The sequence below is a fragment of the Thunnus thynnus genome, chromosome 9, assembly GCF_963924715.1.
Source record: "Thunnus thynnus chromosome 9, fThuThy2.1, whole genome shotgun sequence".
Classification (NCBI taxonomy): Eukaryota; Metazoa; Chordata; class Actinopteri; order Scombriformes; family Scombridae; genus Thunnus; species Thunnus thynnus.
This window is the reverse complement of record NC_089525.1, coordinates 18,335,280-18,447,976: the sequence shown is the minus strand read 5'-3', so window position 1 is coordinate 18,447,976 and position 112,697 is coordinate 18,335,280. Positions and strand designations below refer to the sequence as shown.

Sequence of the window (112,697 nt, the reverse complement as noted above, 5' to 3'; positions counted from 1 at the left end):
AGAAGGTACAGTACAATAACCGCTGCTGTTATGCAGTGTTTATGCGGATTTGATCCAAAAATACAGACTTGAAAGGCATAAAACAAAGCCAGAGAACAGACAACAGACAATGTTTAATTGCTTATCAAAGTTATTTCATATTTTAAAACTGAGAGAGAGCTAATCAGTTCCCTCGGGGAAAGTGTCCTTGGTGATTTGAGAGAATGGTGCACACTCAAGTAGAGCGTTCTCGTACTGTATAGAGAGTGCATAAATGTCAGCTTTCTATTAATAGATAAATATAAACCTGCTAAATGCCTCGTTCTTAGTTAAAAAAAAAAGGGATCTTAGGTAGATCATAGTTATATCTCTTTGAGCTAGATAAATTATGACTTGATTTTTCATGTTATGCATAATTAGTTAATGAAATGTTTTCAAATGAGCCATAAATAAATAAAAAAAAGTCCAACAAAGCCACAGCATTAATGAGTCTTAACATTTGCGCATGAAGATAGAGTAGGCGATAAATGGGTTTTTCTTCTGCTTCAGAGTGCAAAGTCAAGGATGAGAACGGAGGGATGGGTGGAAAAGGATAAAGATTTAGTGCAAGCAGAAGTTGCCGGTATAATAGAAAATGTCTTTGGTTTGTCTCTGGACCATTTCATTGTTGCTCCTCTGTTCCCACAGAAATGTGCAGTTGTTACAGGTCTCAGCATGCGCTTGTGATTTTGGTCAGCTCACATTAAGTGCATTCCAGTTGATTTTATCATCTATAAAGTGACATTTAAAGGTTGTCCCATGGCTGTATTACAGTATGTCACTGAGGGAAGTTTTTTTGCTGACATATTGATTCATGATTTATGAGGACACAGTATTCAGTTTCATCTAACAGCCCAGGAAGCCAGTCATATATAGTAAGTTTGATTACATATAATGCAATAATATGTCCGCAAATGGAGCAACATATACAGACCCACACATGCTAGCATACACAGACACACACAGCAATTCATTGTGCTGCGGTGGTGAGGCTACCCATATGGTCTTCATTAATTGTAATTTTTCTTCCTTTTTTTCCAATGTCTTTCTGTCAAATGCGGCATTCACAGTATGGCTATAGGGTTCTTCAGTAAAGCTTTTTACTGTATGTGCATCAGTTTCCTGTCATTCCAAACCATTAGATGCACTGCAATTATTGATCACACATGCTTATAATCTCTTAAGAATAAAATGCTGTAAGATTAATCAAAATGTGCATGAAAAGTTTATCATACTAGTCAGAGCCCACATGGATGGACATGACTTTCCACAACCTTGAGGATGCAATCAGTGCAATCAGTACCTCACCCCTGTTATCATTTCTTCCCTTCTGATAAGTGTAACATAAAACTAGAACACATTTGTTATTCACGTGGATAACATTGCAAAGAAGCTATCAAGACTTTTTTTTCCCTCACATAACATTGATTTTACAAGTCACTCACGTTCTCCACTGAGATCACAGTCATCGGCTGCAGACAGTATAGAATGACAATTCAAGATTAAAGCTTGTTTGAACTAAATGACTGCTGCTGTTGCTGTCTCAGCTAACTTTTTAAAAAAGCAATGTGCTTCGAGTAATCTGAGGACAACTGTGGGTATTTTATGACAATTCTCTAAACTATGAAATCAGTGATTGAAAGCCTGTATGGATTTGTTTCCCTGTCATTATAAGTTGCAAATTTGACTATGGTAATTCTGGTCATTCATTCCTTCATACAATTCAAAGTAATGGTGATTTCAGATGCATAAAGGTGCCTAAGACATGGAACTTGTATTTTGTGATTGTACTTCCACAAAAAAGAACATGCCTCTCCTTTGGATGTTCAAATGTAATTATAAATGTGTTAAATGTAAGTTGTTTATTACTAAGTGTCTGTCTATGTGGAGGTATAGGTCAATTAGCCAAGCAGCAAGCGTGTTCCGGGTATGATGTGAAGTTGTCCTGAAGCAAAACTGACTGTCTAAGCAGGGGCTATTTATGCATGTGCTGTGCAGTGGTGCAGGAAACAAGAAGATGCTGTCTTTCTGTTGCACTCCACTCAAGGCAACACTCCACACAATTGCTGCCAAATCTCTGCCAAACTGAATAATTCAATCATCCCCCATAGCTGCGGTGGTCTAGCTACCTTTGTGTGTGCAACAATCAAATCAGTGTGGAAGCCCGCCGAGTGGTTCTTTCTGAGACACTGAGTAGCTCTACAGCCCGGAGATTGTTTTCATTGAAAACAATTCTGTTGATTAAATGAGGTGTGACTGTGGAGCGGGGATCTGAGGAACATCGATTGCTTGCAATTGTTTGTTCCTTGTTAAAAGTGTGATCTAAAACAGTACTTGCTGATAGTGTGCAAGGAGCATATGGTTTGCTAGTGTGCCTGCAAGACAGTTAGTGTGTCTCTATCTTGCCTAAAATTTCCCAGGTAGAGAAATTCACCATGATAACTCATGTACTGTAGGATTTATAATGCCTTCATGATTAGCAATCACATAGAATGTTGCATGATGTATTTGCTGGTGCTTGGGCATGGCTTTGTCAGTGCTTGATTATTTTGTTGAATTTCAGTTGTTACAGTGGGGATAAGTGAGCTTTACAAGCATTCTTTTGGAGACCCCCTAATTCCCATTTCTATCACCCCACCCCTTTTTGAAGTAATCTCATGGTTTCAACCTTAGTTTTGCCCATGTAGATTTAACACTAATCCCCCCTGAACACAAAGACAAATACAGTAAAGAGAGGGCGGAATTTAATTTACCAAGGTTTTTTGTGTGTGAATGCTTCTTTTTTTAACTTATTTTAGCTACCAGGTTACTGATGGTGCATCTGCATTCTGTGGACAGTTAAGCTACAGCCCTACAGAGGTTGTTTGCATTGAAATTCGTCCCTCATTTTACCCTCTTTGAAGCATACAGTGGAAAACCTGTCCAGCAATCTATCATGCTGCTGGAGCTAATACATGCAGTTTTCAAACCCAGCCACGTCCCACTGTGGGTCATTGTTCAACACTATGTGATGCTGTCAATGCTGAGTAAAGCAGAGGCGCTTTTCTGAGGTGTAACCGAGCTGTATGACTAAATGAGTTCAGTTTCCAACAGTCAAAAATGAATGCATTTGACCACTGGAGTGCTATGTTAGATGTATTATGTGTCAACATGTTAACCTAATACCTACATTGCAAAAAACAACATTGTTTGGAGTGATGTTTTAGTGCATGAGAATTAACAGTGTTAAGGACATTGTCATGACAGGATGCAGTCTTTGCATGTTTGCAGGCTGAAGGTTGCCAGACTGAAAGGCAACAACTTAAGACATTGTCCAAGGAGGGCCATGTCTGTGTCCTCCTTAATCCTGGTAATCCTCGTACAGAATTCTTGATTTGCTTTTGTAAAAGAGATTGGGAGATGATAAGATGCTCGTCTTCCTCCTTAGAATAGCTGATAATCTGGTTTGAACAGAGGACTCAGGGGGTATTTAGCCTGCCTTAACATTTGCCCAAGCAGATGGAGCTGACGGGGGAAGGCGCAACCTTAGCCTGCAACCCCCTCCCTCTCTGCATGGTCCACTTTGGAAAAAAAAAAAAAAAAAGAACAGTGGGATGATAATCAATGTTGTTTATTTTGCTGCTTGACTCTTTAAGTACTTTCAGCCAGATTATAGGCTTTTGCAGGGGATAATCGGGAGACCGCAGACAATTGCCTTTTTCCATCCTGACAGTATCCCCCCACGAATGCGTAAAGAAGGCGATTTAAAGTAGATGCCGACTCTTAATTCCTGATTAGTCCCATTGCAAACCCTGTTAAAATTAACTGGACACTGCACTAATCGCTGCATTTCAAACACCCCCTGTTCTGGCGCAGTGGACATACCATATCCAGCAGTGAGAACACATCCCATGAGTGATATCTCTATAAATACTTGCATTTAAAGCCGCCTGTTCCTCAATGTGATGACACACACACTATGAACCCGGAAATTTACTCCAGGGTAATTGTAACACTTGTAACACACACTGAACAGTGAACAAGCTGACCTCTTCTGACTAGAGACAGAGGCAATTCCCTCCTCTTCTGTGCTTTAAAGTAAAGAAAGAAAAAAAAAGAAGAATTAATCTTATTTTAGTTGCACATGGCGTCAGCCGTATTGGAAAACACAATAGATGTCAAGACAGTCTCATCTGCTATGCATATCATACTGCAAGATGCAGTATCATGTTTTTTTCGTAACTGTGGCAATGCAATACCTCTAAGCATGACTGCATATAAGCCATTAAGTCGTTTATATTGGTTTCCTAAGCCCGCCTCTCTAACCTTATGCCTCTGGCAATCTTCTCAGCTTGGACTGGACACCTGCAACAAAAGCATTTGTCTAATGAGATCAGCCCATTGACTAATTAGAGCTTCACATGGCATAAGTGGGATGACTGTGGAAAGGTTTTCACATACTGAAGGACTGTTTAACCAAAGCATTTGATGCTTTTCCTTCTTTCTTTGTCTGCGCAGTTGTGTTCTATAACAGGATATTGCACATAGCTGTCAGGCTCAATCTGGGACAGAAACACAAAAGACAAGCAGAGACCCCAAATGCATCCCGCTCAGACATGTACACAGTACAAAGTTAATCCACACATACACAATAACATGCTTATTTTCTTTGTGTGTTCTCACTTCATCCAGTGTCAAGCAAAAATGTTCAAAGTGACTGCATGGAAAAAAAACAAGCATTTGAGGGAAATGGGAAAATCTGAATACATTCAAAGCAGTTTGTATGAAACCCATGAACATTATACATTATAATTGCAACTATATCCAGAGCTTGATATCTGTGTGTCATACTTGCTATGATTAATTCAGTAATTACATGTTTTTCTTTTCATCAGCCTGTGCTATTTAAGTGTCTTCATAACAGAAATGTACTGCATGCCATGTGCTTAAAATGTGTGCAGAAATTGGTTGCATATCAGCAAGGAGGTATGCATGGAGCCATTAGCAGAGAATAATAGATGGTGAACCACAAAAAGCTAATGCCAGTCAGTGGTAAGACACATTGTAGTGTTCATTCTAATGGCTTGGATCTTTACCCGTACCTATGTTAGGACACTGTGGGCTCTTTGAGTCAAAACCATGGCTTTAACTGACATTAACTTGCATAGCAAACACAAGCAAACGTCTCTAAGCCTTTAACAAGGTTTTGACGTAATCGCTTTTCTTCATCAGAAGCAGCTCTGCTTTCTTTAATACCTTTATCTGAATAAGATGTTGCTTTTACTATACAGTTGGTAGCAATGTAAAATATAGCTCTACTGTATCTGGGATCATATTCCACAATAAAGTGGAAGGATAGCTAGAGCTTGAAACATGAAAGGATAATAGAATAAGGGATATTTTGCAGAGTCTTCTTAAATAATGCGTGTGATATTCACTGATGGTAATAAAGAATTTATGTGCATGCAGTCTTCAAAAGGAGCAGCAACTCATTCCCAAGATCAGTCGGACAGATTATTACATGTCATTTTGACAGTTTTTGTTGCAGAGGTCTGTGTTGCTTGACTGGTCAGATAGTCGTTATGAAGTGATATGGCTTCACGTCATGCTGGGCCGTGAATTTTGAGGGAAATTGGTGCTTTTCACACATTCCTTGAGATGCCCCCTTTTTAAAACCCCTTTGCAGTTATGACTCGGTTATAATATTAACTTTTTTTTTTAAAAATGAAATGACTTCATTTACATTTTACAGTGAGACAAGAATCCAACTGTTTTCACTGCTTTTTGGTTTAATATCTTCCTTTCCACTAAATACTGTGTTATTTGTAGCCAGTGCAATGTGATCGAGATAGTTGGATCTGGACATCTCAGTCCCATCTGCCTGTAATCACTGTGTTTTCTTCTTTGTTTTACCTCAATCTGTTTATAAAAACCCATGCCTACAAACTATACTCTGGTATTTCCAGACAATTTATCCATTTTTTTTGTCTGCCTCCATTTTGCAGTGATTGGGGTTACATTCTCTTTTTTCAGCAAAAGAGAAAGAGCCACACATCCAGAAGAATTGCACATGTATTACAGACAGATTCACTACATATATTACCTATGCTCCACACATATAGATAGGTGCTGCTTGTGATGGAGCACACATGTGTTCAAGCCCAGAGGTAATGGGCAGCACTTCAGTGAATTGTGCCGACCTTATTGTATTGTGTGGATGATTGTGTTGTGCTCCCTCAGATAATGACTGCGCCCTACTTTGACTTTGAGGCAGTGACCTGAAATAAGGCACACAAGTGAAATCCGAGCCTGGATGAACCTGGAAGTGATTAAGGTCACCGAGACACACCACATTTGTTTGACCCCCCCTGGTGACTCACATCGACCAATGTCTGCAAATCCTTTGAGAGTCTTTTGTGGGACTCCTCCTCAATGCAAACATTGGCCATTGATAACATCTTTTGAAAGAGTGTCAGGATGATTAAATACACCTATGAGAACAGGCCTTGATTTTTTAGTACCTTATTGTCCTGGGAGGTGGAAGAAAACATGTTGTCCCCTCTTTACATGACATAAGGTCTTCAGATCACTGATTGTAACCAATCAAAGTTCAACTTCACAAATAGCCAAGTGTATTTCTTCCTACACATCATCTCATGACTGCAACCAGTTCTTGCTGATTTGTGCCAGAAAACTAATATTTTTATGCCTCAGTTGGCATCAATTGTTTTAGACTAGACAACAGTATGATATACAGTGAAATCGATGCACAGCACAGCATGCTGCTACTCATATGTCCAATATTGCTATGCACTCGCTATGGGTGCTGACTGCACAAAGGGAGAGTCACTGAGGTCACAAATAGTGCAATGGCAAGTATCAATGGAAGTGCACCGTAATGCAGCGCAATGTCAGTGAGTCAATGCAATAAGATGAATTAAGAATTATGCATAGTGTCTTAGGACGCAAATACACCCAAGTGCTTAAGTATGCATCACATATGGGGGACATAAAGCAAGTGAATGAAGCTGTGAGTGCATCAGAAGAGATGCAATATTGAATCCTGGATTTGTCTCAAATTAAACTCCATTCTGCGCCTTGATGCATTATTTAACATGGTGACTGAAAAGGCTGAGTTCCCTAGTCCAGGTCTCATTGACATGATGCATGCATGCTTTAATGCTTTAGGGGAAACATGGATAACATGAGATCATGTCTGCCTCTTGAGGGTGGGATGCATTGAGTGGATCTCTGGCTTGTTTTTGTGTCTTGCTATTCTGCTAGGGATGAGTACACAGCTCCCTGCCACAGCCATGACGCTCAGATAAAAATTACTCTTCCTCTGGTGTGCATGTAAATCAGAGTGGGGGGATATAATGAAATAATGAAGTGTGCCTCTTGCTTTTCCTAAGAGAGACCATTGGGACCCACTATTTTTAGACACAACAAAGCTATTGCCAGGGGTGTCCAGTCTCTCTGGTTAAGTTATGGAGTTTTATCCACTTGTCAATGTACAACCACTTGTCTCAGGGCTTAGACACACGCTGGCAAGAGATGGAAGCCACGTGTCTCCCTCCAGACAATGTCAATTAAGCCTCTGTGGAATTCAGTAGATGGATGTGTCCGTCATTTTTTCCACCCTTATACATGATGGACATCCTCAATGAGAATAAGAATGTCGATTTAGAGTTATGTACAGTTTCAATGCATGTTGGCCACATGCATCGAAACCCTGTAAGATGACCCTTCCTGCCAGTAGGAAATGCTTTGTCACTCAGACAAATGTGGCAGATGAATACTCAGCATGGTCCTGGGGTATTTGTCATCTGGTGTTCTCTTTCTAATGGGTTTACTGCTGATGATCCAGGTCAGAGAAGGACAAAGTGCTCCACAACAGAAAGTTAAGAGCAAATTCCTAGAAGGGATCACAAGGCAGACCCTAACCCTTCGACCCTCTAGGTTCCAGAGTCTAAATGTTAATCTTATTTTCACTACCTTTAACCTGAACTCCTACCAAATCCTATCCCCTTTGTTCGTGAATTTCTTTTTAAATCTGGTCAAGGTTTCTGCTGTCCCTACCATAGGACATGCCATGCTATCCCTACTTTTATCACTGAAGACTGTTCAACCCATCAATTTATTCGGCTGGAGATGTATTCCCATAATTTAATGTAACACCATTATCTCCTATATTCTCCATACAACATTTGACCTTGAAAATATGGATTTGCAGATGCAGGGAGACTGGATCTTTGCAAAGTCAGATATTTTCTGGCATCCTTGGCAAGGAGGAGGGGGCAGTAATGCTGCCATGTTTGCCTTTTGGAGATAACACCTCAGAGGTCATTTGAATGACTTGGTGTAATGTGGGTCATGTGGTCGTATATCCTCAAACTCACTGAGCAACCAACTTCCTGGCATGTGAAATATTTCCTCTCTAGCAGGTATTTATTATATGACTGTGGCTAGTTGCTTATGTATGGATGATCACTCTGTAGACTATTTCCAGAGTGCAGGGCCACACATATGGGACTGGGTGATAACACAAGAGCCTACCTGTACACATCAGGTTGGTTTAGTATGGAAGTTAGAGCAGTGTCTTTTATCTCTCTGTAAGACTTCTCACAAAACAAGACTTCACGTTACAGAAATGGAAACCCATACATGTATCCTTAACATTCAGGATTAGAGTGCCTCCAAAACTAACCGTCCTTGACTACTTTAAAAGGAAAACATGAAAGGCAATGCATGTCAAGACACACATTCTCCAGCAAAGTGAAAATTTCTGCCTCTTATCTGTTTGATTTTGCACTTAGGGATTTTTTCCTCATCTTTTCTCTTCAAACATCAAGTGCCAAAGTCATTTATATGTGCTAGGGGCATGCAGAGTTAAAACACAGACATAGAGTACAACTTACTGCTGTCTAGAGGCGGTCCATGAGGAAAATAAGGAAGTTGTAAGGCATTGGTGAAATAAGGCAACAGAGGATGAGTAAAATGAAAGGAAAGAGAAAAGGAGGGGAGGAGGAGGAGGAGAAGGAGGAGGAGGAGAATGAAGAAAATGAGGACAGTAGGGGGTGAGACCAGTGAAACACAGAAAGGGTAATTCAATTTGACTAAAACTCTCTGTCACTTCATACAACTGGGGGATTGGCCTAACCACCAAAATGAATTAAAATTCATGAACTATTGAAGAGTGAGCTGCCAGTAGAAAGTGGAGAGCATGATACTGTTTTATAACAGGATTTTTTTTCTAATTACAAATAAATGAAGTTATTAGTTTACCTTAAATTAAAAGCAGACAGGTTCCCACAGAGATATCTGATCCCATGTGTAACTCATTTAAGACTGATTTGGGCCCCTATTAAGCTGGCAGGCAAACTGAAATTAGGGTAGCAGGGCGTCTCAACTACATAGTATTGTCTAACTCCTGCTGGCTCAGTGCCCTTTCTTTAGCTTGGAAACACAGCTGATGTTTCTGTACTTGAAAACCATATCCACAAGGTACCATTAGGTAATAAAAAAAAGAGCCAAACTTCTGGCATGCTAAAATTTCCGCTCTCCAATTTGTAATCTTATACAGATTTATGAATGTCTTCACAGTGGAATCTGGCACGGGAATAACAAACACAGCCTATTGTTCGTAATGCTTCCCAAACCAGCAGAATCAAAAGAAAATCCAGTGTTTGACTTTCATCCATCCACAATATAAATAACTAATTTATCAATTGTGCTTAAAGAGGCATACAATGGGCAGAACAGAGAACATTGTGTTGCCGGGATAATCCCTTAGAAGATTTATCCTGATGTCGCCTTGAGGGGAATAGTGGGAGCAAGAAGCAGATCTCATTCCCTCCCTCTCTGTCTCTCTATCTCTCTTTCTCTGGATACATAGTCACTATCACCGCTCCTGATCAGCCCTGTTTAGTTATATATTGCATTGTGTTCTTTGATATTCCAGTTAATCCGTCAAGTGAAGAGATTTAGCCCAAGATTACAATGATTCAATGAACTTTTGATGATACACTACTCACGTCTGTAGCCCTGAGGCATTTCTTGATGCACTTTATGAGCATTTGTATGTATGTGTGTGTTTGTGTGTTTTAAGTAAGGTGGCTGTCTTCATCTCTCGTGTGGGCGACTTTGACGGTTACAAGATAGCGAGAGCATTGCCATCGATGGTCTGACAGCCCCACAGCTTCCCTCAAGCTACTCAGGAGCTACTGTAGGCGGTTCGCATTCTAAACATGAATGACAAAGCATGGACATAGAGCTTGATTTTCCTTAATGTTGCTTGAAGTATAAAAAAAAACAAACAAAAAAACAAAACAAAACAAAAGCATATGAAGAAAAAAAAATGTTCCAAGACACCTGATTCCCCATTTAGGCAGTATAGAGCCCTAATTTTGGATTCAGACCTGAGCCAAATAGTGACCACCAAGTCATGAGCGGGTTAATTTTCTGCGGTCTGGGTAGTGAAACTGGTGACCTGATCTATAGACAGAATTCCAAGAAACTGACTACAGAAGTATAATTGCACCTTAGGCTGCCCAAACCTGTCTCACATATTTACTATTCACATTTTAACCCAAGGTGAGGTGCGTTGCCAGGCAACAAAGCAAACAAGCCGGCATAGATTTAGATAACATCTGTTTTCAGTTCATGAATTCTATCAGTGGGAGCATTCTGTATGTGCAATTACTTGAACCAATCACATGCAAAAGCTTTTTCAATCTGGCTCCTTGAGTGCTGTCACTAGTTATTACAGTGCGTGCTATTTAGCAAAAGTGCATTTGCAGTTTGAAGAGCATCCCAAGATATTAGTGGCATCTAATTGCATTACCTGGAGGAGACTGATGGCGCCAGTTAAAACGGCTGGCCCCAGTTCAGGCTGTGTTGAAGGCAAGTGCTTCTTTACAGGTTATACGTCATGTTTCTGACTGGAATCTTTTGATGACTAAGTGATTTTCTGACAGCTTTAAGCCTCCACTCGCCTCACCAAATACCCCTACTCCCTAAGCAATCGTCCATCTTACCATTAATCCACTTTCACCCATGTGAAACTAAAACAATGACAGAATGATAATGGCAGCTAATGCGGCCAAATTCTGATTGCACAAGTCAGATTCATTCTCATTAACTTGTTCTGAATTGATTCATGCATTCATGCTTGTTTACCTAGCAATAGTGTAAAATGTCCCAGCAGTGCAATCCATATTCAAACAGGCCAGCTGCTAGGCTTGCTGCAGCACTTGTCCATTTAAGCAGTGAAAAAGCCAGATTTCATTTTTAGTCTTCGTTTAGTCATTGTTTGATTGCCTCTAAATAACCACTGATCAAAACCTTACATATCTTCAACAATCCATTACACTGCCAACATTTTCTGCATAAAAGACAGAAATCTCCACATCGCATGTCTTTGCCAAAGTGACAAAAAAACCCACTTTAAAATGTACAGTTTCCATAGAAATAAAAAACTCATCTCATAGGTGGCTCAACATCATTTTCCAAAAGCCACAGGCAAATCTTGATGACTGAGAAGACAATAAGGTGAAAACTGCCAAGTGACCCTTATAGGAGATGTCTCTAGCACCTTCTGTCTTCCACTTCTAGATTTAGTAGGGACTGGAGGGGCTTTTACCTCACAGTCCTCACATAGTCCAGTGGGACTCTCATCTTGGGAATTGCATGCCAGTTTTATTGAGCAGGGAGTGGCAGTGGAGAGAGACAAGGGCCCTCAGAGACGCCTGGATGTTTTCCATATTAAACTGCAGAGACAGAGAGGCTTAAGATCTCACCGCTGAAATGACTTTCATTTTCAATATCAAAATACCAGTTAAAGTAGCATAATTATGGAAACTGTGACATGTCTATGTCTGTTGTTGGTCTGAGATTTTATCCCACTTTTGCAATCACACTCCCATTTCACTTTTACCCACCTACACATTCCTCTCTTCCTCCTCCACCCTCCCTCTTTCCCCCTGCCCCCTCCCTTGCACCAGTACCCTTCTTTACTAATTCCCCAACCTCTAACTCCTCCTTTTTTCTGCCTCACTTCCTACAGAGAGTAAAATGTCTATGGGCATTTATAGTCACATTAATATGAGCAAAGAATGTGGGGTAATAAATTGCTTTCTTTCTCCCAATGAGCCATAAGAAGTGGTGATAAAAACAACTTTTCTGTTGTTGTGCGCTTTTGCCTTGTGAAGTGAAAAAAAAAGCTGTGTTTGAAGTTCAGATTAGTCTTCGGGGAGTCCCACCTATTGGGACTGTTAACCTTTAGCCATTCAGCTATAAAGCAAGTGAGTTCCATTAAAATACATAATGCATGAAGTGCCGAGATTGCATGCCATTGATCAGCACTTGAATAAATTGAGTTGAAATCCTATTAACATAACCAGCTACACATAAAGTGAGATGAATAAAGTGCAGTATGACACCTGCAAAAATTAGCCACCATCAGCCACGGTTTTGTGATGGTTGAAGTGGTCAGGCTAACTGAAGGCAATTTAGAAATAAACAGTAATGAACTATAATTCGAGCTATTTATGTAGTGAGTTGCTGCCTGCTTACTCTTGTGTTGTCTTCTTACTGGTATTTTACTAGCAGCTGTATTTTACCATTGCAGTGTATTTGTATATCAATTTGTAACACCCTCCAGCCCTTTGTGATCCTTGGCCTCAGACAGATTCTGTCGTGACCATTTCTTCGATTTAATACCGAAGATAACATTTTTACAATGTCAGTCAAAATGTGTCCCAGCAGCAAAAGTTCATTTCTTTTTTCACCTCTTACTCTGTGTCTAGCTACAGTTGACTTTCTTAACTTTTTTGGTTGTATTTTATTGAATAGCTGTTGTTCATCCTTTTTGGCTCGTGATGAAAAGTAGCCATGAGAGACAGATATATGTTTAGTACTGTGCAATGTGGCCTCCAAAGCAACATCTTGAGTCATGGCGCCTGTCTGCTCCAGGGTGGGCATGCGTGTGTCTGTGGTTGCTGAGATGACCCTCCCTCCCCCAACAACCACACGCCACTCTTCAGCATAAAGCATATGCATGTCCTCCCTTTTAAAGCAATTAAGGGCTAACTTGTCATTTTGACAGGTAGCCTCCATCTCTCTAAATGCATGCATGCCACAGCAATAAGTCTGTGTAGGACTAACATGCTATACCATTTAAAAAAAAAAAAAGTTTTTCTGTCTTTAACTCCCCCTCCTTCTTGTATCAGGAATAATTAGGGCAATTAATTCAGGTGGATACCCAGTACAACATATGTGTTTTAGATTAGATGCAGAGGAGGCCCTGTCACCCGACCCAGTGCAGACTGGGAGATGACCCAAATTAAAGCATGTTTCCTCCCCGCCCATAGCCCCCCCTTCCTCCTCCTCCTCAGATCCCCTCTACCACCTCCCCCAAACTCGCATCCCCAACCCCCTTCCGATGCCGTGCCAGCCTCCCCACAACAATGCCAGAGAATGTCTGCCAATGGTAGCAGCTTCTTAATGAAATAGTAATTGTGACTGTGACTTGCATGCATCAGTTGCTTTCCTGTCCTGTTCTGTTTCATTGCACAACACAGAGAGGAGTCTACCGAGTTCCAGCTCTGTAATTTCATTAATGCTCAGTGTCGCACCTTTGCGTATAGTTTGTTTTCATTACAGCTTTACATTAGCTGTGATTGCTTTACCAAGTCTTATTGTTCGAGGTCTTAATATCTTAAGACGTGTTGTGTAAAGTATACCACATTACCTGTAGAATCATATTTGCTAGAGTTACACCCAATGAGTGAAATACATGAGGTACATTGAATATTCCCTAAAGAAGATGTGTAACGAGATTTTTGTGTGGCGGCAGTAACAGCTGTTCAGAGAGACACCAGAGCATGGAATATTTAAGATCAATATATCATTTATTTCAGTGGGAGTCTATAATGGGCCTGCAATCGTACACTCCATTACTGGACACAAGGGCCTAGACTGCTGACCAATCCTATCTAATGAAAACAAATGTACTGGCAGCCTGAAGAAAAGAAATACACTACACCACAGTTCACATTCCAGTGTCATTTGGTATGAGGACTGTGGCCCCAGTCTATGCAGAACGGCAGGCTTAACAACTCAAGTGTGTCCTTATGTGTGGGCAGGGAGAGGGAAAACCAAAAGTGTCCTAGAAGCAGACTTCTGCTGAAAGTCAAAAACCAGACTGCAGTCATTTCACAGACATGTACCTGCACTACAGCATGGATTTATTACAATTAATTGCAAGGACAAGCAAATATGGTCAATGCAATTAGAATCAATCTATCTATCTATCTATCTATCTATCTATCTATCTATCTATCTATCTAAACTGCAGATTTCTTATTTTGTTACAGCATCAAAATTATGGATATCATGTTGCGATGTGTCTTTTATAGCTCTCCCATCAGAGTACAAAGGAGATCAGGACTATTATTTCCAAAGTGCTCATGCTGATCTAACATCAGTTTTAGCTTTAGATCACCCTGGAAATGCAAGAAAAGCAAGGACATATTTAGTGATCCCGGATCAGCACACCTCCTCTGAGAGGTGTTTGATGAGCACAGCTCCAGATTAGATTAGAGGTCTTGCACTGATGAATGTAATCCATCATCTTGTAAGCAGAGGAAATTTATGACAATTTAGTTTCAGTAACACTGTCATAAGCCCTTAGCTTTTAGTTTTCAGAATTGCATATCTACAAAAAGTACAAATGTAGGCTCGTGGGGCAGCATGTTTCATAAAACTTGAGGGATTTTGATATGTGACCATGACAGAGATTGAAAATACATTGTCTTTCTACGTTGAAAGCGCCTTTTTTCTATTTCCTGCTTTTTGTTTCTTTGTTTCACCTTTTGCCTCTCCACTGCAGGCAAAACAAAATGTGTGGCGCTTCCATTTCATCAACTAAACTCAGAGATAAAACACGTATAAAACTGGATATTTTGTGAATGTTTCACCACTTTATTCCGGTTTGTGAGAAGACAACTTCTTTGAACTTGATTTTTCCCCCCATGGTGCAGCTACTGTGTAGCCCATGAAGTAAGTCTTCTCACTGGGCACCGAGGGAATGAGCTGATCAGCTTCTCAACACAAATCTTTTGTTTTTGTTGTTCATGTCATATTTCTGTCAGGTGTGGCAGCTCATCAAGCTGAAATAATGAGGCCATGTTTCATGATTAGTGGCAAAACTCTTTATACATTTATGCGATGATAAACTGTTTGTTTTGTCAAATGGTTGGTTCTTGTGATTATTTCACCAAAGTTCCTATTATCATTTCTTTGTATTGTTGACATTTAGAATGCACACAGTATTCAACGGCATTTTTCACCACAAAACTGTAATTTTCCAAAATTGCATCTTTTCAGGCTAAAGGGGGCTCAAAATGGTGAATTAGAAATAATTAAAACAAAATCTCTAAAAACGTCTATGTACTGTACAGTTTGAAACCATAAATTCAACAAACCAGTTTATAAGTGGGCGTATTAATTTAATTGAGGCAGAATCTGGTGTGTGACATGATAGAGGGATGTGGGTGGGGAGGTTTAGCTGCTTATGAGTTTAAACGTTTATGCTTTTTGGTTTTATAATTCCTAATACCCATTAAGTAACATGAAATAATGTAATTTGACAACAATTTAAGTATTCCAATAACATGTCTTACTCTCCCCCCATAGTGTGATTATGGTGTACATATTATATGTACAATATGTCATTACACCGTGCCATGAAGCATAATCATGCTTCATATTAAGCAGTTTAGCATTAGCACAGCACTGATGAATGTTGGTTAGTGTAGTCTCAAAAATATCACAAACAGTGTAATAGGAAAAATTCAAGCCACATATCCACTGAAGCGCTTCAAAATAAAAAATAAAGTGCAGGTTTTGGATGAACTCTTTGTATGCTGCCTGCACAGACAACAGCTTGACAGTTGGTTTCAAAGAATGCCTCAGCACCTGAAGGGAGGTGTGCAAGGAAGGAGAGAATCGCAAAAGTGTTTCAGTCATGCACATCACATTGTACTTGTTTTTATTAATCCCTACTGTACATCTCTGCGGCACTTAAAACAGACTTTAGCTAGCACCTTCTAACTCACATCAAAGTCAGCACTTGTTTGTTGTGTCGTCTTTAGAAATAGACATTTGCCCAAACAACTGACAGTAACATTTCTTATTATGCAAATAGGCTGGTAAGAGTTGCATTGTTCTCAGTGTAGTAGTAGTGCTGATTTCACATCAGGTTACAGGTGGAGAAAAAGTGATGTAGCAGGTGAATGAATTATCAATTCCAAAATTTAAACTCCAGTTTCCAGTTCTTGCTGGCCTAAAAACTGAAATGATGTAACTGAAAGTAGTTGTGTCAGTTTTAACTGCTGAGACACTCCAATGCCTCTGATTTAAAACAGCTAAACTGTGATTGCACCTGAATGATACTGAACCAGGCCATTCTAATCCATTCATATTTGTTTAGATACACTATTGTTTTGGGTACTATCTGTAAAATTTACCTTTTTTTTTTTACAAGACACTGCAGAGGTGTAATTTAACTATATGTGTCACCTCTTATTTCAATACTAGTTGATTTGATTCATATCCCCTCAGTTTGGTGCACATGTCACATTAAAACTTAATTAACTCTCCATCCGCCATTATGAGGAGTGTGATGTGAGCCGAATGACGATAACGCACAGTAGGGAGAGCTTTGCAAAGCACGGTGAGCTAAAATCACACTAATTTAAATAATTGACATTATACATGCTGTGTTGAATAAATAATTAAATAAATAAATAACACCTCCGGATCATAGCTTGGGTTTCTCATTAGAAGGCAAGCTGTGCAACTCCGTGCTCAGGAATGAAAGTCAAGTGAAGCAATTGCAATAATTACAGCAGCAAGAAAGAGTGTGCGTGCATGTTGAGGAGGGTGGGGGCTTAACGGAAGGCAATGAGGAGGGAGGCGCTGACTGTCTACAGGTGCCTCTGATTAAGGGTAATCTGGGCAGCCCTCCCCTTTCTTATCTCTGCAACGAGCCCTGCTGCTTCTGGGTGCCTCGAGCTCCGTGGCTGCCTGGCGTAATGAGCTCCACAGCCACACAGTGGATGCCCCGCAGGACAATCCCTACAGAGCCATAATGAGCACTCCAGTGTACCAATTCGTGCTCCCCACCAAGGGGCCCCCCAAGCCTGCCTCCCCTCAGACATAGGTGGGCACGGCTTGTTCACAAAACCTTCCATAGCCACCCTCCACTTCAACTCCCTTTCTGAGGTAAAGGTATCCCCTCTGGGTTCAGCATCATGTCCCTGTGTGTGTGGTGGGAGGGATGGCCCAGAGCCCAAGCTTGGCATCAATCACTTAGCATCAAGAGTGAGGTGAAAAGGCAGAGGCGGCGTTAGGGATTGAGTCGCAGCAAAGATAGAGGGGAGGCACGGGACACCGGGATAGAGTGGCGGGTGAAGAGCGAGGACAGCTGAAGTAGCTGGGGATGGAAAAAGCTAAATGATGGTAGAAGGATGGAGAGGGTGAGATAACTGACAGATGGAGTGAGTGCGAGAGAAGGAACGAAAGATAAATTGTACAATGAGGGAGTTGCACAGTTAGATGGGAGAGAGAGATGGGTGGAGAAAGAGAGAGAGGGGGGAGGATCGGGGTCTAATGAGGTCTATGGAGAAGGGTGGGTAATGAGAGGGGTGAGAGTCCAAGGTGAAGAAAGATAGTGAAAGAGAGTGTGTGAGAGACAGAGAGAGAGATAGAGAGAGAGAGCGAGAACGGCTCTTTTGCCAAACAGCCGTCTCTCTGTTGGTGCTGGGGTGGATCTGTGTGTTTAAGAAACTGCACTGCTGTGCTTTTGCTCTCTTAAACAACCAGGAGGTGGGTGAGAGGATCGACGGGCCTGACCACAGAGCAGGGCTTTGAAGCTGCCTCACGCTGAGAGAAACTGTATTGGATTTAGAGAGACTGCCTTTCAAAAAGAAAAAAAAAAAGATAGAATGAAAGACAAAAAGAAAACAGAAAAAAGGGAAAAATCAAAAAGAAAGACAAAATGCAATACATGATGCTTTTCTCCATCAATATTTTGTTGCAGTTTGAAAGATTAGCATAACAATGAACATTTTTCAAAAGCCTGTATGTAGATAGCAAGATGGCAATCATGAACATGGTGTAGCATTCATTAGGATTATTCACCATCATTAATTGTAGTCATGAACAATTTTCAAGGTTAGGAGTGATTCCATCTGTTTCTCGACTTGGTGACTGTCTTTAGCATTAGAAAGGAAAAACATTAAGCAGCATGTCTTCAGTCATATGTTTGCTCGCGTTTTGCATTTGTGGATGTCTTTCTCTGTGTGAACGCCTGCGCATGTGTGTGTTCTCAGACTCTTGTGAAGTCCAAGAGTAAAAAGGCACTCATCATCTTTCATGTGTGCTGCATTTATTCTACAGTAGCAGTGCAGCAGCTGTTGCAGCCATATATATATATATATATATTTTTTTTTTTTTTTTTTTTTTTTTTTTTGCTTTTTTCTCCCCCAAAGTGTTGTAAACTTGATATTTTGAATCTAAAATATTGTGCTTCTTCACTGGCAGGTAGTCAGATCACTAGTTACACCTACTGGCATCTGAAAATAATACATTTTTTTTATTTTCTAAAGAAATACTTTTGGGGAGGTAGTACAAGTGTGACCTTATTGTGCTGATACACAATAGACAGTAAAATGAGAAACTTTTTTGCGCTACAACAGCTACATCTGTATCAGAGAGGATTAACATGGTGGGAAGGATTGGGCAGTGTGTCTTATTTTAATTGCCGTGTATTTTAAATAACTTCCCATTGCTCTTCTTCTTGAATAGAACCTCTGCGGGGCCAAAAACGGTCTTTTTAGAAAATGGTTCCATCTGGGAATAAGGATTACATTATTATTGTTATTATTATCTAGTGAGGGATTAAGGATTTGTCTCAACCAGTGAGTGTTGCCCTGCGAAAAGTAAATCACGACACAGTGCCACCGAGTCTATTGTTCAGATCCTGAAAATATACAAAAAACAGACATTAAATCCTGAAAAGGAGAGTTTTACATCCTCTGAACAAGGGCAATGGGCTGTTTTAATGACAGCATGTCATAGAGTTGAGATTTGAAAAACCGGGTGTCAGAATGATATTTGGCAGCAGAGTTCAGCTACATTTTCCTGAAGAAGATGCAATTGAAATTGTAAAGCTGCAGTTGGGCTTCATTTTTATACACTTGAACCTTTCTTGTACAATGTGTGTCACATACACATGTATTCATCTGTCAGGGGTAACAGATGATGACAAATTAATACATTTAGGAAGTTTGAAACTGGTTACCAAAAAGCTTTCTGGCATTTAGTTTCCTCTTTCATCATTTTTTATTGCATCAGTAACTGGTATCCCATTGATAGATGTGATAAAGGGCACATAATACCAAGCACTGCCCCTGTCTGTTGAAGAAAAGAAAGAGGACTGATGTATAAATATTAACACACTGTAGATTAAGGATGAAGAACAATAATCAGTTTCTGAAGACTTTATACACCTATGATTCTAGTAAAACATACACAAAATTGGTATCATTTCCTGTTTTCAGATGTGTCACTTGGCTTCAATGCAACATAAACAGAGAGGACACCATAACAAAGCACTGCCCACAGCCACAATTGACCTTTGGGGTTCTGATCCCTTAATGTGTTTCTCTGTGTTGGTGCTGATAAAGCCTTCCTTCGCCTCTGTCCAAATCTATAAAGCTTTTTCCAAAGATGCTGGTAATACGGAGTGAGAGACACAAATATCTTCCCTATTCCATGGTCATAACCTCTGCCTCTGCCATCAATAGCTCTAATAGGTGTTTAGAGGGCCTTGTATGTGCGTCCGTTTGATAGCCTGCTGATGGTTTGGCATGTCATTCAGAGAAAACGGTTTATGTTGAAGGGACGGGGCAGAAGCCAGACCACAATTTTAGTGAGGTCTGCTGAGTAGATCGGGGCTTAGGGTACTCCCACAGAACAAGAACATCTATTCAAAACCAATCTCTTTTAAATTTGCAACAGCATAGATTTGCATAATGTATGTATGTCCACCTGAAACAGGAAAAAAAATAGATTTGTAATTCCATCTGTGGTCATAACAACCCAGTCATTATGTTAGAGGCACATGTGGGGATTGACAGGACAGCTTGAAGAGCTACTGGGTACAGATTGATCCTTGTTCAACACAAGTTATTGATCATGTCTTTAAGACAGTATTTCATTCTAAATGACTGCAGCAATCGCTTTTTTACAAGCCTAAAGCCATTTCTACATTTTGAGTTTGCCTAATAGTGTTATACAAATACATGTTAGTAAAGATGTAAAGATGCTAATGTAAATAAAATAAAATAAAAATAAATTAAAATCACTTAGCTTTATTGAATCTTTTATTGAATTTTTTTTTATTTAACATACTGGATACTCTCTTAGATAAAAAAAAAACAAACATTTTTTTACAATTAGAGAATTTGTGACTTTGGCGCCCCCTTGGTTTTATCAAAAAAGACATTGTGACAGAAAGCTGCAGCAATGCCTGTTATTGAAAAGCTGACAGGTTTAAATAGAATTATTGGCAAGTGTGCCACTGTTGCCTATTTGGTGGCATGTTTGGTGATGTTTTGGGTTTCTTTTTTTTGTTTTTGTTTTTTTTTTCTTCTATTTTGACACTGATGAGTTTTACAAACTCAAATAACAAACATGATGTAAACATATAGAGTAAGTATTCAGCTGAAAAATTTTGAAATCACCAAATGAATGAATCCACTGGTTAATACTCTGGTAAAATACAAAAGACCAACAGGCTAACATTACTTGTAATTTTTATTGTTGATATTTATTTTTCTAAAATTAGTTTTAGTTTTACTTAAATATGACAATAATTTAAAAGATGTTCAATTAGTAAATGAAACTACATTGTCTTATTACCACTGCTGGTCTTGGGGTTTATATTGCTAATCTTTTTTTTTTTCTCTCAGTATAAAAGCTATAGCTAAGTGGAACACTCTGAAGGCAATATATACAGTGTATAAAAATACAAATGGCAATAACCTTCAGCAACTCATGATCATGGCAAATGTGGTCTTTGAAGAACAGCAAGATATGAGTATAACCCAGATAATATGTCTTCAGCACAGCTTAATTGCATTCTTTTACTCAGGACGAGCACTGGGATTTATAATATTAGTTACTTCCTGTCTTACCCCCTGCGTTTTGCATTGGGCTTCAGCAGCCTACTGCTGCTTGGCCAGAAAAATTCTCCACTGAGGTTTAACGCAACCAATGAGATTATTTCTGCTTGCATAGCAGCTCTGTCCCTGAAAAATGTTTGTATAGCTAAACCCCCAATCTGCCTACATGTCCTGGTTCATGTGTGGCCATAACTCCCCAGACTGGGGGTTTGGTCGAGGCCTCTCTGCCTGCTAGTGGTGTGGAACACATGCCTGGCACAACCAGTACCATGGGGGGAATGGCACACAGCTGGTTTGATTGGGCTCTGGCCTTAATCGCCCATGTCTCTGCCATCAGAGCTCAAGGAGCAGTCACACACATGTTAGCTGTGCTCATACAAGGGAAACTGATTGGAGCCTTCCAGTTTCATTCCCAATCAAACACTGAATCACGCTCAGACAGATAAAAGGCTGGTGTTGCTTTGTGAGATGGGTATCAATGTCAAATGAGAAAGCTAGGGATAGGCATTCTACGAGCTACTTCAAGTCTGAATTCTCAGACAAATGAAGGAGTCTATTTTCAGCAAGCTGATTGTTGGGTGCAGAATGGTGGTTGACAGTCTATGTTCTAAAGATAAATACATGTGCTCCTGTGAAAATGCATTAGCCATGCACAGTTTAATCCTAAACACGGTTGCAAAAGGCTGCGACATAAAAAACATTGGGGTCTGAAAGGTCGATTTGGAGCGCCTCTGCTGAGAGGAGAGTAGACTGCTCATCATAACGCAGGAGCTTCTATGTAATTTGGCAAACAGAAGATGATTAGCATACATTTGTCAATTTTATTTCTGAATACTGTTATGCTCTTTTGTTTCTCAAATGTACTGTTTTGTATCACCTAAATCAAAGCCACTGAGATATTTATTATTTCTGACCTCAAAGGCAGTAAAATGAAAAGGATTTGCTAATGCATAGCACATGCACAATGTAATTTGACTTGAAAAGATGGTATTTATTTTCATTTAGCAAAATAAAGTTTTGCCTGACCGTGAGAAGTAGTCAATAACAATGTGCAGCTAATGTAATTTTGAATATACTTAATGCTCTGCTCACCCAACTAGAGAGAGAACTGCAGTAGTAAATTGGTTGACTGTTGCTGATAAGCTTAACAGCAAAGCAGCATCCAAGAATTTGAATGAGGGCATTAATGGTTGTTTAAAACAGGAATAATGAAGTGACGACGACACTGTTGTTTTGCCTCTTGCTCTTAAGAGGAACGTCTGCCAATGGAGGAAAATTGTGACTAGACTGACTTCTAAAGGACATCAGCAGAGAAATAGTAGGTCATCAGAACTTTGTGAATACAAACCCAAAAAAAAGAAAAGAAAAAAAATCATAATTTCCGGATAATTGTGTCTTTATATAAAAAACGGCTTCACACACTTTCATGCATGCACACACATATTAGACCCAAACCCTCGCATATGAATGCAAACACACAGACAGACCTCTCTTAATCTTTCCGACACACACACGTGCATGCTCATGACACATGAGCACAAAATAAACAAAACAAACACAAATGCAGTGCACAAACACAAAGCAAATGTCCTCTCAAAGTAGATGAGCTCCATTCTGTGTCGAATTGAAAGCATCTGCAAAGCCAGTTCCTCTCGGCCGTGGAGGCGTGCATCAGCCGGCAGAAGCGCCTGCTTGGTGTCCCAGGGTGGCTCGCGTAACACTTGGCCTGCTCCCTAGCCACTGCCTGGATCAGAGAGGCCCACTGCTATCATCCAGGCGCTGGCAGCAGTGAGGCTAGGCTTAGAATGACAAATTGGTTAGAGGGAGTGAGTGACGAGAGCAGGCCAAGAAATATACTTTGAAGAGAGAAATGCATTCTGAGTTGTGACAAGCATGCCACATTATATGGTCAAGTGTACAAGTCTGACTCCCGCCATGCGGATTGATCCAGATCCCAAAGACACTTAAATGAGGCAAGGCTCTCTCATCAAGACAATGCCAAAGTATTTATCTTAGAAAGTCACCCAAAATATTACTGGATTAGAGAGCTTTTCCGCACACAGTCTCTCGTCTCGTGGCCTCAATTTGTATCAAACTGCCTCCCCTCTTCAAACTGTCTCAGTGACAATAATTCCGTAATGTTTGCCTATTAGCTTGTGTTAAACACTGAAAGCGTAGTGATATTCGCAAATTTCTAAAAAAAACAAACTATTTATGTCCAACCTAATCCAAGGAGACCTCTGTCCTTATAAATCAGGAAATTTGCATCTCATATTTAAGACAATTACAAGAATAATCAGCAGAGCAATGTTTTTTATTATATCACGTTAATATGATTCTCAATGATGAATTATTGATTCAAAATATAATACTTAATTCACTATTTCAACAAACCAATAATTTCCATTCCCCATCCCTCCCTCCACACACCATCTGTGATTATAGCCTGCAAATAATATCTAAAATAAAATCTGTTTACAATTTCAAATGAAACATACACGGGAATAGATAGTATGTCTAATTAATGTTGTCCTTTTTGTTTGGTATTGAGATGGAGGTTGAAGAAGAGTGCATACAGGGTGTAGACATGTGGCTTTTGCCAGAGGTCAAACATGAAAAATAAATCAAGTCACACCCTTTCTCACCTGAAGGCCATACACTCTAGCTGGAAGCATCTGGTCGAAACAGAAAAGCTTGAAACTAAAAAAAACACTGTGGGTATCCAAAGTTAAATCTTTGTTGAGCCACTAAATATGCCATGCATGTATTATTATACACAACAGCTCTATTGCTCAATTTGAAACAGCATCAACCTTGTGTCTGTTTTCTTTATTTATCAGGTTTCTGAAAACAAAATCTCCTAATGCAAAGGCATAGCAGTTGTATAGACAGTAAAAACAATATTAAGCTTCCTCGACATATTTTAGATTATCGTAAAACCCACATGTAGGAAATTCCGTTCATGTTAATCCACAGCAATATTGCACTTGTCAAAACAATCCGTGGTAGCAGAGACTGTTGAGATTTACAGTGAAAGGAAAAAAGGAAACGCTAAATCTCCTCCGAATGAAGTCTAGTGATCTTACGGCTAGTGTTGGAGATGCATTAGATTCCAGTCTACCTGAGGAGAATAAAATGTTTTAATTTACTGGACATTTTGCATTAAATATATTCAAACATAAAACGATGAATATGAACACATCCAAAATGGACTCCACTGTTTAAATTTGATTTGGTTGTGTAACAACAATCCAATCCAACAATTATACTAAATATTTTAGCATGTTTCAGTCATGCCCATTTGGAAGACAGACTGATTCACTAGTATGTGGTCCTGCTGTATTAAATACAAGTTTGTTCTGAACACAGCAGCTTTGTAGGTTGTAATTACATTGTTTTTCTGCAGGCTTGTTGGCACCTTGGTCAAAGGCAAGCTCCTGTGTGCCTCTAGGACTCCCTCTCATGTAAATTAGGCCCTCTTCCCTTGCCAAAGCAATCATGACATTGCACTGGTGCAATGCTAGGTCTGCAAATAAGCCATGTCAGAAGCACACACACAAGACACCGGATGTTCCCCTCTTGAATTCCCTCTCTCAGCAAACTGCAGAGCCGTACCAGTTGGCATCACTAGAATTTGGTTTGAAGTTGTAGAGTATTTTACTTTTGTTGTCAAATTGCTTTGCAAATGAGGCCCACCCTGGCACAATTTCAAAGAGCTTGTGCTATATGTGCAGCTTCCTTCAGGCACTAGTTTCTCAACCTTCATCATTCTGTATGCATATGCACAGTGCTGCACTAAGCTCACATGGAAGACTAGATAAACATGCCAAGCTGGGAGGAAGATGGAAGGCAGCATGCTTACGTCTTGTCAGCCTGTCTGTATGCTGTTTCTGTGTTCTTCAGCTTGACTGACATGGTCTATCTAATAACATGGCAGGTAGACAGTATGAAAGCCTTGTAGGTTTTTACCCATTAAAATGATATTCAATCATTTTGTGATGGGCTTTTTTTTTTGCCCTGAAACCACGCCTCATAATGATTCAGGTTCGAGTGCCATTCACATTGAAATGTTATGTTGCTTGAAGCCACATCAAAATAATTGTTTTGATATGTCCCGTTTTTGTCTTGGCAATGACATTTATAGGGGGTGATCGTACAATGAGGATAAAGAACAGTTTTTGAGGTATGTTGACTAAATTTGAGCCATGGATCCCCTGGCTCACAATTATAGGGTTTTAGTCTGGGCATCATGGAAAAGGCATTGCTTTGCGATACAAGTGTTGCACATATTGCGTGTCCCTTTGATTGCATGTCCAAGTCAGAAGCTAAATAATAATAATGCAGGGATTGAAACACTGCAAAATAGCCCAAGGCTCAGAAATTGCTAATGAACAGCAGCAGGGTGCAGTTGGGGTGTAGTGGGGGGTTGAGGCATCTGCAAACTTACTTCCTCTTTCAAAGGCAAATAATCCATAGTAGCTTTCTGTGGCTCAGAACGTTGTACCTTACAGTCAAAACAGTGTCATTGCCTGAAAGGGGGAGGGGGGTTGGGGGATCAGGTGTATGTGTATTTCAGCATGCACTGAGGAAAACTCACATGCACTTGTTTGTGTGGATTACCTCTGATGAGCAGTGTGAGCATGATCTCCTTCATTGCTATATTACAAATATATGTGTTTTACACTCTCTTTTTTCACTGCCTGTCAAGAGCTCTTCTCACACTGCAGAGAACCATCAGGCAATGGGAAATCCATGGAGAGGAATAGAGACAGAAGGCAAGAAAAAGAGAATATATTTGGTGCTATGTGCTGCAGATCAAAAACATGGTAGTCACATGATCAAAGGCATTTGATAATCCTTGAACTACATTGCTCCTTTAATCCTAGTGAGAGAACTATATTTTATTGGGGGATGAGAGGAGGGGGGGACAATGCTGGAGTGGCAAACAGAGCTGGAGAAACAGTAACTAGCTGCTGGAAATGCAGTTTACTAAATGTAACTAAATGTTCACTTTTGAGGGAGCCTGGGAAGACGACAGTATAAAGCCTCCTTGTGTGTGGAGAATGGAGGCTGAGCTGATGGGGCTAGAAGCACAAATGTGCCACAAGTCCCTGTCCACTCAGCACTGAATAGTGTTCTTGTTTTTTTCATGGGGGTTGTTGGGGAGGTTTGCTTGTTGAATGTGACCAGACTACTATAAACTGTACTACATCTGGCACATAGAAACAGGGTGATGCACAGGGTTAAGTGTAATATTTCTTTCAAGCAAGATGGCTTGAGTTTCATTTAAATGGCCACCTAAATGTGTATTTTACAATACATGGACAATTTGTAGGTTATAATGTTGTAGAAAGAGTTACAATGAAAGAAAACAAACCTAAGGCACAGCAGAAATGATCGATGCTAAATCAGCATGTCTCCAAGAAATCGGACAAAAAAACATCATGTTTCAGTTATCTTACTGTTTCCTCAGAAAATAATTTTTGGTATATATCATTCCATTCTGCTCCCTGGGCCTAATCAAATTACAATAACCTGCCCGAGCACTCTGAAAAGACAAAAACATCAATATGTGGTGTAATCCAAGGCCCTCTGTTGCAAGTCTTGTCAATAGTGTTTCCCTATCAGATTCAAAATGTCCCAGAGCAAAGGTGAGTTGAAAAATGACAGTTGTTATTTTGCTTCCACGTTTTTCTATTTATAATTTCTCACCTGAATACATGATCATGCTGTAAAAACATAGAGTATGAGTCACAAAGCTGCATGGTTTCTGCACTGATGAAAAATTAGTGATTAATAATTGCCTTTTACATGTGTAAGTTACACTCTAGCAGTGTGACAAAGGAGCACAGCGTCAATGAGAGGTGATGTTTTGTTCTGCTCAAAGAATAAAATGTGATTGTAATGGGGAAAAAATAGAGAAAAAAATCTAACAAACAAACAGTGATTATAGCCTGAGGAGAGCTTGCTGTGTGCGTGCTCGTGTGTTTATGAGTGGGTGTGTCCAAGAAAGGGAAAGGGATTTAGATTATCTATGGTTGGTATCAAGCTTGAACAGGCCCCTATATTTATAAGAACTAAAGTAGTAGTAATCCAAGGAGAGTTTTTAGGAACACACTTGCATTTGTAAATATTACCTCTTCCACATTGTTTGTGCTTTCAAATGAAAAATGGTTGTTGAAGATGGAATACACACTTTTATTGTTTACTTGCAATCTTAAACTGATTTTAAATCAATCTAAAACATCACATTTTTCTGCTTGGTAAATTTTAGCATATTTGTCACTGATTTTGCACACTGATTACACAGAAGATTGTGACCTTTTGCTTTTGCTTTTTTTTCTAGCAGCAGCTCAAACTGTTTTAGAGTGACAGTTGACAGTGACAAACTTAACTTTAGTTTGCACTGAAAATGTCTGGTGTTATAATACAGCTCTCCCTTTTCGGGATTGAGTATTACTGTGAGTGATACTGTCAATGGTGGCACAGGGTGGAATCATCTGCAAATTGTAGTGGCCGTGTTTCATGCTATGGTTATTTGGATTATCCTCAGTTTTTCATTCCCTCCACTTTCATTAGTAATATACCATATATAAGGTCCAATCTGGAGGCATTGCTTGGAATCAGCATGTAGTTTACCCCACTGGAAATCATGCCATCTACATGCATGCATAAAGCACAGACCGAAGTAAATTCAATTTCTTGGTCCTATCCCCAAAGAAAATAACTCATGTTTATTTGTCACATCAATTAAGATATCATGGTTATATAGCTGACTCAATCTGTAGGGAAAATTTTGTCTACTAATTCCATCGTCCCAGCAAGGCCCATTTATTCATTTATATTTCATGAACTTGGTGTTTATGCTGCAGTGAAAGCCTGGCTGTTTTTTTTTTTTCCTCTCTCTCTCTCAGTTGGCTTGGCCAGTGAGGTGTTCTCCTTCTACGTTGCAATAAAATATAGATGTTAAGAGTCTGGAGAGTTGAGTGTCTCATCTGTCCTGGTGATACCATAAGGCAGCCATTAATAGTGTCAGGGAGCATCAGACATACCACAGGCACATAATTGGATATGAGGACATAACTGAAAGCACCTGCTTGGAAATCAACAGGGCCTTCCCAGGAGGCAGCCCCTTGGTAGATTCCAAAAGAAGTTTGCAGAGCCAATCCACTTCCCTGCTGGGTTTGCCTCACCCATTGCTCTTTTCATTTCTCACTGAGGTCAGCTCAAGATGGCTTCTTGTTTTCTTTTTTCATGATGGCATTGTGAGTATGCAAATACTTTGGATCTTTGCATAATCACAAGCAGCGGGACCATCTGTTGTTGGCTTGTTGACTTACCTTGCGTCTGCTTTTAATGGTGTTTTCTTGTATCTGAGTGATGTATTGGTGTATTAACAATGTGATAATCATTTAACCTCAAAAAATGCATCCAGGCGTGTATGCAAAAGTCTGAACATATGTTCAGTGAAATCTTCTGACAAAGAAGGATTTATAATCTTTGTGGAGGGATAGAAATAAAGAAAAACTGGAAAACAACACAAAATACATCACCATTCCCACTCTCATGACGTTATGATAAGATGATATTGTCAAGATAAAGATTTAAAATATGACTGTCAACAAAAGCTGGGGTCTTGGATTAGTGGGCGGGAAAGACTTGCTTGTTGATTGAGAGTCGCTTAACCCCACTAAAATATATTGCAAAAATGCTAATGGCAAGGACCAGGAAATAAGCTGCAACTTCTGTCACTGAAGATTTGCTGGGAAATGCCCTCCACAGAAAACATGTCCCTGATAATGTGTTTTTCTTGTAGAACCTGAGCCAGACACCGGAGAAGTCTTTTAACTCACCACCCCCCATTTGTCCTCATAAGGTAAGATCCAACTTGCTTTCAGGCAAGGGACAAACAACATTTTGTTCAATAATTGCAGATATCATGAAAGCATTTAATATTCTCATTAGTTGTTGTTTGTGCATCTGTTTCCATCTCAGATTTGTAAATTAGCTCTATAAGATGTCAAGACCCTACTTAGCTTTTCACATATAAAATTGTTTCATTCAGCATATGCTTTTTTTTGCTGAAACCTGAAAATTAATTGGTTTATCAGTGATTCTAAAAAAAGAAATCAAGTCAAAAACAACAGTTTCTTGAAAGCATCTCTTTTCTGTCCCTGTTATTTTCATTTGTATGCATTCTAGCGTGATTCATACATTCACTTGACATGTGGCGAGAAGGGCAGATTTATTCAATGCTAATTAGTCCTGTGCATGCACAGTCAAAGTCATCACTTCACTCTGATGGTTTCAAGTCATCTCAACACTCTGAAGTAACTTTCCCCTTCAACTCCTGCTCCTGGTGCATGCCTCTTGCAAATGTGATAATGTGCTATGTAGTGAAATTCACACAGTTTCAGTTCACTTAGCACCAAACGTGTCAAAATTGCCTGTGTCCTTTTCTGGATGAAGGGCCGGTTGGTGAAGAGTGGCTTATTGCAAAAGTGGACCTTGGTAAAAGGAGCTCAATGGAGGGAAGCTGTCTGACAGCCTGTCATCAACTGTTCAAAGCCTAACACCGCTCTACATCGCTAATGCACAGCTAGCTGTCTAAAATAACTTTGGCAGAATTGAAAGCTGCAGACGGTGGTAGGATTGTAAATAATAATAAAATACGATACCACTCTCCTCATCTCTGTCATAGGGAAATTATGGGAAAGGCAATCAACAAAATGACACTGCATGTCCTCCACATAGATATCTTTAGGTTGTGCTTGATGAGAAATTACAGCCTAACATAGCCCGGTGTAGCTGCTGAAGTTTTCAAACATGAACACATCTCTTTCTCAAGAGCGCTACAGAGGATGTATGTCTCTTGTTATTTATGGGCTCCACATTTACGTTTCATTCTCTTTTTCTTTGGCTTGCTCTCTTTCCATTTTTACACAGCTGATCAGGGCTGATGTAATGGGGGAACACCGTGGGTTTGTGGATGGTGTTATTCACGTTTTAGCTGTTAGCAGCGGAACATAATCTCCCTCTAGTCAGCTCACATTAGTCTCCATGATCCGCACCAACCCAATATGTGCAGTGAATGCAATGGGCCAGCTGGGGTAATTTAGTATGTCAGTCAGCTCAGGAGGCTGGTAAAATGAGTAAATGGCTGGATATGATTTATATGAAAAGAATATTCTGATTATAATGGCTCTCAGAATAGAATATCCTCTGTCTTTTTACACTTCTCTTCATCTGCATTGTGTGCATCCCCCTAGATAGATAGTGAAATGAACAGAGGGCTTTTAAACTGACTGCTCTGTGATTATATTAAGAGTGTGAGAGTGAGAGAGCGAGGAAAAACAGGGGAGGGAGGAGATCGGGTGCCCAAGCACTAAGTATATATAATTGCTTCTTGACACATTGGCCAAATTCTGCAGTGCCAGGATCTGAGCGAAGATGATTAACGGCTGTCCGAGTGGGTGGGCACTGCAGGTCGTTCAGGGCCTTTGGTTTCCATAGCGATCCTAGTCTAAAGGCCATATATTGCATACTGAAAATCCCGGAGGCCCGCACATTGTTAAACTACAATTATAACTCACATGGAGAGCATTGTCTGTCCACTGCAAACTCTCTTATTCTTCCACAAAGCGGCTTGCTGCTCTTGCCTTTTTTTTCTCTCTTTCCTTTATTTTCTCCTCTATTTTTCTTAAATGGTCTCCTGTAGCTGGCGAAAAGATAAAGAGCGAAAATCTTGCATTCTGTGAATAATTGATGAGTGGGCTCACCTCAGAGCATCATTACAGTACAGCAGTCAGGGTAAGAGGTGAGGGCAAGATCATATTTCTGACACGAGGCTTCAGGCGGTAGAAAATTGTGTCAGTTTTTCACAAGGTTCCCTTCTGAAAGTACAGCTTGAATAACTGTTTCTCATTATGGCAAAACAGGACCGGTATGAAATGTGAACAGGGATGTGAGCTACATATACCATATAAACTGTAGAGACACATTTGTAGCACGTGGTAAACAGAAACTTCTGCCATATCACTAATAAGCATGTGTTTTTTTTTTAATTCAACAAAATGTTATTTATAGTAAATGGTTGGTTTTGATTTTTTTGCCATGGTGTGCATTTGGCCAATAAAATTGTATTTGTGTCTGTACTGTGTGTAAGAATGTGTATGCATGCATGCATAAGTGCATGTATGTGTCTCTGTGAACAGTGCAATCTAGTTAGGTGACAGATGGAGAGGGCAAGGGATGGGGGTGGGGATCAAGCACCTCTGACAATATGAGGCCTGCACTGCACCCTGTTCCTGCCAGCTTTTAAATTGCTAAGGTAAACTAAAGCCATACAACATCAGGACATCATTTCACAGTTTTATTTTTACACTCAAAATGAGAACTTCTACTGTGAAATGTCAAATAACAATGTAAAAAATTGAGTTATGAACATGGTAGACAGGCACCCCGCTTCTTGAAGCACACTTTATCCCGTGAAGTTCGACTAGTATGCAAATGGAAACACACTGATTGCCACAGATAAAATGCTCAAAAGATCCTGTGTGCAACAGCATTTTTTAAGCCAAGGAAAGGCCACTGAATAAGCACATCCTAATGATGATTCATTCTGTATAATAAAAGAAAATCCCTCTGGCATCCAAACAAGAGGCTAGTCATGCAGCAATTGAGCTTATTTAAAGGCATCAAGAAGACTATGGGTGGTTAGTGAGGCATCTTCCTGAACATGTACGTCCAGATGCACAAATACATTCACGTACTCAGCCCCTTTCACATGCACTCACGCACACACACAATTTATTTGAGGTAAATGTGATCTCAGAAGACAAGCAGCAACAACCCACGGATCCATGAGGGTGCCTGGGGTTGCATTGGTGGCCGTCGTCAAACAAATAATGCTTTGTGACTGAAAAAAAGACAATCCAAAAGGTCATTTGTGACCTCTGGGACCAGTACTGTGCAGCATCTGTCACTAGCAAGCACCACATGTCTGTGTCAAATGGCAAAAGGTATGCAGTGCAGCCAGTCTGCTGTGTAAAGGCAGTAGGCCTATATATACGTAGCATCACTGTTACAGTTGCATTAACAGGGCTCTGTAGTCTCCTGGCTTATCTGCATAAACATCCAACATGCCATACTGTACACATGACTGGTTGGATAACTTGAAGGGCTTTAAATACATTCACTTTTTTAATGCATCATGTGGACTGCTGTTTAATATGAATTAATTCACATTTATAGAGATTATTTGACAGAGAAATATTCCATATTTGATACAGTAACATTAAATAGTATGTTTTAACTGCTTCAGGGGGACTTCATATTTACCTCTTATATAAAGACAGGTGACAGATTAGAAGCTTAGAGGCATATCATTCATTCATGCCAACGTCCACTCTCACGCAGTGCTCTGCCTATAATGGTTTATGAGGTTGAGGTACTGTAATCCTCAGGGGAATCACTAACAATGACTAGCCTCCATGTTTGATGTTATCTCCCTTGACACACGATTTCCACAACAAGGTTTCATGGCATCAAAAATTCAGGGAAAATTGATGAAGACATATTTAATCCATGCTTCCCTCTCAGCCAACTTGCCATGCTCATATATCTGAATCAGACCACACCTCCATGTGGAACAAATCAATAATATTCCATTTCTAACCAAATTCCTCTTTTTGAATGGTGAAATCCAATCTTCACAGACACACTAACAAATTGGATATCCTGTCAGTTGCATTAGAAAAAGAAACAGAAACACAACATGGTTGGTTCTGTAAAAAATACACCTCGCATATTGTGTGTAGAAATTGCATATCTCACAAAATTTCATTCTGAACTCTCTCAAAGTGCAAATGAGGCAGAGTTCAGTAGTGTATTTCCCAGATCTCCTGCACTGTACTCTCTCTCTCTCTCTCTCTCTCTTTCTCCTACTTGTCCTTTCCTCTCACTTGCCACAGCATATCTCCCCCCTACATCCAGCTAAACCAATCAGGGATTTGAGGGCCTCACTTCCAATCAATTACCACCCAAATCAGTGCAGAGGCCTTTGATATAGAATCATTTGTCAAATCAGTGCAGATGGCTGGGGGCAGGTACCCCTGTGCCATAGGCCATATCCACGTGGAAATCTCTGCTCAGGGTGGGCTCTACTGATGCTCCCCAACCTATTAATGGGAAGTCATTGTGTGCTCCAGGACTGCAGTCCAGGTGCCTGATCCCCGAGATTGCTAATATATAAGCATCTTAGCCTGACCAGTGGATAATACCGAGTCCAAGAGTCTACCATAACGATTTGGACTATTTTTAAAGCAGTCAAAATGTGACTTTCACAGATTCTACTTGAGGTGTTCATATAAATTGCACAAAGGCTGCAGGAGGTGTACCCAGGGTGCATTTTTGAAATGCAGCATTATCACATTTGACTTGCTGCAACAAAATATACCTTTGTACATGAGTCAATCCACTGAAGCGGAGGACCCAGTAATAACCAACAGAAAACAGCAGATATTTGTCATGTGAGTGCACAAGGTGTTCACATCGCATCACCATCACCATGTTTTCTCTTGTCAACAATGAGCATAAAGCATCCTGATAAAATTACACCGCAGGACTCAAGACATACAGTGTTTGATAAGATGAGACTACAGTGAAATGAAAGAATAACAGAATGATATAAATTACTCTTTTCAAATGATAACTTAGGAAATGTGACTTGCATAGATCTGAATAAACAGTCATTCATTAAAATAAAATCACCATATCAAGCAAGGGGAGATATTAAATCAAAATTACAGTGTGAATGATGATAGCAGAGTGACAGATGTAACATAAATGAAGAGAATGTAAATGATAATGGCAACTTGCACCAAAGAAGAAAGATTCAAAACAATTAAAAAGAATCCACCAAAAAAAAAAATTCTCTCCCTGAACAACCACAGTTTTAGGCCATATGTGTCTGTATTGAGAAGATATTTCTATATTTAAGTTAAGCTTTTACCCTAAGGTTTTAACATAAATATTCCAAACAATTAATTCTAAGTAACAATGAATAAATAATTATGATTGAAAAAAAAAGTATGTGTTGCTTGCACTGAAGTAGCAAATCTATGTAACTTTTAAATGTACAAAAAGGAAATTCTTTCTTATAAAAAAAAAACAAAAAACTTTCTATGCATATAAAAAAAATTACCAAACCCAATCATACTTTTGTTTTGGCTGCTAAATCCTACTTTTTTTAAAGCGGTCAGGTAACATGAAGGAATGCAACCATAACAAACATGTTGGGGGAAATTTAACAGCCACTACCAACCAGAGCGTTGAGCATTACAAGCAAGAAGGAAAGAGTAAGATTAGCCGGAGGGTAGCAGGCCAAAAAAGAAAGTGACAAACAGCAGTGACAGACAAGAATAACCCGTCATGGTCCAACAATAATAAAATGGAAAGAAATGAATCGACAGAAGACTCTGGGATGTTGTCTGCTTTACTCCACCGGTAACGTAACTTTCAACATTGGCTTCTGCTCTGCATCAGTTACTATGTTGAAGTGGCATTTTTGTGTTGAGATTAGCTTCATTTTTGTATTGTCACTGTTTGTTGCTGCGATTCAATATCCTAACGTTAAGAGGGTGACTGCTATAAAGTATGGTAACAGTAGAGTTAGTGTCACTATGCCCACGCTAAAAAGAACTAAACTATCTCTCATAGCTGGATTTATTTTTATCACAAATACCACTAATAGTTTCTTTTTTCATTGCCAGATGCTTCCTAACTGTTTTCATTTATATATCAGCCTCTCTGCTATGTTAAGCAGATGCATATTAAAATCCATCAGACTGTATTTTCGGCAATGTGTGAAAATGATGTGGATTGCAGCATTAGTGGGACATATTACAGTGTCGAGGCTTACCTGGCATTAGTCACTCAGTCAGTGTAGTGTTCACTATTAGCAACTAACGCTACATAACACACAACTGCTGTGGGTTCAGATGTTGATAGCATGTTGATGACATCTTATGTGGCCTTCTTGTCTTGACGAAATTAAACTTTCTAAACTATGGTAATTTTTTAACAATGATTTGATGTGTTAGTAAATTGTGATTTGCATAGTACATACTGAACATAATTTGGGAAATTATAGCTGCAAGCAGCAATGATCAGGGTCCAAGCAGATTGTGAAAATCACAAAATTTGACATTTCTAGAGCAGAAGACCAGATGCAGATGATTTGAGAGATTAAAATGATGAAAGAATTTTGACTCTAGGCCAAGCTGTTTTTGAGATAATTTGTGAAAGCATAAATTTGATTATTACAGCTTCACCTTTAGGTCAATGAGTGTCATTATATGTGCCTGAGTAGTGGGTAGAATTTGCAACCCATCTGCCAATTTTTATTCTTTCTAGGTCTTACAGTTTATGCTGCACTAACACTTTTAGCAGAGAAAAATAATAATACAAGACATTTTCATCAATAAAGACTTGAAAACATACCACATGCATGAATTGCTACATTGTTGGCAAGTAGAACTTGCTCATCTGGGGATTCAAACCCTGTACCTTTGTATCATAGTCAGCAGTTTAACCCTTGGATTATCACCTCTGCTGGTGAACATGCTGTCTTTTGTTTTCATGACCTCAAAATTGAATACAAAAGAAATCTATTCACCAAAATTACAGATTTACAGATAAATAGCTGAAAGACTAATCACATGATTGTCATCAACAAAGAAATGTTTTCTGATATTCTCATGAAGTTTCATTTGTGCCAGGCTGGATTCGAACCCATAGCGTAACCCCAGATTCACAGAGTATAGGCGTAATGTAGCCGTCACGATTTCAGTGTGTTTTCAGTTCATGACATTAATTGTAACATTTTGGTCACCTAAAAAGTTTTGTTCAGTTATTTTTTTTGTACTTAATGACCCTCTAAGGAGTTGAAGTTCAGTTTTTCTGGTAAGTACATTTTGTTTTATATGTTTCAAGCCTGTTTTTTGCTAGTGAAAATTAGCATTACCATTATCACAGTTAAAGTGCCAACCAAGCTAGCAGCTAGTGTTAGGGTCTCAAAAAGTTCTCAAAAATAGGTTTTTGAGAAAATCGAGAAAAAGTTGCAAAATTTGATATGTTTTGAGCAGAAGACCATTGGAGCAAAGATGCAGATGAATTGAGAGATTAAACTGATGAAAGAGTTTTGACTCTAAGTCAAATCATTTTCGAAATAATGACAAATTGTTACAGTTCCACCTTGAGGTCAGTGAGTGTCATTTTATGTGCCTGAGTAGTGGGTGGAATTTGCGACCCACCTGCCAATTTTGGTGACTTTTGGTCTTACAGTTTTTGCTGCATGAAGAAGAAGAGGAAGAAGAAGAAGAAGAATTAAAGCTGCAAGCAGCGATGATCAGGCCCTTGCATCTTCGTGCATGTCAGGGCGCACCACAGTTGAAGTGCTGTTATTGCAGAGCAACACGATGCAGCGATACATTCAAGGCAGACATATACATTTTCTCGAATACTGGACATTGTATGTAGGAGATAACTATCACTTCCGGTGTCCACTATGTGGTGCTAGAAAACACACACTAAATGTACATTATGTTGCTGCATATCAAATGTAGACCACACACTTTAGCTTTCATATAAATTGAAAGAACTTTGTAACATAAGGCAGGCTTCCTGTTGCTGCTAGACTGTGCTACACAAGAGGGTCATTAACGCAGCAGTACATTAAGTCAAGGTCGCCTGACATGTATATGCATTGTTATGGATATCGAATGTTGCATGAATGAGTTAAACATCACTTCCTGTGTCCACTATGTGGTGCTAGAGAGCACCAACTGATTATACATCATGTTGCTGTATATCATGTATATCATGTCAACTTCCTGTGTCATAGCAAAACATGCAAATTGACCAGCATGCCATGTCAAGGGCTTTCCACAAAAACTCAAGATTTTGATAACTTTTGATCGCAAAGATCTTTAAATGACACTGATCAAATTTGAAGTCACTCTGATTAATTATCTCAGAGGAGTTTGTTGAAGTACAATACCTGAGCAAAAATTGCGAAGTAAATTCAAAATGGCTGACTTCCTGTTGGTCATAAGGTATGGCTCCAAAAGGATCTTTTTAAAAGTGTGGACATGATACATGTGCCTCATGTGGAGTGTAGGGTGGTGTATCGAGCCAGTGGGTTGAGCCCAATGAATGAAGGCCCTCCCGCAACATAGCATCTGACCCAGCTCCGCTGAGCCTGACTGGCTAGTAGAAAGCTGATCAGTGGGTAAACTTGCCCATTACTGAAGAACAAGGAATAAAAAAAAAATAGTTGTACTGTAACAGAAAGTTTTTAAAATCTTAGATTAGTGAGACCAAAACATGTGGCTGGTAATAGCTGGATGATAGTGGCATTTTAATTATTTGGTGCATGAATTTGGGAATATTTCGAGAATAGCAAGCTGTTTAATTTAGACCCAAATGACTTCTAATTAAATAAGTGATTTTGAGATTGAGGATACGTGTGCCAAGACTAAAGAAGGTTGGGAGACTTGATTATTATTCCACAGACTCAAACCTAGCAATGGGCTGAAGCTGTCAGTTTCTACCATTTGTGCATACTGGTCAGCTAATATATCTAAGCATACAGGTTTATACATTTCAAAACAGAATGACCTTAAGCATGTATTTTCTAAATTTTTTTATAGTGAGATGTATTTTCCTCCAAATTAATAAAGAACTATAGCTAGAAGTGGGTGGGATTATATCAGTACACAAGGATTACAGATGTTTTCTTTTGTTTCTTTGTTTGTTTTTTGTGCACCCACTCCCCCCCCCCCACCCCTTTTTTTTTGGTGAATGTCAAGCATTTCTAATACTTGGACAGGCATGAAATTCCCCTGGCAGAAACATAAACAATGCAACTGCCTTCTGTTTCACTGACATTGATTTTGCTGGCCAGGTTGTTGCCATATAATTGTTTGCCATCAGAAAAAAAAAACAAAAAAAAACTGTAGTTAGATTTCATGTTTAATGATTTAAATAAAGCCTTTGAGGCTTCATTAGTTTGCACAGTGGTGCAGCCCAAACTAGATTACCTAAGAAATAGATCTCAAAAGTTTGAGCAAACAGGAGTTGTGTCCTCAGGTGATCTGGCCTGTCAAATGCAGAATAAAATAATAAATTACTAAAAACATAAATAAATATATAAATAAAAACCATCAAAATCTAAAACCTCTAATTTATAGATTTATAGATGAAACATTAATCATAAAACACTCAAGATTCATGGTTATGGTCTAAGTTATGAAAGAGCTTCTTTTAATGATTTTATTCATGAGCAAAGTATTATTCAATGCCTTCATGTTTCAGTGATGTATCCTGGCCTCTTATTTTTCCTCCCTACCATTATAAATCAGTGCAGTGCTGTGGGATGACATGGATGCCAGCCCTCAGTTCTTTGTGCAAGAATAAGACAAGTTCTCTGTAGTGTTTGATACACATTCTTTTAGAATTTGTCTTCAGATCAACACAGCACAGCTGTCTCTCTAGCAGACAGAACAAAGATCACCCAAATTAGAAATGAAAAATAAATCTTGTAAAAACTGTTAAGTACCACAAGCATACTAACTCAAATGACCTCAGTGGCCAGTTGCTATCCAAAAACACATTCTGCCCAAAGCTGTAGTATTTTAACAGCAATCAACATGCTCATCAGCAAGCTGCATTGGCAGACACAATAGGTGTGTCATCTGTTCTCCAATTTCACAATTTATAGTTATCATACAAGCAACACTTTCCCTGTACATGCGAATCTAGCAGCATTTCACGTTAATATGTCAAGTATTTTCCTGGATGTCATCACTTCTTTGTTATGAACGGATGATGTTATTTAAATTTTAAACATAGTTCATACATATGAATTAAGACAACTGCAAACATGTCTTGTCAAGAATCGCCCGCTATACTATGAGAGGTGTCTCAATGTGCCTCATTATTTTTCCTCCTGCTAGTTTGCTTTATTGAGTATACTGTAGTTTGTGCATAATTGCCAAAAGACTATTAGACAAAAGTGAGTGTCATCTTCCAATTTTGCGCCAGTGTTTGTATTGCATGACACAGATTTCATGATTCTGAAATGCCTTGTAATAATTCAGACAGAAAGGAAATATAAAAAAAAACAAATGGAATAATAAGAGGAAATTGCAGTTTGGAAATGATTACAAGCGTGTAAGCTCGCAAGGCAAGAACATGCTGCATTGCTCAGGATATTTTTCTCACCCTCTGCCTTTGCGTATTTCACACTGGTGTAGTCTTTGGAGATGTAAGTCATACTGAGAGAATTTGACTCCGCATGCTAAAAAGGCATAAATATGGGAGGTAAAAAAAAACATAACCAGCAGATGACCTTATTACGCTCAGTGTGTACCATGCAGTAGCAATATTGCCTTTACTTTTCACTATTACCACCCGCCATTACTGTGAGTGGGAGGAATATCAATTTGACAAAGAGGGCCTCTGACTAAATGTTAAGGAGCCCCCCTGTCATGTGAGACACATCCCCACTGTTCTGAGTGGGCAGATATGGCTGTGTTTTACTACTTATGGATATTCAATGGAAGAGCACAGAGCGGGTCTTCCTGTAATAAGGCATTTACCAATGCAGAGTAGCACTGTGCACTGTGAGAACATATGTTAATGCACTTGGCTGTGGCCAGAGAAACAGCAAGAGGTTTGGAAAAAAAAGCACATGGGACTGGCCTCCTGGAGCACACATTTGCCTTCTACAAAGATATTAATATGACTACTGCTCAGTAGTGGAAGAGGAGGAAAAATTACCCTGGCAGTGAGAAGAAGTTTGTTTTGGTGATGGTGATGGACCCCAAAAGGGTGAGGCAGTCTGGGGAAGAGAGACAGCTCTGTGCTCAGTGGCTTTTGAATTACATCAATCGCACACTTTTAACTGACTGCTCTGCCAGAAAAACTGACATCAACATATTTAAGCAAAGATATGCATGGAGCAAATGGGGATATGAATGCAAGCCTTGTCTCTGTGCTTTATCAATGTTTTATCAAGGCTGTGCCACTGCCTTTGCAAGAAGGATTGTCTCTTTCTTCTCAAGAGTTGACAGTTACTTGGTAACAAGTTGTAAGTTGAAGAAAATATTTAATAAAATGTATTCCGTACATAGAAGTTACCATTAGTGAACATTGTAGGAAAAATGGCCTGACCCAGTATTTAATTTCACTGGCTTGTTGTGTATGTTTAGAAATCCTTAAAGGATAAGGTTGGCAATTATCTGTATTTTTCTTCTTGTCAATACATCTCAAGGGCAGAACCAAACCAACAATGAACTCATCCTACTTACAAGTTTTGTGTGATTATCCAAAGCCTGTTATATCTTATTCCTCTGTGCCGCAGACCTCTGTTGTTGACCGAAACTATTAAAAACACGTCAATGAGTCATACTGTTGCACTGGGTGACACGTTCCTTTGTCTACAGAAGTCGAGTGGTTACCGTAGCTTGTTTAGAAATGGCTCCAAAGAGTGTGCGGAAACACAATTCCATTTACAGGGCTTCACTAGCTTGTTGTGCTACATATCACAACTTCTTGACTTTATACCAGTGGCGGCTGGTGACTCAAAAAATTGGGGAGGACAGCAGGAAAACCAACATGGAATCTTACAACAAACCGCATCGAACTGTATCATTGTCCCACCTGATGAAATTGAAGGGGTGGGGGGCAATTTTATACGCCAATAAAACAATTTGCTTTCAAAAACAAAACCCCTGAGTGGTGAGAAGGCTGCTTCTTTAAATACATTTAGCATATACATATTGTTTCTAAACAAAGAAGTGCTTGTTTTAGCCATGGAGTGGTTCTGAATGTGTCATTTTACCAACAAAGTGAAAACAAATCTATAGTATTGTTCTATTGTGACAACAGATTTATGTTCTCATCAAAAACAGACAACATATCACATGATTTACATGTGTTTCCTATGTATTTTCTTAGTATACAGACATATATAAAGTACCACAAAGCTTATAATCTGATACAGGTACAGATCAGGGCTGAATACTAGAAAGACTGAACACTAAAAACATTCATAGATCTGAAAGTGTAGGTTCACAAAAAGTATTAATGCATGTATCAAATACGTACATACTTACACACTCTTATCTATGTGCACGACATACAAAATATAGTTTACAAAGATGACATGTTAACACTTGTTATTCTAGTTACTTGAAGCTTATTACTCAACATACAACTCAGCTTAAACACCAACTGAATAAATTGTCACAAGCAAGCAGCCAGACCTCCTGCACACTCATTCACTAATCACACAACATCAACAGGTGACTCAACAACCACTCAATTACTTCACTGTAACTTCAACAAGCAAACTACCTACAACACATTATATGATCTCTGCTGCATTCTTGTTAAGGAGATAAATACACAAAACAGCCACAGAGACATTTAACCATCAGAGAAGAAATTAGTGACCAAAGAGCTGTGTCTGACTCAAGTTATCTGACGTCTTCTTTTTTCTATCAGAAAGACGATTAGATGAAGTATTCATGTCATAACATCCATTTGTAGCTGTTTGTTAGTTAACAGAACTTTGTGGCTGCTGGTTAACCAGTGTGATATCATTAGCAACAATGACAAACAAGCTAACTCTCCTGGTTGTTTCTCCGGTTGCTTCTCTCTCCAGCCTCCCAGGCGGGGCTGCACTGCACAGTCCAGATCCATTCTCCTGTTAGCTTAACAACAGTCCTTAACAGTCCTTCCATGGATGTATAAAGAGTCCGTCAGGCTGCCACAACAAGCCAACTGTTGCGTTGGCTAACGCAAGGAGCTATCTACTACTCGTTATCTACTGCTGCTACTCTTCCTTACAGTGGAGAGAATTGAAGATGAAATCTGAAAACTGTCATCGGACCAACGCAATGTCAATATTGCATTCTGGTTGTTGATTGGTTAAGGAGGACGTCCTCCCTTGGAGCGTCATTTTACGTGTCTTGGCCAATCATAGATTAGCATGAAAAAAAATGAAGTACATTAAATTGATGTAAGAGATCCCGCCCTGCAGAGGACAGCAGCCTCCTCTGCTCCCCACCACCACTTCACACAGACTGCTCTTTCTCCTCCTGCCCTGCAAGTGTCGCTGTTGAAGCATTTTAACTAGAATTTCAATAATGGATTTTTTCCAAAGAACAGAGAAAAAATATTTCATAAACAATACTGAGATTTGGTAATGGTTTATTTCAACCAAATATTCTTTTTTTATATTTTGATCTCCCTCTTGCCTCTCAAAAAAATATGGACCAGCCTCCACTGCTTTATACTAAATTTCTCAGAGAACTTCAGTACAAAGGCCAGACATATACGCACATCAGATGATTACTGATAACAACTTTGTTTGGTGTGAACATTAACATATGCATTGCGAAACTGTGCCCCCACAAAAAGCATTGAATGCATGACACCCCTGGTTGCTAGTGTATATAGAGAGTTTATGTAGACAAGGATTTGCTGTAACCAAAGATGGTAAGTAATCATCTTGCATGGCTTTCACATTCATATGGATTACCTTAGAAAATATTCATGAAATTGGCATTGGTCTCACCGGAGATGGTGGAAGAAGTAGTGTGTCTTCCTGAATATTGAGTATGTTGACTGTTAATATTTTATCAGTGGTAGCAGTGGTCAAAGTAGGTCTTGTGTTCAGGGTACATCTAATGTTGTTGTAATTAAGCAGCAACCTGTGTTATTTTCTTCCTGTGAGTGCTGTCTCCCTCCTTATGTCTATTGGCCAGTTTTACTATCTGTTCTTTTACTTTTATTGCCAATTCATTGGGAGGAGTAAACACATGACCTTGCCTGGGTCTCATTGCTTTTATGACCTGCACCATTCCTATTTGCTTTGTCCATCGTAGAGAGCTAATGAAATAAAAAAATAAAGATACTGCATAAGAAATACCTAATTACCAATATTAAAACCCTACTGACAACTGCACACTTTTTTACTTTACAGGATCATTCGATGCTTACAAATTTACTTATGAGGTGTGAGAAATACAAAGAGGAATGTATTGCTGATGCTAATATTGCGACAGTTTTAATCAGTCTAATCTATTGTACTCTCAGTTATATTTAACCTGTAAGCTGTTTTGGTGACCCCTATTATGATTGCAGAGTATAGAATAACATAGTAAAGGGTCTAAAATGATTTATTTATCTAACTGAACATTTAAAAGAGGAGTTGTTTTGTTCTGCAGATAAAGTGACATTCTCAGAAGTTAGGGTTGTGATCCACTCTATACGTTTTTTGATTGACAGTAGTTGTACACACATTCCTTACACACAAAAATACAAAGTTATCTCTAATGAATTTGATCTCTAAAGATAAAAATTTCTCTCTGTCTAGTGATCAGATTATATATAACTGCAACAGAATCCAATACTGTCTTTCTGAAGTGACATCCGTCAACACTTCAGCAGAGAAAAGGCTATTATTCTTAGAGACATTAATAAAGTATTATCACTTCATGTTCTGGGGTTTCATTGAAATTTATAACAAGGCCACGGCCGTTTGGATTGTTAATATTTCACAAGCTTCTTTGTGAAATCCTTATGCTTGTGGCGATATGTGAAGAATGGCAGCAAGTCCATTTTCAAACCCAGATGAAATTAGCTAAATGACATTACCGACCATTTGGCTATCAATTGTGTGTTTAAATTTGAGTCAAAAGCAAATCCCAGTTTTCAAGAGATCATTTCCATAAATGTTCTGAAAATCATTAATCAGTATCATCATTGTACTTCATGTTTGTCCGTGAATGACGATGATTCTGACTCTTTGCTTCAAACACAAGCTTGTGATACAGTATGTCATTGCACATCGCAATCTATGGACAATGCCTCTGCCAGTCTCAATGAAGAAAACTGTCAGACATTTCAAGAGGGAGGGAGGTAGATCAAACGGATGAACAATTCACATTACAAGGAAATCTTGATAAACTGAAGTTTTGACACATCAAGGGGCCTTCCCATTCTCTTCTCCACCATGTTTCCTATTTGACAGTACACTTAGTGGCCACTTTATTACACGCACCTCCCCATTAATGCAGCTCACTCCCCCAGACAGTGAGTCAAGAACATTGTGAGTCACCATGTAGGCAGACAAGACATGGGTTGAGAGGTTCACTTATTGTCCAACTAAACCTGTAGACTTCAAGCATGTGTCATCACAACATATCCTCATAATTAAACAACTGCATAGGTTGATTGAACCAGCACTCCAGAATGACCCATAGTAGTATAAAATGCCACTTTCCAAAACCATTATAAATGATTAAAAAATAATGACATTTTATGGCGTGACAACGCTGTGGTTTAGGTTTAGGCACAAAAACCATTTGGTTAGGGTTAGGGTGAAAGCTTGTGATTAGGGTTAAAATTATCACTTGAAATGTAGTTAGTACTTCTTTAAAGTCATGTTACCATTGTTGTCATGGCAACAGTAAACAAAACTAACATTGTCACGGTTTTTACAAAAAAATTTCCCAACTTGCAGTTGGAAATGGGAAGCAACGGTCTAACAGCGGTCTAACAGTGGTCTCCTGCAGCTAAACCCACTTTTTGCTATCTAACTAACTATGTAGCTATCCACCCAGCACGTCTCTTCCTAATAAGGAAGTCATCTTATATTGACGTCATCTGAACTGCGTCACTTCCCCAGGTCTTAATTACTATGGCCGCTAGATGGTATCTGTCACTCAAACATAACTATAGGTTGTTTTTACCGGCCTGAATTTTAGACCTATACTATCGTTTTTCTTGTGAGGACAGGCTGGTCACCAACATCCATAGTATGTTTAATTTCATTCCAGTCAAATGCTACACCATTTTTTTTTACTGATTCTGATGCAAGAAGCACTAATCAGTGACAGCAGCTGCTGTAGTGTTGGATTGGTGTGAAAATCCGTCTAGACCAAAAAAAAAAAAAAAAAACTTTGAAATGGACAAGACTGTATAAACTTCATTAGGCACATGAATATTAAAACTAAATAACTGAAGTGGAAAAAATGTTCCTCGTCTAAGAAATCCCAATTTCTGTTGCAACACGCAGATGATAAAAATTTGATTTGAACTGCATGAATCCATGGATCCATTCTGCCTGGTATCAACATCATAGAGTGTATTGATGTTAATGGGGTAATGTGGTGGGGAATGTTTTGTTGGCATAATTAGGCCACAGCATACCTAATAGGTTTCTCAAGTGTTTCTCAACCATAATGGTAGGAGTGACGATCAATACATAGTGTAATAAAAAAAGATTCTCTGTTCTGCCACTGGTGGTCAATCTTGTGGGAAAAGGTTGTAGGAAGAGTTAAGGTACTTGTCAACAAGGAAGTAACATATAGTTGTAACTGACGTTGTAGTTGTCAAGAGGACATGGCAAGTACTGTGTGTTGTTCTTCCGTCCTTTTGGTTACTTTGCTAGCAGCAACATCTAACTGGTGGCTATAGTCTTCATTTCTGGACCACCTAGCAAAGCACTGTATGCAGCACAATATAGAATAGCAAAGTGAATATGAGGAGTTGTTTTTGGTATCTTTTCACTTGATTTCTCTGTCCACCAATGAATAAACAGAAAATTAGTTTTTTATCATATTTATAACAGACTGACTTGCTAAGGTCTGGATATTGTTATGCCTCAATTATATTGTTATTGCATCGTTCATTGTGACAGCTACAGCCAAAGCAATCACCAAACAAGAGAAAGTCAAGGTACAGTTACATGGTACATGCCTTTGTGTCGTGACAATAGGCATCAGCACTGGAAAATAAGACAGCGGCATATTCTCTCACACTCATCCACCAAAGCCAATAACCACTGTCAATGTTCTGTTTTACACAGAAAACTGTAGGCATGACCATTGACACGTGTTGTATGACCCATGTTATCCACACCAAAAACGGGGCTTGAAATGTCACGGATAACAGGAACAAGCTGACTATAGTTTAAGTGTTTCTGTATGGTGTGATGCCAGAATCTGACAAATATGGCTGCTAGCAATAGCTACATCGCAGAGCTAATTGTTTTTTGTTTCGGCTAACCTTAGTGGCACAAAAAAAGCAGTTTAGTTGTTGTGTATTGTAACAGCACAATATTGCTGCAAATTTGTAAGACAAACACAAAGCAAAAAGTAAGAGGCAATCATATTAAAACATTAGCCAAGGTGACCATAACTGGGGTGAGTGTGTTGATAGTGATGAGGGGCAAAGTGTGCATCTTTGCAATGCAATGAATATTAGATATTGTAGGAAACAAATAGGAGCTTGACTGAAATCAGGAAAAAAAAGCCTTTTGTCTGCCAGTATGTGCTGTATTTAAAATACTTTTGCTGTATAAATACAGCAAACATTGTTGCTGACCAGATGCAACCCTTCATATTGTTCTGTCAGTTGGATTTTTTAAGTAATATAATCTGTCATTGTCTCAAGAAGGTTCCAGGAAATGACTTTACTTCATCCAATGGTCTGCACAGTCCCCAGATCACAGCCTAATAAAACACTTTTGGGATGAGGTGAAATGGGATGTTCACAGCATTTGTGCCACTGAAAAACTGCAAAAACTCTCCTGTCAAATCAAAGTCCCTATGGAACATTGCCACCGCCTTGTTGAATCAATGCCTCAAAAAATTCCAGGCAGTTCTGAGGGTCGAAGTGGGCCCTACACAGTATTACTAAGGTGTACCTAATAAAATTGTCAATGAGTGTATTTACAATACTGGTAAAGGACTACACTTGAGTCAGAGACCTCCGGCTGAAATATTCCTTCCCTTCCTTGGCTTCTTAGCATAGACACCATGACATCCTGAATTTGCATAGTAGTAAAGATCAATGTAGCTCTTGGAGGCTGGTGTGACACTTATTCAAAACAGCTCCCCTTTTTTCCCTAGTGTAGTCTGGAGCAAAAGGGGGTGAGCAGGCAGTGAGTGATGTGGGTAAAGAAAGCCAGACACTTCCTCAGCCGTAGTCAACCTCAAAGAGCATTTTGTCATGTATCTTCACTTGGTAAAGTACCTGCAACCCTCTTCACATCAGTACTGAATCAAGGTCTGTTTCACACTATTTGATGCTGTTTGATGTCAGTTGAGATGTGAAACAAGAGATGGAAGGGTAAAAAAAAAGCACATCTTCTCTTAAAGTGAAATAGCAATTTTTTGTTGTTTTTTTCTATCTTCGTCTCGTAACACATGAATGATTTTTGGTAAGTGATAATTATTAAGTTAGATGTCACCGCATTATGAAGGATGTCCTTCAAGCCGCATCTGATTTCAAGGGACAGCTTGACAAAACTCACTTTGAATTTGGTTGAAAGCATGTCTAATTGAATTTTGATACGTAATTAAATCAAGCAATAAATCAGCCCAGATCCCACTGCAACCGACAATTCAACACTCCTGAGCACCACGAGCTAATTATGATGAAGTTATTATCTCAGCCAAAGGGAGTACTCTGAATGGCTCCTTCTGAATCATGTACAGTAGAATCTTTTCAACTAGAATGTACTCAACCTTGAGGAAAGGGCATCTCTCCTATTAAGGATCTAGAAGATCCTATAAATGTCTCTTGCTCAGATGGTAATGTATCCATGTTGAAACATTGTCCCACTTTAAAGCAGGTGATTACTTAAAGCAGTCATAGCAGTGACAATGTTTCTGACTCACTTATACGCATAAACACGATGCACCAAGCCAGAAATTATCTGATGATTGTAAGTCAGCAATTACAGCTGGTAGTAATTTCTGTCAATAATCCCTCAATGTGTAGGAAGTGGCTGTATTGATTTAACATGGATTTAGAGCATCATCCTCATCATCTCGTTCCCAGTCTCATATGGTTAATCAATTACATCCCCTGTGATTAAAGTATGCTTTAGATGCCATGCACTGCACATGTAATCTCATGACATAAGGTATTAAATTAAGTCTAATTATAACTTTGCAGCTATGTGTCATATCATACTCTTTTAATACCTTCACTAAGAAGACAAATTGGTGTGTCAGTAAAAAGGGATGCTGCATTTTGAATCGGTGTAAAACAAAATTTAGAAGTCAGTAATGTCTGTCACATGATCCTTGTAAATAAACATGCATAAATGAATAAAATGTGTTTTAATGATAAGCCTGCTTGAAGTTGAGAACCTTTTACAGATACATAAAGTGAAAAAGGCATCATTCTCCAATTCCCCAGACAACTATACTAGATCTAGCCGGTATGGTTTTCATAAATGAATCCTCTGCAACAATTACTGGAGTAGCCTCCTTCTGCATAATTTGATGAGCAAAGAGAACATTGATGAACTTTTTTAATTATTACGCCACTTGGGATTCTGACACAAGCGCCACAGAGAGGGAGGGGGTCCAACACCACAGCTGCTAGGGAGCTTTTTCCCCTTTCTTTCTTTTCTTCTTTCTACCTCCCCCTTTTTTAATTCACCCAATTTGTCGGTCCAAATGAAACAGCAAAAGGTTAGAGTGTGGAGTAATTAACAGCAGCTAGCCTAATGAAATCAGGAGGGGCCGGTACACTGGGAGGATCAATACCTCACTAAGAGTGAAGCAAGAGGGAGGATTGTCCAGGGAAACACATATATACAGACCACTTAATAATAATAAGCTGATGAAAAGGCAACATGTTGTCCACTTGTAAATCAAAATTGGTTCGAACACACTGTGACATTATTGCTGTCCAGTAATTGTGTTAAAAGAAAGTTGCTCCTTGTGCACACTCAAGAAGTGTACAGGATTTATACTACTCTGTGGTTTGCTGAGAGGGTTTCCCTTTATTGAATGTCAATAAGTACATCAATACACTTTGGACAACTGAACACCAATGCACAGGGAAATGGGGATTCTATTTATCTAAGGCTACACTTAAGTATATTGAAGACTTTATTAGCCCCTTTTGATGAGGAGGTGTTTTGTTTGCAACAGTTTTATCACACTGTCTAAGACATGCTGCGTCTGCCAAAAATATAAAGGATGTAAACTTGAACTCTGTTCACTGTTTCTTGGCTGAGACATTTGCGTCTCTTGTGCCTGCACATATGAGCAGATGGCATGCACGTCCAAGTTTTCCTCTGTGAATATTTGTATTATGTGTGCATATGTCTGCATGTGTGTGGTTGTGACACAGCCACCTGACAAAGCTGTCATTTTCTTCCTATTGATAAATTCAGCCACATCCATCTCATCCGTGGGGGATAAGCACTTGATAGCAGGCCACATGCCTTTCTCTCACCCTCTCCAAACAGTGTAAGTCGTAGACTGTGGCACTGCCCTGACATTTCTGGAATACTGAGCAGTCCTGACAAGTCCTGCTTGACCATTATTTTCACAGACTTCATGCAGGGAGACTAGTTGAATTGAACAGCAGTGCACTATAGTGAGCCTCACCAATGAACTCTGAGTCAAAGTCACAGCAAATGTGAAATACGCAAGGGCAAGCTTTGGCAGCTGGAGACTGTGGCTATAGCGTACTTTCTGTCTTTTTGCCTCGCTCTGTGCTTCTCCCCACCTTCAAAGGTATTTACACTATGAAATAAACTGTTATGTGGGAGGCTGTAGAGACGGGAGCACCAGATCTCATTAGTGTTAAACTATTAGGAGCATGAGAACCCCAGGGAGGAGGGGTTTTAAGGCTTTCAGTGTGGCTTGAAGTTATCACATCATACACATTTTAAATTATTTTCACAAACTGCAGCGAGGCTGATTGATGCACCATTTTGTTTTGCTTTGAACTTATTGCTATATGGAATTGAGCAAAGCTTTGTATTGAGGTATGTCCTTTTGCTGAATGTTTGCAGAGGTCGGCCAATTCCGCTTGAACATATAAAAAGAAAAAATAGTTAAATGCGAGGTTTAATTTTCTGTATCAGATTATTCGGTCCTTGTGAAGCCAATAGATCATTTTGACACCAACTGTAGTAATTGTTGAAAATGAGCACAAGGAATATGAGGTTGATTGTTATTCCTTAGTAATCTCATGTAGACAAACTTCTGTGGCATCAAGCCTGTAGAAATCAGGAGAAAATCTCATCAAAGAAATTGGAATAACAAGACGTTAAAAGTCTAGAGGTTGGATTGGCTATGTGTTTGAAATATCTGCCTCCGGAAACAGCACCTCTGGTTGTTTTCCATTCAGAGCTTGAAGAAATAAGTGCCTGATGTCATAGTTATGTGAGATTAGTCTAACATTTGACAGCATTGCTCAAAATAAATAGGTTTGCCATGTCCGCTGTTGTCGCCTCATCATCTTTGACAAATACTTGTCCATGTCTAAGGAAACGTTACTTGTCGACCTTTGCTGTTTGTTCTGCCTTTTACTTCACCTACAGTTGATATCATAAATTTTGCTGCCATATATTGGTTCGACTGTAATGAAATGACCAGATGACACAAATAAATAATAAAATGACCAAACACCCACTGTGCTTATGTTGGCAACCCTTGCAATGTGATGCTTACTATGGTTTTTATGCTGTGAGATATATACAGTAATAAACAAAGGACTCTGTCCTGGTGTTCTAAATTGAAATGGGATCTTGTTTAATTTAGATTGATCTTTATACTCTAAATGTATATGTGCTGAGGGAGATTGTACATCAATCTCCTATGTACAAAAGGTGATGGAAATTTTTCTTTTTAATATCCCTGACATGCATACAGTAGGCACATTGTTCTTCTCTTGTACACTCCAGGCTTTGGTTTTCACTGCATTATCTACCCTCCAGCCCCCTATACGCACAGCTGGAATTCACTCTCACCTGCCTTCTGTCTGTGCCTTTTGATTATTACCCAGTCCCTCTACCTCTGTGCCAACTTGCCATCCCATAGCTCAAACCCTCACAGGGGAAGTTGGATCTGTTGCAGCACTTCAGCCTGTCTCCAGCTCATACTGGAAGTCAGTGCTGGGGAATTCACAGACTGTACTGTAATCAGTATATTTTCGGCTTACACATTACAAAAATATTAAATACAAATTTTTTAATCGATTGTTTCAAAGCATCCCATACAATGCTACATGAACTATACAGTATATGCCTTTCTTTCCTACCTACTGTACATTTGCTATTTATTCATTGTACAGCCACTGTGTCTCAAAATTGGGATTCATTTGGATATAGAAACAGAGCACAATAAGGTCTGGTGTTTTTAATCAATTATTTATCCAATATTTTAATGATCAGAGTGCCTGGGGTGATCAAAGGCTTGGTTCGAGCTCCACTGCCTTTGCTCGCTAAGACATCCCTCTGTACTTTGATGTGGTTCACCAACAAATGCACTTATCTTAAGCATAACTCTCTCCCAGGCTTGCATGTGGGTGCTTTGAAACCACTAGTTGGAGAGGCGTACATTCAGAGAGAAGGTCACTGACCAATCCATACTGAAGAAAAAAAAAATGACTACACACACATATGGTCTCCAGCAATCAGATGTTCAACTACTATTTTGAATGTCATCTAAATATGAGACAACCATAGGTCACCTTCTCAGCTCCCTCATGTACATTATCATATATTTAATTGGTTGGTAAGGTCTCTAACTTGAAGTATGTGTCATGAAATGTTGAATAAAACATTACTTGGAGAAGAAACAACTGTCTGAAGGCAGCCTCAAGTAAAATCCAGCTTTTAAATGACCAGTCAGTTAATGCAAATGAGTAGCTCCTCAAACAGACCTGACAAATGTTTGTGTGCTCAGATATGCATTAAATATTGTCGTCATCAATTAATTTAAATGGGTTGGTGCAGTTCGAGCCATGATGTCTGTCTGGTGTAGTGATAGGTACAGTATTACCAGTTTATGATTATAAGATCAATTTAGACATAACCTGTATATGTCTTCAATATGCAAATCAGTTAGGTGGTAGATTGTGTCTATATGCAGTGTTTATACAGCTTACTTGTGCATCTATGTTAAATGGAAATCATCTAGACAACATCCATATACATAAATCAATTGATCTATTTTGTTTCTTTTATTTTATAAGAATTGCTTTTAATTTCAATGATGAAGGGCTTTTGAGAATATAATTATTTGCAACTGCATTAGTATTTGTTTTATGGTTAGACTAACAAATGTGCAGGAGCCTTTTAGCAGTAGAGTTCAGATAGCAACAAAAAGCCTGTCACAAAACATTTCTGAGCTGACCTACCTCACTCTTTATTGCTTTACCATCTAAACTTCATTATCTTCATATTTCTAAGTCCAGTCTTCACTCTCCTTTCAGCTGTGATTTCGATGCCACCAACACCTGAGTGAAATATCTGGTTCTTTAGGTTCTAGAATGCGCCACTATTTTCAACAGCTCTAGCTGCTAACCTTGTCTGTCTGCCATTTGGTGCAGGTTAGGTAACAGTGGGTTTATCAAAGCTTTTTTGGTGAAAACAACAATCTGCTGCTGCTGGAATGAACATGATGAGATTGAACCAAAACAGCAGGCCATAAAACAAAAACAATGAGCTGAAAGATGCTAAAAGGCCCAGTAGATCTGAGGGGAACTGTAGAGTCAGATGATAATTATTTGTATGTCTGTTACTGCAAGTGAATCTGGCATACAGCAGAGCAGTCGCATAATGTCCGATGGACTGAAGACTATTAAAACTGTTAAATGAGAGACAAACTGTTGATATTATGGGCAGAATCCTTACCAGTGTAGTATATAACAGTGTACTGTATACAGTATGCATGAGTTTAGTTTGGGCACCTAAATACTTAATAGCAATGAGCTTAGCTAATAGTTACCTGCATAACTGTCTAAAACATGCTCATCTTCAAAGAAATTGACAAATACTATACTCTTTACTGTTCCAGGCAGTCACTTGTCAGAAGTTTGGAAACTGTACTTTTTAAATTTAGTTTAGTTGTCCACCATGATGCTCCATTTTGTTTTCGATGAATAGCTTAGGATGTACTGCTCTATCGCTCAGTCACTAACAGAATCCCTTGGTGAACAATTATGGTGGGATAATCTGTTGACATGAACTTGTTTCCTGTTCACTGTTTTACCGTTCCACCTCAGCAGTCCTCTCTGATTCTCCCCTGTCTAAGTGGCTCCTCACTGCCAGATTTCTTCTATTTTCTTTGTAAATCAAGTCATGTACTCAGATTATTATACACAGTACAAAGAAAACAAAATTGGTGATTAAAAATTAAATACTCTTATCTCTCTGTGAGTTATCTCAGTCCCCAGAGAGAGGATGCTAGTATTTTGCAGGCTTGCGGGTGTCTTTTGTTCCCAATTTAGAAGCTTGTCGCTGTGTATTGTTAATTTTTGATGCTTCATTTGATATTCTGTTCACTTTCCTCCCTGACATGAAGAGAAAACATCTTTATCAAAGTGTCAGTTGTATAGCTTGTGTTGTCAGGATGTCAGGTTTGCCCTACTCTTTACATTTCTGGGGAGAGGGTGTGTACTCTGCAGACCGGTTTGTTGGTGTGCCAACTGAGCACAGAAATGTGCTGTACAAATTCTGAGTCTGAGTAAGAAATCAATATGTATCCTAAATCTCAATTCCAACTTAAAAAAGCCTTTAAAGCCCCAAATCTATGAGGTTGTCAATTGTGAACTCTGGCTGACTTCAAGAAGACTGGAAAGTTCCCAGTGCAGTTTCTTTTGTTGGATCTAAATATTCATTTCCATAGTAAATCTTCTGTAGAATTACATTCAGACAGTGATGGAATTACTGTTCTTCTGTCCTTGCAGGAGGCCTGTCAACTTGGCAAGATAACCTCTGTGAATGTAAGTCATACATACTCTGTTCTTCACTCTTTCTTGCATGTGCTCGTCTATAAGCATCAATAGAGCATGATATTGTGCTGGGTTGTTGGTTTATTACATTATTTCACACACGTTTCACCAGATATAAATTTGCATGTCATCCCATAGTGTGTGTTGCTAGACATAATAAATATTGTTGTCACATAAAATCTAAAAAATACAGTTTGATTTTGATGTTTTAACTTTCTTTGAAAAGTTATGTGGTTTGATTATGTTGTGGCATCTGACCATTATTTCTTTAGCTTAAAGGGACAGTTCACAAAGGGACAGTTTTCAAAATTACATATTTTTCGGGAAGATATCTCTACGGCAAATATCTCCAAAACTTGGCAACTCACATTAAAATGATCTAGATGAATAAATAGCACAACAGGTAAGAGGAAAAATATGTATTTTTGATTTTGGGGTGAATTCTCCCTTTAAGGTCAGTGAGTCTTAGCTTTGGAAGCGTATTCTAATATTTTTAATATTATTTGATGTGGATTTACAATAAAACTAGTAGATATATGATGTTTGTTTATATCTAAGTTATTATATTGGTAACATCTGATGACATAATAATACAGTTTTTTTGTGCTCAAAAATATTTGATAGTTAAGTGTGAAACGCTTCTCTACAAGGACTGGAAGATGTTACTGATGCTGATGATGAAGTTTATGTTCCACAGAGAAAATCACCATAGTAGAGGACTCAGATAAAATTGATAAAAATTCATTTGATTTGTCAAAAAACACCCAGTAATCTCTCAACCCACTTGCTAGAATCACCTCCTTCTTGTATGTTCCCGCTAACTTACCATTTTCACACACAGTGGCAAATCACCTCACACATAATAGGCTGCGCTGGAACAGAATGTGCAAAAAAGAAAGGAAACACCCAGAAAGTAAAACCACCAACAGTTTGTTGTGGATGTTGCACAATCTTGACATCAAGCAGAAGTGGGACATGTGAGACAGCATTTTCACATAAATACCTTGCCATTGCTGCTGTTGTTTTTGTTTTGTTTTTTTCCCTCCACATAAGACATGTGCAACATGACAAATCACCATCTTCTCTGACCGGATTTATGCAGGTCTAGGTGTGCCCGCGAGCTGATCCTTATCTAAAATGGCAGAGCCAGTCTCCCCTGATTCACTCCTAAGTGGTCCCTGTTTATCACTCAAAGTGAGGTGGTTGTCAGCCAAGTCCTTCTCAGTGCAGCACTGACTTCTTTGCTATTTCTATAGAGTTGTAGTAGGAAAAAAGGGGCTATAATAATAAAACTCAAAGAGCTGTGGCCTACCGAAGGACAAGGTGGCAGCCACTTGGCCTCCCATCCTCTATATCTAAATATAACGGACTTCTAATCCTGTAACCCGTGAATCCAGCCCCATCTGCCTATTGTCTGGGTGGTTACCAGAGGGAGGGTTTTGGATTGGCTGGCTTGTTATATGGTAGAACTTGGCATGCATCTCTCTTGTTCATTTTATCTCTGTGTACATACTTCTCAAGGCAGTGTTTTATCTGGCTGAACAGGCTTTGTTTGGTCTTGATATCTCTTACCGCAGCTTGTCTTTGCTTTATGGATTTCTGGCAGCTTCTTTAAATAAGTGATAATGCTTAGCAAAACACTCACCTTGACTCCTCGGTTCAGTGTTTGTTTTTGTTTGTAATGTTTGTCTTTTAGCATTAATGTTTTATTCACGTGAGTCATTATCACTGAGAGTAAAACTTTTATTTATTTAAGACCAATTAATGGCATTTAATTGTAATTAATATTGTGGATCCAAACGACTTAGCACTGAGTGCAATGTGAAATTAAATTAGGCTTTTTTTTTAAACATCTGGCACCAACTTGAATGGGCTTGAAGAAACAGCGGTCTAAAAATGAAGACACTCCCTTATGCAAAATGATTATGTCCTAATTGTCATGGACAGCTGTTTGTTCTAATAGATTCTGGATGCCATTGTTGGAGCAAGTTTCCAATAATTAGAATCATGTGGAGAGGAAAGTGTGCTTTTTGTAGAGCTGCCAACCTTTCGTAAGTGGGCTCTTTCTTTTGCTGGAACCTGGACTTTGCTGTTGTGTGCATCCTCCAGTAATTTGAGAAACAGCTGCCAAAGCTGTTTGAGAACAAGTAGATATTTAGACTACTTGAAAGCGTGGGCAAACATGGCAAACAGAACTATACGATTTTGCCAACAAGGTATTCGTCTTCTTTCTGTCTTAGAAAATGAATAAATCCATGAGTGGAGTGAGAAAAAACATCTCTACAGAACTTTGGAAATATACCTCATCATTTGGCAGAAGAACATGTCACACGCCACATCCAGCAAAAACAAGATTAATTTCAAGGAGTCCTGCATCATTTATTTTCATGTGGTTCAGAAATCAGTGCAGTGTGTGTGCACAGATAACTCTTTTCTGTCTTATTTTTCCAATAAAAAAAAACAGCAATGAAAAGCTTTTGTTTTTGAATTCATATCTCACACAAGAGTTGAAGGTTGTGTGTTCTTTTCTGTTTGTTTCTTTGACTGCTATGCCCTTTTTTCTCTCTATCGCGCCTTATTTCTCATCTGTCTTTTCCTTACTAGCAAACACATACACACACACGCACTCAATGATTTGTGGCCTCAGGATCTAGATGAATCAAGTAAATAGAATATTTAGCTAGCTGTTTCAACATCACAGCATTGAAAACCACTCAGTTGTGCTTTCAGGGTGCTAATTGTGTGGATTTAGGTTAGTCAACCCTCTCTGATAGTTTTTAAATGAAGCTTTTTATGCACTTCGTTTTTGGCAGTTTGTCCTTCATTAGTGCCAGACTTTATTTCGCTCTCCCTCTCTCTACTCTATTTTCCTAGCCTTATTCAGTTTTATCAAAGAACAATAAGTGCTTTATCTATGCACCATAGTGTCTAAGGAAAAATATGTTTGCACAGAGACATCACCTCCCCCTGAGCTTAAAGGAGCATGTGTTAATGATGTTTTTAATTCAGGACTTGCATATTGCTTTTGTTGCTATAGCGATGAAGAAAATCAAGATAGTCATTTGCTCTCCAGTTGTATTTGCTCATGAAAAAAAAAAAAATCTCTTATCAGTTTGAATAATGGGATGAATAAAATTCACCGCAATAACCGAAGCTGAGGGCGTAATTATATTTTATGTGTTTTATGCCCCTATACAGTGTGATGCAGTATGATGTTAATCAGGGAATCACGTGAAGACATGAAGAATTCAAGCTGCAGTATACTGTATATCACCATGACAGTGCTCGCTTTTACCAGTATTACCTCAAAGCCATGCAGGTCTGATCTCCTCACTCCTCCTTTTTTTATCTTTGTTAAACTCCAAGGAAAAGATATAAAACACAGAAAGTAAAAATGAACTCAGTGGTGTCTACAGATTACCCAGCGTGTCTCACAATATGAACGAGTGTTACTATGGTTTGTTTTCTTGGAGGAACAGCTAACATGTTTGCAGACACCGTTACATACAGTGTGTTTTCTTTTTTAGCTCCAAAGAAAGGTCGCAACATGAACTCCTGTAAACCTCCAGAGAAATCAAAGCGGCCTGCACCTCTCAGAAGAAAATGCCCACACTCCTGTGATCCCCAAGACTTTACAAATCAAAGTCTCAGCCTCCACACACATTTCCACTTCTTTTGTGTCTAAATTGGGTGAAAGGGAAAACTAGGACATAGTTCAACCTGCTAATACACATCCCATCTATTATCAGGACGGGAAGTCTCAATTATAAATCTTACAGTCAGTTTATTATCCGAAAAAGTAATTCACTAGACTCAACAGACCAGAAATTATTTTTGGGTTATGAGGTCACTGTTTCAATTAGTCCCCCTGGTGACAGGGTGCAATTTTGTTATATTTTCCTACTAAAAGCAGGTAAAGATGATGGATGCAGTTCTGGGCATGTAACAACAAGACTTAAGACAATTAGGCAAGGATTTTCCTTGTAAATGCTGTCTCACAGTACTCATTCACCCATAAAATTGTTGTTAACACTCATGACAGCATTAATAATCTGTGTTTGTCCGTAGTGGACTGCCAAGACTCTTTCAAGAAGCAGACAGAAGTTCTATAAAGGATATGTCATTTAATAAAAAAGTGCATGCATCCCTGCAAATGACAGACTTTTTAGGAGCATTATGTAAAATGTTTGTTTTTTTCGGTTGCTTTGATAAAGATAACTCAAAAATGACAATGTAGCAGTATCTGAGGTCAAGGGTCAGACTTTGAACTAATGATTACATGAATCTGATGACTCACTAAGGCTGTTCAAGGTTGGCTCACCCAAATAAGATGTCAAAACAACAAAAAACATTTTCTCACTTACCTGTAGTGATGTAGCTACAAAGACAGTTTCAGTTTTGTGTCCCCAGGTTTTGAGACATCCAGATTTCTGTCTTCACCTCAATACAATGAAGGTGAAAGGAATTTCGATTGTGTTGCTCAAAGCTTTGAAAAATTACATTTTAAAAAATTCAACAAGCAGCAGTGTCCCAGCAGAAGGAATGTCCTTGTTACTCACGACAGACCTCACTGTCTTTGCTCACTTTTCATACTTTCTTCCTCTGAAAAATATATGCCTATAAATCTGTGATGTGGATCATAGTGATAGAGACACAATTGAATTTTCGAATGTAATTTCACCACAGATTTCTGAATTTGGGCCTTTTTAAGCCCCTGGTCCAGTACATTCATCATTACTTAATTGTCATTTGATCCTTTTTCATGAATTTTTTTTTTACACATTTTTTTACATGTTTGTTGATGTGTTCCAGACCCAGCGCCGTGTGACGTTCCACCTTCCAGACGGTTCCCAGGAGAGCTGCAGTGACAGCGGGCTGGGAGATCCGGAGCCTAGCAGCACGGCCAGCACCACCCAGCCTCTTCCCCTCAGCTTCCCCCAGGAGGAGTTCTATGAGCAAACGTCACCTAACAGCCGCACCGAGGGAGATGGAAACTCAGACCCTGAATCCAGTGAGTACTGAATTTTACCTTTTTTGTGATCTTTGAAGCTGACTCGCCATAATGTAATTTGTAACAAGCTAGTTACACATACATTTTTTACACATACTATTTTAGTGAGGTGAATCTTTACCCAAGTAGCCATGAAAGAGGGTTGAGTTGCTGACAGTTAAATTAAGTCAATTCCGTGTGCTGTATTGTTGGATTTTCTGTAAAACCTTTAAAAAAATGTTTCAGTTGTATTGGATATGCAGATAAATTGGGTTTGAACTGAATTTTGATCAAAACAAGCAGTGAATTTGTTTTCACAGGAGTGCAGAATAAGATTAAGGGTATAACTTTCAAAATGGTGCATTTATTATTGACAATTAATTCATAAGTCTGAATTTTTTAAATGTTACCCACTGCTAAGCTGTACAATGTAAGGGGAATTATACCTCTGAAGTTGGAACTCTGTTGCTGAATTTAATCAGATGATTCAGAAGACAGCTGTCACTGCATGGCTTACTGCCCACTGATGTTCTCCATAAAAAGGTCCATTGAACACAGGGATGCGCAATTCCTTGCTCATACATCTACAACAGAATTTTTTAAAAAACATTGCTCAAATAACTGGCTGAAGGGAAAAAGAAGAGTGCCCAAGACACACCACAGAGAACCCTGAGTTTTTCCACCAGTGGCAGTGTATATCCAAAGCCTATGCACCAGCAGCATGCCAAAGATACTGCTGAAATGATTTTGCTCCATCATGAACAAGGCTATTCTGAGTCCCTTATCAATGTGTCCTTGTTATATACCAACACACACACACACACACACACACACACACACATACACACACACACACACGCACACGCACACACACACACACACACACACACACACACACACACGCACACAAACACTTCAAGCTGGATATTCTAGTCCTGGTGAATCTGATTTTATTTTCTGGAGGTAACCCTGCATCATATAATACACACTGGATCGAGTCTCAGATCGGTGAAGACCTTCACTCCTCTTATGGCCCGAGTGAATTATTGCAAGGCATGCTGTAGCTATTGCCTAGAGTTACCTGTCAAAATACAATTTTTTTTTTGTGTTTTTTTTTTTTTTTTATTTGGCAGAGAAAATCTACAGGACAGGTATAAATAGATTGCTTTGCATACACCTACATGCAGTATAGCCATTGTATCATAGCTGTAAGTGAGACAACAGTCCTTGGCACATCTGCCTCCCCAGCAGCTCCGCTGACAGGTCCAGGGCTGGGGTGTCAGTGTGAGTGTGATTGTGAATACATTTGTTAGACATTAGACAAGATGGGTGACATCTTGCCAATGGCTTCCTGTTCATTTACATGCGAAGGTCCGTCCCATTTGTGATTTTTCTATTTTTGATAAGAGAATGTTGCAAGTTATGGCAAGAAATCTTTCTCACATGATGGGTCTTTTTTTTCAGGACCAGCTGACCTCCATATTCCCTCACACACGTACATCTATAAACCCAGCATGTGCATAAATGCGCACACAAACGTGTACATCTAATGATCAAACCTCTCCTTCCCAGCTGTTCTCTTTAATATATTCACCATGGTGACAGCAGGGATTCATATATGTGATTTATTCATATACAGAGGCAATTACTCATCATCTCATTAATATTCAGTGACATAAACATCTCATACTTCATAAACTTACTCAAATACTGCACTTATTACCCACTGTGAGGTAATATTTGCTGAAGTGCATTAGTTTTAGATAGAAGGCTAATGCTGTAAATGCATGTGTACTTTTATAAATTGCTGCATTAAAAACCACAGCAGAGGGTAAGTGTTAACAGAATAACTGGAAGTGTAATAGCAGAGTCTAATATTAGTAGGTGCATATTAGAAAAGTAATTTTAGTTATTTGACCACAAAGCCCCCTTTAATGCTACTGTAACCTTATCACACCAAATGTTATTAAAGTCAGTCTAATTCTAACCGATTTTACTATTTAAAAAAGGGTTAAAGCAGACAGAACAGTATGAGAGTATGAGACATGATTTGATTAATTGTATGTACATATATATAATTCATTATGAAATATATGTAGAACTTGCAGCTTTTAGATATTTATACCCTCTAGGCTTCAGGAAAATACAGGAACCCAATATGTTATATTTGTATAATTTTGATTAATACATCTTTAAAAGACCATATTTTCTCACCTAAATTCAAGGAAGTTCTTTCATTTGCTTTCAGATATTGTTGATTTAACACACTCTCGCGCACACACACTCGCAGCTCATTTGAAGGCAGAGTGAAAGTCGCCTGACTCCTCCGGCTCCATTTTCTCCTTCTAGAAGTTTAAAGATAAACTCTGACTCTGTACTACTCAGTTCAAAAAGAGAGATGGATCCTCTGCATGTTGACCGTCTCAGAGATGAGTGCGGTGGTGACAGAGGGGGGCCTAAGATGGATTAGATATGGTTTTATCAATGAGCACCAGGCTGGCATGGCGGTGGCAATCTCTTATCATGTCGTCTCAATTTGTAAAGCAGAAAGAACAAGGAAAAGTGGAAAGAGGGGAAAGGAGATGGAATGACTCCAAGTGAAGAGGGAGAAATAGAGCTGAGAGATTGAAAGACTCAAGCGAGGGTAGAGCCAGAGAATTTCAGGAGTCAAAAGCGGTATTGTTTCGTAAAAAGGTGCTTCAGCTCGGACCTGAATGTCAACTTGCACTGAGTAATTGTCTGTGCCAAAGGCAAGCCATGTGGCCTTCTTATGACAATGAATTTCTCAACTCTTTAAACCTGCATCTTTATTAGACCACCCACTCTTGAAATAAAGTTCATATGACATTTTATGTTTTTTATTATTTATGAGTTAGGCGGCTGTTCATTTTATGGGCTCTTGCTTCCCCCTCCAGGCTTACTTCACCACCCGCCATCATTCTTGTGCTGTCGCCTCTTTTGTCACACATTGTTCCAAAGGTTTTGATATTTCCGCTCCTGTCTCGACAAATAGATAAAAGCTGAAAATTAACATCATTAGCATGTGTGGTTTTAGGTCCAACCCCCATACATCTGACAGCTGGCTTTTACAGAACTACACATCCAGAACAATTAGGAGTGATGAATCGTACCTGTCCCTTTTGGCCAAATTGCAACACTTCATCAAAACATCAAAAACAGGAATGCATAATGATATTAGATGCATCTCAAGTAAGAAGGATGCGCACTGATGTTTCAGTTGACATTCTCTCATACAGTGACTCAGCGCATTGGCATCCTCTGTTTTTAGCACATCATTTGAAAGAGGTTCAAGTTCTAGACATCAAAAGTGACTGACTTTTCCTGGAATCACTAAGAGCACCGTTGTTTTCACTGGAATACTAAAAGCATTTAGTTGATGAAAATGTCATTCTTGACTAGAAAATATCAGTCTTGACTTTCAGAAGTGGAGTGTTTTTTTTCTGTACCTTGTGAGGCAGCTGCGAGAATCTGTGTAACAACAAACAAACAAAAGGTTACGTTTCCTGCCTGACGTTGACTTGCTGTTGATTAAGTAATTTTTCTTGATTTTTATGCTTCTACCATGAGTAAGTAGTTAAATGATTTCTTTATTTGTGTGTTTTAATTGTGTTTATTGTTGATATATGATCAGGAGTCTGCACAGGGTGTTTTATTTTGAAAGTTGACCAGATGCTCTATGCTGTTCCTGTGCCTTGACTTCTTGCCCTGCTTGATCTGCTATGTGTAGCTCGACGCGGCTTCCGTCAAAAATAGACTAGGTGCATATTTTTAGCGGAGCGGAGCGGAAAGCCGCTTCTGGAATGCTTCTGAGCTTCTGAAACATGCTGCGGCACATCTGGTGGAATCACAAGCACTGACTAGAGTGGCTGCGATCAGCTACGGTGGCCGTGTCACAGTCGTAACATGATGCAGGTGCGCCCGGTGGAATCAAATCGTAAGCCCTGAGACAAAGTGCAGCAACGTGGGAGCAAATCCCTGAGAATCCTTCACATTTTTCAAATAATACACAATTTTGTTCTCTGTACAATTTGTAATATACTTATGTCTTTCTCCTGTTGTTGAAGTTGAGGGATTTAAGGGCTTGTGCTTTTGCCTTCTTACAAGCAGCTCACTAAAGGCAGTTTTGAAGTAGCGCATTAGTCAGTAGAAGAAACATAAAAAAGCTGTACAGTATAGTGCCGTATCTTAATCTGTGGCATATGGCTTTCAAATGACCAGCTTACACCTTGTCTGTCTAAGATCTAAATCTGCTATTAAAATAAGCCAATCCTTTTTAAACACTGCAACTATAATAAGATTATAGTTTTAAACATGCCGCACAGTGTATTATAAAACGACAGACTTTTCAGAAAAGGGATTTACTTCATCAAATAACTGATTTCAATCAATGTTTTTTGTTAAATATTTAAATTATTTTTCACTTTGTGCAATTTTGTGTCTAAGGTTTCTTTAGCACATTATAAAATTCCTGATGCCAGTAGACAAATAATCTGATTAAAGGCTTGCTGAGCTCATACTTTGTCGGGGCAAAATTCTAAACTCTTTGATTTCTGTAGGTCTGAAATTTTCATAATAGCTCTCAGACTGACTTTCCGGTTGACTGATTTACATTTACCCTTTTTCTTGTCTGTGGAAAAGGCCACTTGACTTGATCTAGTGTGCCAAATACATTGGTACCACTTGCTTTTGTAATACTTCTCAAACCTCCAACTCCACCCAGTAAGTAAGTCTAGCCACTGATGCCAAGCTTGCCCTAAGATTGGAATTCAACTGTCTAGACACAATCTGCCCATGAATAAAGGGATTTCATGAAGAAGCATGAAAAAAAAAAGTTGAAACTCTACGACGGCACCAGCCTCAGTACAGAACCGTAGCACCACATTTTGTCATTCATACCAATACTTTAGTAAATCATTATGTGACGGAAACAACGCCATAGTGTTCAGTACAGTTAGCTGCATTAATTATTCATATGAGTCCAATCTCAGTTTCACTTTGAGGGTTCTCATATGCAATTAGAAGTAATGAATGTGGTTCTTAATTACATTCATTTGTGCAAATTTCCGTTCCCCATTGAATTTTTCTGTGGAAACATTGTGACACTGACCAATGGCATATCATTTGCAATGTGACTAAATCCATTCAGCATAGAACAATTAGCTGTAATTAGTGTTACAATGTCATCAGCGACCAGGGGGAAAGACTAAGCTGACATGCAAGGGAGAAGAGGACCCTTGTTCAGAGAGTTAAAAGTCCAACAATGTAGCAAGATCCAGATAATTGGCTGACCACAGGTTAGAAAGATGATGAACTGCTGTAAGACTGTTGGGCTTGATTTTTTTCATTTTCAATTTTTTTTTTTAACTTTTACTCGTGTAAAGTTGGCTGATCAGGCATTCTCTTTGATAGCAGTGCCCTTCTCCACGTTTACACACTTAAGAGCTGCCAGTGCAACCTTTTACTTCTGCTAACGCATCTCGTCATCTACTCCTGACAAATGAGCAGCTTCGCTGAAGTAATTAAAAATGAAGTCCCCTGCTTAAGGGTATATTGCTGGTGTGGTTGTTGAAAGATGGGAGGAAGCATTTCTCATTCATTTCACATCATGACCTCACATATTGTCATGTTATCAGAGATATTCTGGCTGCGGTGTGTATATTTAATTCATGCTGCACATTAAATGGTAATGTAGCATATTTCTTTTCTTGCAGTTATCCCACAATCTACAAGATAACGTCTTCAAACTACTTTCTTTTTCACATCATTTGCACCAGTTTGCTTCCCGCTGTATATTCTCCCTCATATAAATAAATAAAAGCCTTTGTGCCTTCTGGCTCCCAGAACTTTTTACAGCTGCCCCAGTGGGCCTGCAACAGAGCTAAATGAAGCAACAGTGAGTATTAACCTACATAGATTGGACCATTCCTTTTAAGATGATTTTAGATTTTTTTTTCCCTCTCTCCTTTTTTTGACCGCCGGGGGTCTAGAGCTGAGTCAGAAGGAGATTTAGATGGACTCATCTGTATCCTTCTCAACCGATTGGGATTTGGTGGAAGTGCTCAGTTCTCAGAGGTGAGGTGGAGGGGAACCCTTGTTTTATCTGGTTCAAATGCCACACCAGTTGTCTCGGAGAGAGAGACAAGCTATTGATTCGGAGGAGTCAACTCAGCTCGCAGAAATCTCTCTCCACCCTCCTTCAAACGACTGAAAAGTGTCATGTTAGAAACTTCCTTTTCTAGAGTATTAGGCTCCTTCTTTGTTGTCTTGCCAAAGTCTTCTCTGAAGTTGAGACGGGAGATTTCTGGTGCAATCATCCAGATCTCAACAGGACAAGGTGGAAAAAATATTTAAAGATTTTTGAAATATCAGTGTGTTGCATTAACAGTTTTCATACCATTAGAAGGGCTTCATAGTGCAAATACCGGCAAGCTGAACACACTATCACGGTGCTGAAAGCTAACCTACAAACTAATTGAAACAGACAAGCAGTGTTTAGAATGCAAAGATAAAATCAACTGCTGCTTAAGTCGCCAGCACACTAAGAGTGGCAAATTTTATTCTCAACTGTTCTATGTAGTTAAATAACTTTTCAAATGAGATTTTTTTTTTTATCGTTAATGAACCCTTTAATACTTTTACTTCAACAGTTCTTTATTCTCTAGTGTGCCCCAGTAAGATGCGAATACTCAGAGAGTTCAGGCAGATTTTTTCAGAGAAAAACAAGAAAGTTGGCTGGATACATCATGTTTGACTGTCCAAAAGTTGCTACTTCAAATTCACTCAGCAGCACTGTGACTTGAGTGGGCTTTTCAAAGACCTGCACAATTAAAATACTCATTCCAAAGTTGTTAACATGTTCAGTAAGTCTTGTGCCTGGTTTGGGAAGGGATCAATAGCTGCCAAGTTTGATCATGTCTCTGGACAATGTATTCTGAACTCTGCAGGGATAGAGAGAGACTTCAAACAAGGATAGAGGCTCAAAGGCCCCAGCCAGCAATTCACTTTGTTCCATTTCACTGACTCTGTGATTCCTAAACTGGAATATGGCTCAGACTGCATATTAAAGCTGTGAAATGTTAGGTTGGCGAGAGGTGAACATTTTTGGTCCTTGATCCCATCTAGCTGATATGATCTCAGTAACACCAAACATAAATCATTAAAAACAACAACACACCTGAAACTGGGCAAGCGTTTTTTTGGATGCGAATGGTGTCTTTGGCGTGTGGTGCAAAAGGCAAGGTAGCAAATTTTTTTTTTTAATCCTCATTTAATTTGATCCAGTTGAAATCATGCCGCTAGTAAACACTTCCTTACATCTCTACGTGGGAGCTCCTCAAATGATAACTTGCTTGAATTTTTAAACTTTTAAGAAATCTCACCACAGATCTGGACACCGCAAACCTCCCAATGTTTCTCAAGAATCACGCTGTCTTTCCAGTGTGGTGAGCTGAGGTTATACCTGCCTGAAAGAGCACTCCTTCAGAAGCAGAAGGAAAACACGGGAAGCTATAAAATATACATGTGTTCATGTTTTATGCAAGGCCATTTGTTATAGATAGGTTTTTACAAAAATCCCACTCCTTTTCATTTTCAGTTTGAGAGCTTTTGTTGGCATTAACATTTTTTCTTGCAATTTAGCGACTCCTGCCCCTCCCACACAACATGTATTCTAACACACATACAGTACACCCACTGTATAGACGATATACATGAAATCATGTCATTATCGATATGCCCTATTTCATTTTCCGTGTCTTAGAAACAGTAAATTGAGATCTTTGAAATGAGAGCTTTCAAGCAGGCAGAAGTGGTAACCATCTGCACATATGAAAATGTATGAATACAAAATGTCTTCATTGGAGATTTTATGTTTGCCTATAAATTCTGTCGCAAGGTCAGAGGTCAGCTTGCTTCATATTTCAATAAAGCCATTATGCTCTGACTTGTACGTGTTGTATTTCAGTGTAACCAATGGTATGGTTTATTGTTAACAACTGCATTAGTGAGGCTGAGACAGGGTTAGAGGAAGTGCATCTCTCTCTCTCTCTCTCATTGTCTCTCCTTCTCTCTTTCTCCCCCTTCTTCTCCCCTTTAAGATACAGCACCATAGACAGATTAAAATGCATGGTCTCATCCCTTTCTCATTTTTCACATGTGGTCGGTCTCAAGGATAAGGATGGCCTCTACTCAGAAGGACTTATTGACCAAAATAACTGTGCATCAATATGTCTCCTGAAGGCTGAGCAGACCACGGCATCACAGGGGCTGTATTTTCGCCAAGTCTCTCAGCCTTTAATGTTATTGACCTGGATTGTCCTGATATGCAGCAGAACACCATGGCATACCAGATTCATACAGAGAAGCCTTCTTAAAGCTTCGTTGTCCTAAAAGAACCACGTTTATTGATGTATCAGGGCAAAATGAATGTAACACGTACGCTGACAGACGAGAAAGAAGTACAAAAACAAGAGGAATATGCTTTGAGAATGGCATGCTGTGACCAATGTAAAATTATATTGCCGCTTTTTTCCGTCTTATTTTTCAATAAGAAATCACAATGAGATAAACCGCAGTTTTGATGAGATTCAATAGCTGCAGTATTGCTGCAATGACATCAGTGATATGATGACAGACGGCTACAACTATGATGCCATCTGTCTGTATTTCACGTATTAACATATTTCATCTAAAATGTGTCATTCACAAGGAATGCAATATTTTACTGTGAAATCATTAATTTCACAAGCACGGGCATAAAATTGCAATAAATCTCATGCATAACAGTTCACACACACACGGACACGCACACACTCTGATGAAGTTACTAGCAGTTAATTCAATTGGTTGGAATATAATAAAGCATGCAGGTTACAGTATGTTTTTAATCTGCATCCTGAGTTACCGCTGTGATTTAATCCAGGTGTGGAATGCACATGCATGAACGGGATTACTCCTCACTGTACTGTATGGGACCTTATCCCCAACCGATCAATGTATGCACTGACTGGCTGATAAATTGGTATTCGCGCACAAATGGATCACTTCAGAAACCACTCACGGGCTGGTAACGCTGACAAATGGAGCGAGAGTGTGGCAAGGAACGGAAGGAGCTGAATGAGCGCAGGAAGAAAGGGAGAAGGAGGAGATGGGATATGCTGAGGGAGTAGATTTTGAGGTAGGCCCTGCAGGACATGTTTGACCTAACAGAAAATGACAGGGGGCTTTTGAGGGGCTTGACACTGAACATGTAAACCTGGTTGTTGTGTATCCTCCTCAGCAAGCAAGCTGAGGCATTCATCACATTCACCATGGTCAAGTTCGCGAGGTACTTCTGCCCGGGCTCTTTGTGAGGCATCTGTGGGGACCTCAAGGCAATGTAGCACTCGTGAGGTCAGTCAGCTGTCTGCCATTCCATGCATACAGAAGCAGAACTGGTGCTCAAGGCTTGCCAGAAGCTCTGGCGAGCAGGCAGACAGACTGTATCCCTTTGTCCCCATTTCCCCCAGACACCTGCTTGATTGCATTGATTGTCCTGATTCCATTCAGCCAGGGGTCCCACTGGATTTCAAGCATCAAATATCTGTCATACAGAGGCCCCCTAGTACCGACTAATACGCCCCACTCATAAGAGATAAATCATCACAGAACTGATTGTGAATATGCAACATGAATTGAAAATACAAAAGAAAATGACATATTTTTTATTTTTGTTTGAGGGGAAATTATTTTTTCATAACGTAACAGTGTGGTGTTACGTTACAAAAAACAAAAATAAACTTATATTTGATTATATCTTTTATCATTGAGACACTTAAAATATCTACTCAAACTCCACTCAAAGAGTCTAAAATATGTTTTTTTTATAGCGTTTTTTTTTTGTAACAGTTGTGGATGACGTCTTCACAGACATCTGGATTCTTTGGATGTGTCCCTTGGTGTTCATTTTAGATGGAGTGGCAAGAGAGAGAAAGAAGAATAAAGAGTGAAAAAAAAGACAGTGTTAGACAGAGTGAGTTCACAGTGTTAGCAGAAAATAGACTGGAACGTCTCCTGAAGCCAGTTACAGGCAGGAGAGGTCTTTGTTATGATAAAATCAGGGACCTCTGTGAGCATGCCCTTGATTCTGCAGTTGGCTTAACTCGGCAGGTCACCAAAGGGAGGCAGATGTTGTCTCGAGGCATGTCCCACTGCCTCTGCAAGGGCTCCGGCTGGTGTCGCAGAGCTTACAGGTGCAGAGGGGATGGTGGATGAGGGGGGGGGATTGGAGGTGCACTAAGCCGCCGCTCAGCCGCCACAGGCCAACACTGGGGATGCTGGATGCTGGAATGAGCAGATATGCTCATTTTGATCCACTGAGGTATAATAATTGATGATCAGCCCTGCTGTCACATCTGCGAGTCACTGGTCCATGACATAATACACCCTTAATGCAACACATGGTAGTGTGGACAGAGGTGCCATGGGGTCTCATGCTGGCTTTTATTTCATGTGGTATAAAGGATGATTGAGGAAATGCCGGTCTATACACACTGTAGAAAACCTTCTCTCGCACCATAAGTTCTTATACTTGTTGAATGTATGGCTGAAATCCTCCCTTAGATCACAAAAAGCTCTCTTTCATTTTTTCTTGTTTCCTTGAGGCTTTGTTACACCTTTCTTTGTTACTATGCCTGTCTAAACATACATTTTAGAAGCAGAGCAATATACGTTGCTTGCTGATGGAAAGTAGAGATAAAGATCAAAAACAAGGGCAGTTGCTAAAAATGCCAGAAAATGTCAATTTGGAAGTATTTTAGTTTTAAAATAAAAGAAAATGCGGTTCAGTGTAGACAGTAATTTGTAGATCAGAAGTAAGAGATGCACATGTGTACAGTGTTTGTGTTCTGTAAATAGAGACACTAATTGCCTCTTAATTGTTCATTTTAATGAATCTATAGAGATAAAGGAAAAGAGGTTGAAAGAAATCAACAACACAGTACTTTAACCTTAAAACCTGACATACTTTTCTCCTCTGTTCTGTATATTTGCTCTAGTTCTATAAAAAAATAAAAAATTTGGTTACTTGATTAATTAGCATTATTCTCACAGATGCACAGTGCATGCAGAAACTTCTCACACTGTACACACATACAGATACACCTTGATCTGCATCTAGCTGAACAAACCTCCCACGTTGTACAACTACAGTTAAGAACAGAAGTCTCAAGCAGAAAACACTACCATTGACAACCTAAGGGTCTTTGAAAGCCTCTTCTTGCTGATCCTTTTTCAGTGTGATTCTCCTGCCGCAAAAGATCAAACTTAAACGCAGCAGCCCAACATTTCAAATCTCAAAAAGTCTCCCAGTGTTTCTCAATAACCAGGTCTTGCACAGTGTCACTGCTTCTTTTCAGAAGTAATGTGAAGCAGTAAAAAAAAGTTAAGGTTTCAGAATAAATTCTGACAGGATCAATAGGCTGCCATTATCCTGGCCACACTGAACAACATTTAAACCACTGAGCGGCTTTGTCTGTTCAAAAAAGGAGCTCTGTTCCATGTTTGTTGTCATTGTTGGTCGTCAGTGATCCGATCAAATTTTAATCACACTATTCAGCCTCATTGATTTCAGTTTACCACAGATTGTGTTGAATGAAATATTGTTTTTTCTCCATCAGTGGCAATTACCCAACAATGAGAGCTTGATATCACAGTGTATTAGGAGGCACAGTGTTTATGAAATACAGGGTTTGGGCTACTTGTCTGCAGCTGACAGGATTTGAATATAACATGCACAAATGCATACTGTACATATTCGCATGTGCAGGAGAGACATGCCTGCATGTTTGTAAAGCAAAATCTCATTTAGTTTAATATACTTATAATGTACGCACATCCACTCCTCACTCTGCAGACAAATGCAGACATCAAAAAAATCACACGCATCATAAACAAGGAATGGATGTTTTTCTTATGTTATATCGTTTTATTGATTGCACACAGCTGAAGACTGTTACTTTTATTGTGCTGCCTCTACATGGTTCATGACAAAAGAAGCCATACATGACAGACTAGAGTCTTTCTATCCTGCAGTTTTCTGGGCGGTCCTTTATGTTGAATAATATGTTTTCCCTTCAAGGTTGAGAAGGTAAAGAAGTTCTAGCCTCTCGTTATTCTAAAGATTTGTGCTTCTTTGAAACGACTTGGAAATGTGTTTTATATCTTAGACCTGTAATATTATCTTCTACAGAGGTCTACAGTGTGCTGTTTATCGTCACATAACATCTCACATGTAGGACCTTATGTTTTTTTCTTCTTTTATCATTTCCAGCTAGCATTGCAGTTACCATTTGTGTACTGTAAATGATTAATATAATTTTTTTCAAAAAGAAAAATGTGCATACTTTCACCGAACCTCGGCAAAATCCATCTGTCTTACCTTTGGAGCATCTGCCATCGCTTACAGGGCCGTCCACCTCACGAGTCACAGGGACATAGGGACATCTGTCCCAACAGATAGAAAATCGGGATTGGGCCATCCATTCTGTTAACGCTCCACTGAACTCTATGTTATGTTCACCATAATTTGCTTTTGGTTGCTGCAGCATCCCGGAATATTGCTGTGCAGCAGCTCAGACAAAGTCGGCTGGTTGTAATGTGTCCCTTTTCGGCCATTCTGCAAGCAGATAATTTGATAAACCCCCAGACGTAATGGCTATGCTGCATCCTGATAAATGTGGGTAATATAACAGGGGACAGAGGATTTCCCTAACAATTTCTGAAGAGAAGTTTGGCTATTAGGATGATTTGATATTTTCCTGAGAGAGTACATCTGAAGGGAATGTATTTTGCTGGCATTCAGTGTAACACTGTATGCCTTTTTTAGTTACAGGAATTGATGGATATACTGTCTGATTTGTTTCCAAGCTTGTTTGTGAATGTGAATGTAGACGTTGCATTTGGATTTGTTCAGGCAATATTTCCTTTCAAATAGTTCCTGCAGTGTCAGATACAAAACCCAAATTCCCCAGGGAAAAACATAAAGTCGGGTTTCAAATATAAAGCATTACACTATTTCCTGTTTTTCTGTTATGATGCCATATGCTCTCTCACTTCACAAGTATGAGCACTCTCCACTGCACACATATTATTCATAATACCCTCTTATATATTCTTGAAAACAGAAATCAGAATAAAGTTAGTGAAACTGACCATGCAGTGATGCAAAAGCTCACTCAGGCATTCCTCCTTCTCTCATCTTGCTTTTTCTCAATCTTCTGAGGGTAAACGCGTCAGCTATTCCTCATATGGTAAAATATGCAATCTGTGCCTGCCAGTCTATGAGTGAGTTTTGGGTTAATCCTCATGAATACGTGACTTTGTCTGCATGAATGAATAAAAACCTGCTCACTGGGTAATTGAGGTGCCGTGCCACTAACAAACGAGGACACAATTTGTAAATGGGATTTTTTTTTTTCTCCCTGATCCAGACCCACAGCGATATATATCATATTAAAGCGCTTACTGAAATCATATTGATATACTATATAAAGAAGATATGACATTGAAATGCAGGATCCTCCCCCAGGGACTATGGAAAAGTTCTATTATGTTTCTCTTGTTTTATCATTTACTTCAATTTTGTAGAAGCTGAAGTGTGAAAATGCCACACAGTGCTGTGTGATGCCTACATTTTCTGCCTGGTGGCAGCAAGTTATTTAAGTCTGCTGAATGGTTGGCAGTAACTGAAGCACTCAGGAGTATCACATAAACTTAGTTCACATATATTTAAATTATAATAAATATTTTATGTATGATATATATTTAATGTAAAATTTATATAGCAAGTCAGAAAAATTGATTGTCTTTTAGAAAACAGATATCTAGAAACTGTGCAGAGTGCAGTGGAGTCGGAGAAAGGGAAAGAGAAGAGACAGAGAGATAGCAGACAGAGACAGAGTGGAGGTCACCCATGACTCCCTCATGGCTGGTTGCTGTTCAGAAAGTGTTCCATTTTGTATTTAAAGTGGTGCCAATTATGGTCAATTTTGTGTTGTGTGCGTAAGGGATTCCATATGTTGATTCCCTTTAAAGAGAAAAAAAGCTGTCTGTCTAAAGGAGGTCTTGTGACAGAGCACTTTGCTATTTCCCACAGCAGCGCCTCAGGTAATTGAGCCAAAAGCCCAAAAAGGTTTCACCATGTCACTTAGACTCTTAGCAGCCAGGTTATGTAAACATACATAGATGACTTTAGTGTTGGAAAATTTAAAACAATTTCACAGAACTTCACAGTAATATGGAGAATAAAGGGCAATGAGATATATGCAGGATAGAAATGACAGTTTGTAAAGAATCTCTGAAACCTGTATAATTTGTTCATTAATAGTTCATTAATTCATAGATTTAATTTTTTAAAACACGTATAACAACGTCATCTGTATATATCTGGAGGCTTGATGTGATTCAGAGATATTTTTATTTAAGAAAAACTGACATTCCTGCTGTGCTCTCAAGAACAGATGTTCGTTTGCTATTGTTACATATGGCACAATTTCATCCTTATATATATATATACAGCATGTACATGATGTAAGAGTAAGGTTAGTCCAGAAAGGGGACAGCAGTATTATTGTTCCAGTCTCAGGCTTAACTTCAAAACCATCATCAGGAGCAGTTTGGTGTCAGGAAACAAGAGTTAATAAGTACCAGGTGTGCCATCAGAATGCCACAATTAAGCTGATGATGCCAAAGGCCTACACAGTTCTCTCCTTGCATCACCACTAAAAAGAGAGAAAATTTAAATTTTGAGAGTTAAAAGAAGATATTTACATATTCAACAGTGTCAAAAGTCCAACAAACTGCCTCCAGCAGTATACTCATGAAGCAGCTAGCAGAAGTCTGGAGTGAGAATAATATTTGGCCTAAATCACTTGCCTGATCAGTTGCTCAAGACTAAGAAATCAGAATTCTTGTCATTTTCCTCCTACTTTACCAGGGGACTAATCAGTGGCAATAGAAATTAAATTACTTGAGTGAGAGGACCAACTAATATATTACTATATCCTTTTCAGTGTCCAGTTGTTTTGTGGTATATTTTGAGATCCTCAGTTCTATTCGTTTCACGTAGATAAGTGGTTTTATTTTCTGAATTGGCTTTATTTTTACTGGGTTGTGAAATTGATGATGGAAATTCTTGTCATTATAATAACTTATAATTCTGCAAGTAACTATTCTTTCCTGGTTGACTGTTAGCCATGACTAAAGTACAATTAACATATTTGCAAATTCATCAGATTTTAACCAATAACGAAACAATAAACTCTTAAAAATAGGAATAATGTTTCATCAGAATGTAAAATTTACCATGAATGGAGGTCAGACTAAAAAACTGAAAATATATTGGTTTTTGTGGGTGTTTTTGTTGGCTATTAATACTTTAATCACTCTGGCAGTTGCTGTGAAGGCCAGCTTGCATTTGCATGATACCTATTTCACAAGATCTGATGACAAACAATGTCTTGGGAATGATAATCAAACTCAGATAGGTCACCTCCAGCTTTTAGCTCATCATTTACCACCACAGTACACTTCTCTGGTGTTCGATATTCCACCAAAGCAAGCCTTGAGAAGTGCATTGATTTCAGTGGGGTCCTCTTCGCCAGTCCTGCCCCTCACGCCTAGTGCTTGACCCACTTATTTTCTCATCTTTCCCTGTTTTCTCATGAGAGTTATGCTTGCACGCTACTTTCCCCATTACAGTATGAGTGGATGCTGGCCAAGTATGATTGCATTGCATAGTCTGTCTCTCTCTCTCTCTCTGTCTCTCTCTCTCTCTCTCTCTCTCTCTCTCTCTCTCCCTCTCTCTCTCTCTCTCTCTCTCTCTCTCTCTATGACTCACACAAACACATACACACACACTCTGTCTACCTGAATGAGTTAGGTGATACCAGCTCAGTTAGCCAACAAATAAATCCCCAGACAAATTGACATATATGCCACAGGAGAGGCCGTCTTTAAAGGAGTCATTGAACACTGCATGTACTATAAGGATTTCAGCAATGGTGGATATGTACAAAGCACTGAACTTAAACTAAACCAATAGTCCATACTGATCCAGTAATTTCACAAAATATCACTGACCATATGGAGCTCTGTTTGCAGGGGACTCGTTGTTGATGCCCATGAAGTGTAATTTTAGATAAATCAAAATATATATCAATTTTAATAAATTTAATCCATGTTTTAGAATCTACATAATGAGCCCTCAGTTTGCAGAGAAGCATGTATATCTGAGGGTTGAGCCCTTGCTGACAGCCTTCACCCTTTCAGAGAGATGCATGCTGGGTAAACAAGGTCCCCTGATGGGCAATGATATTATATTGTAACACCCATTCACACTTGATTGAATGTCTACATCATTTCTCATTCATATCACTGACAGCTATTATGAGATACTGTAGCTAAAGAGAAAAAGTTGTGAACAGCAGCAGTAGAGACAGCTTTTAACTAGAGTTAAGTGTTGATACATCAGCTGTAATTTTCAAGTATAATAAGCAAAACAGCAGACTCCTTAATGTATAACCAAACAAAGGAAAGCTAACTTAGCCAATGTCATTTCACCCCTCATGTTAAGAACACCTTAGAGGAAGGTTAACATCTGAATTGAGCTTATTGATACAATTAGGGAAAACATGCATAGCTTTGCTTTTTAAACAAAAAACACCAAACAGTAAAGCACACATCTGCGATGCATTCTGACCCTGTGTGAAGTATTTGCTACATGTAATGAATCCAAGTCCCACAGTTTGCCTGAGGCAGCCTCACGTATATAGCCGGAAGCCAGGCAGAGCACTCTTGCAGCACTGTTTTGGGATTTGGTTTTGTAATGTGAGAAACCTAAGATCTGTATTTTTCACCTTGTTGGAGGTGTAACCAGGAACAGTACAACTTTTAGGCATTTTGCTGATCTTGTATCTCTGTAACATTGTAAAAACTCACTAAAAGAAGCTAATGTTACCTGGTGGACTCTGGGTTAAATGAGGTGTTTAGGTACCTGACTGTTGCGTTGCTGTGCAATCTGTGTTTAATTTGCTTGGATTGTTGGGGAAATAATATCCGTTACAACAAATTTGATATAGAAAAACCATGGGAAACCATAACATTTGGTAATGTACTTTATATTCTATGAAAAACCGTTAAAGACCAATCTTTCATTATCAATTGGTCATTTGAGACATGCCCAGGGATTTTTTTTTTTTTTGATAGTTCCTCAGACAGAGACAATAAGGCCAGGGGAAGGCATGCAGGAAACAGAGTTTAAGGCTGGAGTTTAGGTTTCTTTGGAAGGCTGCATAATATTTCTTAATAGGGTTGAAAGCAAGCTTGAGGCAGGTCTGTGGAGATTCTCCCTTCCTCTCCCGGATTATCATTTTTAAGCAGCTTCCTTGGGAGCATCCAGAATGAGCATTATAAAAGCTGCTGTTGAAAAAAAAATCGACCTTACCAATATAGTTATTTCACCAATTTACTTTCTTTCTTATGATTTGCAAAATTTACTGCTCATCCTCATTCAAGCAAGTTCTGGCTCATTTGACCCAAAAAACAAAACACATTGTGAGCTTCACTGTGTTGTGCCAACTAACTCAGACATATTCTTTTTTCCCCCATCTGACACATTCTGCTTTGGCACATATTTGTTGTATCTATGTATTTCATAAGGATCGAGCAAGAGCTGCTATCAGAATAATACATAGAGCATCCTTTGTTCTTGATTTATTTTTATTAATGATGAGGGAATAGCATTGCAATATCACACACATTGTTGATGCAAAGAAGTACGTTTTCATTTTCTTAAAGAATTCATATAAACCCAGATCCAGAACTAAACTCATGAGGAGTACAGGGAAGACTTTTTTGGGGGGAAAAGAGTGCCAATGATCTCTCCATAGACTTCATAGCAAATATTAGAGAGGCACTCCACTTTATTGTTTTATGGAGCTGACATCCATTGACTGATACATGTATGCAGCATGGTGAATCCTTGAGAGCAAATTCCAATTTTATATTGAAACTGATGGTGAAATTACAATGCAGTATTACTATTGATCCTCAGTGGAAGCTAAACTACAAAGGATCCATCATGTGGAGCGGTTGCATTTTCATCCTGCTGTGGTCCAGGTCATACATGTAAGACAAAGCCTGTTCTTATTAACTGGGAAATCTGAACTTTACTTCAGGTACCACTTTCTGATTTTCTTTTCACAGCCATAGCATTTGCATTTTTCAACAGAGGCAGGATTTGAGTAAAGAGTGTGACTGCTCTCTTTGCTAGTTAAATGTTTAAAGAAGACATGCAATTTGAATTGCTGCAGAGCTCATCAATATGAAATTGGACTAGTGGAGAGAAACAAAATGTAAGGAGGCATCTTAGCACTCAGTAAACCTAAATCTAACACTCCATTTTCCACTGCAATGACGCATGCATCGATTTTCAGAAAGAAAAAAAAAAAGAGAAAAAAAACCTTAGGCTACTCTACCTTCTGAGGGTTTTCCTTGATATCAACAGCATAAATACGTGCAATACACATCAGAGCATTAGCAGGGTGGATCTGGGATGAAAACACAATGGCTTTTAAGAGATAGAATGAATGATTCATATTTAATTCATATTCAAAAACGTATGCAAAGCTCAGTTATTGATTAACCAAAACCAATGAATAAAGTGTTTGGAAAATCTATTGATAATTAATCTCACTGTCAATCAATCATATTTCCACATTTACAATGAGGAGATAATGTTTTAATGACAAGAATTATCAGGCCTGCTAAAATAAAGCATTCTATGTCCATCTGGGGAAACTTCATTGGGCCTCTGAGCTTTTTATCTGTCACTCAAAAAATGATCCAATAGCATTCATAATGCTGCTAAAGCCCACCCGTTGTTTTCTGCCCCCAAATCCTGCTGTGCTTGAAGATGTGTCGGCAGCAGCAAATTATTAGATTGTATTTTTCATTCTCAATAGTTGTCAGCAGCGTTGCAACAAATAGAATTTCCCAATATAATTATGATTACTAGAGGGAAGGTGAAAAAGCAGAGCTGATATGAGGTAAACAGGGATGCTACCAGCAAACAAGGGGGCTGAGCCCTACTGACATGTATCACCGCCTTAGTTCTTACTCCTAATGTCAAGCCAGCCAGACCCAAATCTGACTGATAATCAAGTTTTGCTCTAACACAAACGTTGCTCAACAGAAAGAAATAATTTGTATGGAGAGGCAGTCAGAGTTCAATAGACTTTCTGTCATCGACTCCTTCAGCTGATAAAACGCACAAGGCAGCAGGGCGAAAGGGAGCCATTTGCGGAGTTGACAGATTCCATCATGGATGACTTTAGCATACCTGAGCACTGCTCTTTCCCTGCCTTCTGCGTGCCCTCTGCAAGCGAGTGGGGTGATGAATCAGGCTTTATGGGCCTTCAGAATGCCGGAGAGGCCAATCTGCGCGAATGGCCGTTAAAATCCGACATAACTTGACCAGGCCCTTTTAACAAGTTTGAAGCCATACTACACCCACAGCCCAGGCTTCACATTTGTATCTTTCTCTAATACACTTTGCCCTGATAAGCCGCTCGCTGAGTTCTTGAGTAACAAACTTGGCTGCTACTATAAGTTATAGTGGAAAACAAACATTTTTCCCTGCAATTGGGTTCATGATCTGCCTTAACTTACTCCCTGACTTCTCATTGCTAGATAGGAGAACAATAGCCTCTGAACCTAGGTTCACTTATGATGGGTTTTCCTAAAACCAATGTTTAGTTCATTGGCTTTTGGCTATTATATTGTCCTTATCCCAAATTCTTCTTTCTAATAAAAGGCAACCGAACAAATAAATAAATAAAGAGAGGGAAGCAGACATAGGGAGAAAATACAATCAAATTACACAACATATTCTTTCCTGATTTCTAATACAGTGGCTGGAACAGGAGGAGAAAAATGATGTGCTATCTCACTGTTTCATTATTATCCGAAGCTGATGAGTTAATCTCTTTGAAGTTGTTTCCCTTTCATTACTAAAGCCCCCAAAGCACTGCAGGCAAGCAAAATATATACACACACAAATCACAAAGTTAGGAAAATTAAAAATCAAAAAAATGCTAACTTAATAAAAGGAATTAATCTGACAACCACAACTGAGCAATATGCATGTAGTGAGTTCATAAGATAAAACAAATGAAAATGGACTGTCATGTTTTCCAGCAGAAATTGTGAATTATTATTATTGAAATTTAATGCAGTGTCTTTTAGTATTAACAAAGGTAGCTACCTTATGTTCTGCACTTATATATTAAGACAAAATGTTACCATATACAGTACACTAAATAATGAATTATATTATATATGCAAATTACAGTGGTCGATATGACGTCTATGTTTCTTACAATACAGACCATGTTCACTTTGTAAGCAATAGCAAAACTCTGAATAGGCACCAAAAACTTTGTGCAGATGATTCAATTTGCTTAATCTGACCAGTTTCACAGTATACAATTTATCACCCCTTAATCAACATTTTGTTTGTTTATGTTTGTTCATTTATGGCTAGGGTCATCATCATTCTTCCAAATTATTATTATAAGCATGAACAGCTGCAGTCAATCTAATTCATTTTGAAAATGCACACTGCAGCCTGATTTTGTCTCCTCTTCCCAGTTGCTCTTTGTTTGCTTTTACAGTGACCTGTTTGAGATTTTGAGATCATCTTATAACTGTAAAAGCCTCATAATTTTTATTTTTATACATCCCATCATGTTGCCTTGACAACAGATTTGGCTAATCCATAGTACAAGGGGCACAACTGCTGGGCCATAGAAAAAGGGCAGATTGATGCACAAAAATTGTAATATCACCTGGACTGGGGTGTCTGATGTCTCTTCACTCTGATCTTCACTCTGAATATTTTGTTGATGTTGTGAAGTCACATTTTCACACAGCCGCGCCATGTGTGCATGTGATGTTTGTGTGCGTGTGTGTGTATTTTGCCAGTGATCTGGCAATCATAGGGAATAACACAGCTCCATGATTGCACACTGCCCTTGAAAAAAAAAATGTATTCCCAGTTGAACTCAAAACAGCCCGAAGCCTTTCTCACCAAACTTGATATTTTCTCCTGTATACATTCTCCTATAGGTGGACAAAAACATAAACGAAAAGAAACAGTAGTATTTGTGACACTGAATTACAGTTGGACGCCTACAGTATAATGTACTCAATCCACCTACACACAAAGAAAATGGTATTGTTCATAAAAGGAATTGGTTATAATGCGATGAAGTGATTTGCTTCTCAAATGAGTAATTATAAGATTACAGTACTGCATGAAACAAGTATATTGTATACAATTAAGCACTGGGAGTTGTGAACAAATGTGATTTAGTTCATCCCAGGTTAAGTGCTATTTTCATCCACATGTCAGCTGGTTGGGACTTTTTTTCTGGAAGCATTTTAGATCTGACATGTTTTTTCTTCTTGTTAAATGCCACTGACAGGTTTTGACATGAAAACTTAAGTTAGCAGTATCCAACCTGTCATGCTGTATTTGTAAACAGCTTACGTTTCCTTCTGAGTTTAAGGGAAAGGAGGTGAAGCCTGACAGCAGACAAGGGTTTTTAACAAACATCCCCACATGCATACATAATGCCCCATTTCAAAAAAGAGAAAGTTTGCCGCTCCATTTAATACGTAGCGTTTCTCTGAGCGCCCAGAGGATACCTTCTGTCCACAGCCTCTATCAGCTGCATGCACTATACTTAGCAACCCTGAATCTTACTGTATGGCAACACAGTTCAACACACTCCCTATCTATGCATCAAGGGAATGAGTGATTTAGTATAATGAGAATATGCCTCCTGAGGAATCCATGTGCACATGCAGAGTGAAGTTTCGTGGAATAATCCATCTCATGATGAATTACCTCTAGTTTTTCCAAGATGAACTTTGGTTCGCTGGACAAACTTTGGGCGTAATGCATTGGCTACATCAGCTGCTACATGCTGTGTCCATGTTGCGTGGATATTGATTGATGTAGCTGAGTGCTACGATTACTGTCCTACACAGCAGCAGACACGGCCGATAGAAATCCTGTGGATTCTATGGCTCAAGCAGGTTTAACTCATCAGCAGAATAGGAATCTCTTAGGTCCTCAGGGAGTTGGTGGGGGATACATCAAGGGCAGGTGCGAAGAGACAGGTGACCCATGACCTTTGCCTCCCACTATCTGACCTTGGAACGAGATTTCTGTCTCCAGGCTCAGGCTTAAATCTTCCTCACTAGATCAATTTGATGATGTATAGAGGGTTCGGCAGGAAGCTTGGGATAAGAGCTCAATATCTACTGTAAGTATAAAGAGTCACATGGGACCTGGTGTATCTGTTAAGTCACCTCTCTGTTTTCTACACATTTCAGATGTGCCAAATCAGCAAAAAGGTTGACATGGCAGTGTTGTGTGTAGTACACTGTGTAGTACATGGCTTTCTGATTAGTCCCTACCCTTTGCATTGACATATATTTGCTTAATGAGCTGTATTCAGTATTAGTAAATTTAATCATTTGCTGAGGTTCAAAAGTTAACTAAGAAGATATGAAGGGACTTTTGCTGCACAGGTGCTTATTGCTTAACTTAATACTCTAGCCAGTAAATTCAGAATTATCTCTAGGATACGTCTCTTAGATTGCAGAGATACCTTTGTTGCATTCCAGTCATGTCCATATTGTATTCACATATTCCTAATGTGTTTTTAACATTGTTCTCGCATAATGGTGTCACTGGTGACTATGTCTTCATCAATAAATGGACTGCAAGTTTAAAAAAAAGAAATATAAAAAAATCCAGCATCTTAGATCAGATTATTATATATTGTCAAAACCCTACCAGCGTGTGCACACTCACACGTGGGGGTGGGAAACACAACAAAAAGGAATTTGGCAACATCGACTTGGCAACTCAATGTGACCAAGGATTAAGGATGGCTTGCTTGTCAAAATGCAATCTCTGAATGCAGTGATGATCCACAAGCAACAAGACATCCATTCAAAAGCCTGAAAATTCTTTCCCTTCTGCGAGCAAGTACGCGACCACAGAGGAAGAGTGGAGCATGAATGACTGGACACATTATGAATGAGCAATCGGAACTTGCTTACTGGCTGTGTGCTTGCAAATATATGGATAGTCACTTTGCTCTGTACCATCAAAAGTTATTAATCAGATCTTAAAACTGGTAAACACATTTATGAAAACATATGAGAGACACTCTGGGGGAAGAAAAATCAGAGCTACTTAAAATAATCGTTGTCACTTTAAACTTTGTTGTACTATAAAGATATAGTGTGAAGCTCCAGGCAGGAGTTGATATCACACAACCACTTAAGTTTCAAATCTGATTGTGGAATAAAGTAACCTGTCTATTTTGGGCAAAATTTCACTTTCTGATCAGTGCCAAAATCCATAAGTGAGTTTGAGGTTTCAGTAGTAATATGGATGGTGTATTAACTTCTAGCGAGTGTCCTTAAACAATGTTATTTCACAGTTGAGTCACTGTGTGAAATTATTGATTTTATTTTTCTTTTTAAATTTAGAATTTTCACAAGAACTAAAAAGCAAAAAAATCTTAATTATTTGTTATAAACCTAAATGCCCGATTATCCAAGATTACCCTATAACCACTTAGAATATCCTATACTTGTACAGTATACAGTGTGAATATGGCTATTTACACTGTTTATGTATCAGTGTAATTTCACTGCATGTAAACATTCTATTTTTATACAATATGTACCAGACCACTAGTGACTAGGTGGTACACGTGGCTAAAACATCAACCAGGTGGTGGTTTGAAATTTCTCACCTTTGGAAGGAGCGAAAGTAAGCAGATGGCAGGCCTTTAGGGTCCATAGCACATTGTCGACAACGAATTACAGTCCAGAGGGGAATGGGATGGCTGATAACCTCCATCCCATGGTTCCATCTGCTGAATCCTAAGCAAGGACAGTGCATGCAGACATGCAAACACAGTCACTGACATTCTCGCAAGCCTGATGTAGAATTGTACAAAAGGCGAATAGGGGGGAATTAATTGTTTTCAGAATGTGTTGAGTAGCTTTCCTGGAAAATATGTAGTTTGTTTTGGTGGTGCAGTACAGCATACTGCACCAAGAGAATATTTAGAATTGAGCAGAAATTAATTTATTGTCATTTTGTTGTGGCATTGTGACAAAGTGTAACTGTTAAGTACTAAATTACATATTTATTCACTGAAAATTTTGAATAGTGGTATTTTTTCTGAATCACAATAATTGTAAAAAAAAATTCATAATACATGAGTGATGATGTAACAAACTAAATTAGACGGTCAAAAGGATTCAAACTGGCATTTGTCCCATCAACACAAAGCAATCTCTTGACTATTTTCATCTATTCAAAGCCCTCCTGTATGGCTCCTGGGGTGATCCAGAAAGAAAAGACTTAGAAATAGCAAGCAAAGGTATTGTCAGAAAACACATGCCAAGTCAATCTTTTGTCCTGTTGAAACAAAGTGGTTTGTCATGTTCTGTACATTCACCAGGTTTCAAAATAGGCTTTCATCACAATAGGACTATCTGAATCCTATTGTGGCAGAACAAGGCAATGTTCTCAGAATCAAACAGAAAAGGAATAATGTTGTATCTAATTGCAGTTCCCTCACTATATTCTCCAACTGTGTTTAATCTAGCTCCATTCATGCCCATGCTAATCACAACATAGTCTGTGCTGGAGAATTACCGCCAAACATAATTTAGGCTGTTATAATTACACAACAGGCATTGGCAGAAGCCTCTAAAGCCATCAATATAAACTACAGAGATACAGTTTGTTGTTTTCATTGATATCTCAATATTTGAGAGCTACAAGAAAGAATGGACAATCAGAAGTTACTTTATCCAGCTTTATTGAAATTGCAACGCTGCTGCAGCCACCCGCTCACACTCTACAAAACCTGCTGCCTCCACAATATTGCTTAGCCTATTTGTAAGTGACGGGAGGTCCCCTCTCCTGCTACGCTGCTATAAGGAGCGGGTACAGTAAGAAATCAAAGCCTCTGCCGAAACAACGGCTGTTTCTACTCATGTAATGGCTGCAGGACGACTGTTCATATCCTGGCTCGTTGAAGCTGTCACAAATCATTAATCTTGGTCCAGTCTATGGGGCCATGCTGTCGAGTTGTTTTTGGACATCTGTGGCAAGACAGAAGCAGGACACATCATTTAAGGGGGCTCTTCACACCTTCAAAATCATACAAGATAGTTTAAAATAATCTGTCCTCACCTGCAGCTCTTATTATGTCACCTCTAAGTGTGTTAATTAAATGTCATTGAACTGCTTTGTCAGTGTGAAGTTGATAAATGTAGCACATGTATTGTAAGAAAGAAGAAAAACAACTAATTCACACAATATATAGCCTGATTTTGTTCCCCCCCTTTTGTGAGCACTTGACTATTCAAGAAGGACTAAGAGAAAAAAAATCCACATTTTGTCAAGTGAGCACTAAGAAAGCCATTGCACATTTCTTTATAGTGGGTTTATGTATGTCTGTTGCTCCCCCTTGTGCATTGCTACATACAGTATGCTGTAGGGTGGATGCATTGCTGGTAACACGATGCAGCAGGGAGCCTTATAGAGGTACCTCAGACATCAAGCGGCTTAGCTGTAGCATTAGTGAGGTCTTAGTAACTTTTCAATACAGCAAGACATTGAAAGGAGACACTGAGGGAGACTACATGCCCTCTGCTGGTAGATAAAAGCAAAGAATTCAGGAGAGTTTGGATGAGACATCTCTAAGTATTCACTTGATAAAATGTGCTTAATACTAATCATTTACTATTTCTTATATGACACTTATGTAGCAGATCAAGTAAATAAAGGCAGAGAAGTTATGTACTTTTTGTGTGCAATACTTTTTGCTTCATTTTACGACATGTTTTTATTTAGAGGGGTGATTACAGGAGTAAATGTGTTCAACGTTAAGTGCATTTCTATATTCAGATTAATTATGCTGGTAAGAGGATTATAATAGGCATTTGGTTTTGAATGAAATGTGGTGATGGAGGCTCATTGTACAGGATATGGAGAAAGTGAGAATTTTTTATTTAAATCTATTTTTTATCTATTTGTTGTTGATATTTTGCAAATTAGAACAAATGAATAATAAAGGTACTGAACCGTTAAAGTGAGATGTACAGTTTGGCCCAGCTCATAATTGCTTTTTCAAAGACTAGCCATGGAAGTAATTAGAGGTCGGCGTAAAAAACACTAACCATTCAGATAATCAGCCTGCCATTAACACCTTAGGGGCTGTATTCTGTTATCAGCTTGACTCTACTTGGAAAACACACTCTCCACACCTGATTTGCAGACTTTACTCTTCAGACACAAAGTGTCAGTGGATTGATTAGTGCAAAGGTCATCATGTAATACTCCCACCACATTTGTGGCCCTGGAAGTTATTGACAAAACAAAATGGATGGATGGCATCACACTTTTCAGCAAGTGTGTTGTTTAGCAGCAGCCCCATGTTGAGCAGAATAAACTAATTAGGCAGTCTCTTTTTTTCCTCAAACAAAATCTCCTTTTATTGCCTGACCTTTCATGGTGGCCATTGACAAACTTGTGATTGAGTGTGAATTTCATTATGGAGAGAAACTCATCTTTATTGATCAAATTAAGAGGCAGGTTTCAGGAGGGGAGAAAGGCTGAAAGGTGTATTCTAGAGAACATAATCACAATCATCGGGCTCCAAACCACCGTGTCAAGTCAGCGACCTCTCATTTTTTCATATTTCACTCTGAATTAGCTTCACTGCAGAGGCTTGACTTCCATGCAGTACATTTTAATGTTGAATTGAGAGAGAATGGAAACTAAAATGGTCTCAGGAAAAATATGGATTACATTCAAAATATACAAAGTCTATCAAAATGTCTCCTCTCTTATTGATAATGTCTTCCATAGATTTCAAATAATGAGGTTATGAGGAAAGACAATATTTAATTTTATCAGACACACCTACAATTGTTGCCTGACCATATGGTCCATGTTCATTTGGCAACAGGTATAAAGTGCAAATAACTGTGAATAATATATGCCTCCTTTCACATGCCAATGCCTTGACAGTTTTAAAGAAAAACAATGCTTGCTTTCAGTAGGAAGTCATGCAGTTTTATTTATGGTTAATTTAATTTATTTACAGTATTTCAGCTTCAATAATTGATGCACCATCCATGGATCATTCTTTTCACAAGGAGGGAAGACAGCATCCTATTTAATTTTGTTATTTTCCCATTAAAACCTTAGAAAACATCAAAGGCAGAATGATTTAATTAACAATGTGGAGAGTCTGTGTACAGCCGTCTTCATTTTGCAAATTACTCTTTGCTGAGAATAAGAGACTTATCAGGTCCATACAGACATCGCTGCACACCTCAAAAGAAGTTGTGTTGACACAAGGAAGGGGGAAAATACATGTCTCCCCCAGACAGAATTATTCACTTCACAGGTATTTTCAGTTTACAGTTTCCAGGTTGGAAAATTAATACCCTTTCTTCCTCTGCCAGTAGAGTTTACAATTCTTTGTTATGCGCTCTGTGAAGTGCGGATTGAACAAGAAATAGACGGAGAGTTAAGTGTTGTATATGGAATATCATTGTGATTTGTTCCTTATAGCGTTTCAATTCTTGATAATTGTTTTTGACTGTGTCTCCAGGAAGATGTCTCTTAATGATTTTTCCCCTCTTGCCACTTGGGTTTGGGAGCTTTCAGTATGTTTATCACAATTTGTGGCCAAGATGTGCAATATAGCCCTGAGAAGTGCTCTCAACATGTTTAATAATGACAATGAATAATATTTCAGATAAAAATGGAAAGGAATACCAGCTGGGGCATGTTAACCACTTTAAATGGTAATTGTCCCACCTTGCTCTTTAAAGACCTATATGAATCAAAGAGCAATTGAAATGAAAAGGATAGGAGCCAGAAACATCCCTCGCAGTCTCTATGCACTGAACACATTGTTGAAATCGTTTTAGCGCCACAGTTTGTTTTAACATCTCTCGTACAACACTGTAGTGCATAGTGTTGTTTTTTTCAAGATCTCAATGTTGTCTTAAGGTGAGGTATGATGTCTGATTATATTTCCATAATGAATTATGAATGGAAATGACTGGGGTCACATGCTGGCAAATTAGTAAATTAGTTTATTCTACTTGTCAAAGAGATGGATGGTTAACACCCAGCCTTCTTTAAAGGCATACTATGGAGGATTTGTCGGTAGCTGTTTGTAAACATAACATTCAAAGTTGGCCCCTCCTCCCCAGCTCAACGACACCAGAGTGAGAAAAAGCAAAAGAGACAGATAGAGAGAGAGAGAGAGAGAGAGAGAGAGAGAGAGAGAGAGAGAAAGAGAGAGAGAGCATTCGAGGTCGAGCGAGCTAGAGAGTGAATTAGGAGAGAGAGCAGTGGTAGTGAGAACAAAGAAGTGAATTAGAGAAGTAAAATGTTATTTTCTGATTGTTTCATGGCAGTTACATTCTAAAGCACAAACAAACATGCCCACACCTCTCCACCACCTGCAGCAAGGTGCCGTATTATTGGATTTGGTGTGAATGCAAACTGTGGCCTCTCCGCTCTGCGTGTGTGTAACTCAGTCCCTCCCTCGGTCAAACAGACACAGAGTCCCGACCTCACACCCTGCACGCTGTTATTGGCTGGGGGCTACACACCCACTGCCCCAAGGCTCACACCCAGAAATGTCCCGAACACAGCAAAATAATAAGTAAGAAAATAAAGGCAGAGGGCAGGATTTCTGCTGAAAAATACCACCATACACTTCTAGTGGGTCATAAGTGATGACTGAGAGGGATTATTTTTGTATGAGTCTATACATTGGTTTTAAGGAAAAATCCTGCATAGTATACCTGCATGTCTGACTTCAATATGTTGACTCCCTGAGAGCCACTGTAAATAATAGTGGATGTGTGAGTGAAGAGTGGAGGAGGGATAATGAAGAAATGCTACAGTTCCGGCTGTAGGAAACCATTACCGGATGATGTTCAACATAAGTTCTGTTTCTTAAGACTGTATCCCCCCCTATAGCTTTCTATTTCCTTTTCCTTGTTGTATGGGCAGTCTGCAGAGGAAGTTGCCAGATCCAACAAATGCTTTAATAAAGCAGAGTGCTAAAAATTGTCTTCACAAGATGAAAAATAAATCTAGAAAAATAAACAGACAAACAGCAAGCAAGAAGAAACTGTAAAGAAAGAGAATAACAAAAGAAAGAGCTAGACAGTGAATATTGGCAAAGACAGAACGAGGGAGAGAAGATAATTTTATGTTTTTCTAGGGGTGACACTTCTAGCCAATTCAATATCATACCTATGTTTTGTTGCAGTGTTCTTCCTCCTGCTTGACATTTCTGGGTTACAAAGTGCCTATTACAGCTCACCATTGCCATGTTTCACATAAATTCACATTAAGATATTTTCCACAGGAATGATATTTTCTCTTCTGAAGTGTGATCTTGTGCTATTATTCTGATCGTGAGCAAACCACCGCAGGTGAAGGAAAAGGAAGAGCAAGGCAGAATGTTGTGGTGATAGAAATGTCACATTTGATAGAATCACTTTAATTGCGTGCGTGCAGTAAGTTGTTCATCAATGCCTGTACATTGTGTTGGCTAATGCCATGCTTTGAATGACATTCTAATTCACATTTCATGGGACAATGAAGAGAAAGCATCTGGTGCTTTATCATTTATTTTAATCATTATTTTAATTATAGCTTCAATCAATCATGGACAACCTTTAGTAACATTCGATCAGCAACCAGTTTCTCACCAAGAGAAACAATAAAGCCTTCAAAACATGGTGACAGAGGATTTGAAACTAGTTTGGAACAATATTAATCAAAACAACACTTCTGCTACTACAACTGCTACTATTACTATACTACCACTACTACTACTACCATAATAATAATAACAATTAATAACAATATAACAAAATAATAATAAAAGTAATTTTTACATACAGAGCTAGCTTGTTTATTTCTTCTTGATTTAATCTGCTGATTTTTATCTTGCATCCTGACTGTTTATTGCAGATGATAGGTATTGCTGAGGGGGTTGGTGGGGGGGCATGTGGGGGAGTGGGGGTTTGGTTTGGTGAATGTCATCAATCAGCATTAACTATCAGCTCTGAGCTATTGACTGATGATTCACCACGGCAGAATCTCCTCTGACTCTAAAATGAAAGGCAGCAGCGGCAGCAGCGGCGGCAACGTGAGGCAGAGACACTCAGTTGATTGGCACCTCATTGAGTCTGGCAGGGGAGCCTTTGATTGCACTAGCTGTCAATATCACGTAATTGTTTTTCTTACATACATGGTGCCCTCTGTCTTTTTTTTGCAGCAGGGTCTAATATTACATTTGCCTGAATGGCATAGTGCAGCTACTTTGTGGAAGTTTTTTTTTTTTTCTTTTCTCTTTGTTTTAGGTACACAAACAGAGTGTTTGGTGCACCTACAGCAACCATATTGACATTAATGTGATTACCCACTCTACTTATTTAATTGAGTGATATTTTATGGCTACATTTACCTCCTCTTGTTAATGCTGTGAACAAACATATTGTGTTTATAAGCTTACATCACCCAATATGTCATCATCAGTGCATTAAGATTCATAACCCATACTAGACAGCTAGATTAGCTGCATAAGGCTGTAAATCTGTCCTTCACAGCAACCCTAGGGTGCATCAGAGTAGCCAGTTATGCCTTGAAGCTTTAATTGGGACCCTTTCAATTATCACATTAAGTGTGTTACTGGAATACATATACTGAGCACACTTCTGTCTTGACGAGGGTGAACTCAGCGTGGATTCACTGAAGTTGGGCTCAAATTGAGTTTAAATTTTTTCTTAAATGGCACCCATAACTGCCAGAGGACCTGTTCGGGGCTGACAGAGCAACCCCAAGGTCAATGCAGAAGACAGGATTTAATTGAAATTGAAACTGTCTACCTGATAGTTTGAAATAATTAGCTATATCAGAGTGAAGAGAGGAAGAGTTAGAATGAAGGAAAATAAAAAGGACATCAGCCAGAGATAAAAGTGGCAGACTGGTGGCAAGTCATCAGTTCGAGTGAATTGAATGTCACTATGATTGACTGGACTTGACTCTGCATGTCACACATGAAACTCGAACGAGTAATGCAAACAAGACATATAACAATAAAACTTTGCCCAAAGTTTACAGGGCTGACAGGTAGTTTTTACTCTCTTAGACAAGGTAAATGTATTGTTGGAAACGATTGGCTTTGATCCAGGGTCTCATGCTAAATAAGACACTCAATAGGCCACTAAATGTTCATGGAAACCAAGCCTCTTGTCTCTGGCAAATACACTATTATAGATGCATAGCTCCCAAAATCATCTACCCTGTTCTCTTAGCTTTCTCCTCCCACCCGTAAAACAAACTCTGCCACCCTCAGCCCTGAAAGACTTCAGAAGTCACTTCTGCTGGGCGCAACATTTCCGCACCAGTTAATAAAGGGGAAATGAATTGTATCAGTGTTGCTGTCTTTGCTCATAGTGAATAGGAAATTATCATAGAGATGGGTATTGGTGCCTTCACACACTGAATTACATAGAGAGAAAGCCTGTTTGTCTCTCTGTCACACATTCACTCACACACATGCACACAGGCGCGCACGTGAGCACACAGAAATAAAGCTGCTTGAAATAAACTGCAGGATAAAATTGGCTATAGTGATGTCATCGTAGCAGTGGTGGTGGCGGCGATCAGCCAGGAAGCTCTGGCAATTTTCTCCCACAATTTCACAAACACCCGGACATGTTAGTGACATTCAAGGCTACTTTTTTTTTTTTTTTTTCTTGCAAACTTCCTGTCTCTCTAGGCCATGCCCAGAATCTGCTCAGACATGTCAACATTAGAGTCTATACTAGATGCCAGACAGAAGAAATGTGACATACCCTTTGTGGGTGTTTGTTGTGTTGGAGGAGGACGAAACAGCTGACATAAAGAGGATGGCACCCCGGGACAAACACTATATACAAGTGTCCCCAGGGCCTGACAGGCCACAAAATCAAAGATGTGGGGTGTTAATATCTGATAGTTAGCGCTCTAGGCTAAACAGCATACAAGACATCGAGGTCAATGGGTTGCTGGCAGTCTCTGGAGCAAAGTAGTTGTACGGCTATTTTCACTGACTGTCTCTCTCTCTGTGGACTGTTGTAGCCACTGGAGCATTCTCTTCATCATCACAGGCAGAACACAATCAGCGAACCTACTTTCTGCTTTTGCCCTTTTATTTTATTATATCTTTTTTTCTTTTTCTTTTTTTTTCTATTGAGACACCTCTGTTTAGAAGCTGAAAGAGGAGCTGCTGCCAAAGAACTGAAAGCAGTGCAGAAGACTGAAACGGGTTTTAAAGTCCAAATGGTTCGATGGCAATATTCAATATATTTAGTTCAAATCTAAAACAAAGACAAATATATAATTTACAAGACTGAAATGAATTATTTTTAGGAACTAAGTATGGCCAATTTTTTATTATAATCAGCAATTTGATATCAAATATGAATGAAATTTCTCAGTATGTCAGCAGAATCAAACTGAATATGAACTAAATCTTAATTACATTCAGTTATAATTGCATTTATGCTCATATTGTGATGATTTAAATATGCTTCAGTTATAATATTGAATTAGATCACCATGCATTCGAGTTATGTGCTACACTTAATCTGTGTCAATAGCACTGTCTGATACTGGTAATACCAGCTGTAACATAAATTAATTGTGTTTGTGTAAGGGTAACTGTTTTTATGATTAGACAGCCTCATGGTTATTTGGTTTGAGAGTGAAACTGTAATGAATGGTTTGGTGCTGATACAATAGCAGCAAAATTAGGATTTTGTTTTCCTGGAGTACGTAGAAGTCGCTACAGCAACAGTTATTTTAAGGATCAAAGTTTCATGTATCAAATATGTTTATTAATTCCAGAGGATGTTTTTTTTTCTCCACAGATTTTGAAATATGTTCCAATTTTTACTTCATTATTTATGAGCTAAACTATATTCCATTTTCTGCTTGTGATCTCCTAGCTGCCATTTTACACACACTCTCTCCCTCTGTGTGTCTGTCTATATCTGTCGCTCGCTCTGTTGTGACTGTTAGTTGACAATACCTGCACTCAGTACATCCCAAATAATGTGCGTGGTGACAGAAACATTAACACAAGCCACTGAGTACCTCTGTGATTTTAGTGAGAGCATATCTGTCAGCCAGGGCCTAGAGGAGTAAAAGCATATATCTGAACTTTCAGTGGCTGGTGTTTGGGTGGAGGATTGTGACAGTCAACATCAAAACAGTAAAAGTAAAGCTGTGATTTATTGAATGCGCCGCTTGTGTCTGCTTTCATGTTTGCTAGTGATACATTATATGACTTTTCTTCTGCTTTCAAGAACATGGCGATGCGGATGAATTAAACATGTTAAGCAGGAACAGGTCTTTCTCTGAAAGCCTTACCCTTTTTATGATAACCCCTTTTTAGACATTCAGTGGACTTATCACAGTGTATAAATAGGACAGAATTCATTATTCAGGGGAGGTTTCAGTGAAAAATTAATAGTTGTCCCCGGAGGAGGGTCTGTGGCGCTTCGGAAAAGGAAAACCTTTAAAGTGTACATGCACAGGGGGATCTTGGTAGAGTCTGCCCCTCATATTAAAACCTTTAACATGCTACACTACACACTGATATTGCAAATATACGTTTTCTCAGCACTAATGCGTGAGACTAATACCATCTTCAGTCGGTATTCATGTCTAAGCTGTCCTGTATTTTGAAGATGGAGAAAGAAAAAGCAAAGAGAGAAGGAAGATATGGCATGAATGTCTGGTCCTGACACTGACACCTCATATAGATTACACATTTTCTGGATTGCCTGGTGTAGGACAAAACATTAGGACTTCAGCTGTTGACATTTGAAGAGAGACTTCTTTTTTGTGACTACATTGAATGATTTCACTCAGGAATACCTCTGTACAACACGTACATAAACACACACCCATGAAAAACATGGCGAAAAACTCCTACTCTCAGCTCTGTCATATAAGAGATTACAATTTTCACCATGCCCAGATCACTCATGCACTGAATCCATGCTGCCGCTGGTGCTGAGTGGTTTTCAGCCTGCCAGTTATCTGTTGAAAGATGGGCTTCATGATGCCTTTGTATCCCCCTCCTATCTGCCTGGCCATGGAGGCAATAACAGTAATGTATGGCTAAGGGAAAACAGAGCTAATCATCAATGACTGCAAGATATATAGCATATGCAGTGGCACCTTGTTTATTACCCTCTTCTCCTCCTGCTGAATCCATCGGCTATACAGACAGGCAGCCAGATCTGAGAGCTTCTTCAATGTTAATTTGATTCATTCTTGTTTTCCATAATAATTGGGGGCAATGGGTCAATGTGATGAATTTGCTTGTTACATGACACAGGATGTAGCGCAGCGTTGGCTGCTGTATAGTCTCTCTCGTCTCTCCACCATCATGTGACTTCATTTTTATTAGCTATTTTCCAGTTGTTATGCTGGCTCCTAATGCAACAGGTTTAATTCTTTGAGGACCTGCTTACACTTCGAATCAACTTCTAATTTGATTTTAAAAGGAAAGCTAAGAGTGCAATAAGTGACATTTACATTTTTAGATAAAAGTCATTTCCTAAAAAAAAACCCTGATTGTTTAGATAGTATTCTTGCGGGAACAATCCAATCTTCTTGCAAATATCAGACAGCTTTGTCAGGTCCCACTTAATCAGCCCATTTTCCTTCCTTTTTTAAATCCATCTAAAATATTTTCTCTTCCTTTCCATACCACACTCTTTATTTTCATTTCCCAGACCGCACATTATCTACACAATATGGAAATTTTTTAGACATTCATCCATGTGCAATGAATTTTAAGGTGGATTCACCTTTTTAATCTTATAAATATGCATTTATGTATTGCTTCCTTGTCAGTGACAGCACACCTACAGTATATCTACAGTACTGTCCAGCGCCTGCACAAGTACAGATTCGCAAAGAACGAGAAATGAATGATTGTCCTTGTATGAGATTTTAAACTCTGAAAGTGTCAGTTTATGTGTGTACGGGTTTTGTGTGTGCCCTTGTGCATCTACATGAGCATGTCTGTGTTTCTACCCCCCATAGAAACTCTGTGACTCCTCCTCTGTGTGTCATTGTAGTGATGAGCGCTGATTGCAGATTGTTATGGTGTTTGCACCTCTCATCTATCTGGCCCATGCTGGGTATTTGGCCAGGCCTGATTGTGTTGATGGTGACACCGGCTTCTTGTTGGCGGGTGGCGAGGCCCAATAGTAGTCCAGACATAATGAAGGAGATGTAATCAACCAATGTCACACACAAAATGTCAAGTGTCAAGAAGAAAGCTGTTTCTGTGTTCTACCTTCCTAACTGTGTGCTCTTTGTTGATGGAAATCACAAAATTGTGGTTGTTGATGTGGGCTTTGCTTTTTTGTAAACATTCTTGAGGCAATATGAGTTTTTTTTTCCTCTCTCCCTTGGACAACAAGTGTGACTTCAAGATAAAGGAATTTACATGAAATTTAGTCTGTACATTGTGTTGGTCTTGTATATGCTCAGTGGAGAAATGGGTGCTTCAACCTACAACATACTTTTAATCAATGGCAACAAAAAGAAAGAAGCAAATGCTTGGCACTGGGTTGTTCAAGGGATCCTTTCTCTCTTTGTGCACTTTGTCCTTTCCCTGTGCTTTGTTATTTGTTTTGGTGTTCTAATCTCAGCCAAGTCAATAATATTCTTTGTTGTCTGAAATTGTGTGTCGGGAACAAAAAGACCTCCTCCTTTTGTTGAAAGTACCTGTCTGTGACTTTTCACTCTCTCTCAGACTCCCAGATAAAGTAATCATTAGATGTTGTTTTCTGCCTGCAATTACTTTCAGTTACAATGGGTCAAACACTAGGAAAGCAAAAAGGGTCGAGAGAAGACAAGGCTAGATGGATTACAGGTGAGGAACTGTATAGGTCCCACAAGTGCTGATAAATACGTATGTGGCTCAGAGACTCACCGTTGTCAGCGGCGTCTCAGTAAATGCATCAAAAGTAATTAGTCTAGAATACAACCTCACTCCCCTCTTATCTGCGTCACATTGTCTTTTTTACTAAAGGCCATTCATTACATCTGGCACTATTTGTTTTAAAAAGTGAAAAAGAGAAGCAATGGCTTTGCCGTTTCTTAAATCTCACTTTGTATCGCTGCGACACAGGATTGTTCTGAAATGTATGTTTTCAGTGGGGAAATCCACTGTGCCATTATCATAGGTAACTCATTACTATTCACTGGTATGCAGCTTTTAAGTCAAATGATCGTCAGTGATGATGGCCTGTAGATGAAGCCTGTATGGGGATATTTATATTGTTTCATTTCACATTCTATAATAAAATGGTGTTCATAAAATTCTTCAGGAGGTCTTGACAAACTGTCAGCCCCAGTGTGGCTTCTTATAGATCTTAATACATGTCAGCCTCCTACATGGCACTGCTGACCTCTGTGGCATAGTTGATCCTTGCTTTCCGAAGAGCACGCCGAGTTTTTTATTGCAACAATGGAATATTTACTTCCTCCTCCTCGCCCTTGTCAGCAGTGACAATGACAGCTCTTATTGCCTTCGCCAGGGATTATACTGTAACTCCTCCTGATAAAAGTAAAGAAAACCAAATAGCATTTGAGTCTGACGTGCAGAGAAAAGTTAATTTTCAGACTCATTGCCATAGAGACAGGCTTATTCTAGGGAAGTCACAGACCTTGTCGCCAAGCCAACATATTCTTATTTCATTGTTTAAGTACTGTATATGCAGGACTTATATTAGTATGGTATAGTTTCCATTCCTTCAAAACACAGCCTCTCATGAGATTTGCAATATCTTGAATAGAACGTGAATTCATATATGAATACACTTCATCAAAATTATGAATCAGTCACAAGTGTGCATCATAAATATGGGCCATGAGAAAACAGGGAGGACGATGAAATGCATAAAGCATGTAAGTGGGCTGTCTCGTATTTGTAATTCTGTGAAAGTGAGACATTAGTCTCTCCTTCAAATGATGATTGCCAGATCTGTGATGAAAGTAATGGTATCTTCTCTTTTCAGTGCAACACCAAGGGGTTTTAATAGCGCTATTATTATTAATGACCATCCATTTGCTTATCCAGATTGTACGTTTGGAGTGGGTATAAGGACGAGCACAGTGATAAAGTCTTGGCAATTACAAACCCAATTATTTCTACTGAGATTCTATTTGTTGAAAGAATCTTCCATATTCTTCTGTTTCTGTCTTTTGGTCCCCCTCCAGACACGGAGACATTTGCTTGTGCACCCTCTGTGTCTCTTTTTTTCTCTCACTCTCACTCTCAGTCTCATCTCATCCCCTATCACACGAGAACACATAATATGATAATGATAATATTTGGCACTCGCTGTAGTACTTGTGGTACTCTAGGATGCTTCTATAACTCTTGATAAAAGGCGAAGTCTCCATTTTTAACATCTCATGCAGCTAAATATAAGCCTCTTTTGCATTTTTATTTTATCATTTTAGCACGATTAAACATGATGATCTCAAACTAACTGACACTGAGAGGGGCAATGCTGATAAAGACTCGGGTTGTGAAAGGTAAATTTTCTTGGCATAGTTACCTTCTGGAATATGTATGAACTTTTGAACTTTTGTGAATGTTGTGTGACTAGAAAGAAATTAAATTCATTGAGCTTTGAAGGCTTTGCAGTGAAGAAAACAGAGAATGTTGCATAGTGACAGTCCATGTATCAAAACCTTTAAAAGTCAAAAAAAAAGGTCACAATGTAAAAGAAAATTTCTGGATTGAAAAGATTTTAGTATGGGGACCATGCTGTAATCATGGGCTTGACCTAGACTGTTTTGAATTCTAATACAGCATACATGTGACAAATACAGTAAACAAATATAATTCAAATATGGCCATAACCATGCATTCTTACATTGAGTCAGTCTACTGGAAGTGATACAGCTTTCATTTGACAATACATGGGTTTGACGTGTATATGTTTCAAGCTAAAACAATGAAAATATTGCATCAGTTACCACTGTAGGATGAGTCAGGGGCCTAGTCCACCTTCCTGATGGCTGTTTGAGGAATTTAATGTCCTAGATGCATGCAATTATCCTTTTAATTAGCAATAATGAGTTTGTGCATGCTGAAATAATGAGTTGAATCGTGATATGTGTGCAGGCCTTAATGTGAAGCTCATCAAGATGTAACTAGCTCTGTCAGTAAATATCATCAACTGTCATGTTAAATATCTCATACTATTGTACTGAAAAGCCCTGATCAGGCGGCTAATATGCGCCCTAGCTGTGTGTTTGTTTCTGCCTGTCAGATCTTTTATTTGCATTAGTGAATTTCACAGCCATCAGAGAAAAAAAATCAAGTCTGATCGAATGCATAACAGTACAATAGTGTAGTATAATAAAAAGGCAAAATATAATACTGAAACACACAACTGTCAACGTTCCAGATGTCTCGTTGGTAAGATGGCACTTAAACAACCTCATGGGAATGAGCCATGCACTGTTTTCAAATCATTACAAAATTACCTTGGTGCTGAAATATAACTAATTAGAAAGGTTTTTATTCAATTTTTAGTGGGTTCAAGTGCATGGTGCTACACTAGACTGCACAAGATTGAAAGATGTTTATACTTTATTTATTATATTGTTAGTTGTTGATGTCTTTTTTCCCTTCTACATACTGGCAACAGTACAAATTACAGCCCTAAAATGTTAAAAAGTCTGAAAAATGTAATATAAGCCTCCAAAAGTTTTGTAGGGCTATTGGACTTGATTGCATTGGATTGCAAATTATTGCAGGCATTGAAGTTATCACGTCCAACCCTCGTATATTTCTAACATGGGCATAGATTTGGGTATGATGTCCCTACCAATATCAAGCTGTTGCAGGATTTTCCCTACTGATATTTTTACTGATCTCATGTAATGTTATTGGTAAGATCTCTGCGGAGTTGCCAGGTTTGTGTGTTTTCTGCAAAAAAAGTGCACTATTATGATAAAGAGTGAAATAATATGGGGAATACTCGACCTGATGATCTGGCAACCCTCACCAAGCTATATGCATTGTTGACTAGCAACAACCCAGCAGCAGCAGCAGTAGTGGAGTCGGTGAGGTGGAGAATTTGAAGCAATTAATATTTGTTGTTTAAACGTTCCAAATGAGTTCACTAGACAAAACTAAGATCATTTACTATCACATTTAATTTCAGGCATAAGGCATTGTTAGCTAATTTGTGATTGTTACTCAGACATGCTGACACATAACACGTGAGCTGCAGCAGCTGAGCTCTGATGTCATAATGAAAGATCTAGCCATAAGTTCAGGGGCTGAATGAAAAATAAAACAAATAGAAGATTTTGAGATTATTTAAAGATAGGTTTGAGCATCACTGTGGTTCTGTCATGAAACTCTTGAGTTGTGGCGCCCAAATCTACAAACTGAAAGAAGAACAGAATCTCAGGTGAGGTATTAAAACCTTACAGCAACTAATTACACAGCAGCGTGTTCCCTACAGGTTTCTACACATTTATTTTATTGTTACATTCATTGTGACGGTTTGTGATAATTTATTTTTAAACATATATATTTGGTCTCCAAATTACAGTTAAGGAGTCTTTCAATAAGATAAAATGTAAAAATCAGAGAAAAAATCATGATACAAGTCCAGTTTCAAGCAAGTCAGCAAATGCATATTCAGTAAAGTAGAGTTTTGCAGAGTCAGGCTCTTTATGTGTGTGTGTGTGTGTGCGTGCATGTGCATATGAAAGAGGAAAGAGTGATAAAGAGCAAGTACACATACACAATTATTTTGTCCAACAAAAAATGTCCTAACCAAAGTTAAAACCAAACCTACGCCCTTGATTTCTAAATCAAAAGATTACAAGTACTTACACTTACTTATACATTACATTATGCCTTGTGTCCAGTCGAACTGTCCACTGTCATTTCTCTGCTATTTTCATTCAGTACAGAAAATATTTTTGGGAATCATGTGCACGCCATGGAGTATTCTCATACCTGGCTTTTACACGTGTCCAGTGTTTATACAAGCTATTAAGTTTGGACACACGAATGGAAGGTCAGCTGAAGGTGGATGCAGTGGTTTTCGATCTGCGGCTAGCCAAAGGATGTGTTGATGTTGCAGAACAAGATTGCTGTAGGCTACCACTGGTATTGACCTTGTGTATGACCATAAGATCAACTAGATTCCTAGTACTGTGGCACCGTGGGGTGCCCAGAAATACACAAGATCATGGATAATAGATTACGTTATGACAGAGCAGTCAAATTAGCCCACAGGCTGCTTTGAATGAGAACGTGAATTGAATACCACTTAATTTCTGAAGTCAACCAACAGTTATCTCAGGTGATTACAGGTGAGCTTGTATTAGATGTTCAGTTGACTCCACAGAGTAACTAAACAGGTATCACAGTTCTGTTTCAACCATATCACCACTGCTCGGTGAAGATGAATCATCTCAAATGAGAACAGTAGGTCTGATCTCAGTCATGCTGTCTATTACACCCCATTGTTTGCCATTATCCCCACTTGTCTGCCATTCAAATTTCCTTGAAAGGAACGTAGAAAAGAATGTTCACAGCATCAGGGGATTCATGGCGTCAGTGATGTGTGATTCCTCCCGAAAGCTCCGCGGGGTACAGTTGTTTCCCCTGAATACAAAAGACAGCGGCATCACAAGCAGGCTGCGGCATACCTCTAGCTGACGAAAGCAGCCAGAGCTGTCAGCAACATCACTCACGCCGTGCTCCCACCCTCCCAAATCCGCCACCGCCTATCCAAACTATCCCTCTGGAATAGAAAATAGCACAGGCCTATATCTTTTGGAGAAGCTGGAAATATTGCTTGGAAATATTGATGAAATATTGCATACAAAATTCTGAAGCACTGCAGGCTGTTGACACAGCTGCTGTGAGTTCAAGCAGTGTGTCACAAAGCCACAAAAATACCTTCCATTTGTAAAGTATGCTACATTAAAGACAGCTTCACCTTTTGGCTGTACTGATCAGCTAAAATTGAGGATAGGGGAAGTAATCTGACAAAACACACTTTCAAATGTGTGTGTTGTGTTAGGACCTAGGAACATTTATTTGTGTGTCTGGGTGTATGCTTGTGGAATAAGAAGTACGTTTGTGCTAATAGCATTACCTCATCAAAAAAGGCAGTACCCTGAAAAGGCATCACCAAAAAAACACTTGGAGAGAGATTGAGTCAGGGCACGGCCGAGACTTGGCTCGCCCCTATTGTGCTAGCTCAGAGAATGAGAAAGCAGCATCCATTTTTGCCTTAATGAAGTTAGTGACCCTCTGAAAGGTGACACATTTACCGCCCAAGGGATTTATACACTCCTGCTCCAAGGCTCCAGTTCAGTATGGAGAGGACAGATTTGACTCCATGTGGGCACTCCAAATATATCCTCACAATTTATACCAGGCGATTCATTTTCAGACACTGCTCTCATAATTAAAGTTGAGGCTGTGCTATTCAATCTACGGTAGCACAGAAATACAAAAAAGTGAGGGCACTGGGCCGTTATGCAACAATCTAGATAGTTTTATGGAATAGGACTGGTATCACTAGGATAGAGTAATCAGAATATTAATTTTCAGTCTGTATAATGCCGTATTTCAGTATAAAACTATAAACAAATTGGCAAGAAGATTTGCCAGTGTCTGTGGAATTGAATTGCACAGAGCATGCGTGCATGTGTGAACAACTTGTGTGCATAAAGGAAATAGTCATCCCAGTGTACTTCGGTCTAAGGCCGTTTAATTATTGATAGCATTCTTACTTATGCAAATATACTAAATAATTTCTACATGACAGCTTGAAGCTGAAGCCTAGAGGAGCGATGTGATGTTTGAATGAGGACCCCTCTTTCCTTTGCATGTCCTAGGAAACATAACACTGCAGGCTCCTGGTTGCCTTGGTGCATACTGTTTTACATTCTAATTATCTGGCTTGACAGGCTTTATTGCTGAGGCTCAATGTTGAGGCCTCAATCCAGACTCATTCTACATGTGATGTCAGTGCAAGGATAATGAGATAAGATAGTATGAGTGCTTTCCCAGTCGCATCCTTATTCAGTTTCTAGTTTTTTCTTACCTTCCATGCATGCAGTCTGAATATTGTCACAATTAAGCACGTGTATTTATGGTACCTGAAAGTGCTAAAGATGCTCACAGTGCTTACTGTTTTTTTTTTTTGTTTGTTTTTTTTTTCTTATTTGACCAGATTTTTTTTGGATTCTTAAAGATCAAAGGTGTGCCACATTGACAGTGATTAAAATAAACAATGCTTTGTTAAGATGTTCATTAAATATTTAATACAGTTAAGCCAATCCAAGACACAAACAGCAAGACATTTTTTTCTAACTCTAATTAAGCTACAGGGAATTCATTGCATATTGTAGGTAAACAGACAGAGTCATGGGAATATCAATGGAAATTAAATGCTCTGCTGGTGTTTTTCTCATTACAAGATAAAATGAAACATTTATCACTGACTTTCATTTTGCTAAAAGGCTGACATTTTGTGGGTCAACCGCTGATAAGATGACAACTTTCTTCTATTTACATTATGATTCATGAGTTCACTCGTTGACCTGACCTATGTTGTTTTCTTCTTTCCTCTTTCTCTGCTTTTTTACAGCTATCGAGGTGAACCTGCAGAAAGCCTTGGCTGAGGCCTCTGAGACCTGTACCCAGGAGTGTCTGATACTGGGCCACTCTGACAGCTGCTGGATGCCCCCAGCCCTGGCCCAGTTCCAGGGTCCTGGCAGCAACAGCCCCATCTCCACCCCTACCACCACTGCCATCTCCGGTACGCTCCCCTCCTTTGGCTTCCAGCAGAGCTGTGCCCGTGGAGCCAAAGCTAACATGGGCTGCATGGGGGTCATGGATGGTCGCCATACCCTGGGCAGGTCTGTGCCTAAAAGAGATGAACTGGACAAAGGGATCAACCGGCCGCAGTTCTACAACACCCTGGACAGACACTGCAGTAGTAAGAAGGAGGACCCCGTCAAGGTCATCCCCCTGGCAAGCTTCTCCTCTCCTGGGCAGCAGACGACCACTGGCGGGGGCAGCAGCTCCTTCTTACATGAGCACCAGTTGTAAAAGACAGATCTTCATTGGCCTGACATACATTTAACCCCATCCACAGATGGCTTTTTGTCAGTGACTTAATGATCAGTATGTATGCGTACGTGTGGAGTTATGCATCATTTGAATAACTTTGGCCAGCTCCAGCTCAATTTTACTAATGAAGACATCTGAGAATGGATTTGATCATGATGATGCTTTTCAGACAAAATCATATGGGATCAGGCTGACCGCTTAAGCATTTGAAAGGAACAACATAGCTGACCCATGTATAATAAATAAAAGGTAGTTCTATACCAAAGTAGTTCCATCAGAGGAAAAAAAAAAATCGAAATGCTTTTGCTTTCAGTTCGGTGATGTTTGCTTAGTGATAAGAAAGGGCAATGTACGCTTTAAGCTCCTTGGGCCCAGCTTACTGTGGAACTGTGTCCTAAAAGACCATTTCCTCACGCAGAAACAAATGCAAATACAGTACTTTGTGTTGAGTGAGCTAAATTGGGCTAAATGTTAATTATGAGCTCTGGGTGGATGGTGTTCCTGTTCAAGTTCTAGTGAAGTATTGCTCTGTATAACATGCAGCACAAACTCCTTTGGTGATGGAAGATGTTTCTCTTGTCTTGCCTGAATGTGTTTCAGAAGTCTATTTTGGTCAGGGGACTGCAGAAGGATTAAAAAAAAAGTCCACAAAGCATAACTAGGCCAATAGTAGACAGCACCGGTAATCTTTTGAATTCTTTTCATCATGGACTGGTACACAAAATACACACACATACCCAAGATGTTTTCCATATGGTGGTTGCTCCATCTCTGCCAACTCCATTAAAAAACTGTTCACAACTAGCATTATCTCAATAGCTTAGCCTTGAAAGGTGCAGACAAATGCGCTTTGGAAACACACCCTTTTGTTTCCTTCCCTTTGTTTTTATTTCTCACATTTTACTGCTCAGAAACATTCGCATAATAACAGCTATGGAGCCAATTATGAAATTCTCAGTCTAATTACTTTGATGTGTGATCTCAGCAGCGACCCTCATTGTGGTTAGGAGGTCTGGAATTGTTCTCTTGGCTAGCTGGAAACATGCTCTGCATGTGCAGAGGCAATGACAAGGTGATAAGCCCTCAAAAATAGCAGCTTTATTCGCTCCTACTCTTCACATCATAGCATTAATGACACCTATGTTCTTGCAATTTATTACTTTTGTGTGTTTTCATACATCTTAGTTTGGCAGGAAAGTTTCTGTTATCAGTTTTTACTATGTGTTGACAGTGGAATAATAGACCAGAGTGCAAGAATTTCTTCAGGGCCCTGAGTCTATCTGAATTATTGATGTAAATGTTATTTTTGCAGTTATCATAAGAATACGCATTGGCACTATTTGAAAGGACCTCCCTTCAGGCTTCCCCTCACCATGGTTTCGGCATACACACACAATGCATCATTGCCTGGGTGTGTAAATTGTACTGATGATGATAACTACTCCAGACTAACTTGCTGCTGTAACAGATTGGGTGCAGTATAATCTATTGCTACAGCAATAAGTGACTTTGCTGATATTCATTTTTCTTTCTAGGAACATCCAAGCCAGGTGTCTACATCATCAGGTATATGATTCATGCAATTCATTTTCTTGTACCATCTTGCAAATTGGGAACAGGCCTAAATCTATAATGCAACGTGGCATTCTTGAGGGAAGGTGCAACGCAAATTGTGTTTGCATGCTCTTAGCTACCACACCTATTCTCTCTGATACTTCGGGTCAGGACTCTTATCATTATAAAGAGGATTTATTTGAGACTCAGTGAAATGATCACTTAAAGGAACAGTGTGTCAAGGACAAGGAAAGGGGCAATTCAATTTCACCTCAGTCAATTACGAAAATGAATTTAATTCAAAACATGCAACTTAAATAAATCCTCCTATAAACATCATTTGATGAAAATGTCCCTGTTCGGGAATCCAATTTCAGCTCATTTACCAATACTTTCATTTTTTTCTTCTATCACTTTTAATCTCATTTCATTGTTATAGGACAGACATGTATCACCAAATGGCATAAATAATACATATTTAATCAAAAGGAGCGCATATCAAAGGGAACATGCATCATAATGTCACTGAAAACTGAAATCGCTTTGACAAATGATCCAAAAGTCAGAGAAAAAAAAAATCCAAAATTATGTGAAAAAGGAGGGCAAATACATTTCTGGCTTGGATTATTTCAACAAAAAAAACAAACAAACAAACAAAAAAAAAAACAATTAGGTTTTTAAGAAACGTTTGCATTCTTTACCATGCATCACCATTGCTTAGTGCTAATAAAAATGACACAGGAAATTGTGCCCTTCCTCATATCATGGGGGGAGAGAATATCCATTAAATATGTATGGGATAATACACTATCACACTGCAACAAAAATGTCCTTGTTTGAAATAATTTATCCAATCACATGTGTACAGTATGCACAATATTACCTATCTGTAATCCTCACTGTGTTTTAACTTACTCTGCTTACATAACTCCTATGTACTGTAATGTTGCAGCAGCTACATTTATTGAAAGACAACTTGAGAAATTCTGACTGCATGAATGAACCTGTACATCAGTAGGATATTGCTTTGGATACTAATATGAGTTTTTTGTGTACTGTTGTCCCATTTTATTTTACCATGTGCACCTCTAGAGGTAAAACTGGCAATGTTTGATGTGCTTATTTTTTCAACAAAGAGCATACCCATGAATGTGAATTTGTTTTGTTTGTTTTTTTGTTTTTTTTTTTTTTTTGGTTTTTGGTTTTTGGAGGGGATGGGGGTGGGGGTGAGGGAATGAGGCTCCTCCGAGTAAGTAGTGGTTTTCATATTTCACAAAATACAGGCAAATAGAAAAAATGTCATGAGTGATGACAGTTTTTCACTTTGCATGATTCTGCTCTCATTTTCCTGTTTTCCATCTCTCCTAATAATATGAATAGCGAAGATACAATACAAAAAACTGAACATTGCATTTTATTTTCAGACATTTTCAACTCAAAAATTGTGTCATGATTATCATGTCGACCTGTGTCATAATTTGCATGAACCGTTTGGACTTCCACAAGGCGTTTTGACACTTGACTATGTAGCTCATGCATCCATGACTAGATTCAGTCTCAGTATTGATGTTTACTGCTCTACCTGTGTGTCTGTCTTATGGAACAAAACAAATGTTACACAGTGTACACATTCAAACTTTGTGAAGTGTGCGTACCACTTATGCCTCTAAGTACACACAAATATCTATTCTGTCAGGTAAAATGGATTTTACACTGTACATAGCAGTACCCCTAAGAACTAATAATAATGGTTACAAACTGGAAAGCCGCATACAGTAAGGACTAAAGGCTACAGGCTAAATACTGGAATTCACTATGTTGATAAAAAGGGAAAACATAAGAAAAGATGAGATGACAATCTCTGTTGTAATGTAAATGGTTACATATGCATAATATTAATGAGAGTGTGTCTGAATGTGTTTATAGGTGATCTTGTATGTGTGTGAGGGAGAGTGTGTCCTTGCATGTATGCGCGCGTGCGTGTGCACTATGTGTATACTGGCATGCACATTGCCAGAATATTTTATGTACACAAAATGTATCTTGTACAAAAACTATATCAAAATATGATATAAGACTTAAGTATATGCTTGTAAATTAGTCATCAGTGAGTCAGGTCGAGTTTGCTTTGAGAGAAGGCTTCAATGCTTGCCAGCGAATCTGTATTGGTCCGTTAAAGCTATACAGTCTGTGTTGTCATGCCTTTGTACAATATCCCATTTAAATCTATGAAAAAATGACCTTCCATATGGTGAAATGATTTTTCTTGTCATTGAATTTTACTTGAGCCATTAAATATTGAGTCCTCAAAGTATGCACGGATCATGCTTGTCCTTCACTTTACATTGTTGTTTGATTAAGTTTTGCCTGAGAGCATTGTCATATCAGTGATAGATGTGACATGAGAGCATATTGTCACTCCATATTGTTATTGCATATTGTTACTCCAATTATAGCAATCTCCAGCTAATGATATATGACAAATTAGACATGGAATTTCACCTTCATCATTTCTGGAAATAAATACCACTGGGGTAACAATTCAACCTATGACATACGGTAAATGGATATATTTATGGGAACAGAGAAAAACACTCACACACACAACCCTAAGACAGACTTCAAAAACTGCAATTCATTGTTGGTGGCTGTGGATATTGCCACATTCACACCATCAGGGTGTCACACTCTGGAAATACACCCCGCTACCTTGGACAGAGGTGAACGCTAGCTTACTGTGAACACCAAGCAGTGCACACTTGGGTTAACAATAGGTACTTTAACTAAATTTTGCTAACAGAGAAAGTAGACTATCATCAAGTAACATTAAATGTACCAAAATACTGCAACTCAGTGTGAGTCCTGGAGATAGGGAGAGCAGCAGGTGAGCAAACTATCAATCACAGCTGTCAATCAACACCCACACAGCAGACATCAATGTCTACTATAAGTCTTCAAATCAACAGAGCAACACTTTCCAAAATGAGCACACTTAATAGAAGGCCCCAGTTTAGCAAGTCAGACCATAATAAGTCATTGTAAAATATATTTTTAGAGAAAAGTTGATGCTTTTTGAAGGGGAGTCAATTGGAGCCAGGGATTTTTTGGAGCCAGCATCTAGCAGCTGCCGGGGGCATTGCACTTTAAGGTACATCTGCATTGGCTTCAGCCTCAAGCCATAGTATTTGCCGCTTGGGAGCAACATTAGCATTCATTTGGAGTGCTTCCTACTAGCTGTTTTTGGTCTCAGAGGGAAATATTAGGCTCTTTAGCTGCTAAATGCTCCACTACGTTCACCAGCTAGTCACTATCTTTGTCTTCCATTTGCTGCCAGGCAGTGCAGTGGGGTGTTATAGCATTGAAAGTGTAGCAAAACCTTAAGTTGTGGGCTGGAAAACCAAAACAATGAGCTGAAGATGCTATAAAGCTCCACAAATCCAATAAAAACTGCAGAGTCAGTTAAACATTTCCTGTGGGTTCATCACTGCAAGCAACATCTTTCGCATACAAGGAATATGTTGACGGTTGCCACTTTGAATTCAATTTATTCCAACACTGAAAGTTGTAACTATTGGAATTATTGCCATTGCTACCGTCCACGTGATGTGAACACATGGTATGAATCTATCCATAACTGTGCTGCGTAAATTGCAGAACAGGTACTCTACAACAACCATTACTTAAATCGCATGCTAAATATGCTCTGGATTTTGAAGGGGTGCCATGTTTTATGTACACAGTAATGTTTTAAATATTATGGTATTGTAGTAGTTATAATGAATTTGGAAAAATACTTGAACTGCAGATATTCCATTCATCATTATTTATATCAAAATACCTTACATCTATGTGGTCAAAAAATGAATGGTTGGGCCTTTAAATGTAGATCATGGCACCTTTAGAGTCTAAAGGGCACTTTGATGGATTCTTTTAGGAAAGGCAGAGCACTCATCGATCAGTTCCTACATTTTTGATGTAATCCAACAATACAGATCAATGAGCTTTTCGTCACAAGTTTGCTCCTCTACTCATTAGACTGCCCAGCCATTATTATATCAGCATAGACCATAGACTCTAGGAAGTACTGTAGGCTATAAATTTCAGAAGAAAATCAATAGACCACAATAAACCTTAATTTTAGTTCTAGGGCCAAGATGTAAATGTAAGTTTAAGCCATGAGTAGAGAAAGTATCTATTCATTCATGTGGTGTGTCTGTTCAGAATGTCAACTGTGATGTACTTTAGACTCTCTGTGCAGGATCTTCACTGATACCCTAAGGCTGTCTATTCTACCTGTGGCCATTTGGGCTTGTGTACAGTAAAGATACAGAAAAAACTAAATTGTACATGGCATTTTTTATCTTTTTTTGGTCATTGCTCATGTTCTTTTAATATCTGTTCGTTCACACATCCATCCATGTACTCATCCATCCATCCATCCATCAATCCATGTATCCACTCATCCATCTATGGCAGCTTTGATGCCTCAAAGGCAAACTCTGCAACAGCTTTGACAATCCCCCTGGGCTATAGATCCACCTGAGGCCCTTTTGGCTTAATGCTTTATCCACTGTTCTCTTATGAATATATACAAGTCCTCGGAGAGGAAACCTCAAGCATACAGTATAGTGCAGGGGTTGATGTTCACGACAACGGGACATGACAGGATCTGTCGGCACTGACTCCTAACTTGCGCGACACAAAGAGCCATGTCATGTACCTCGTAACACGCCAAAGGCTTGCTGGACTGTGTCATCTTGCCGCATCTTCAGCATATGTTCACTCCCCAATCTCCTTAAGAGAGCCGGCTGTGACCTGCCCCATTAGTTTTCCATGGTAATTGGCTAATAATGAGACAGTGACAGTGCCAAGGATGTCTGTAGTGTCAAAACACATGCATACCCAACTACACCAATCTGCATTTCCAGTAATTACTGCATATTTGAACAGAAAGGACTTTGTCAGCGTACTCACTGCTTGCTTCTTTTCTCACCCCTACACCCTCCATCCCCATCTGCTAACAAGCTAACTTATTGTAAGCCTACTTAGTTCTCAAGGTGTCATCTGTTGAAGTGTCAGGAGAACATATAGAGATTGTCAAACAGTACACTAATTTCAAATTGTAATTAAACTGGCCATCAGGTACCTTGAGGCTGTTTAGTCAACAGCAGGGTACTAATTACTATAAGATGACCTTTGGAATAATATCTGGTGAATTATTCATAGTTGAGAAAATTGCTTCGGAGACATGCCAACGACATCCAAGGGACGGCTGAGTGTACACACCCAGAAAATTCCACTCAAAGATTTGAGCCTGGCCATGAAAATGAGGTCAGCAGATGGATGAAACTGTAGCTTTTTTTTGTGTGGTTGCGATATGCCATGAAAGACAAAATGAGTTTTTTTTCCAACAAAAAGAGGAATGTTGCCGACCAGAAAATAGACTGACTCATGTAAAGTGAATGTATAGGAGTTTGGAGGGAGAAGATTGTCTGTCTCAGGGTGGCTAAAGTACCAATATTATCCTACTGTGCAAGTTGACACTTCATTATAGTGGACTCAACTCTTCTGACTCTACAACTCTACAAATAGGATGTCAGATAAGACTGACAGTTCTATACTATCTTGATTTTGCAAGAAATAAACCATATTTTAATTCAAGTTAGATTTTATAGCATGCATGAGAATGTTAATAATACTGAAAATAACAACCTACAGTACAGAAACATAATGCACGCTATTAGTTTATTTTTACTTTATACCCCAATTACATAATAATGATTTTCAGGAGAACATAAGATAGATAATATAACTGGGAGAAATGCATAATCTCATATAAATGAGAGGACATGAGATGTAAAGACAAAAGAAGATACTGAAAGAGAAAGGAAGCAGTGGTACGGTGTAAATTAGTAAACATATTTTAACAGATCCATCCTCCTGTGGTAACTTTCAACACCACTGACAGCATCTACTCCCTCATGCTTTAAATCTTTCTGTGGGGTATTCTGCACAGAAAGGGCAGAGGTCCTGAAGAGTTTCTTTCCCATCTCTGTTCAAGCTTTAGGGACACACTGCAGAAATTACTCCTGGGAACTTGCAGAAAACTGTTCTCCACATCTCTGTGAGACATAAATATATACACAACGGGAAAACTAGTCTCCAACACGAATGACAACAGATGAACCTGAGTGAATGACAAATCTGGGACATGTTGTACGATCACTGCTGCATACTGTAAAGCTTGAGGAATACGAGGGATAAAATTGTTTTATGTTTTTTTTTTGTTTTTTCTTGGTTTTTTTTACAGGACTGGTTTCTTCCACTCTGACAGTGTCCATATCACTAAGGCACAAGCAGTCACCCAATCAACTGTGCACCATGACAATGACATTAACCATATGGCCAGGCCCTCTGAGTAACCTCATTCAGTATGATCTCAGCTGAGTATGGGAGGTTTTGAAACAGGGTCAGATACAGTGCTCTTCACTGCCATCATAGAGAACCCAAATGATTAGTCAAAATTTGGGGTAATTGGTAGTAATTAACATTGACCTTGCCCTCTCAGACATTAGAGGACCAAAGCCATGCCAGAAAATCTCCCACTGCCATTAGAGAGCAATTACTGATGGGACACACCATAAAATAAAAAAAATATGCGTACAGTAGCTGTGTGCATCTTTATTTCAAATGTATATTGCACACTTCTGAAAATCTGATGTGAGAAGATTTGCGATGTACAAATGACCACAGATTGCATATGTTCATTATCTACTTCAAACATTAAACCGACAAACTGTTTTTTTTTTTCTTTTTCAATTTAGTGATATTGTTAAAAGAGGTGGTCACAAAGTCGTGCAGTACTGTGCTGTATTCCTCCTTGGCCTTGTCCTGTCTCTTTTTAATTGGCGTTCAACTTTGTAAGTAAGTTTTCTTTGTCTGTTCAGCCATAGTGGCCATCATACTAACTTGGTCTTTGGTTTACTTTACACAAACTTTACTTTACTCAACCTCTTTTTATAAAGAAAAACACAACACTTCCTGTGAGCCTGAGGATTGTTCCTGCTGGGAACGAGACACCAGACACCACAAAGCAAATACTCTTTCGTGACCTGGGCACAGGTGGAATCATTAGTGTCTTGTATCGATCTGCAGCATTTAATGGCAAAAACAGTATCATTTATCAAAAAGTAAAATTTGTTACTTTAATTTAATTAATAACAACTACCACTCTCTTTAATCCTCCCAGGGTTTTCCTGCCTAAGTAAAAAAGTAGATACATTTATAGCATTGGCTTGCCTGATAGATAATAAAGAGAAACTAAGTTCACATCATGCCCCTTTCGCAGTAAGGAAGTACATCAGAGAAACTGCTTTTACTGCGTGTTCTTTGTGTGAATCTAAAGACAGTATCACAGGGCAGCCACGGTGCCTGACAAGCCTGTTCACGTTCAGCACACACGCAGCTTTCCTGCAGTTAAGGCAGCAAGTCCCTGAAGCTCTTCCTCCATGGAGTTTATTGTCAGAGTCTCTCCGATGGTAGGACGCCTCTCCCTCCTCTTTGAAATCCGGAGGATCAAACAAAACAACACTGTTGACGCAGAGTGTGTTGTGTTTGTGGTTTAAATATATAATCAATTTCCATGGTTAGAGGTTTTTATTTGTTGTTTTATTGTTGCTAGATTACTAAATGGATAATGAATGTGGTAGACCCCACTACACTGTATGTTGACTTTGATATGTGTGCTCTATCTATCCTCATTAAAGGACCGTACTAGTGTTTTTACACATTTTAGCATTTTTACTCTGTGTTTTGATTTTTTTTTTTGTTTGTTTTTCCTACCTACCAGGCTTGCATTGTGTTGTGTTATTTCCATAAACTTGTGGCAAAAATCAGACATCATGTTGATTGTGTTGGCTTATTTATCTAGCAAGTTTAATTCTCAAAAACAGATTTGAATGTAATAAAATTAATGATTTCCAATGGTTGCCTGGAAATAAAGACATTAAAAATCAAAAATACTATATTGTTCTTATAAAATGGTCAATTGCAATGCAAAATATGTGTGATTTGCAGATTTTGGGCCCAAATATGCAAAAACACTGGTATGGTCCTTTAATCTCTTTTCAAAACAGTATTATTCTAGCCAATCAACCTTTACTTTCAAGAACATCTATTGAACAATGGCAAGCGAAAGCATGGTGGGATGAAAAGAAAGAAGCAACAGGGAAAATCAATATAGCAATTATGTGTGCAGATAATGGACATCAAGGTGTTATTTGGAGTGACCGAAAAGAAGAGGTGACATATAGCCAATTCAAATGTGCAATCATTTCATTGTCTCACATCTGGCGCTTCTGGCATGGATTTAGTGTCACCAGGCTCTAGAAAACCCACAGTGTTCTGTTTTTTTTTTGTTGTTTTTCTGCTTCTTCAGCTGAATTAGCATTGTTTAGCAGTATCTAATCATTTGATTCTTCTTTATGTTTGCACACAATCAGCTGCCTCTGTTAAAACTCTGTAAGCTATTATGTTTTTATCAGTCACCAAAACCCTGAAAACAGAAGCAACAAACACAGCACAGCGATTAGCTAATTGAGATCTTAGACTACTACAAACATACACACACACCCACGCACACACACA

At 38.9% G+C, this 112,697-nt stretch overlaps 1 protein-coding gene across 1 annotated transcript; it reads left to right on the top strand.

The window, feature by feature from the left end:
- Positions 1-8,994: 8,994 nt before the first annotated feature.
- On the top strand, positions 8,995-106,276 carry LOC137188928 (protocadherin-9-like). Its single transcript, XM_067598512.1, has 6 exons — positions 8,995-9,074; positions 10,106-10,178; positions 29,065-29,124; positions 54,051-54,086; positions 58,908-59,106; positions 102,013-106,276. The coding sequence occupies exons 1-6, from the start codon at positions 8,995-8,997 to the stop codon at positions 102,474-102,476; spliced, it is 912 nt and encodes a 303-aa protein (XP_067454613.1). The 3' UTR covers positions 102,477-106,276.
- Positions 106,277-112,697: the final 6,421 nt, after the last annotated feature.

What these genes read in the sequence shown, in the direction of transcription:
- LOC137188928 (XM_067598512.1), top strand. Translation starts at nt 8,995, where the DNA reads ATGAAAGGAAAGAGAAAAGGAGGGGAGGAGGAGGAGGAGAAGGAGGAG. An exon ending in CCCCCATTTGTCCTCATAAG is followed by an intron (nt 29,125 to 54,050) that starts GTAAGATCCAAC and finishes CTGTCCTTGCAG; the next exon opens with GAGGCCTGTCAACTTGGCAA. An exon ending in AAACTCAGACCCTGAATCCA is followed by an intron (nt 59,107 to 102,012) that starts GTGAGTACTGAA and finishes GCTTTTTTACAG; the next exon opens with CTATCGAGGTGAACCTGCAG.